Raw genomic sequence first — 144,179 nt, forward strand, 5'->3', positions numbered from 1 at the left:
CAAATTTGTAGTTTCATGGTATCACATGTTGAAATTTTGCATCTCTATGTTTTCACATTTGATCATGTTTTCACATGTAGTTTTATGTTATCACATGTTACTTTTATATGTTGTCACGTTATCACATTAACTTCACATAAGATCACATGTGATCACGTGATCTCCCTAGGCAGGCAGCTGCTGGTTCAAATCCCAGAGACGACTAGGTGAAAATCTGTGGATGTGCCCTTGAGCAAGGCACTTAACCCTAATTGCTCTTGGAAGTTGCTCTGGATAAGAGTGTCTGTTAAATGGAAATGTGAAATTCATGTGGTTTTTCTGTAAGTGCTTACTCTGTTTGGTGTCCCCAAGCTCAGCCCAGACTAGTGACTTATTCCCTAGTGTGTCACACTGTCACTGTAGGCCATCTGCATCAGGATGACATGACACTGAGAAAACTAAACAGAAGCTCACAAATGTCCAAACATGCAGACATACTTATATCAGAAGAAGAAAATCAGTACATCACATAAATCACTGGTTGAGCTCTCTTGCTGAAATATGCACAGAACCAGAACAACATCCAACAGTCAACACTCTTGAGATCAGCCAATAAAAACCCAATGTTCCTGTTAAAAAACCCACTCTTACTGAGAGCTCTGTAAAATGCTGCCACAGTAGAGTGTTTTCATAAGTGTTTTCTCCACTTGAGCACAGACGGAGGAACACTCATAGTACCATCTAAAGAGAATGGCCATCTAAAGAAAATGGCCACTCTCCATTGAGTGCAATTTTCCCTCAAGGACTGCGCAAGCACAACAAGTTCAACAGCACCGGCTGGCTGCTACATCTAACCTGGCTTGACGCTCCTCAGCTTGAGTTTGTTTCAGTCCAGCATAGGTGACTGAGTGTTGCAATGTGTGTATGTGTCTGTATGTGTGTCCATTGAAGAGTAGACACCCGGTGAAATAGAAAAGTTCAGTACAGATTGATCTCACACCACAACTGTGTCCACAGTGACAGCAGGGTAGAGTAGTTTTGGCCCTGAATGGTTCTGTGGCTACATCACAAATGGCACCCATTTCCCTATATAGTGCACTACTTTTGACCAGAGCAATATGGACCCTAGTCAAAAGTAGTGCTCTATAAAGGGAATAGGGTGTCATTTGGGACACAGCCTCTGTTTACCACAGCTTAACACGAAGCACTTTATTCTGCTCACATGTCAAAGTGAAGACAAGCAGCTTGAAAACAGAGCTGAGTCTGACTACATCACCTCACTTGAATGAAATAGGCTGTGCCCCAAATGGCCAGTGGTGTAAAGTACTTAAGTAAAAATACTTTAAAGTACTACTTAAGTAGTTTTTTGGGGGTATCTGTACTTTACTATTTATTTTTTTGACAACTTTTACATTTACTTCACTACATTCCTAAAGAAAATAATGTACTTTTTACTCCATACAATTTCCCTGACACCCAAAAGTATTCATTACATTTTAAATGCTTTGCAGGATAGGAAAATGGTCCAGTTCATGTACTTATCAAGAGAACACGTGGTCATCCCTACTGCCTCTGATCTGGCGGACTCACTAAACACAAATGCATAACTTGTAAATTATGTCTGAGTGTTGGAGTGTGCCCCTGGCTATCCATAAAAATGTTAAACAAGAAAATGGTGCCATCTGCTTTGCTATATATAAGGAATTTGAAATAATTTTTACTTTTACTTTTGATACTTAAATATATTTAGAACCAAATACTTTTAGACTTTTACTCAAGTAGTATTTTACTGGGTGACTAACTTTTACTTCAGTAACTTTCTATTAAGGTATTATTACTTTTACTCAAGCATCACAATTGGATACTTTTTCCATCACTGCAGATGGCACCCTGTTCCCCACATAGTGCACTACTTTTGACAAGGGCCCATAGGGAATAGGGTGCTATTTGGGATGTAACATAGTCATGAAACTTCTTCAATCTTCCATCTCTCTTTCGAAAAAGTGTAATCTAACCCTACTGAGAAGCAAATCATAATTCATCCCTGAGTAACGCGATCATGTTATACAGGAAAGGCTATCTCTCTCCAGAGGTAAAATTATATTTATGGGAAGTCATATCATAGACAGTACCAGGCTATCAATCAACAAAGTCCCCATTCCCTTTCAGACTACTGCACCTGTTGGCCAGGGCGAGGGTTGATGGGGGACTGAGGGGGAGATGGGGGGGATAGAGGTGGCGAGCAAGGGGTTAAACCTGCTGATGAACCTCCCTGATGAAGACATCTGATCCAGTTGTGGTGAACAGATGCATCTTGTTTTCCACCAGGGTTATTTTGGTCACGCTGTCCATTTTGTTCTATACTCTGAAAGCTAAATCCATGCCAAAGAATTCCTATTTACAGAATGAGGGCAATCTGAGAGAGTGAGCTTTATATTTCAGCTGTTTGCTTGGAGGGGTTAACGGAAAGCAGAGTAATTCCATGTGCTGCCTAGCTGTATCTTGACAGCACAGCGTTGTCATGGTGAATTGTCCCTGGGAGCAGTGTGAGTGTATTGTTGGAAGTGTGTGTACAGTTTTATTTCTCTCTCACATCAGAGTGCTTGAAGAAGTCCAACACCCTATTACTGACAAAGTGCACTACTTTGGACCAGGGCCTAGTCCAAAGTAGTGCACTATGTATGTAATAGGGTGCCAGTTGGGATGCTCCCTAAGACTGTTGTAATGAGAAAGCTGACTTGATTAGTTGTTTTATCTGAGTGGTGGTTACAGAGGGACTGAATTATCTTGGCTGTGCTGTTGGGATCCGCTGGTGTGGAATCAATTATGAACATGCCTGCATGGTCTGAGTGCCAAATGGAACCCTATTCCCTGTAGAGTGCATCATTTCTTTTTAATAATGCACTAGGCCCTGGTCCAAAGTAGTGCACTACGTCAGGAATAGAATGCCATTTGGGTAAGAAAGGGGGACAATTCCCTTTGCATGTAATGCTTGGCTTTTTGTTCCCAATAACAATCAAATAATGAGGTTACACTTGGACAAAGAATGCTTGGTCTTTTCTTTCAGTATGTCATTGTTCCTTTCAAACAGGGTGCTAATAGTTTAGGTAATGTCAACCTGCGAGGCATGCACTCAGACACAATCACACTAACATTTATTTCCCCTTTGAGTAGTCCGTTTTAAATGAGAAACCGGATGGCTTTCAGCTCGGTGGTACTGGTGCTTTTATTACAGCATCAAAATGTGATAATGTAAACACGATGCAACAATGCAGTATAAACCATCTTAAACTCCGGCAAACATTGCGCTCTCACTCTTACACACACAGCCACCCAGTTGAAACATCCTTCGCCCTACACAAACCCTGCATGGCATGAGTTACATTATCCAAAACTTCTCGTTCTTAAAATATGTCAATATTTGCTTACACACACGACCACAACATTCACCCAACAGAACACAAAGAGCCACATAATCCACATATAATGACCTGGGCTTTATTGTCTTATATTATCGTAGAGTTCTGTCACTTTTTTATTTTCATTATTCTTTTCAGCCTCCAGGTGGGACAAGAAAACCTCAAGGATAAATCCTGCCATTGGACTGGGCATTCAGATTCTGACGACAGACAAAAAGTACTACTAGGAGTAGCACTGTCTTTGTGCCTTAGTCTTCACAGAAGAGAGCACGTTTTTTTCCCCCAAGGGAAGGCACCCGACACTTGTGGTTTTTGGCCTTGCAGCCGTCTGGAGTTTGAAACGGTGAGATGAGAGGAGAAAAGAAGCCTTTCTCCAGAGCTACCCCCATTAGCATTTTTTCTTTTCTTGTCAGAAATTGGAATGATAATACATACAGCAATTGTAACTGCCATTCACCTCCCTTATCACCTATGCATAAACAAGTAACAAAATAATGAAGTCTTTCAATAAGAAGAAGCTTACAATCATTTTTTTTAACCACAAGAACAGGAGAAAAATACAAAAATAACTAAATTCTGTTTTACAAAAATGTGTGTGGGGTTAAAATAATTAAGGGGGGGGGGGATTGCATGAAAACAAGGGAAAAAATTATACAAAAGCAGCATTAATATTGATTTAAAAAAAAGAAAAAAAAGAAAACTAAACAAAATCGATAGTGCTTTGAATCAGACGCACGAGACAGACGCTTCTAGGAAGAGACTTCATCCCTAGTTTGTTACTTGTATCGGGATAATGTAAATGGAAGATCCCAGGAAGAGCTTTAACGCCGCTAAGTGAAGTGAACCAAAGCTGACAATGTCCTCCACATCTGGCTCCCCTCCCCAAAAAGAGCATCTGTATATCACCATTGAATTCCACATGATCCAAAGAAAAGCGCAGGGACCCAAAGAGGGGAAAACCTGCATTGTGTTTCCAATATACAAAATACCCAGGAGTCCGTAGCTACCTAACATTTACTAGAGCACAGGAACCAATGAAGGTACAGTGCAGAAATAAAAAAAGGAAACTGTAAACACAGCACAATAAATAGATAAAACAGCAGGCTCTGCACCATGCATGTGATGAAACGTCTCTTCTGAAATGTCTCTTTTTGTTTATACAACTCTCACATCTCACAAGTTTATCGCTTTTTTCTTTTTATTCCTTAAGTGCAAAACATCACAAATAAACAAGTTTCTGTATTCAAGTAACATATATACAAGGGGGGTATTACAAATATTTAGTTACTGTACAGATACTAATTTGCCATATTCATAATTTACACAATGTCAATTTTTACTCTTATTAACAGTAACGAATACAAAAACAAAAACATTTAAAAAGCATGAGAGATGAGAATTGCAACCCATGTAATCCCCACAGTTGCCGTGGAAACGTGTCTGTCCGTACTCCGTATGTAGTCCGTTGTGTGTATGTGGAGTCCCGCCGACCACCCGCCTGCCGTCCCTTTTGCATTCCCAATGCTACGATGCACAGCACCTAAAGACTGGATTCAGAGAGTAGCAGCAGACTCTCAGCAGAAGACTGGTTGGCCAGCAGAGGGTTGGGTAGCGTTGGGCCTGGCTGGTCTGTCATGGTCGCTAGCAGCACCACCACCACTCTGCTACGTCACCTCCATGGCCACTGTGTTGTCCGCTATACTGTTCAGAGCCGGCTTGTCTTGACCGTGATTATCCCTGGAAGAATACAAGACAAACACCATGTCAAAAACTGTTTCCACTAGACCCCTATTAACTTAAAATGTTATCAACATAGAGTTAAAGTCAAGGCATGGCTTAACCAATTCATTAAAACAAATAACAGATTCATCACAACCCCTAACCTTATCATTTGTAAATAGCCTAGGTCTGTGTCAGAGAGTATGTTTTTATAACAGCCTTCAGTTAAAGTCAGGGCATGCCTTAAACAGTATGTTATTCAAAGTGAATTTGAATATGTTAAATCATCTTACCTGGATCCTATGTCCATGGTAGAAGCCCCGGTGACCTTGTTGGGCATCTGACAGTTGGTGTTGGCAGTCATCTTTAAGGCAGAGGAGGGCAAGGCTCCCAGAGCCCTGGGTATGTGGCTGTGGCGTGTGGTAGTGCCGCCCAGACTGGGGAGGACAGGGGAGGAGGGTACGCTCATACGGACGTTGTTCCCTATCAGGACCTGAGTGGTGGTGGAGTTTGCAGCGTTGCTACCCAGGTGGAGGGGATTCACGTGGGCGTTAGGTAGGGAGCTGAGGGAGGAGGCGATGACAGGGGATGTAGTGGTGGAGGGCTTGAGGAAAGTGGGGGCTGATGGAGGAGTGGCAGTCTGGTTGGTGTTGGGGTGGTGGGTGGTGCTGGCGAGGTGTAAGCCCTTGTACACTCCTGAGGCAGGGAGACATTAATACATTAGACTACACATGTCATTCATCAGTAAAATGCTGAGAGGGGATGGGTAAAGAAAATACTTTGATTAGACTAGAGCACTTCCTCAACTCTACAGTCCTGTGTCTCTATTCAATTGTATTTATTTGCAAATCTGGTCTGCGTCCTAGAATGGTACTCTATCCATATATAGTGCACTACTTTTAACTAGGGCCCATAGAGCTCAGATCCCATTGGCACCGCTGCTCACCTGAGCCTGGAAAGACCCCGTTGACGCCACTTCCCAGAACCCCCTCCTCCTTGCCCTTGAAGGCCATCAGCTGGTCCGTGGTCACCAGGGCAGAGGCAGCAAACTGGGCGCTGGCCGAGTCTAACGTCTTAGATATTATACACTGGAGGAAGGACAGATAGAGACAGACCGAGTGATGTGATTGTACAACCACTGAGCATATTAAATATGGAAGAGTCAGTGAAACCAGTCATTCCCCTAGATATTTTTTCAGGCAGGATGCAAAGCTCCTTCAAAGCAACACAAAGGCTTTCTGGCTTCGAGGGCTGTCCCCGACGAATAACAAATCTTGGTCAATCGATAGTAGTCTTTTCTTTCGATCAATCGATTGGTCTGAATTTTAGAAACTTGTAAAAAAAAAATTATATATAATGACACCCTATGTGTTCTAATAAAATCAACTACATGCACCGAGCTTGTCTTATGCTTTAAGAACACTGTTTGATTAAATAATTATGACAAATTATTCAAGAGAGCCAGAGATCAAGATGGTCTAACCAGAAGAAGAAGAAAAAAAAATAAACTGTTCTTGACCCTGCTCCAACTCTGCTGTTACGCTCCTGAAGTTGCCAGTGACAGGCTAAACCAGGGGCCGGCAACCTTTTCCATTTGGAGGTTCAATTTCTACCGACCGGCGTGCCATTTCTGATTTTCAGATGCACAATTCCATAGAAAGGTTTCATTTAAGTGATATATTAGTCTGCATCTCAATCATTGTCATGTGGTTAATCAAAATTATATCTAAAAGAAAATGATTCAAATCTAAAAGTAACTTCTATTGCCATTGCCAACAATGTAGTTATCAAAAGGGAGACCGGGAAATATTTTTCTAATACACTGGAGGAACTATTTTCACTTTTTATATTTACGTCATTTAGCAGAAGCTCTTATCCAGAGCGACTTACAGGAGCAATAAGGAGAGACAGGTTTTTCGCCTAGTCGGCCCACGGATTCGAACCAGCAGCCTTTCGGTTACTGACATAGCGCTTTTATCTGTTAGGCTACCGGCCGCCCTGGTCAATCTACTCTTAAAAAACACACTTTGTTTACTTGCATATAGGGCTGGGCGATATGACGATATATATCGTGTGACGATAGACGTTTTTCTATCGTTTCATATTATGCTCTATCGTTTATTTCGTTGTATCGCAAATCACTCTACGGCAATATTTTTCATCAATTGGACATTGCTTTGCGTTTTTCCACACATTTGCAACACAAACTAACATGGAGGAGAGTGAACGCGACACAGAGCACGGAGACCGTACCTAAGAGGGGCCACTTAGGTTGCATGGACGTGGTTTGGGTATGAAAATTCTGACACGGACCAGAAAACCGTCCTCTGCAAAATATGCCGCAGGCCGGTCCCGACAACAGGCTCAAACACCACTAACCTCTTACCACCTACGCAAGAATCATGTGAAACAGTACGGATGAGACTCCAAAAAGTACAGTCGAGTGCTCAAAACAAACCCCCAACTCAGACGTTGCAAGAGGCTTTTTCCCGCGGCACACCATATGGCAAAAAACCACGAAGATGGAAGGAGATAACAGCTGCCGTTAAAACTTACATCTGCAAAGACATGGCCCCAATTTACAAGGTCGAGAAACCGGAGTGTCGTGAGTTGGTGCCAACACCCGACCCAAGGTACCAAACAACAAATAAAAGGTGAGTATAAGTCAAAATGAAATAAGAAATAGTCCTTGACATGGTCATTTTATATAAACTATTTATTCATTGAATTTACAGAAAATGTGTATCGTGATATGTACCATAATCGGGATATGAAAGTTTGCTGCTTCAGTGTCTTTAGATATTTTTGTCAGATGTTACTATATAATACTGAAGTATAATTACAAGCATTTCATAAGTGTCAAAGGCTTTTATTGACAATTACATGAAGTTGATGCAAAGAGTCAATATTTGCAGTGTTGACCCTTTTTCACGACCTTTGCAATCCGCCCTGGCATGCTGTCAATTAACTTCTGGGCCACATCCTGACTGATGGCAGCCCATTCTTGCATAATCAATGCTTGGAGTTGGTCAGAATTTGTGGGTTTGTGTTTGTCCAGCCCCCTCTTGAGGATTGACCACAAGTTCTCAATGGGATTAAGGTCTGGGGGGTTTCCTGGCCATGGACCCAAAATATCAATGTTTTGTTCCCCGAGCCACTTAGTTATCACGTTTGCCTTATGGCAAGGTGCTCCATCATGCTGGAAAAGGCATTGTTTGTCACAAAACTGTTCCTGGATGGTTGGGAGAAGTTGCTCTCGGAGGATGTGTTGGTACCATTCTTAATTCATGGCTGTGTTCTTAGGCAAAATTTTAAGTGAGCCCACTCCCTTGGCTGAGAAGCAACCCCACACATGAATGGTCTCAGGATGCTTTACTGTTGGCATGACAGAGGACTGATGGTAGCGCTCATCTTCTCCGGACAAGCTTTTTCCGGATGCCCCAAACAATCAGAAAGGGGATTCAGAGAAAATAACTTTACCCCAGTCCTCAGCAGTCCAATCCCTGTACATTTTGCAGTATGTCCCTGATGTTTTTCTTGGAGAGAAGTGGCTTCTTTGCTGCCATCCTCCAAAAGTCTTTGCCTCACTGTGCGTGCAGATGCACTCACACCTGCCTGCTGCCATTCCTGAGCAAGCTCTGTACTGGTGGTGCCCCGATCAAGCAGCTGAATCAACTTTAGGAGACGGTCCTGGCGCTTGCTGGACTTTCTTGGGCGCCCTGAAGCCTTCTTCATAACAATTGAACCGCTCTCTTTGAAGTCCTTGATGATCTGATAAATGGTTGATTTAGGTGCAATCTTACTGGCAGCAATATCCTTGCCCGTGAAGCCCTTTTTGTGCAAAGCAATGATGACGGCACGTGTTTCCTTGCAGGTAACCATGTTTGACAGAGGAAGAACAATGATTCCAAGCACCACCCTCCTTTTGAAGCTTCCAGTCGGTTATTCGAACTCAATCTGCATGTCAGAGTGATCTAAAGCCTTGTCCTCGTCAACACTCACACCTGTGTTAACGAGAATCACTGACATGTCAGCTGGTCCTTTTGTGGCAGGGCTGAAATGCAGTGGAAATGTTTTTCTGGGATTCAATTAATTTGCATTGCAAAGCGGGACTTTGCAATTAATTGCAATTCAGCTGATTACACTTCATGACATTCTGGAGTATATGCAAATTGCCATCATACAAACTGATGCAGCAGACTTTGTGAAAATTAATATGTGTGTCATTCTCAACTTTTGGCCACGACTGTATATCGGGATATGAGATTTTGGCCATATTGCCCAACCCTATTTGCATACTTTCTTTGTTAACTTGCAGTTTGAGGTCAAGAAAAACTTACTTTGAGAAGCACCACAGCTCATTAGTGGTGGTGAGTTAGGATAATCAGAAATACTTTCAGATCCCCACATGGGCACATTTATAGGCCTCCATTTGCACAAAGGCCAGGTAGCCTAGGCCTACTTCTATATGCCTAATCAGGTGCGAATTTTTACTCAACATTGACAGGAGTGGTCCAAACAAAAGACAATTAATAAATTGACGAAACTCATAAATGGAATGAAATAAACCAAAACTTGTTTCTCACAAGTATAGCATAGGTTGTGAGCTCTGCAAACAACGTGTCCATGCCGACAATGAGAACGGTAAAGGACCGTAATAATATATTGAATGCATTAACCTGTTAGGGCTAGGGGGCAGCATTTGCACGTCTGGATAAAAAAAATGTACCCGATTTAATCTGGTTACTAATCCTACCCAGTAACTAGAATATGCATATACTTATTATATATGGATAGAAAACACTCTAAAGTTTCTAAAACTGTTTGAATGGTGTCTGTGAGTATAACAGAACTCATTTGGCAGGCAAAACCCTGAGACATTTTCTGACAGGAAGTGGATACCTGATGTGTTGTATTACCTTTAAACCTATCCCATTGAAAAACACAGGGGCTGAGGAATATTTTGGCACTTCCTATTGCTTCCACTAGATGTCACCAGCCTTTACAAAGTGTTTTGAGTCTTCTGGAGGGAGATCTGACCGAACAAGAGCCATGGAACGATGATGTCCCATTAGACACCTGGCGCGCGAGTTCATGTTGGGTACCCTCGTTCCAATACGTTATAAAAGAGTATGCATTCGTCCACCTTGAATATTATTCATGTTCTGGTTAAAAAAGGCCCTAATGATTTATGCTATACAACGTTTGACATGTTTGAACGAACGTAAATATATTTTTTCCCCTCGTTCATGACGAGAAGTCCGGCTGGCTTAGATCATGTGCTAACAAGACGGAGATTTTTGGACATAATGATGAGCTTTTTTGAACAAAACTACATTCGTTATGGACCTGTGATACCTGGAAGTGACATCTGATGAAGAGAATCAAAGGTAATGGATTATTTACATAGTATTTTCGATTTTAGATCTCCCCAACATGACGTCTAGTCTGTATCGCAACGCGTATTTTTCTGGGCGCAGTGCTCAGATTATTGCAAAGTGTGATTTCCCAGTAAGGTTATTTTTAAATCTGGCAAGTCGATTGCGTTCAAGAGATGTAAATCTATAATTCTTTAAATGACAATATAATATTTTACCAATGTTTTCTAATTTTAATTATTTAATTTGTGACGCTGACTTGACTGCCGGTTATTGGAGGGAAACGATTTCCTCAACATCAATGCCATAGTAAAACGCTGTTTTTGGATATAAATATGAACTTGATAGAACTAAAAATGCGTGCATTGTCTAACATAATGTCCTAGGAGTGTCATCTGATGGAGATTGTAAAAGGTTAGTGCATCATTTTAGCTGGTTTTATGGTTTTGGTGACCCTGTCTTTGACTTGACAAAACATTACACACAACTCTTGTAAATGTACTGTCCTAACATACTCTAAATTTATGCTGTCGCCGTAAAACCTTTTTGAAATCGTAAAACGTGGTTAGATTAAGGAGATGTTTATCTTTCAAAGGGCGTAAAATAGTTGTATGTTTGAAAAATTTGAATTTTGACATTTATTTGGATTCAAATTTGCCGCTCTTGAAATGCACCTGCTGTTGATGGAGTGCACCACGGGTGGCACGCTAGCGTCCCACCTAGCCCATAGAGGTTAACAGAAATTACTGTTAGAAATGAACAGTAAATTTAAGATACTACTGGTGATAGAGTATGTAAATGGGGAAATTATAGATTAACAAACAAAGGGCAAACAATTCACAGAATGAAGTTATGAAACAATGAATGTGCACGAAATGGCAGGAGCGCGCATTCTGGAGTGATGTGCCTTGTGCATCTTAGCTACACTCCCCTTCTTGGACCGTGGCATCCCCACAGCTTGCTCAATGGATTAGTCCACGGAGACAGGCCCGAATCAGACAGGCGTCTCATGTACCATGAAAAAAATATATATGCAGTACCAGTCAAAAGTTTGGACACATACTCATTCCAGGGTTTTTCTTAATGTTTTACTCTTTCCTACATTGTAGAATAATACTCAATTGAGATGGTTTGGGATGAGTTGGACCGCAGAGTGAAGGAAAAGCAGCCAACAAGTGCTCAGCATATGTGGGAACTCCTTCAAGACTTTTGGAAAAGCATTCCAGGTGAAGCAGGTTGAGAGAATGCCAAGGGTGCGCAAAGCTGTCATCAAGGCAAAGGGTGTCTATTTGAAGAATCTCAAATATCAAATATATTGTGATTTGTTTAACACTTTTGTGACTACATTATTCTATGTGTTATTTCATAGTTTGTCTTCACTATTATTCTACAATGTAGAAAATAGTAAAAATAAAGAAAAACCCTTGAATGAGTAGGTGTGTCCAAACATTTGACAGGTACTGTACTTGCGACTGCTTGACGAAGAAACGTAACGAAACAAACAAACCAACACAAATACACACAAAGCTGTTTTGGAAAAGATGATTTGGGTATAGTAGAGATGAGTGGCTGGTTTGTGTATAGCAGAGGAGTGCTACTGACCTGTGTGTTGGGTGGTGGTGCTGTGGATGTTGTAGTAGTAGAGGATGGGTCTGTGTTTGCCTGCTGCTGTGCCTGTTGCTGCTGTGCCTGTTGCTGCTGTGCCTGTTGCTGCTGTTGGATCTGCTCAAGCTGCTGTTTCTGCATCAGGGCCAGCTGCTCCTGGTGCTGTTGGTACTGCTCTGCTGTGAACGCTACAGAGGCAGGATAACAATGTTATACACACGAACGGGTTATACACAAACTGGTCACAGGAAAATGAGTCAGGGTTCATACACATTGACTGATGTCATGAAATTCCTTTTCCATGACCAACAATTGGCGGCATCTATGTATGTATAAAAAAAGCAAGCAATGTGGTATTGACACTGGGAGCTCTCAAATCACATGTACCATCTCCTGTCATTAACCCCCCCAAAGTAGAATACATCAAAGTAGAATACCTGTTAGGAAACTGTATAAAATACAATTGTATTTGTTGTCCGTAGCTTATGCCTGCCCATACCATAACCCCACCGCCACCATGGAGCACTCTGTTCACAATGTTGACGTCAGCAAACCGCTCACCCACACGACGCCATACACGTGGTCTGTGGTTGTGAGGCCGGTTGGACGTACTACTAAATCCTCTAAAGTTATGTTGGAGGCGACTTACGGTAGAGAAATTAACATTAAATTCTCTGGCAACAGCTCTGGTGGTCATTCCTGCAGTCAGCACGCCAATTGCACGCTTCCTCAAAACTTGAGACATCTGTAGCATTGTGTTGTGTGACAAAACTGCACATTTTAGTGGTCTTTTGTCCCCAGTACAATGTGCACCTGTGTAATGATCATGCCGTTTAATCAGCTTCTTGAAATGCCACAGCTGTCAGGTGGATGGATTATCTTGGCAAAGAAGAAATTCTCACCAACAGGGATGTAAACACATTTTTTGCACAACATGAGGTAAACTTTTGTAAACTTAGTGCGTATGGAAAATTACTAGCATCTTTTCTTTCAGCTCACGCAACATAGGACTAAGACTTTACATGTTGGGTTTATATTTTTGTTAAGTGTATATTGGTTGGTGCTACCGAATGTCATTTTTGGTGAGTTTGGACATATAAAAGTGAATGGTAGACATGCAAATTAACAGTACTGGCTCTGGAGCAGCATACAGTGGGGGAAAAAAGTATTTGATCCCTTCCTGATTTTGTACATTTGCCCACTGATAAAGAATGGATCAGTCTATAATTTTAATGGTAGGTTTATTTGAACAGTGAGAGACAGAATAACAACAAAAATATCCAGAAAACACGTCAAAAATGTTATAAATTGATTTGCATTTTAAATGAGGGAAATAAGTATTTGCCCCCTCTCAATCAGAAAGATTTCTGGCTCCCAGGTGTCTTTTATACAGGTAACGAGCTGAGATTAGGCGCACACTCTTAACCTGTTATGGATAGGGGGCAGTATTTTCACAGCCGGATAAAAAACGTACCCGATTTAATCTGATTATTACTCCTGCCCAGAAACTAGAATATGCATATAATTATTAGCTTTGGATAGAAAACACTCCAAAGTTTCTAAAACTGTTTGAATGGTGTCTGTGAGTATAACAGAACTCATTTGGCAGGCCAAAACCTGAGAAGATTCTGTACAGGAAGTACCCTGTCTGACCATTTCTTGGCCTTCTTTGCCATCTCTATCCATTACAGAGGATCTCTGCTGTGACGTGACACTTCCTACGGCTCCCATGGGCTCTCAGAAGGCGGCAAAAAGCTGAATCGTGGCTTTGCAGGCTCTGGTTGAAACAAAGTAGCGCGTTTGGGTAGTGGCTGGTTACAGTACTGTGAGACTCAGGCGCGTGCCCGCGTCGACAGAAAGCTTTGTTTTCTTTCCTCTGTTTACCTAAAACGCAGATTCCCGGTCGGAATATTATCTTTTTTACGAGAAAAATGGCATAAAAATTGATTTTAAACAGCGGTTGACATGCTTCGAAGTACGGTAATGGAATATTTAGAAATCTTTTGTCACGAATTGCGCCATGCTCGTTACCCTTATTTACACTTCGGATAGTGTCTAGAACGCACGAACAAAACACCGCTATTTGGATATAACGATGGATTATTTTGGACCAAACCAACATTTGTTATTGAAGTAGCAGTCCTGGGAGTGCATTCTGACGAAGACAACAAAGGTAATCAAACTTTTGTAATAGTAAATCGGAGTTTGGTCAGGGCTAAACTTGGTCGGTGTCTAAATGGCTAGCCGTGATGGCTGGGCTATCTACTGAGAATATTGCAAAATGTGCTTTCGCCGAAAAGCTATTTTAAAAATCGGACATATCGAGTGCATAGAGGAGTTCTGTATCTATAATTCTTAAAATAATTATGTTTTTTGTGAACGTTTATCGTGAGTAATTTAGTAAATTCACCGGGATGTTTGCGGGGGGTATGCTAGTTCTGAACGTCACATGCTAATGTAAAAAAGCTGGTTTTTGATATAAATATGAACTTGATTGAACAAAACATGCATGCATTGTATAACATAATGTCCTAGGGTTGTCATCTGATGAAGATCAAAGGTTAGTGCTGCATTTAGCTGTGGTTTTGTTTTTTGTGACATTATATGCTAGCTTGAAAAATGGGTGTCTGATTATTTCTGGCTGGGTACTCTGCTGACATAATGTAATGTTTTGCTTTCGCTGTAAAGCCTTTTTGAAATCGGACAGTGTAGTTAGATTAACGAGAGTCTTGTCTTTAACCTGTTAGGGCTAGGGGGCAGTATTGACACGGCTGGATAAAAAACATACCCGATTTAATCTGGTTACCACTCCTACCCAGTAACTAGAATATGCATATACTTATTACATATGGATAGAAAACACCCTAAAGTTTCTAAAACTGTTTGAATGGTGTCTGTGAGTATAACATAACTCAAATGGAAGGTCAAAACCTGAGAGATTCCTTTACAGGAAGTGGCCTGTCTGACCATTTCTTGAACTTCTTTTCCATCTCTATCTTTTACTAAGGATCTCTGCTCTAACGTGACACTTCCTACGTCGTCCATAGGCGCTCAGAGCCCGGGAAAAACCTGAATGTCGTCATCCCAGCCCCAGGCTGAAACACATTATCGCCTTTCTCAAGTGGCCGATCAAGGGACTCTGGGCTTAGGCGCGTGACCCGACCGCCCCCGCCTTTGTGATTTTTTCCTCTGTTTGCCGAAAAGGAGATTCCCTGTCGGAATATTATCGCTTTTCTACGAGAAAAATGGCGTAAAAATTGATTTTAAACAGCGGTTGACATGCTTCGAAGTACGGTAATGGAATATTTAGAAATTTTTTGTCACGAATTGCGCCATGCGCGCGACCCTTCTTTACCATTTCGGATAGTGTCTGGAACGCACGAACAAAACGCCGCTATTCGGATGGATTATTTTGGACCAAACCAACATTTGTTATTGAAGTAGCAGTCCTGGGAGTGCATTCTGACGAAGACAACAAAAGGTAATCAAACTTTTATAATAGTAAATATGATTATGGTGAGTGCTAAACTTGCCGGGTGTCTAAATAGCTAGCCCGTGATGCCTGGGCTATGTACTTAGAATATTGCAAAATGTGCTTTCACCAAAAAGCTATTTTAAAATCGGACATATCGAGTGCATAGAGGAGTTCTGTATCTATAATTCGTAAAATAATTGTTATGCTTTTTGTGAACGTTTATCGTGAGTAATTTAGTAAAATGTTAGCGAATTCCCCGGAAGTTTGCGGGGGGTATGCTAGTTCTGAACGTCACATGCTAATGTAAAAAGCTGTTTTTTGATATAAATATGAACTTGATTGAACAAAACATGCATGTATTGTATAACATAATGTCCTAGGGTTGTCATCTGATGAAGATCATCAAAGGTGAGTGCTGCATTTAGCTGTCTTCTGGGTTTTGGTGACATTATATGCTAGCTTGAAAAATGGGTGTCTGATTATTTCTGGCTTGGTACTCTGCTGACATAATCTAATGTTTTGCTTTCGTTGTAAAGCCTTTTTGAAATCGGACAGTGTGGTTAGATTAACGAGAGTCTTGTCTTTAAATAGCTGTAAAATAGTCATATGTTTGAGAAATTGAAGTAATAGGATTTTTAAGGTTTTGAAAATCGCGCCACAGGCTTCAAGTGGCTGTTACGTAGGTGGGACGAATTCGTCCCGCCTAGCCCAGAGAGGTTAATATAATACATAAATACTATCAATTTAGCCTCAAATAAATAATGAAACATGTTCAATTTGGTTTAAATAAAGCAAAAACAAAGTGTTGGAGAAGAAAGTAAAAGTGCAATATGTGCCATGTAAAAAAGCTAACGTTTAAATTCCTTGTTCAGAACATATGAAAGCTGGTGGTTCCTTTTAACATGAGTCTTCAATATTCCCAGGTAAGAAGTTTTAGGTTGTAGTTATTATAGGACTATTTCTCTCTATACCATTTGTATTTCATATACCTTTGACTATTGGATGTTCTTATAGGCACTTTAGTATTGCCAGTGTAACAGTATAGCTTCCGTCCCTCTCCTCGCGCTCCTACATTTTACATTTACATTTTAGTCATTTAGCAGACGCTCTTATCCAGAGCGACTTACAGTAGTGAATTCATACATTTTTTTCTTCTTCTACCTGGGCTCGAACCAGGAACACATCGACAACAGCCACCCTCGAAGCAGCGTTACCCATGTAGAGCAAGGGGAACAACTACTCCAAGTCTCAGAGTGAGTGATGTTTGAAATGCTATTAGCGCGCACCCGCTAACTAGCTAGCCATTTCACATCAGTTACACCAGCCTAATCTTGGGAGTTGATAGGCTTGAAGTCAAACAGCGCAATGCTTGAAGAATTGCGAAGAGCTGCTGGCAAAATGCACGAAGGTGCTGTTTGAATGAATGCTTACGAGCCTGCTGCTGCCTACCATCGCTCAGTCAGACTGCTCTATCAAATCATAGACTTAATAATAATATAATTACACACAGAAATACGAGCCTTTGGTCATTAATATTGTCGAATCCGGAAACTATCCTTTCGAAAACGAAACACGGAAGCGTTCCGTATTTTATCTAACGGGTGGCATCCCCAAGTCTAAATATTCCTGTTACATTGCATAACCTTCAATGTTAAGTCATAATTATGTACAATTCTGGCAAATTAATTACAGCCTTTGTTAGGAATAAATGGACTTCACACAGTCCGCAATGAGCCAGGTGGCCCAAACTGCAGAATGGTCATGCCCCAAACTGCTGACTGCTTGCACGGAACACTAGAGAAGTGACACAAATTCATGTTAACAGGCAATATTAACAAAATATTCAGGTTTAAAAATATATACTTCTGTATTGATTTTAATCTGACTTGCCTAGTTAAATAAAAGTGTAAAATATATATATATATATATATATATATATATATATATATATATATATAAAATAAAATAAAATAAAAAAAGATTGGCAAATCGGTGGCCAAAAATAACGATTGTTATGAAATCGGCCCTAATTAGTCGGCCATTCCGATTAATCGGTCGACCTCTAGTCCATTGAGTGCTAGTATAGAATTCTAGTGATGCTAGAAAGCTGATTTGGACAGGGAGTGCCACATTTGTAATGTTTTGATGAAAGGTTGTTATTGTGGATGCGTTTCAAGTATGATTGTACGCAAACTTTCTGTGCAAAGCTAACTTTCATCAAGGGCTTAGGTGATGTATAATTGGTTTCCTCTCTGTCAGTACTCGTTCTAAGCGTAACGGATGTGACCGTTACGGACGCATAACATGATCAATGACTCACTAGTCAGCAGCAAGGCATAACGCGATCATAATAGAATGGTCATGCCCTTCCTACAGCTTCAGAAGTGTGTTGATGTTAGTAAACAAGCTAGCGGGCAATCTGTGTGTGTGATCTATTTCGGGTGTACTCCCGTTCTCATATGAACTGCAATCATGCGTTCTGCTAACTGGACCATTGCCTGAGATCACATGGCATAATAAAAGGTCTTAAATTCATAAACATAATTAAAGTCTTAAAAATCCATAAGAAACTTTCACTGGTCATGCTGAGTTTGTTTACTTCCTTGAGTAACTACGGGTACCCCCCCCAGTGACAATATTTGTCTGTATCTGTGTAGTCTGCAGCTGTCAAGTCTCAGGTGATTTACGACCTGACAAGAAATGTCTGTGAAAGTGCAAACCCTGTGCCACTGGTAGATTATAATTCAATGAAACACTTGTTTTACCATTTCACATAAAAACGGAGTTCAAAGGAAAGACATAAAACAATGACCTATGTCAAGATATAGTAGAGATAAGGGACGAGTGAGGAATGAGCACAGCTATCTCAAATGAACAAAAGATTGAAATGAGTGTATCAATCCCTGAGTCTAGGGTTAGATGTATACACTGAGTCTACAAAACATTAACTGCTCTTTCCATGACATGCACTGACCAGGTGAAAGCCATGATTCCTTATTGATGTCACTTGCTAAATCCACTTCAAATCAGTGTCGATGAAGGGAAGGAGACAGGTTAAAGAAGGATTTTTAATCCCTGAGACAAATGATGGATTGTCTGCCATTCAGAGGGTGAATGGGCAAGACAAAAAATAAAAGTGCCTTTGAATGGGGTATGCTAGTAGATGTCAGATGCACCGGTTTGTGTCAAGAACTGCAATGTTGCTGGGTTTCACGCTCAACAGTTTCCTGTGTGTATCATGAATGATCCACCACCCAAAGGACATCCAGCCAACTTGACACAACTGAAGGATTGAGTCAGGATGGGCCAGTATTCCTGTGGAATGCTTTTGACACCTTGTAGAGTCCATATGGGGTACTACACTGCAGTTTGTGGGACTGGTAACAGATTAAGACTGACTCAGATGCTGTTCAAGAGAAATTACCACACAGGATTTGTGTACATCTTGCTAGCCAAGGAGGACAAGGCTTGGGTGGCTGCAGGTCAAGTTGTCCAGTCCATGTGTCCTTTTGTGGACAACAGGGGGAGGAGGTAACATTTCATAGAGCCTGATGTGCTGGCAGATTAAAGGGTGTGAGATATATTACGAGTTAATATTTATTTTTTGAGTTTTTGTAATGTTTATTCTGTTACTCAGTAGGTGATTAATAATAAACATTAATATTTTAAATAAAACAGTCATTAACCTCTATGGGCTAGGCGGGACGAATTCGTCCCACCTACGTAACAGCCACTTGCAGCCTGTGGCGCGATTTTCACAACCTTAAAAATCCTATTACTTCAAATTCTCAGCTATTTAAAGACAAGACTCTCGTTAATCTAACCACACTGTCCGATTTCAAAAAGGCTTTACAACGAAAGCAAAACATTAGATTATGTCAGCAGAGTACCAAGCCAGAAATAATCAGACACCCATTTTTCAAGCTAGCATATAATGTCACCAAAACCCAGAAGACAGCTAAATGCAGCACTCACCTTTGATGATCTTCATCAGATGACAACCCTAGGACATTATGTTATACAATACATGCATGTTTTGTTCAATCAAGTTCATATTTATATCAAAAACCAGCTTTTTACATTAGCATGTGACGTTCAGAACTAGCATACCCCCCGCAAACTTCCGGGGAATTCGCTAACATTTTACTAAATTACTCACGATAAACGTTCACAAAAAGCATAACAATTATTTTACGAATTATAGATACAGAACTCCTCTATGCACTCGATATGTCCGATTTTAAAATAGCTTTTTGGTGAAAGCACATTTTGCAATATTCTAAGTACATAGCCCAGGCATCACGGGCTAGCTATTTAGACACCCGGCAAGTTTAGCACTCACCAATATCAGCTTTACTATTATAAAAGTTTGATTACCTTTTGTTGTCTTCGTCAGAATGCACTCCCAGGACTGCTACTTCAATAACAAATGTTGGTTTGGTCCAAAATAATCCATCGTTATATCCGAATAGCGGCGTTTTGTTCGTGCGTCCCAGACACTATCTGAAATGGTAAATCAGGGTCGCGGGCATGGCGCAATTCGTGACAAAAAAAAATCTAAATATTCCATTACCGTACTTCGAAGCATGTCAACCGCTGTTTAAAATCCATTTTTATGCCATTTTTCCTCATAGAAAAGCGATAATATTCCGACCGGGAATGTCCATTTAGCTAAACTGAGGAAAGTAAACAAAGCTTTCGGTCGACGCGGGCACGCGCCTGAGTCTCACAGTACTGTAACCAGCCACTACCCAAACGCGCTACTTTGTTTCAGCCAGAGCCTGCAAAGCCACGATTCAGCTTTTTGCCGCCTTCTGAGACCCTATGGCAGCCGTAGGAAGTGTCACGGGACAGCTAAGATCCTCACTCTTCAATAAACAGAGACAAGAAGAACGACACCTTGTCAGACAGGCCACTTCCTGCCTGAAACCTTGTCAGGTTTTTGCCTGCCAAATGAGTTCTGTTATACTCACAGACACCATTCAAACAGTTTTAGAAACTTTAGGGTGTTTTCTATCCATGTGTAATAAGTATATGCATATTCTAGTTACTGGGTAGGAGTGGTAACCAGATTAAATCGGGTACGTTTTTTATCCAGCCGTGTCAATACTGCCCCCTATCCTAAACAGGTTAACGATCTAAAATGAAATGACTGAAACATTGTACATTTGAAATGGAGTGCAGTGTGATCATTTGCGATCTGTCTTTTGGGACCCTGTCACATCCATAACGCCGAATGTCACATCCATAACAACATTTACCTCTAGTGTTATTATGAATTGTTGAGGTATGTAGCATTCTAATTCGGAATGAAAACAGTTTCTCAAATAAAGAAATGTAAACTAATTTATGGTTGGTTAAGATGGGACCCACAAGTGCACTTTGAGAGCCTATGCAATAATTATTCAAGATACTGGTGATTTCTTGGTTATTTGAGGTACACTGCATTTTCAGATGACAACAAAAATATGATGAAGTTTGGTGAAGAAATCTTTAATATATAAAAACTTATTTTCCACAGTGTCACATCCATAATGGTCAATGTTCCTCTCTGACGTGTGTCTGTGTGTATGTATATATAACCATTTTTATATTTTCATCATTGTTTGTGTAGTCAATCCTTACTTTCAAAGTGGCTATTAATATTTTACCCTAAGACTGAGATTGACTTTTGCTGATGTGTCCATTGTCCCTAAAATGCCTGTCCATTTCCATCACATCCATAACGGAAGTTGTTGCTTTTGCGTTACTGTGGCATTATATAGAATTGTCTACACTTCCTCTTTAGGGTTCTACAAATATACACATTTTAATTTATAGTTGACAAGGAAATTCTGAGAGACATTCTGATTCCCATTTTGTGTGTAAATGTCATATCCATAACACTAAAATTGCCCTAAACCTAAGGTTACAGTGATGCACAAGGCTGTGCTGAACCCCTGTAAAGGTCTATGTTTGAGCTCACAGACAGAGGTTTACCTCAAAGCCCAAGTCAAGACATTCTCAATCCACATCCTACACTTAGCCAGCCGCTGTGGTTTGGGTCAATACATCTTTTCAGATTCCAGGTGTGGTTTGCGAATCATGTAACCTCTTATTGGGCCACTCTCTACACTGGGTCAAACCTTTGACTGAGCCCATAAAAATACCTCCTTCAGAAAGATCGCTTATCAGGAGACGAACTGGGCTTAGCTATGAACTAGCTCCTATGGTTATTCTTTTGATCTAAGCAAAAGAGGTGTGACAGCCAGAACATAGGCTACTCGTATACAATATACACTTAGTGACATCAAAAGTTGACTAAGTGAACATAAACACACACACCAGTGGTCACAGAAGCATGGCAAAATATACCTCCCCAAAATGGTACTGCAGTCCAACGTGTGACCTAGAAAACCGCAAGGGGGTATGAAAGAAACACACCGATATGGCTGTCCCTGACAACAACAAAAAATAAAATTGGTCAACCAAGAGTCATCTAAATTGGTCAACATTTTTAAACATGTATTTTTCAGTATGTTTGAATAAAATAAACTATTTGTAGGCTACTGAGCTTGCCTGATGCGCTAAGCAATGCAATTAAAAATGAAGACACAAATGAATTAAGAGGGAGGCAGAGATCAATATAGCAAAGTCAATAGGCTACGTTGAGGAACTATTGTCATTCTCATTCTCAATGGATGTAAAATCAGACTTGGTTTACTTGCTGTTTGAGGCAAAGAAAAAATTACTTTGAGAAGCTCCACAGTGATGGTGAGTTAAGACAATCAGAAATAGTATCAGATTCCCAAATGGGCACATTTATATACCTACATTTGCTCGCAGGCCAGGTAGCCTAGGCCTATTTCTATGTGTAATCAGGTGAGTGTCCTTACTCAAGATTGACAGGAGCGCTCCAAACCAATGAATTCATAAATTGACATGTAAATGGAATAAAATAAACCAAAACTTCACACCTGTAGGCTAGGTTGTGCACAATGTGTCCACTCCAACAATGACAACAGTAAGACTGCAATAATAATAATAATAATAATAATAAATTGAATGCATTAACAGAAATGTTCATAACCAACCAAGCATAGTAGATGAGTAATTATGGTAAATGTACTACTGGTGATTAGGGTGTGCCATCCCCGCAGCCTCTGCAATGGATTAGTCCACTGAGACAGGCGTCTCGTGTGCCATGCATTTTTATTTATTTATATTTGCCATCGTTCGCCAAAAAAAAATAAAAAATCTGCCGACCAACAACCAAACAATCGTCCAGTCGACTAAATGGGGTCAGCCCTACACACCACGGCTAGCTTTCTGACAAACATAATTCTAAAACGTAAATATTCCTATGAAGTACAGAGCTCACCAGCTTGTAGTCCTAAAATCGTAAATGAGTTAGCATTTTCTGCTTCTGGTTTGTTGGCCATAGCTATGGGAAAATGTATGGGGGTTTTGGGATCAACGCTGCAAATCATTTAGGAAATCTGTTCTTTTCCCACACACACAAAAAAAGACCTGATCCTGTCAATGTATGAAAATTATTTTCAAATAAAATCTATTTTTGGCCTTAGTTGTGGTAAATTTGCAGTTTACAAATTATTATAATTATGCTCCGGTCCCTGACCGCCCACTTCATCAATTAAATTACGCCCTAATCTATGGACTTCACATGACTGGGAATAGAGATATGCATCTGCTGGTCACAGATACCTGTGACCAACAGAGATAGGGGCTTGAATCAGAAAACCAGTCAGTATCTGGTGTGACCACCATTTATTTGCCTCAAGCAGCACGACATAACTCCTTCGTATAGAGTTGATCAGGCTGTTGATTGTGGCCCGTGGAACGTTGTCCCACTGGCTGGAACATGCCGTCGTACACGGCAATCCAGAGCATCCCAAACATGCTTAATAGGTGATCTGTCTGGTGAGTATGCAAGGCCATGGAAGATCTGGGACATATTCAGCTTACAGGAATTGTGTACAGATCCTTAACCTGTTGGGGCAAGGGGGCAGTATTTTCACGGCTGGATAAAAAAACGTACCCGATTTAATCTGGTTACTAATCCTACCCAGTAACTAGAATATGCATATACTTATTATATATGGATAGAAAACACCCTAAAGTTTCTAAAACTGTTTGAATGGTGTCTGTGAGTATAACAGAACTCATTTGGCAGGCAAAACCCTGAGACAGATTCTGACAGGAAGTGGATACCTGATGTGTTGAATTACCTTTAAGCCTATGCCATTGAAACACACAGGGGCTTATTAATGTTTTGGCACTTCCTATTGCTTCCACTAGATGTCACCAGCCTTTACAAAGTGTTTTGAGTCTTCTACTGTGAGATCTGACCGAACAAGAGCCTTGGAACGGTGATGGCCGATTAGACTCTGGAGCGCGAGGTCATGTTGGGTACCCTCGTTCCAATACGTTTTAAAAGAGAATGCATTCGTCCACCTTGAATATTATTCATGTTCTGGTTAAAAAAGGCACTAATGATTTATGCTATACAACGTTTGACATGTTTGAACGAACGTAAATATATTTTCCCCCCTCGTTCATGAAGTGAAGTCCGGCGGGCTTAGATCATGTGCTAACAACACATGTGGCATTGTGTTGTATCAGAAAACTGCACATTTTAGAGTGGCCTTTTATTGTCAACAGCACAAAGTGAACCTGTAAGATGATGATGTTTAATCAGCTTCTTGATATGCCACACCTCAGGTAGATGGATTATTTTATTTCAGCTCATGAGAACATGGTACCAACATTTTATGTTGCGTTTATATTTTCGATCAGTGTAGTTGCTAATATCAGTCAGTTAACAAGACCTTCATGAAGCCTTTAAATGATTGTTCTGACTAAATAAACGCTTATAAATGCACAAAAAGTGATGTTCTGTTGATTTCATAGAACAAAACGTATAACATGCAAACGTCATCGGATGTGGCGTGCGCGAGCGTTGCAAAATAGATTCACACATACATGTTATTCAATCATTTCACCCACACCACTCACGCATGTGAACATGCGCTAAAATAGAACTTTGAACTATTTGAAACGCTCCACAAGTCCCTTCCTTATTGGATATCAGGATGCTTGAAAGACAAACGAGAGAATAATAAAAGAACTAAAAACAAACTAAGGTTAACCTTTTTATCTGGGGATTAATTGTCAGAGAAGAGAAACACGTTTTGTATGACTCTGGGTCAAAATTCTACAAAGATCCATCTAAAACGACAATATGCATATCAGGTAAAATAACCAAGGTTCATCTCCCAGGACAAACTAGATATCAACAGCTAGCTAGCTAAATGTCCATGAATGTGTCCTGTGTTTTGACCTGCCACAAAATCTATATAATTTATTCACAGTTCAGTTTGGCATTTTAACCTGTGTGTCATGATCGCGTCTGGAGGGATAGACAAAATCAACATGAGCCGACGTAGTCAGCATGTAAGATCTCCGAAGCCTGTGTTTAACACAGACCTTACTTTCAGCGTTTATCTAAAAACCGCAGTACTTTCCCCATAGGCTTTGGCCAACGATGCCATGGCGGAGTTAGCCTCCACTATTGCTTACAAAAAGACACCATTAATATTGCTCTCCATATTCCAGTCTTCAAACACCACAGCATGAAGGATAGGACTTTCAAGGCTGAACTCGAACAAGCCAAGACTCTAGCTTGAGATACTGCTCATCATATAGGTAAGCCTGACAGTGTTTAGCATGCAGCAGACTCATCTCTACAGCCATTGGCCCTCTTCTGAATCTAATTATACGACACCATTTCTAATTGACTCCCCGAGCCGGGAGAACAGGAATTAATGTACTCTTATAAGGAAGCAGCGTATGAATGCAGAATGTTCATTTGCTTTACAGCCAGAAAAGGCGTCGCTTTTTGGAGGAGAAAAATACACCATTAAATACCTAATCAGGATCAGATACAGAATAGCTAAACAGTGAGCCTTTAAAAATGCACATTTATCTCTCCTTCGCACCCTCCCTCTCGCAGGCACACGCAGGCACATACACTAAACAATGGTAGCTCACAATTTCATGCATGGAGACATTTTCCAATTACACCCCTCCCCACATACCACACACCACACACACTCAAAGCCTGCTCAATTCTCTCATTCTGATTCACACTAAACCTTTATAGCTCTGCCAGAACAGAAAAACTGTATTTTCAAGAAATAATGCTCCTGTGACTAGGTCAAAACAAACACCTCCTCTCCTCTCCCTGCCAAACACTTATCTATTTATCCGCTTTCTAAAGAGAATACCTGTCCTCAAGAGCATCAACATAGTGCCCTAAAGCAAGGGGGTGGAATACTGCATCCCAAATGGCACCCTATTCCCTTTAGTGCACAACTTTTTTTTTTTAACCAGGGCCCTATGGGCCATGGGTCCATATCCACAAAGCATCTCAGAGTAGGATTGCTGATCTAGGCTCAGATCGCCCCTTTTAACTATTATTTAAAAGTCAAAACTTATCCTAGGGACAGCACTTCTACTTGTAGACGCTTTGTGGACATGGGCTAGGTCAAAACTTAAACAGTGCATTACAAAGGGAATAAGGTGCTATGTGGAACACAGAATAGCAGATATTCCTCCGCCACAGGGCTGGGGTACATTACATTCACATTCAGGACTCTGAGGCACAGCAAACTCTTAAACCAGTACTCAGAAACAGCACATACTATGCCTATATCTGCATTGTATAGTGCCCGTAAAGCAAAGTGGTGACAGAAACAAACACCCTTCAGTACTCTCAAGCAGGACTTGGCAGGTTACCCAATACCTGAATTCTAGCGATAAGCACAAAGCAGGAGGAGCACAACTCACCGGTGACGGGTGTAGCTCCTGGGCCAGTGCGGGGTAGGGCGTTAGCTCCACTCCCCAAGAGCCTACTCTGTCCCGAGGACGTACTCCGGGTAAATCCTCTAAATCCTCTGTAGCGTGAAATGTCACCTCCACCCAGGGGGTGATGGGATAGCGTCCGCGGCCTAAAGTGCCTCCAGCGGCCCGACTTAATGTTCAACAGAATCTCACTGAGGTCCACAGATTGTGACGAAGAGGAGGAAGAAGAGGGGTGGTGGTTGTTGGGAGCATTGGTTCGGTCCGAGGTATTGGTGTCTGAGGTACTGGCAGGCGCTGCGCTGCGGAGAGGAGAGCTTGTGGGAGGAGATGAGGCTTGAAGTGGTTCGGTCTCGGGGTCCGAGTCCAGGCTGTGGAAAACATTGTCCAGATCTGTGTGCGCTCTGTCCAGCAAAACCCTGAAACAGAACCAGAGAGACTCGTTACCATCACAGCAACGATAACACCCAGACTGAGTCCCATATGGCACCCTATTCCCTATATAGTGCACTGCTTTTGACCAGGACCCATAAGGCTCTGGTCAAAAATAGAGCAACCCTGGTCAAAAGTAGTACATTATATAGGGAACGCATGCCGTGGTCAAAAGTATATAAAGAGAACAGGGTTCCATTTGTGATGCATCCACAGACTCCTGTTTACACAACATGAGATAGTAAGTCGTGGATATATTTAGAGCAGAGGTCTTCACAGATCCACCTGTACCCAAATACCCGAGACCAGATCCGGGACCCAGAATTCTAAATGATGTCACAGGTAGGGCTGTGTCGGTCACGAAATTTAGTCAGAGGGTGATTTGACAAGCAAATAACTGTCGGTCCCACGGTAATTGACCAGTAATTAACAAACACATTTAGCATCTCCTGGTTTCCACACATGGTCTGCATCAGTGGTTTGTAGGCTTTTGGAACATCTACATAAAAAAAGTATAATAAATACATTAATATAACCTACACCTTCACAATAAATCCATGATTTATTTTAGACAAGTCTAAAGAAGCATGATATGAAGAAAATGTGGTCTATTTCAGAAGAACATAGAAAACTCAGTCCTTCAGTTAAGTCCTAATGTGGATACGCCAAATGGCTGTGGGCTAGACTAGTTCATTTAGCAAACAAGATTTGCTTAGAATTCTGTGGCAATATTTAATATTATTTTATAGTATGAAGGAAACAATTGAACAAAGCTTAATAAAATATAAATATATCCAAACGATTTGAGCGACTATTCCGTGTTGAGCGGTTAACAAAGAAATAGGTACTCGTATATGCTTAATTTAGTTATTAATGTAACTGTAGTTATTCTACAAACGTTGGGCCATAAGTTTGGATTTTTTATACATTGTAAGGCTACATGATGCTTTTGAAAAAGTCACTTGAAAGGCATGAGCTTTACTTAGGTTTTTGCGCAGGCTGTACACATTTCAGTAGTCTCTCATTCACAATTTGACAAGCACTTGATAATGCCTTGAATTTTAAGGTCGCATCCCGTGTGGCAGCAATGCACCCAAAAAAATAATAATCTATGCCTTTTGCGGCCCAGAGTGCTGCGCAATCCGAAGCGCCTCTCACTCACATGGCTCTCCATCACATGATCGTGTCTTTCTCACAGGCTACAAGAGAAGACAGACACGTCGGGGACGCAACTGCGCTCGTCCTTATCCAATTCTGAGGTGAATATTGAAGATATTGAAGAACTGTCCACATTTACTTTTTGGTCAGCAAACAAAATGAGTAGGCCTAACCAACAGCAAAAGCACTAGCCTTTGTCAATCTACTATCCCCCATAGTACAAAAGTTGACCTACTCTATTCTGTGCAATAAATAAATATTCCAAACATAGTCTGCGACAGTTGTGGGGTGCAATAGATCCCAAATTAATACAACCGCTAGCATCCCCAAAAACGTTCTTACGCAATGTGGCTGACGCAACAGATCAGAACGTTTAGCTTAAAATGTAGAATGTTAAAATCATTAGGCTATTTCTTCACAATGTAAGCGCAGCAATGCGCACATGGCAGTAGGCTATAAGCGCGAATATTCCATTAGCGGGAAAATACCATTATCAAATGTGACCGCAAATGCAATTATGCATGTAATGCTTTTATTATAAAAGGTGCATTTATGGTGAAAATGACCTTCCCCAAACTTTAAACTCAAACGCTGCTTACGTACAGTGCCTTGCAAAAGTATTCATCCCCTTGGCCTTTTTCCTATTTTGTTGCATTACAACCTGTAATTGAAATGGATTTTTATTTGTATTTCATGTCATAGACATACACAAAATAGTCCAGATTGGTGAAGAGAAACAAATTACTTCTTTAAAAAAATTATAAAAAATGAAAAACAGTGCGTGCTCTTTGCTATGAAGCCCCTAAATAAGATTTGGTGCAACCAATTACCTTCAGAAGTCACATAATTTGTTAAATGAAGTCCACCTGTGTGCAATCTAAGTGTCACATGACCTCAGTGTATTTACACCTGTTCTGAAGGGCCCCAGAGCCTGCAACATCACTAAGCAAGGGGCACCACCAAGCAAGCTGCACCATGAAGACCAAGGAGCTCTCCAAACAGGTTAGGGACAAAGTTGTGGAGAAGTACCGATCAGGGTTTGGTTATAAAAAAAAATATCCGAAACTTTGAACATTCCACAGAGCACCATTAAATCTATTATTTAAAAAATGGAAAGAATATGGCACCACAAAAAACCTGCCAAGAGAGGGCGGCCCACCAAAACTCACGGACAAGGCAAGGAGGGCATTAATCAGATAGGCAACTAAGAGACCAAAGATAACCCTGAAGGAGCTGCGAAGCTCCGCAGTGGAGAATCTGTCCATAGGACCACTTTAAGCTGTACACTCCACAGAGCTGGGCTTTACAGAAGAGTGGCCAGAAAAAAGCCATTGCTTAAAGTGTTCGCCAAAATGCAGATGGGACTCCCCAAACATATGGAAGAAGGCACTCTGGTCAGATGGGACTAAAATGGACCTTTTTGGCTATCAAGATAAACGCTATGTCTGGCGCACACCCAACACCTCTCATCACCCCGAGAACACCATCCCCACAGTGAAGCATGGTGGTGGCAGCATCATGCTGTGGGGATGTTTTTCATTGGCAGGGACTGGGAAACTGGTCAGAATTGAAGGAATGATGGATGGCGCTAAATACAGGGAAATTCTTGAGGGAAACCTGCTTCAGTCTTTCAGAGATTTGAGACCGGGACGGAGGTTACCTTCCAGCAGGACAATGATCCTAAGCATACTGCTAAAGCAACACTCGAGTGGTTTAAGAGGGAAACATTTAAATGTATTGGAATGGCCTAGTCAAAGCCCAGACCCAATCCAATTGAGAATCTGTGGTATGACTTAAAGATTGCTGAACATCAGCAGAACCCATCGAACTTCAAGGAGCTAGAGCAGTTTTGGCTTGAAGAATGGGCAACAATCCCAGTGGCTAGATGTGCCAAGCTTATAGAGACATACCCCAAGAGACTTGCAGCTGTAATTGCTGCAAAAGGTGACTCTACAAAGTATTGACGTTGAGGGAGTGAATAGTTAGTTATGACTCTTATTTCTTGCTTGTTTCACAATAAAAAATATTTTGCATCTTCAAAGTGGTAGGCATGTTGTGTAAATCAAATGATACAAACCCCCCAAAAATCCATTTTAATTCCAGGTTGTAAGGCAACCTGGCAAATAGGAAAAATGCCAAGGGGGTGAATACTTTCGCAAGCCAGTTAGGCTCTAATCCCCTTGTAAAGCAAATTAAATGTGCTTAATGATAAGAAGTTATTCGATCATTTTAGTTGTGATACAAACCTTATTAAAACACATAGGCCTAGGCTACATGCGGTGTGCGACTGAATTCAAAAAGTCGCGGGAAAAGGCAGTTTCTGGGTATCATTCACAAGTGATAATATATAATTCACAAGTGATAGGCTAATATTGTCACCCATCAGACTATTCTTGATTTAATCTTGTCTTTACATATACTAAATAATATATGTGTGAATTTTATTTAGAATGGACCATTATCATGCACCTGTCTCGAAACGGGGGCAGTGGGAAAAAAATACATGTCATCTATGCACCTAAAAAACGAATGGAGAACGCTTTCATGCCAGCCAGGTAGGCTATACTCCTGTTGTAAAGATAAACAATGTGCTTACTATTAGGAAAATTGAGAAATAAATATAGTAGAAGTAGGCCTAGCCTATAGAAAGCTGATGGGATCCTCTTTTTAGTAGTGGCCATCACTGTTTTCGCAGGCAATTGCATAGCCTATAGAGATGTTGAACAGCATGAGCTCTCATGAAGTGTTTGATTCCATTGTCATTGACATTTGCATTTATGGCAGAGTGATTAGAGGGACAGAGTGCTGAGCAGGCAGTTAGCAAGTTTGGTAGTCTACTAATGACCATCAGCAGCATCAGAGCTTGGAGAAGCCTAATTACCGTGACTAAACGGTCACGTGGAATTTGACTGCCTTCATGACTCGTAACCGCCGGTGTGGCGGTAATACGGTCACCGCAACAGCCCTAGTAACAGCTCTTGGTCAGATCTGATATGATTGTCACGGGTATGTGTAATTTTAACTGACTTGTCCGGAAAGGCCTGTACAGATCCGAACGCGACTGCTGCAGTAGAGAGAGTTATAAATTGTATAATTTATGCTCCTGATCTTGCTTTTCACGAGTGGCACGTGTAGCTTGTTGGCCAATCATAAGTCATCAAAGCGGCAATACAGGTTGACTGACATTGTTACAAAAAGCATGCGCACGCATCTGTGTGGCCGGACGGTGTGCATTATTATTCGTAATGGTCAAATAGCGAGCAACAATTACAAGAAGCTGGCATGAGGGAATCATTTCAGCTTGTTGTATTTTGTTAATGATACCTTGTTTTGACTGATGCCACATCTATGCTAATATGGCTCAAATTTACTAGCTAGCTAACTAACAACTGTACCAATGTTTTTGAGAGACAAGAAGTGCTAATTGTGCAAATGTATCTACGTTTTCAATGAACTATCTACTGTAGCGCGAGTCGGCTCGCTCACACACTGAGTAAACACACAGCACTGTCCCTGCTAGAGCGGTACCTCTCTCTACCTCGCGCTTTATCAGCTCTGTTTAATAAAGCAGCGTAAAAAAAATATATCATTTTCTGCTGTTTCCCTCAGATCGGACCGGGTCAGGATCCATCCAGGTCTCTACGTACCGGGTCTAGTTATTCTCGGGTCTGTTCGGAATTAATAAAACATTTTTTACGCATATTGGGTCCGGATGGGAAAGCCCCAGGTCCATTTCGGAACAGCCCAACTTTTTAGACCCATGAAGACCTCAAATTCAGAGCCCCGGGCAGGTGGTATAAGCATGATAAAATGTTGCAGCTGTAATTGCATGTCACACTATGAGAGTATTATAGTTCTAGCCTTCCTCAAAGACCTGATAGTTGTTTCCAATCTGTGTGCGCGTGTTGCAGTGAGTGTGTGTCAGAAACTGTCACCACATGCCAACTTAATCTCCTCAATGACATCCAGCACAGAAATAGGATCCCCTGTCAAATGAACAGCTACTACAACAGGCTAGTAGAGCCTCAAGGCGAGATTTGGGATGTGTCCCAAATGGCAACCTATTTCCTATTGACCAGAGCCCAAAAGTAGTGAGCTACATAGGGAATAGGGTGCCATTTGGGACACAGCCCTAGGCAGCAGTAAGGGCGTCTGAACTCACCTGCCCCCTCTGCCCGTGCGTCGCCTTGCCAACCCTACGCAGCGCCTGGGCACCGTCAGGGACGTGAGGCAGTAGCGGAAGCGAGGGTCGCCCAAACCGCCCCCAGAAGGGCTGACCCACGGCCAGTTACCACTCTGGTCCAGACGAGACTGAGGGAGGGAGAGAGGGACAGAGAGAGAGAGAGCGCGAGGGAGATGGCGAGATGGAATGGGGGAGAGAGAGCAATAGAGAGAAGAAAATAGAAAAGGGTGAAGAGAGAGGGGAGGGAGGAGAGAGAGAAGAGAGACAAAAGCGGGAAGGGTCCGTCAGTAAGGCGTTGATGTGGTCAGCAGAGCGTGGAAGAGAAAAAAGCGGTAGCCCTGGCTGGGTGCGTGTGGCTGGCCGAAAGAGCAGCGTATGGGCTATAAATAGAGCAGCGGAGTCACAAGAGCGCAGGCAGCTACTCTACTCACAGCGTAGTACTGACAGCCGGCCTTCCTCCGGAACGCAAAGCAGCCATCTGGGTCATTCTCCTCCTCTGCCTCCGAGGAACCTGAATAGATCTAAACAAACACGGGGGGGGGATGAGTTACGATAAGAGCCAGAGACAATAACAATGGGGCTGGCTACTTAGACAACAGCCATGATTGTAATCACATATCCAACTGCTACTACCGCTGCTACAACCACAACAAATAGACAGATACTAAACATTATCACCATCATTATCTGCACCCCAAATGGCAACCTGTTTCCTATACAGTTGCACTACTTCTGACCAGGGCCCATGAAGCGGTGCAGTAAATAGGAAATAGGGTTCCATTTAGGACGCAAACACCACCACCACCGGCGTTATTCATAAGTTTACCTGTGAGAAGGGTTCGTCGTCAGAGCTGGGGAAGTCATACTGGTTGAGGTCCTTGGGGTTGAACACAGAGGGGCCAGAGTGTTGGGGTGCAGAGAGAGGAGGGATCTTAGGCTTCTTCTCGTACTTCCTCTTTGTTCTGACCACATCTGTCTTCTCCGGCTGGAAGGAGAACCATAAAAGAAACTGTTACACAGCGGTGTATATTATTAAAAGGGATTCAGAGCATGGCCTAGGTTGGTCTAGCGGTCGAAGCCGCTGCCTCCAGATCACATATACCGCTGCAGCATGGGTTTGAATCCGTCCCACTATTTCAACACACTCCATCCTCCATATTTCCTCACTACCTCTGTCCTATTCAATAAATGAACAAACATATATAGCAAGTCCTATGGAGGATAGAGAGGTGCTACAAAAAGGTATTCCGAGCCCTGTCGCATTTCATATGGAGGTGGTGCCATTCAGAAACAGAACAGTGAGTCATTGGTATGCAGATGAGGCGAGGCACGCACCAGATGCTTCTGCCCAGACAGATTGTGCCGCTCCCTGAAGACAGGACCCCCACCAACCCACTGACCACAACACACTCCACTCCTCCCTGCCTTCCCAAAGAGCAGACCCCACCCCTCAACCCCTCCCTGAATGAACACACTCCTCCATACCACTAGTAGAGGTTAGTGAACTGAACTCTCATTCAACCCAAGGCCCCAGAGGGAAGAGGTGGGGGGGGGGGGGTATCATTTAAATCAATGGAAGGAATGAAAGCAAAGTGGGTGTGGACTAGGAGTGTGGAGGGACACAGTTACATCAATAGATGAGGGTGGGGATAAACAATAGGAGAGTCACTCATCGCCCAGCTGGTTGATTGACTGCTCAATAGTCATAATGAGAAGGGTCTGTGTCCCCAATGGCACCCTTAGTTGTGCTAGCTAAATAAGTCACGAGAGCTGTACAATGATTTACTACAGTACCCATAATGCTCTGTGTAACATATCCGGTGTTATCTTAGTAAAGACCTTCCTGAAGCTACCATAATGGTGTCCCATCTCCTTATCAATACAACAGCTAATTACCTCAACTAACCTTAACCCCTGCACATTGACTCGGTACCGGTACCCCCTGTATATAACCTTGTTATTGTTATGCAAATGTATTGTGTTACTTTTAGATTGATTTGATTTTTATTTTACTTTTGTTTATTTAGTAAATATTTTATTAACTCTTGAGCTGCATTGTTGGCTAAGGGCTTGTAAGTAAGCATTTCACTGTAAGGTCTACAACTGTTGTATTCAGCGTATGTGACAAATAAAATGTGATTTGATATATGTTTCTTACTTTCGTTTTGTACTCCTTCATGTCCATGTGGTCTTGGTGGCGGTACTGGTTGCTGTTGGAGAGGGGAATGATGGGTATCGTGTAGACGGGCTTTACCAGAGCCCTCTGGGCCAGGGCCTCTGCCATAACTTCACTGCCGTAGTCAGGCATGCCATTTCTAGGGAGGACACCAGAGGTAGAGGGGGTGAGGGTTATTGGAGTAATACCTTTTTAGGTCAAAATGTTGCACAATTAAACTGCAGGAGCATTCAGCAGTGTGCAAGTAGGCCTAACCATGTGTCTTTCATAAGTACTTTTTGTACTTTGCACAGGCAAGTTACTGGATGTGAGCAGGCTACACCATTTCTAAAATCAGAGAAAATACTCCGAAAAGTAGTGAAGGAAGTTGGCCACCTGGGTCTCTGCTATACAAGGGCAAAACATCTTCCATCATAGAACAATACGCCAATCCAACTGTGTGAGTAAAAATAAAACCATCAGGATGCAGACGCTAGCGCAGGGCAGGCTGATAACAGGCGGAAATTGAAATGTCACTACAAATCAAAAGCACTCAAGGAAAGAAGGAAAATCTAAACTCGCAGTGACATCTACTTTCAGATGGAATCTATCCCATTCTGATATGTCATGTTTGGAAATGCGATTCCCAAATGGCAACCTGCATTGCGCACTACTTTTGATCAGGTCCATAGGGCCCTGGTCAAAAGTAGTGCACTTTGCAGGGAATAGGGTGCTATTTGGGACAGAAAGTGCCCCACAAGGGAACAGCAAGCCCCCCAAAAATAAATTAAGAGATATAAATGCAACTAACCAACAATAAGCCCAGCTTATTCTGTTCTGTTCTGACAAAACTTTTTTTTTTTTTTTATGGCCAGTGTATTGAGTGAAAGTGAATGAGCTCATTGCTTTGACCTTACTGCACAAATAAGGTGAATTCTAATTGATAATGCATGCAAAAAAGAGCACTGAATGATGCCCCCAATTAACATGAGCAGCAAAGCCTGACTCCATAAAACAAATGCATGGCCTTGGTCTACTCTGCTAATACCCATCATACAGGATTCGTCCCAAATGGCACTCCTCCCTACATCAGGGTTCCCCAACTGGCAGCCCGCAGGTGATTTTATTTGGCACCCCAAGTTTGCTGAGCAAAAGACATGACAAAAAAAAACTGCAAATCAGCTCCAAGTGATTTTAATTTTGGAAATTTGTTCTCAAGTATTCCCACACATAAAATAGATATGTGATCGTATACAAATGTAAGCAAGGTTTGAAATGATTAAGTTTTAGTCAAATATTATATCCGTTTGGGATTCTTGCGGTCAATTTTCAGTCCACAAATTATTTGTAATTTTGTTCCTGTCCCCTGACCATCCGCTTACAAAAGAAAATCGACCCGCAGCTGAATTTAGTTGATGATCACTTCCCTATTTTAGTGTACAACTTTTGACCAGGGCCCATAGTGTACTATATAGGGAATAGGGTGCAATTTGGGATGCATCCCCAGCCTGCCCTGACTCCCAAAGGAGGCTCCTTGGGTTAACAAATAGCAGGTTTAAAAATCAACCAGACAGGCTACTACCCAAGTCACAGAACCAAAATGGCAGGTGTGTAATCAGCCTGAAAACTAACAGCTGCAGAAAGTCATTAACCTGCAATCACAGAGAAAGCAACTGTTTTCTTTGATTTGGGGGACCAATAATTTATACCCACAGCAAATAGCATTCTAAAGCCTAGATAGTAACTGAGACAATAAAGTTGTTCAAGGTCCAAAACCCAGCGAGAAACCAGAGATAAAACAAGCTTTGAAGGGCTTTCTCACCTCTTCTCTACGATCTCCAGGGTGAGGTGTAGCAGCTCCCGCTTGCTCTTCTCCCTCCTCTTGATCATCTCCAGGATGGTGACGGCTCGGCTCAGGTCCCTCCGCAGCTTCAGCATCTTCTCATACCCAGCCTCGTCGTTCTTACGGTTCTAAAGATTGATTTACGGAGGCGCATGTAAGTAAACAACATTCTCTCCTTACTATACTTCGTAGGCCAGTTTCCTGGACCCAGATTTCTTGAACTAAAATGTATGCCCAATGCAGGCCCTAGGAAACTAGCTCTAGGTTACAGCTAAATCCAGAATTGTGTCTGGGTGACAGCTGGGTCTTTAAAGACCCTGTTGTGGGAACTGGCCTCCAGCCTCACCTTTCTGGTCTGCATCTTCTCGGTCCTCCTGCGGAAGGCCACGTAGGGGTCTGAGGTGCTGGATCCGTCTCTCTTCTCCTGCTTCACAGTAGGGATGAGCGAGCCACTCTTACAGTTTTTTCGCTTCCTCGTCCAGTAGTCAAACACCTCCTTGATCAACTCGTCATCCTCCTTCAGCAGCAGCTTGGCCTCCTGCAGGCTCACCAGCTGAGGCGGCGGCAACACACATTTAGTCAAACTGTTCTTTCTAGTACTCAATAAACCACCTAGACTAATCATGAACACCTACAGCAAACGAAAGTGCTTCCCAAACTTGTCCTTAAGTACCCCTAGCCATTCCACTTATTTAACCAAATAGGCAGAACGGCTTGGGGTACACAAGAAGAGGTTTGAGAAACACTGGCCTATGTCCTAACACTGGCCTAAGAAATGCCTTGAGCATTGTGGTGTGGTTAAAGTACCTGTGTGCCACTGCCTTTCTCCAGCCGGTCAATCATCTCCTCAAATTGCAGAGAGGTGATCTCCATCTTCTTCTTCAGCTTATTCACAAACGCCTCGTCCTCTGAATCCAGGTCGTAGTCCGGCTGCTCTGTATCCAAACTGAAAGCTGTGATGAAGAACACAAGTTGAAGTAAGAAATAACACCAACAACACTTCGCAGTACTTTTAAAGTGCTTGTCAAATGGCACCCTATTCCCAATATAGTGCACTACCTTTGACCAGAGAGCTAAGGGCCCTGGTCAAAAGTAGTGTACTTTAAAGTGAATAGGTGTTACAGAAAGATGATAAATGGGAATTCTGATAAAAACACGTCTGTTTTTTGCCCACAATCAGCAGCGTAATGCTGCCAACTCCAGAAATACGCTAAGCTTGCAAAAAACCTGCCCTCCCTTTGCATATCTGGTTCTACATGAAAGTCCTTTAAAAAAAAATGGTGCAGACAGGAGTGTTTGTAAACTGGGGCTGAGAGGGGGTCCCCTGGGCTTACTGAGTATCCAGACAGACAGACAGAGTGCCCCACTCTCCCCCCGCCGCAGCCTGCGTGAGTGTGTGTGTGGTGTGTGAGTGAGTGAGTGTGCTCAAATGCTTTCAGACAGCAGGACACGTCTGAGATCACACTGCTGCTATTAGAGACACCCCAGGGGCTGACACAATCACTTAAACATACCTCAGACAGAGCACACACACGCAGCAGCATGAACACACAAACAAACTGCAGTATGTGCACACACACACACACACACACACACACACACAGGAAAACCAGCACACCAGGCACACTCAAGACAAACATCTGCCGACTAACTGCAGACAGAGGCAGACAGACACACAGGAGAAAAACAGACACAGACAGGTTACATGAATAGTAATAGTCCTCACGCTGTATGTGAATGAGCTGCTTTGGCATCTTGAAGTCCCCGGGGTAGAGGGACTCGTAGTAGGCGATGTTGCTCCCTGCTTCGGGGACGGGGATGACCATGTTGTCCCGTTTCTCCCCGTACACCTGCTGTGCAGAGATGGCCCGCTGGAGATGGTGCTCCTGTGGGGCAGGAATATAACAAAGGAGAGGTCATAGATTCAGTCATTATGCCTACATCAACAACAGTGCTTTGGTGAGGTGCAATGACATACACAAGGAAAACATTAAACGAGGTTAGTCTGGAGGCCAGCTACATTAACAACATCGCTTCGGTGAAATGTAAACCACATAACACACTGACTGACACCTTTAAAAACAGGAGTTTGCGCTCTTATGTGAAATGTATCAACCATGAAGCAGTCTTACTGTGTAGCAGGGCTCCAGACTGACCATTTAGTTGCATTTTCCGACCATTTGACTTGGCTGTGCGAGTAAAAACATTTATTGGTCGCATCATTGCAAGTTGCAAATTCTAGCTGGTCACCACACCAAAAATGGTCCTGTTTTTGGGAGGCTAAAAGCATGATTTGATTAAACGGTACATCTTAATTAAAGTGCATTGATTCCTGCTATGAAAGTGCCTGACTTGCCCATTTTACCAAGGCCGGCTGCTGTGGCTGACACTCTTTCCCTCCACCTGTGCCCTCTACTTAGCCTACGACTGGACGGGTTAGGACATTCAATTTGCTGTTAATTGATTAATCTATTACAGGGCTACCTATCAGCAATATTTACAGTTAGCAATCTCTGTGTTTTCAGTTTCTACACCCTAAATTGGTGAATTAGCCCCCAAATTAGCCTATAAGCTTGTGCACAAAAACTTGTAGGCAAAAGGTTACCTATTCAGCAAAAAAAATAGTTACAAATTCTGGAGCCCTATTTTGACAGTAAACTATAGCAACAATAGCCTTATTGTCAACCCAGAATGCATGACCATCACTGATTTATGTTGCACATTAAAATTACTTCATGCATTCCTGCTTTGATGAATTTTTTATTTACTTAATATACCATATCCGTAGTCTATTTTATTTTAAGCACTGCGGCTACTAGGGGTGTGAATGTTTAAACGGGATCATTAACATTAATAAAAATGTTTTGTTATTTTCCCCCACAATTACAAAAGCCTGTATTGCTTGAATTGATTACCCTTTTCAGACATAAATGGAATGTGGCCCCTTGAAAGCGCTTCGGCTACAGCATGTTTGCCTGTTAGGGTAGGCTACACTACGGCTTTAAAAAAAAGCTCACACGAAACCCTCTGGATTTTTACGGGCATTTTACTTGTCTGTAAAGGAATGCAGCAGAAGCAAGACTAACATCCATCACTAGGTGACCAAAACTGTCAATCAAATAACCTTCAGCTGCTGCATGCAGCCTGCCTGCGCGCAGACCACTCTCTACTAAAAAAAAGTCATTTAAAGTTTGTTAAATACCATGACTTACCAAGATATTTAATAGAAAAACATTAGCTACTCTACCATATAAATCAGCATAAAAAATTAGCAGCACATCAACCAACAACGTATACTACTGTCAGGGAAACAATACCGAACATTCTATGCCAGAGCAGAATTGTACTGTCTGAAAAAGGTAGGGATGCTTCTGACACGGCACTTTTTTTCTACATCTGAAAAATGTTAGCAATTGTCGCTATCGACATATTACTGTAGCTGCGTTGTCTCTGTAAAGGGTTGTGGTAGATACAACTCCATTGCATAGGCCCTAGCGGTTACACATATGTAATAGGACACTTATTCTGCATTGTGAATTGACATGGAAGTTTTTTTTTTTTTTTTTTTTTAATTGTGAATTAACGGAACCCGCCCCCCCCAAAAAATGGCTGTTTAAATGTTACGCAAAATTTCAATTAGTCAGGTCCCTAGTGGCTACTAATTTATTATATTGCGTATGCCGTGACAATTTTGGTGCCACCAAATCATGGGCTAGTGCCAATTGAAAAAGTTAAAGGCAGGGGAAAACAGTTAGTCTGGAGCCTGGAGTGTAAACTAACCCTGTGTTACACAATCCGATCCTTAGGCCATTCCACATAGGCTAACAATGTTATAACCCTGGCTCCATCTAGCAGTAGGTCCAGTGTCCCCATCTGAAGTCACATCCACATTGCAGGTTTCTAAAATATGCTTCAAACAGTTCTACATTAATGTGGACGCTACCATGATTACAGATAATCCTGAAAGAATCATTAATAATGATGAGTGAGAAAGTTAGAGGCATTTACATCATATCCCCCAGAAAGGCTAAGCTCCCGTTATTGTAATCGTGAGAGGTTAACATGTCTCGGGGGTATGATATTTGTGCATCTAACTTTCTCACTCATTCAGGACTATCCATAATCATGGTAGCATCCACATTAATGTAGACGTGTTTCGAAACATATTCTATCTACAATAAAAGGGGTTCCAAAATGACAATTTCTATTGTTCACAAAATAATCTGAAACCACCAAAACAAACTGCAAAATGCATCCAACAAGTTTGTAAAGTCACAAGCTTGATATAATCATTGCGTACTAGGAATATGGGACCAAACCCTAAACTTGACTACTTTAATACACATAAGTGAATTTGTCCCAATACTTTTGGTTCCCTAAAATGGAGGGGCCTATGTACAAAAGTGCTGTAATTTCTAAACGGTCACCCGATATGGAAACTACCCACAAATTTAAGATGAATCTGCACTTTCACCTCAGTCATGGTATCATTTCAAATCCAAAGTGCTGGGGTAGAGCCAAAACAACAAATGCGTCACTGTCCCAATACAAGCTCACTATGTGTGGCAATTTAGCAATTAGGATTTGTTATCTGTAATGGTTATGATAGATTAGGCATTGTTACGCACTGTTGGCATAGACTTAGATAAATGCGTACATATTTTTCCAGTGGGGGCCTTGTGCTCTAAAACTAGATTTGTTTTCTCCATTCAAGTACTCTATTTTTATGCCCATCCCTAGAATTCACGAGCAATTATCCAAATAAACCATATCATATCAATAAAAAATAAACTACCATGACAATATGTCCTATTGACTGACTCTAGCCTTTGGCTCCATGAGAGCCAACATACCAACCTGCATCCCACTGCTGGCTTGCCTCTGAAGCTAAGCATTGTTGGTCCTGGTTGGTCCATGGATGAGAGACCAAATGCTGTTGGAAGTGGTGTTGGAGGGCCAGTAGAAGGCACTCTTTCCTCTGGTCTAAAACAAATATCGAAAATGTCCCAGGGCAGTGATTGGGGACATTGCCCCGTGTAGGGAGCAGTCTTTCGGATGGAACGTAAAATGGGTTTCCTGACTCTCTGTGGTCACTAAAGATCCTTTATCGTAAGAGTAGGAGTGTCCTGGCTCAATTCCCAAATCTGACCATGGCCACCTAATAATCCCTAGCTTCCAATTGGCTGATTCATCCCCCCTCTCCCCTGTAACTATACCCCATGTCGTTGCTGTAAATGACAATGTATTCTCAGTTAATTTACCTGGTCAAATCAAAAAGGGATGAAGAGAGCAGATGGGCTATACAAGCAAACTGTGACTGCCTGTGCTCTGGTTAACTATGATAACATTTCACACCGAGTAGGCATGTCCAATTCACAGGGGAAAGCCATCACTGAGAGTTTACATAACGACCATAGGGATTGACATTAGGCGCTCAAGGGCACTTGCCCATTGTTTTTAACTTGCCCAAAGATTATAATCTGGCAACCAGGCGAGATTAATGTCACTCACTAGACCAAATGTGTATATGGTTTAGCACATGGTGTGGCCAATTACCTTAACGGTTTAGACAGAGGAAGCAGAATCAACAATACGTGTCTAACAGTTAGCCTAAACAAATCTCTTCAATACATGAATTGGCAAGGTTCCATCCAACAGGACAGAGAAACATTAACTTCAAGAGGTAACGTAGCACCACCATCAATGCACATAATTTAGGCTAGCCAAGTGACATACCAATGATTCAGCAACAAACAGCCTTCTGCCAAAACCAGTTAATGTTGTTAATATCTTAGAACAAATGATGTACATCGGCGCAAGACGAGAAGCTAGTATCTGAAGTAAGTCTACAAACAGACCGGTCTTGGGCCTTCCTTCTCTCAGTTGAAGCAAATCTTGACGCAACACCCAGCTCACATTTTCTTCAATGCGAGGAAACACAATTTACATCATGTTCTATGATGATAATGGCCAACCCAAGAAATACTTTGAGGTGTATTAACTAGGAAGCAAACGGGCCAGAAACAGGGAGGGACCTTCCTGAATTTGTCCTACAAGAAACAATATGCACTAATGAACACATTGGGCAGGGTGAGATCTTGCATAAGGAACCAATTAGAAACAGGCCAGAGCCAGACTTCCCTTCTCTGGAGAACGTCAGGCTGCGACCGACTCTAGCCTGAACCACAGGGAAAGCATCAAGATAAGACTAAGATCGAAACCTACTATGCCGGCTCCGACGCTCGACGGATGTGCCAAGGCTTGCAAACTATCAGATTACAAAAGGGAAACCTAGCCGAGAGCTGCCCAGCGACAAGAGCCTACCAGACGAGCTAAATGCCTTCTATGCCTGCTTTGAGAAAAGCAACAGCACGCCAATGGTGGAACCAGTTTACCCCTGAAACTAGGACTGCAGAGTCCCTGCCCATCTTCTGAAAACATCCGGAACCCTATATAGGTTCAGCACTTTTGTGAAACAGCAGTTAAAATATATGGCAAATAAAACTGGATGGTCTTGAGCGATAGATGGGCGGGGTTGAGGGTAGCTGAAGGATGGGATTAAAAAAACAAAAGCTAACTATTGTGTCCATGAAATGTATATAGCATGTATAAGCTGGCAGTAGAACCATAAGTTGTGTCTACTAGTTTACTCCAATTAGGGGAGGGGTTGGTAGGGTTAGGGGAAAATAAAGGACAATAAAATATCTACACACACACACAGTATTCAGAACCCTTCCCCTTTTCCACATTGAGCCATTTTAGAATAAGGCTGAAATGTAACAATCTACACAAAATACCCCCATAATGACAAAGCAAAAAACAGGTTTAGAAATTTTTCGCAAATATATATATAAAAAAAAAAAACAACACAAATAGCTTATTTACATGAGAATTCAGACCCTTTGCTTTGATACTCGAAATTGAGCTCCAGTGCACCCCGTGTTTCCATTGATCATCCTTAAGATGTTTCTACAACTTGATTTGGAAAGGCAACACCGGTCTACATAAGGTCCCACAGTTGACAGTGCATGTCAGAACAAAAACCAAGCCATGAGGTCGAAGGAACTGTCCGTAGAGCTCCGAGACAGCATTGTGTTGAGGCACAGATCTGGGGAAGGATACCAAAAACATTTTTGCAGCAATGGAGGTCCCCAAGAACACAGTGCACTCCATTATTCTTAAACAGAATTAGTTTGGAACCACCAAGACTCTTCCTAGAGCTGGCCGCCTGCCAAACTGAGCAATCTGGGGAGGGGGGCACCTTGGTCAGGGAGGTGACTAAGCTAGAGATATTTGTTTTGCATGGGCTGCATCTCAATCCACCACATCCAACTACGTCGGCCTTCTGCATCTGCAGAGGGGGCCGAGCTACAGTGGTGTTTGTCAGACCATGATACACCCCCCCCCCAAAAAATTATGTTTTTTATTTTATTTATTTTTTCGGCCTTCTCATGAAAACATCCGTAGCATCCGAATGATTTATCCTAAAAACTATTATGACCACTATGGAGAGACTCAGGAACGAACACGATGGTGTTCTCCGTTTCGCTCTACGACCCCCACGTGTCACAGGACTCATCTGAAGGTAACCCATACAAACAAATGGAGGTAGTTTAGTGCCAACAAAAATAAGAGGTTAAATGTGTGTCCAGAAAAATATTAATATTTGCTGATCTTTCTTACAGCTTCCAGATATAGGACAGCCACTTCAAAACATTTGGCAGAAAATAATTTTTTTTAATTACTGTTTTTGGGGTCATTTATGAATGTGTTATTCAATGCGTTTCTATGGGCTACAGTAGTAAAGGCCAAATTCAATTATAATTTTTTTTTATACCTAAACGAGTCCTAAAATTCTAAATCAAATTGCTAAATGATGCATGGTATGACCATCTTAAAACAATTCTATATGTTAGCTTAGTACACTGCCCCCCTACCCCACTTAGACTTTGAGGTTAACCTGTCTCCTCCCCTTCATCTACACTGAATCTAGATTAGAGGTCGACTGATTGATTTTTCAACACCGATGACGATTATTGGAGGACCAAAAAAAGCCGCTACCGATTAATCGGCCGATTATTTTATTTATAATAATGACAATTACAGCAATACTGAATGAACACTTATTTATACTTAATATAATCCATCAATAAAATCAATTTAGCCTCAAATAAATATTGAAACATGTTCAATTTGGTTTAAATAATGCAAAAACAAAGTGTTGGAGAAGAAAGTAAAAGTGCAATATGTGCCATGCAAAAAAGCTAACGTTTAAGTTCCTTGTTCAGAACATGAGAACATATGAAAGCTGGTGGTTCCTTTTAACATGAGTCTTCAATATTCCCAGGTAAGACGTTTTAGGTTGTAGTTATTATAGGACTATTTCTCTCTATACCATTTGTATTTCATACACCTTTGACTATTGGATGTTCTTATAGGCACTTTAGTATTGCCAGTGTAACAGTATAGCTTCCGTCCCTCTCCTCGCTCCTACCTGGGCTCGAACCAGGAAAACATCGACAACAGCCACCCTCGAAGCAGCGTTACAACTACTCCAAGTCTCAGAGCGAGTGACGTTTGAAACGCTATTAGCGCGCACCCCGCTAACTAGCTAGCCATTTCACATCGGTTACACCAGCCTAATCTTGGGAGTTGATAGGCTTGAAGTCATAAACCGCGCAATGCTTGAAGCATTGCGAAGAGCTGCTGGCAAAACGCACGAAAGTGCTGTTTGAATGAATGCTTACGAGCCTGTTGGTGCCTACCACCGCTCAATCAAATCATAGACTTAATTATAATATAATAAACACACAGAAATACGAGCGTTAGGTCATTAATATGGTCGAATCCGGAAACTCTCGAAAACAAAACGTTTTTTTTCTTTCAGTGAAATACGGAACCGTTCCGTATTTTATCTAACGGGTGGCATCCCCAAGTCTAAATATTCCTGTTACATTGCACAACCTTCAATGTTATGTCATAATTACGTAAAACTCTGGCAAATTAGTTAGCAACGAGCCAGGCGGCCCAAACGGTTGCATATACCCTGACTCTGCGTGCATATACCCTGACTCTGCGTGCATATACCCTGACTCTGCGTGCATATACCCTGACTCTGCGTGCATATACCCTGACTCTGCGTGCATATACCCTGACTCTGCGTGCATATACCCTGACTCTGCGTGCATATACCCTGACTCTGCGTGCATATACCCTGACTCTGCGTGCATATACCCTGACTCTGCGTGCAATGAGCGCAAGAGAAGTGACACAATTTCACCTGGTTAATATTGCCTGCTAACCTGGATTTATTTTAGCTAAATATGCAGGTTTAAAAATATATACTTCTGTGTATTGATTTTAAGAAAGGTATTGATGTTTATGGTTAGATACAGTCGTGCAACGATTGTGCATTTTTCGCAAATGAGCTTTTGTTAAATCATCCCCCGTTTGGCAAAGTCAGCTGTCTTTTTAAGGAAGAAATAGTCTTCACACAGTTCGCAACAAGCCAGGCGGCCCAAACTGCTGCATATACCCTGACTCTGTTGCAAGAGACATTTTCCCTAGTTAAAAGAAATTCATGTTAGCAGGCAATATTAACTAAATATCCAGGTTTAAAAATATATACTTCTGTATTGATTTTAAGAAAGGTATTGATGTTTATGGTTAGGTACACGTTGGAGCAATGACAGTCCTTTTTCGCGAATGCGCACCGCATCGATTATATGCAACGCAGGACAGGCTAGATAAACTAGTAATATCATCAACTATGTGTAGTTAACTAGTGATTATGATTGATTGATTGATAAGTTTAATGCTAGCAACTTACCTTGGCTTGGCTTCTTACTGCATTCGCGTAACAGGCAGGCTCCTCGTGGAGTGCAATGTAAAGCAGGTGGTTAGAGCGTTGGACGAGTTAACCGTAAGGTTGTAAGATTGAACCCCGAGCTGACAAAGTAAAAATCTGTCGTTCTGCCACTGAACAACCCACCGTTCCTAGGCCGTCATTGAAAATAAGAATGTGTTGTTAACTGACTTGCCTAGTTAAATAAAAAGGTGTAAAAAATAATCAAAAATAACAATAAATTGTTTTTGGGCTAATCGGTGTCCAAAAACACCGATTACCGATTGTTATGAAAACTTGAAATTGGCCCTAATTAAAAATCGGCCATTACGATTAATCGGTCAACCTCTAATCTAGATGCAATAGGATATTCAATTGGATGATTTTCCTGTTTGCCCAATCAAAACTACTGTAGAGTATCATCTGCAGGAAAACAGAACATTTACCTCACACTACACTGTCTCTCGCCCTTCAGAAATGTCAGACCCATCATTCATAGGCAGCAGTGACAGTGACTACACCTTAGCTAGCTAAGCTTTCTACTTATCGATTGATTCCTCGTTAGAGAGAAAAATCACTTGATTTTTGAATTGTCATGTTATGCTGAGAACTGGGTCAGACGATCAGTGGCGACTACTTTGACACTGGAGCCGGAGAGGGTCTTCATCAGCGACTCCGCAGACGAGCTCACCGAAGTAGAGGGAGAGCCCCTTGAGCAGGCAACCAAAAAAGCCCAACCGTTAATGGTGGATCTGTCAATTACTGTGCTTCATTCGGTCGAGGGGGAATATATGTCAGTGATGCTGGGCAAATTTCTTATTTTTGCCTGCAAGTTCAGTTGCAAGTCCAAAAGAACCCCAGAGGAGATGGTCAGGCGACGTGACAAGATTTAATTAACTCGCCAATAATAAGTGCTTGGCATTCAACCATTAGTCAAGTTTAGTGGGCGGTGAGTAATGTGTAAAGTTTGCGTGTTTGTGTCTGTTAGTATGTGTGATGAGGCACAAGAAGACTGACTAGCTAGCTAGCGTATTAAATCCAAGTGTGTGTGAGAGTTAGAGAGCGAAGTCACGGATATGTAGCGCAAGCAACCTAGCTAGGTATGTAGCTAGTAACTTATGGATGGGACCTGTGTGGGTGTGCGAGCAAGAGCGCACACAAAATGGGGAATGTGTAGCCCATTAAACATTTGAAGTAACTAATGGGATGTGTGTGTGTTCGGTGCTTATATTTGTCCTGAAGACAGGTTACATAAATGCATGAAATGGACATGGAGGAAACAGGTACAAAAGTATCTATATCCAGAGTAAAACGAGTCCTATATCGACATAACCTGAAAGGCCGCTCAGCAAGGAAGAAGCCACTGCTCCAAAACCACCATCAAAAAGCCAGACTACGGTTTGCAACTGCACATGCGGACAAAGATCGTACTTTTTGGAGAAATGTCCTCTGGTCTGATGAAACAAAAATAGAACTGTTTGGCCATAATGAACATCATTATGCTTGGAGGAAAAAGGGTTATGCTTGCAAGCCAAAGAACACCATCCCAACCGTGAAGCACGGGGGTGGCAGCATCATGTTGTGGGGGGTGCTTTGCTGCAGGAGGGACTGGTGCACTTCACAAACTAGATGGCATCATGAGAAAGGAAAATTATGTGGATATATTGAAGCAACATCAAGAGATCAGTCAGAAAGTTAACCTGTTGTGGTATAGGGGGCAGTATTTTCACTGCCGGATAAAAAACGTACCCGATTTAATCTGGTTATTACTCCTGCCCAGAAACTAGAATATGCATATAATTGTTTGATTTGGATAGAAAACACCCTAAAGTTTCTAAAACTGTTTGAATGGTGTCTGTGAGTATAACAGAACTCATATGGCAGGCCAAAAACAGAAGATTCCATACAGGAAGTGCCCTGTCTGACAATTTGTTGTCCTTCTGTTGCATCTCTATCGAAAATACAGAATCTGTGCTGTAACGTGACACTTTCTAAGGCTTCCATTGGCTCTCTAAAGCCACCAGAAAGTGGAATGGGGGTGTCTGCTGTCTCTGGGCAAAGTACAGCAGCAGAGTTTGCGAGTGGTCAGCCTGGGGACAGCGAGACTGAGATGCGCGTTCACGAGACTTCTCCATGTTTTTCTTTCTCTCTCTGAATGAATACAACGTTGCCCGGTTGGAATATTATCGCTATTTTAGAAGAAAAGTAGCATAAAAATTGATTTTAAAACAGCGTTTGACATGCTTCTAAGTACGGTAATGGAATATTGACAATTTTTTTTGTCACGAAATGCACTCGCGCGTTACCCTTCGGATAGTGACCTGAACGCACGAACAAAACGGCGGTATTTGGATATAACTATGGATTATTTGGAACAAAAACATGTTGTTGTTGAAGTAGAAGTCCTGGGAGTGCATTCTGACGAAGAACAGCAAAGACTATCCATTCTTTCTAATTGTAATTCTGAGTTTAGGTTGTCCCAAACTTGGATGTCAAATTAGCTAGCTGTAACGGCCGAGCGATGTTCTCAGAATATTGCAAAATGTGCTTTCGCCGAAAAGCTACTTTAAAATCTGACACCGCGATTGCATAAAGGAGTTCTTTATCTATAATTCTTTAAATAATTGTTGTGTATTTTGTCAACGTTTATCATTAGTAATTTAGTAAATTCACCAGATGTTTTCGGTGGGTATGCTAGTTCTGAACATTACATGCAAATGTAAAAAGCTGGTTTTTGATATAAATATGAACAAAACATGCATGTATTGTATAACAATGTCCTAGGAGTGTCATCTGATGAAGATCACCAATGCTTAGTGCTGCATTTAGCTGTGTTTTGGGTATTTGTGATGCATGCTAGTTGCTTGGAAATGGCTGTGGTTTTTTGTGTCTATGTACTCTCCTAACATAACCTAATGTTTTGCTTTCGCTGTAAAGCCTTTTGGAAATCGGACAACGTGGTTCAATTCAGGAGAAGTGTATCTATAAAATGGTGTAAAATAGTCCTGTTTGAGAACTTTGAATTATGACATTTTGTGGTTTTAAATTTGGCGCTCTGATTTTTCACTGGCTGTTGAATAGTCCCCTAGAGAGGTTAAAGCTTGGTTGCAAATGGGTCTTCCAAATGGACAATGATCCCAAGCATACTTCCAAAGTTGTGGCAAAATGGCTTAAGGACAACAAAGTCAAGGTATTGGAGTGGCCATCACAAAGCCCTGACCTCAATTCCATAGACAATTTGTTGGCAGAACTGAAAAAGTGTGTGCGAGCAAGGAGGCCTACAAACAAGACTCAGGAACACCAGCTCTGTCAGGAGGAATGGGCCAAAATTCACCCAACTTATTGTGGGAAGCTTGTGGAAGGCTACCCGAAACATTTGACCCAAGTTAAACAATTGAAAGGCAATACTAACAAATACTAATTGAGTGTATGTAAACTTCTGACCCACTGGGAATGTGATGTAAAAAAACAAATGCTGAAATAAATCATTATCTCTACTATTATTCTGACATTTCACATTCTTAAAATAAAGTGGTGATCCTAACTGACTTAAGACAGGGAATTTTTACTGGGATTAAATGTCAGGAATTGTGAAAAACTCAGTTTAAATGTATTTGGCTAAGGTGTATGTAAACTTGTGACTTCAACTGTACCTACAGTAGAAAAAAGCGAAGGATTGTATTCCCAATGATGCCAACTTCATTACGCCACTACCTAAAATGTAACAAATTACTCATCTGCGCTAATTACACTTACTGGAGTATTGCCAACCTTTGTTTAACCAGGGAAAGAGCTGAGAGTTTACACTTCCTCTTCTAATTATGTGGGGCTCCTGGGCTGCCAATTTGCCTGGGAAAGGATCCCTGGGCAAGAAGAGCTTGAAGACCCCTGTCGTAGCAGTATTAGCTAAGGCAGGTATAACCTGTAGCGTGGATGGTGACAAAGAGAGAAGGACCCTGATAGGAAAGTCCATGATAGCTATGATACAGAAACCTTGCTACAAGAAGCAGCATGCTTGCCTCAGCGCCAGTCTGTTTGTGCCATCATGCCAACTCCTTCTCAATCTTGGTCATGCAAAACAGAGTTGGCATTGACAAGAGTAGAAACCTCTGGAACCAGGCTAGCACTACACGACCCTACTGCCATTAAACTACCTGAGAGACAGCTATGCCACACTCCTAAAACAGAATGTCACGTAGGCTATTTTCACAGCTGATTCATTCCAATGATTTAATGATCCCTTGATGCACAGGAGGTGACTCCAATAAAAGTTGCCTTGACAATCAAAGTGTGGCCTCCAGTAGGTGTTCAGACTTAAGCTGATTACATGGGTCCTGGTCCAAATTAGTGGATTATATAGGGACTAAGGGTGCCATTTGTGACACACAGGATGACTCCAAGCCAGTCTTCTCAGTCAGAGTGGTATAATCAAAGGTAGAGGTAGGCTTACATTCAATTCAATTACAACTTTCCTCATTTAGTTGATTGTTTGGTCGATAGGCTGTTGGTTGACCGAGAATTTTTTAGTGGAGCAGTTGCGAAAAAAATATAATGCCACACATCTTGACTGACACCCGTCTCAGTGGACTAATCCATTGCAGAGGCCGTGGGGATGGCACACCAGTATAATTTTTTTACATTTACATTTTAGTCATTTAGCAGACGCTCTTATCCAGAGCGACTTACAGTAGTGAATGCATACATTTCATACATTTTTCCCGTACTGGTCCCCCGTGGGAATTGAACCCACAACCCTGGCGTTGCAAACACCATGCTCTACCAACAGCCACACAGGACCTATAATTTACGGTTAATTCCCAATCTACAATGCTTGTTTGGTTACTGTAATGTCTGTTAATGCATTCAATATATTATTACAGTCTTTTAAAGTTCATTGTCTAAGTGGACATGTTTGCAGAGCACACAACCTAGGCAACACTTGTGAAAATTTGATTTATTTCATTCCATTTATTGGAGTCACCTCCTGTGCATCAAGGGATCATTAAATCATTGGAATGAATCAGCTGTGAAAATAGGCTACGTGACATTGTTTTATTTCTGTTTTAGGAGTGTGGCATAGCTGTCTCTCAGGTAGTTTAATGGCAGTAGGGTCGTGTAGTGCTAGCCTGGTTCCAGAGGTTTCTACTCTTGTCAATGCCAACTCTGTTTTGCATGACCAAGATTGAGAAGGAGTTGGCATGATGGCACAAGTGGTCAATTTATTAATTATTTTGTTTGGAGTGCTCCGGTCAATGTTGAGTAAGGACACGCACCTGATTATGCATAAAAGTAGGCCTAGGCTACCTGGCAATTTTTTTTTTAACCTTTATTTAACAAGGCAAGTCCATTAACAACAAATTCTTATTTACAATGACAGTCTACCCCGGACGACACTGGGCCAATTGTGCGCTGCCCTATGGGACTCCCAATCACAATTTACATCCATTGAGACTGACAATAGTTCTTCAATATAGGCTATTTGAAAAATCTTTCCAGCTCTCCCCGTTTCGATAACCACTATGCGTGTAAGGGGGGAAATTATTCTCTGATACGGTGGATACGTCTTAACCTGTTTAGGATAGGGGGCAGTATTGACACGGCTGGATAAAAAACATACCCGATTTAATCTGGTTACCACTCCTACCCAGTAACTAGAATATGCATATACTTATTACATATGGATAGAAAACACCCTAAATTTTCTAAAACTGTTTGAATGGTGTCTGTGAGTATAACAGAACTCAAATGGCAGGTCAAAACCTGAGAGATTCCTTTACAGGAAGTGGCCTGTCTGACCATTTCTTGAACTTCTTTTCCATCTCTATCATTTACTAAGGATCTCTGCTCTAACGTGACACTTCCCACGTCGTCCATAGGCGCTCAGAGCCCGGGAAAAAACAGAATGTCGTCATTCCAGCCCCAGGCTGAAACACATTATCGCCTTTCTCAAGTGGCCGATCAAGGGACACTGGGCTTATGCGCGTGACCCCGACCGCCCCCGCCTTTGGGATTTTTTCCTCTGTTTGCCGAAAAGGAGATTCCCTGTCGGAATATTATCGCTTTTCTACGAGAAAAATGTCGTAAAAATTGATTTTAAACAGCGGTTGACATGCTTCGAAGTACGGTAATGGAATACTTAGAATTTTGTCACGAATTGCGCCATGCGCGCGACACTTCTTTACTATTTCGGATAGTGTCTGGAACGCACGAACAAAACGCCGCTATTCGGATATAACGATGGATTATTTTGGACCAAACCAACATTTGTTATTGAAGTAGCAGTCCTGGGTTTGCATTCTGACGAAGGCAACAAAAGGTAATCAAACTTTTATAATAGTAAATATGATTATGGTGAGTGCTAAACTTGCCGGGTGTCTAAATAGCGAGCCCGTGATGCCTGGGCTATGTACTTAGAATATTGCAAAATGTGCTTTCACCAAAAAGCTATTTTAAAATCGGACATATCGAGTGCATAGAGGAGGTCTGTATCTATAATTCTTAAAATAATTATGCTTTTTGTGAACGTTTATCGTGAGTAATTTAGTAAAATGTTAGCGAATTCCCCGGAAGTTTGCGGGGGGGTATGCTAGTTCTGAACGTCACATGCTAATGTAAAAAGCTGGTTTTTGATATAAATATGAACTTGATTGAACAAAACATGCATGTATTGTATAACATAATGTCCTAGGGTTGTCATCTGATGAAGATCATCAAAGGTGAGTGCTGCATTTAGCTGTCTTCTGGGTTTTGGTGACATTATATGCTGGCTTGAAAAATGGGTGTCTGATAATTTCTGGCTTGGTACTCTGCTGACATAATCTAATGTTTTGCTTTCGTTGTAAAGCCTTTTTGAAATCGGACAGTGTGGTTAGATTAACGAGAGTCTTGTCTTTAAATGGCTGTAAAATAGTCATATGTTTGAGAAATTGAAGTAATAGGATTTTTAAGGTTTTGAAAATCGCGCCACAGGCTGGCAGTGGCTGTTACGTAGGTGGGACGAATTCGTCCCGCCTAGCCTAGAGAGGTTAAAATAGGCCTACCTGATTACTTATCCTTGCGCAAATACAGCTGTCTGTATGGAGTTCACTGGCATGGGAAAGTGAGGGTTCATAACATTTTATACAATGTTGCAAGATTGTTAACTTTTGGGGTGGACACAGTTGATACAATGTTTCAAGTTCCTTGCAGACAGGCCATGCATAGCTACACAGTATATGTTCTACCTGCAGGCTGCAATGTTTTTATATGTTGGATTTATGTAGGCTATTTTTACATCGTTGGCAATGGAAGTTCATTTTAGATTTGTATATTTTCATTTAGATTCAATTTTGATTAACCACCTGACAGTGATTGAGACATGAAGACTATTCTAAAATAAATGAAACTGTTCCATGAAAATGTGCATGTGAAAATCAGAACTGGCATGCAGATCGGTTGAAATGGTAAGATAAACTGGCACTGCAAATGGAAAAGGTTGCTGACCCCTGGTGTAGACTATTACTGGCAACTTTGAACAGTGGCAGAATCTGCGAAGGCCAGCAGCAGCGGTGGTTCGGAAACATTTTTTTTTTTAAATTCTGGTTAGGCTCTCTGGCTCCCTCCTGAGTCATTTGTGTTTTAATTATTGAATCACAGTGTGCTTAAAGCATCAGACAAGCTGGCTGTAGCCTACATATTGTTTATTTTATTAAAACATATAGGGTATGTCCCTATGAAGAAATACACATGTACAAATGTTGACCAGACGATTGGTGGAAAGAACAGACGACTCTTGGGTCGACAAATTATTATTTTTTTTAAGTCGGTGACAGCCCTGAATTAATTTCTTACATTCAACTAAAACTGTCCACACAGGCCTGATCAAGGACTCGTTCAGTATTCGAGTAGATCTCTGTACATATTATAGTAGCCTAATAGTAAATTCTAGTAAAGTAGCAGGTGCACTGGCACTGAACTCCAATCATGCAGCTTCAACATTTAAGCAGGGATGTATAAGGCTGTGTGTATTGTGACGTTATTTAGCTAGGTGTAATAATGTGTAGGATCATGAAACACTAGCTCTGTCTCTGACATGTTCCTCTTGACGGATTACAAAACTCAAACTGTGCGAGGCAAGCAGGGGCTGGAAATTGTTCACTACATGGGACATAACAGCCAAACGCTCAAAGGGGATACCTAGTCAGTTGCGCAACAATGCATTCAACCGAAATGTGTCTTTTGCATTTAACCCAGCCCGTCTGAATCAGAGAAGTGCGGGGCTTAACTGCTTTGCGCAAGGGTGGAACTGCAGATTTTTCCACCATGCCGGCTCGGGATTCGAACCAGCGATCGTTTGGTTACTGACCCAGTCCATTCACTAACCAAGTAGCCCAACTGTACAAAGAGAAATCCACCACAAGACAAAGACAATCAATTTGGTACAGGACAGTAAAGGGAGAAGTTATTACGGCCATTATAGATCCAGCCAAACAGTATTTTCGATTTCTTAGTTTCCCTCACTTTCCTCCATTTCAAAATTCCACAAACACTGCATAAAACATTGAGCTGTATAAAATATGCATGCTGTTGATTTTGGTATGGTTTCACAATAGCCCGCCAGCCAGAGAGCTTTGCGTTCAAGATTTAAAACCACCAAACCAGTTCCTGGTCAGGGGAAGCTAGCTACCAATCCATCCAGTCTGCCCCAGTCAATCAGCTCCCAGAGTGTGTCCCAAATAGCACCATATTCTCTACATACTGAACTAATTGAGCACTAACACTGTGTGCCCTGTTCACAAATAGTGCACCATAAAGGGAATAGGGTGCCATTTAGGATACAGATCCAGGGTTTCCCCATCCCGTTCCCACTGGTGTAAATGTGGGTCAGACAGCTAAGCATCCACGCTGCATATCACTTGGGCCTCTGAAGTAAAACAGCCTCTGTCACTCCAGGCAGTTACATAACAGAGAAAGCACAGGACAGAGGGGCTGGTGGGATTCTTCTGATAGTTAAATTAACTGCACCCCCAGTCCCTTCCTGTGTTCACTGAGGCATCTCAGCACAAGAGGCCCCCCTCTGATGCCCTGGTGAGGTCATGAAGAGGCAATAATAACCTACTGTCTCTCAGACAGTAACACAATGCTCAAAATTGGCCACTTGGTTTGTTTTGGATTATAACACAAAACTGGGTCAAAGTTGTTTTGCATCAAACCCCCTGATAGTCTAAAAATGTGCACACAGCATCAGCCTGAACCAGGGGTTGGAACCGGTTCACAAAACAGAACCATTTTATTGAAGGTACAGAAAGAAATGTAACAGGGAACAAAAGGTTATCCACACTGTTCGCGGAACAGAACTGTTATTTTAAAAGCACGGGAAACCGGTTAATAACGTTATTTTACGCTCCAGGCATTTTTTCTAGCCCCCCCCCCCCAAAAGATAAACAAAGCGCCTATGCAAAGCCTTCACTGTCAATCAAACGTATTCCAGTGTCTGCCTGCAAGCTGAAAATCTTTGCCAGTGTGTGTTCAGGCTACTTGCGCCTCCCCCTCCGAAGCATAGGCTACTGTACTTACGTTACAAGCGTGATTCAGAAGATGGAGATTTTTTAATTAGAGAGAAGAATGGATTAACATTTCCAATGCTAGTTAAGGATACTATAGGTATAGTTCACATTTCACGTTAGATTTATTAACTACAAAAAGTTAAGACGTATTTTTAATTCTGGTGCCGGTCTGCACACAGGCTTGTTAGCTAGCGAGCTCAAAGGATATTCAAAGCTCCGTCCTAGGTATGATTCAGTTGACGTAAGTCAGAATGCATGTCATAACAAGATGCACGGCGCTTCAAGCCTCCTCAATCCACTCTTGCTCGCTCGCCACCCGCAAAATTTGTTGCGTCGTGCACCATAGGTGGCACTTGTCTGTCCATCACGGATGGACAGACAACTAGAACTAGCTTGCCTGCTCTAGCAGCACTGATTAGTGAAGTCATTTAATGAGCTAAATGTAAACTGGATTACACAAGTTAAAAAAGGAACGTTAAAACGGTACTTTGTGGGGTTTCGCACCGGTTTAGAAAAGTATTTTGCCGGTCGGAAACGTGGAACGGAACAAAAAAACAACGAAACGCTGGAAGATCATTTTGATTCCAACCCCTGGCCTGAACACTCAGATCTAGCTATATTACATTCAGGAGTCTGGGCTTCACTATACCCATAGATTGCTACTTCATTCCATAGCTACCTATAATAACCAGCAGCACTCCTACTCTGAGGTTTATGAATACTGGCACTGGCTTCTAAAATGCTTGTTTTCTGTCAGCTGTAGTCAGTCTAATTCTTCATTTAAGCTATGGTCAAACTTCCAACAGACCCCATCTCTCCTTATTCCTGTCACTGAGACACATGGCTAAGAAACGCTTATGTGCACGCTTCTGAATTAGAAAAGACAGACATGCTTATTTTTCTGTTCACAATCAAAATGACTGACGAGTAGTGTCTCGTCACACGGATTGAGAGGATCGAGTCGCTAGTAATATGTCTGAATCTTCTCAAGGGGGCAGTAGTAAGCTCGCTACTTGTGCTTCCGCATGCAGCTGACAGCACAAGCCACTTGAGAAGCAATCGAGAAAATGCTGACAGCATGGCTTCTAACGAAAACATACCTCCACGGCCCTTGTACTTACTCAAGAGTTGGATGAACTCATGGATATTGGATATGTGTAATTGTGTGCGTCTCCGTGTGCATCTGAGGTAAAGTAGTGAATGACTACAACTGAAGTGAGGTGCGAGAGTGTGCTGACTGAAGGAAATTATTATTTATTTTTATTTAAAAAAAATGCAGAAATCGCCATTTTCCTGGTTGCTAAAATAGTTCACTTACACTTCAGTTTGTGTGACAAAACAAGAAAGTTTAGTGTAGAGAATCACTGTACCCTTTACCATAACCAAAAACAACATATTCAGCGGTTTGAAGCTGCTTTACAAAAGAAGAAAAAAACAGTAACGGGAAAGAGAGCAGAGCTAATGCTTCTTAGACTTGCTTTCAATGAGAATGAAAGATCTATAACTCATTTCTATCTGAATTTGATCAGAATGCCCTAAAAGTTACATATTGCATCTTTAAGTAAACTATATTAAGCATCGTTTTTTTTTATATGAAATGCGCCACACATTACATATTTACAACCACCCCCCGCCGGAATCCTATGTGTCCAAGGAAGATCTGTTACTATGTCAACCTCTAATTTGCATAATATTCTACCCTCAACTAAATTTAAAGTTCATGACATGAACATATATTCAGCCTGACATTCACGTGAGCCTGATATGATTACAACCCAAAATTAATGTGAAATGCACTCATAAGGTAGCTATGACAGCAATATATTTAGATCTAATGAATAGCAGTTGACCCAATATGGTCATAGATGAGCAAATTAACCGATATGTATCAAATTACATATTAAAACAGTTTAGATGTAAATTGTACAATTATTTTGTATGCGTCGCGTCTCAGATGGGGTTTTGCACAAGGAACATTTAAGATATTCCCTTACAAAAAAAAGTGCAGTAAAACTGCAGAAAATACTGCTTCTGATTTAAAAAAAATTACTGCAGTAATTTTGCTGTGCATCTGCATTACACTGTAGTTATTCTGCAATTACTGCATCCAAAACACCAGTTAGTACACTTTTACTGCAGTTTCAAAACAGCAATCTTTTTTTGTAAGGGTAATATGAAGTTTTACTTTTGGAAAGAAAATGAATACTATAAGACTGTTCAATGTGTAAAAAAAAAAAAAAAAAAAAAGTCTGTGGTTATTCTATGACTTCAGTTATAACCCGGTAGAGTATCGTGATACTAAACCTGATATGGCATCAATTCTGGTATCGTGACAACAATACTACTAGTGACACTCCCACAGAGGCGTGCATGGTCGGTTTTACCGATCTGTCCAAATGTGTTGCCCATTCAAAACATGTCGACTCAATGTCTCCCCCTGGTATTTGTTCATGGTAAGGGCACCACTTCAAAGCCCATCCCCAGCAGTCTTTGGCAAAGTGAAAGTCAACAAAATGGCGGATGCGAAACGAATCACGTGACCCCTTTGTGCTTTCCAATACAATTCCATTTGAAATAAGTGGACACAACACGGCTAACGAACCCAAATTCGAAACAATACACGGTTAGGATTAGATTAACGGAACAATGTAGGTGTAACACGCAGATTTCGTCGCTATCTACCGTGTTCACGGTAAACCGATATGGCCGCCATTTTGTGCATAGTTGCGCAGGCAAGATAGCGACGCCCCCCATATTGTGAAAATGTAGAAAACATATCAAATATGAATCTGCCAGCGATAAAACATACCGATTCTTCCTCTTTCTCCATCCCAGTTGGCATTTGCGGTACTGCCCGATTGATAGAGGCATATTCGTGCAGGTCTGGCAAGTCCTCGCAGCGAAAGACGGGTAGAGGCTTGGTAGCGTCCAGCGCCCGTGCCCGAAACGACAATTTACTCATGTTTTTTATAATGTAAGATTCAGCATTAATCTAACCGATAACCTAAGGTTCACAACAGTACTGCTTTGAGTTCTCATGGATGGATCTGTGATGTTCGCCAGAAGTCAAGCGTTCGATTGGTAGTAGGGTAGGTATATGGAGATGCGAACGGAGCCGGGAAGGCCCGGGTTTTGATCGCTCTCTGTCGGTCTCTTTTTTCCGAGGCTCCGCTCTCCCTGGTTCAATACGCCATGGCCAACATGGCGGACATTACAAACTCTAGCAGCTCCTAGCGGCCCAACCCCCGGTCACACAACAGCCATTCCCACACGGTTTTGCACGCGTGCGCGCTCGCGCAGCTCGGGGGAGGGGGGTACTGGGGGGGGGGAAGGGGGGGGAGTACTCACACGTTCCCTCCGTAAAAACTGCCTGGAATGAATATTCACATACTAAGAGGCAGCTGCAAACCAGTGCGCACTACCGGCGAACTAAATCACTTGCTGTAAATGTGTTTTTTTATTCTACAGCACAGGGCGACAGACTGCCCTGGCGCGATTATTAATAGTTTGCACAAAATGCAGCCCTCCCCAAAAAACTGGAATACAATAACTTCATTTGAATTGTAAAATAAACTAAAGCAACTGACAGTTTGTATAATGTCACGATGCACGAACTCTAGATGGGCTACTTGAATAGTTGTATACAAGTGCAGCAGACTGTTGTGAAAATCTTTTGCTAACTAAATATGAAAAGAAAAATCACTAATCAGTGTACCAAAGATGTAGCCAACTAATTTTATAGGACCTATTTGTTCGTCAATGTCGCCCTCTTGTGGCATAACCTAAGAGTACTGCGCAGTGTCGATTATTTCCTACTTCAACCGATCTTCCCAATAAATGTTTTATTTAACCCTTATTTTACCAGGTAAATTGACTGACAACATCATTTACAGCAACGACATGGGGAACAGTTACAGGGGAGAGGAAGGGGGATGAATGAGCCAATAGTAAACTAGGGATGATTAGGTGACCGTGATGGTATGAGGGCCAGATTGGAAATTTAGCCAGGACACCGAGGTTAACGCCTCTACTCTTACGATAAGTGCCATGGGATCTTTAGTGACTACAGAGAGTCAGGACACCCGTTTAACATCCCATCCGAAAGACGGCCCCCCGGCCATATTTAGAGGTGGTATGACAGCGTGTCAGTGTGACCCAAACACAAAGATTTCCGCACACAATATCTCCTCGTTATTGGAGTTCCATCTGCAACCGACACATACGTTTTTAAGACATTGGTGCCATCTGAATTGAGAACAAAGAAAGTATCGGCAAGTAAAGGTTCATCTAAAATATCCTGATTATTGCTAGCAACATTATGCTCAACCTTAAACACAAGCTTTAGAAACCTATACCGCTAAGGTTAGAGTTAATTTGGTGATCAGAAGATAGTATGTAGGATGTAGGCCCAAACCTCCTAGAGAGCTACTGGACATGCAAGCACATGCTCCAACCTAGCTCTCAAACACTTCTCTCCATAGGGTTTTCAGTGGTTACCTTTGCACACGGCTGGCTCAGTGTGAAGTACAATTTCGACCCCCTCGTTTTAACGTTTGTAAGGTCCCGCAGTCATCCTATTTCCCAAGTAAAAATAGCCTTTGACAAACACCCATAATATTTGTACGCTATTAAAATCCTCAGAATAACACATTGTATCTTGGGTGGGGAGCTTATATTCATGACCTCGCCTTGACTGATAGCTGTTTGAAAACACCCTTGTGGGCATTGCCAGGTAAAAAGGTAAACAATGGGCCACGTCATTCCAAGCCTAAATAGTATGCATCAACCCATTTTCTCTGCAAGATGCTCTGAGTTGATCATAAGACTGTTGGATATCTGACGAACAGCAGCAATACACAATTGCATTTCTATTGTTTTGTAAATAAATTACAGAATATAGTTCACTGATACACTTATTCACAACAATTTGTAAAGCTTAGACGTAAGGGAATGTACAAGAAAACAGCATACAATAAGTGTACGGGACAATTTATTGGTGCCTCTGCATTAGCATTATAAATGACTATATTCAGAATTGTATGTATTGATCAGACATTTGATAATTTACAATAGGCTAGCATATCCAAAATATCGATCAACATGAAAAAAAGTGAGAAATAATGTTGAGACTTTTGACATAAAAATATAATTACAGCCATAAGCCGAGTATAGGCACCCGGCCACCCTTGTGTCCCTACAGTGCGCAGGACCCATTGATTAGTTCAATTTGTAACTCATATCTCCAGTCCGAATGCTTGAAAAATAATATAAAAAGTAACAAAATGATGTGATATCATATCAAGTAAAGTGAATTACTAAGGCTTTAGGAAATGCAACCAACTACAAAGATTGATGGGGAGAGGAGGGGGACCCATGTACCCCACTTCAATCAAGCAGGCGTCAGTCACACAGGCCCCCCCCGCACAGCTTCCCCACATATGGCACTGTATCAAGGGGGACATTATTCCAAGAGATCCAGAAGCCTGTCTGCATAGCCTGTAATGTTTTTGAAAAGGCAAATGTTTGTTAAATATGTAGTGAATTTAAATGTTTTCAAGTGCTGAAATTGAAATATGCAATATTTGTTCAGGCACTTGTGAAACTTTTCAATGTTTGTATTTGGAATTTTTGTGTGCCTGAAATGCTGAATTAATGCAGATTTGATATGAATAAATGACTTACAGTATGTTGGGTCTGTCTTCAGACTTCACACCATATCCTTCTTTGCCTTTGGAAAGCTGTTTTTGTATTACAGCATTCCTCCTGTGATGGTTGCCTGGGAAGCTGTGCAGACAGACAGTATATGTTGAATAAAAAAAAAAAATGTATTTCATTAGTTTGATGATAGTGGAAAGACAAAAGGAGATGAAAAGTGAAATAAACCCCCCCAATGACACAAGCTACATCAACTGCAAGACAACCCACACAAGAATGGTAAATGGTAAAGCACCCTTTACTGGTTCTAACAGCTGACCAATCAGCTTGCTGCCGACGCCTAGCAAACTTTAGGAAAGAAATGGTGTTTGACCAGATAAAATGCTATTTCTCCAAACAAATGAACAATAGACTTTCAGCATGCTTATAGAGAACGGCACTCAACACAAATTACTGATTGGTTGAAAGAAATTGATAAGAACATTGTGGGAGCCGTACTGTTAGATTTCAGTACAGCCTTTGCTATTATTTACCATCACGTGTTGTTGGAAAAAAAAAAAAAAAAAAAACTTGTTATGGCTATTCAACCTCAGTTCTGAATCTATATGTCATTCTTTAATGGAAGCTTCTCTAATGTTCAACATAAAGTGTGGTACCGCAGGGCAGCTCTCTTGGCCCGCTACTCTTTTCTATTTTTATTAATGACCTACCACGGGCATTAAAACAAAGCCTGTGTGTCTATGTATGCGGATGATTCAACCCTATACGCGTCAGCAACCACCGCTAGTGAAAACACTCCAACCCTAAACAGAGTTGCATCAGTTTTAGAATGGAGGAGCTATTTTTATTTCTCAATCTCAACTTGTAAAGCACACCTCCCATTCAGATGCATAGGCTATAGCCTGCCAACTGTTGACTATCAGCGCATCACCCACCACTTTGCAATGTGAGCTTGTGGCAGTATAATTGTTTGAAACCTGAACGTTTTACTTTACTTCAAATAATGAGGTGTCTACCTTGCTTCAAAGTAGCCTTGTGAAAATCCAACCATAGAAACTTGGAGGCAATTATTTTATAAAGACTTCCTCATGCCATTAACCAGCAATTTTCTCCTGTTCTATTGGTTTTTATGTCAACTTTCTTTTGTTGTCCAGAAGCCAAAAGGCACAATCCTAGTCATTTTCTATTAGATTCCCCCTTTAAATTTCTAATGGAGATTTTAATCTCTGTCATATATGGAACTGCTCGCATTAGCTGCACAGTTTAGAACTGTGTTTTCCGTGAATTGCATTTGGGCAAATGTTTGAAAAGTACTTTTAACTGGTTTCATTCAAATATGATCCAATTTTATGAAAAACATGATTTTCAGTGTTCAGGATCTTTAAAAACACAGGGAACTTTATAGTTTACATTTATTTTAACTACGCAAGTCAGTTAAGAACAAATTCTTATTTTACAATGACGGCCTACCCCAGCCAAATCCTCCCCTAACCTGGACGATGCTGGGCCAATTGTGCGCCACCCTATGGGACTCCGATCACGGCCAGTTGTGATAAAGCCCGGGATCGAACCAGGGTCTGTAGTGACGAGTCTAGCACTGAGATGCAGTGCCTTAGTTCATGGCTCCCGAGTGGCGCAGCGGTCTATCTATAACCTGGGCTGTTCTGAAGGCAGTGGTACTGAGGTTGGATGATGATGAAGACCAATAAAGAAGATCAATATAAATAAAGAACATAATATATTTACACATTTTGTTACATTTGTAACGTTACAGCCTTATTCTAAAATTGATTAAATAAATAAAAATCCTCAGCAATCTACACACAATACACCACAGGTTTAGAAATTTTGGCAAATTTATTAGAAATAAAAAACAGAAATACCCTATTTATATAAGTATTCAGACCCTTTGCTATGAGACTTGAAATTGAGCTCAGGTGCACCCTTGTTTCTAAACTTGGTTGTAGTCCACCTGTGGTAAATTCAATTGATTGGACATGATTTTGGAAAGGCATGTACCTGTCTATATAAGGTCCCACAGTTGACAGTGCATGTCAGAGCAAAAACCAAGCCATGAGGTTGAAGCAATTCTCCGAGACAGGATTGGGTCGGGGCACAGATCTGGGAAAGGGTACCAAACAATTTCTGTAGCATTGAAGGTCCCCAAGAACACAGTGGCCTCCATCATTCTTAAAATGAAAAAGTTTGGAATCACCAAGACTCTTTCTACAGTCGTGGCCAAAAGTTTTGAGAATGACACAAATATAAATTTTCACAACGTCTGCTGCCTCAGTTTGTATGACGGCAATTTGCATATACTCCAGAATGTTATGAAGAGTGATCAGATGAATTGAAATTAATTGCAAAGTCCCTCTTGGCCATGCAAATTAACTGAATCCCAGAAAAATAATTCCACTGCATTTCAGCCCTGCCACAAAAGGACCAGCTGACATGTCAGCGATTCTCTCGTTAACACAGGTGTGAGTGTTGACAAGGACAAGGCTGGAGATCACTCTGTCATGCTGATTGAGTTTGAATAACTGACTGGAAGCTTCAAAAGGAGGGTGGTGCTTGGAATCATTGTTCTTCCTCTGTCAACCATGGTTACCTGCAAGGAAACACGTGATGTCATCATTGCTTTGCACAAAAAGGGCTTCACAGGCAAGGATATTGCTGCCAGTAAGATTGCACCTGAATCAGCCATTTATCGGATCAGCCATTTATCAGATCATCAAGAACTTCAAGGAGAGCGGTTCAATTGTTGTGAAGAAGGCTTCAGGGCGCCCAAGAAAGTCCAGCAAGCGCCAGGACCATCTACTAAAGTTGATTCAGCTGCAGGATCGGGGCACCACCAGTACAGAGCTTGCTCAGGAATGGCAGCAGGCAGGTGTGAGTGCATCTGCACGCACAGTGAGGCAAATACTTTTGGAGGATGGCTTGGTGTCAAGAAGGGCAGCAAAGAAGCCACTTCTCTCCAGGACAACCATCAGGGACAGACTGATATTCTGCAACAGGTACAGGGATTGGACTGCTGAGGACTGGGGTAAAGTCATTTTCTCTCTGTGTCATTCTCAAAACTTTTGGCCACGACTGCAGAGCTGGCCGCCTGGCCACATTGAGCAATCGGGGGAGAATGGCCTTGGTCAGGGAGGTGACCAAGAACTGATGGTCACTCTGACAGAGCTCTAGAGCTCCTCTTTGAAGATGGGAGACAACTATCTCTGCAGCCCTCCACCAATCAGTCCTTTTATGGTAGAGAGGTCAGATGATGGAAGCCCCTCTTCAGTAAAAGGCACATGACAGCCCACTTGCAGTTTGCCAAACGGCACCTAAAGACTCTCAGACCATAAAAAACAAGATTCTCTGGTGAGATGAAACCAAGATTGAACTCTTTGGCCTGAATGTCATGTGTCATATCTGGAGGAAACATGGCACCATCACTACAGTGAAGCATGGTGGTGGTAGCATCATGCTGTGGGGATGTTTTTCAGTGGCAGGGACTGCGAGACTAGTCAGGATCGAGGGAAAGATGAACGGAGCAAAGTAAAAAGAGATCCTTGATGAAAACCTGCTCCAGAGCGCTCAGGACCTAGACTGGGTTGAAGGTTCACCTTCCGACAGGACAACGACCCTAAGCACACATCCAAGACAATGCAGGAGTGGCTTCGGGACAAGTCTCTGAATGTCCTTGAGTGGGCCAGCCTAAGCCCAGACTTGAACCCGACCGAACATCTCTGGAGACACCTGAAAATAGCTGTGCAGCAACGCTCCCCATCCAACATAACAGAGCTTCAGAGGATCTGCAGAGAAGAATGGGAGAACCCCCCAAATACAGGTGTGCCAAGCTTGTAGTGTCATACCCAAGAAGACTCGAGGCTGTAATTGCTGCCAAAGGTGCTTCAACAAAGTACCGAGTAAAGGGTCTGAATACCTATGTAAATGTGATATTGAAAAATATATATAAATTAGCTAACATTTCTAAAAACTTGTTTTTGCTTTGTCATAATGGGGTATTATATGTAGATTGAGGGGGAAAAAATATTTAATACATTTTAGAATAAGGATATAACCTAACAAAATGTGGAAAAGGTGAATGGGTTTGTTCCCGGTGGCTCAGTTGGTAGAGCATGGTGTTTGCAACGCCAGCATGGTGTGTGTGTGTGTGCAACGCCAGGGTTGTGGGTTCGATTCCCACGGGGGGAGCAGTACAAAAAAATAAAATAAAAATAAAATGTATGAAATGTATGCATTCACTACTGTAAGTCGCTCTGGATAAGAGTGTCTGCTAAATGACTAAAATGTAAATACTTGTTACTGCCCGAATTCAAAATGGATTACATTTCTTTCCCCCTCACCCAGCGACACACAATAACCCTTAATGACAATATGAAAATCTTTAGACATTTTAGAAAATGTATTTAAAATGAAATACAGAATTCATTTACATAAGTTTCCACAACCCTGAGTCAATACATGTTAGAATCACCTTTGGCAGCGAACAACTGAGTCTCTGGGAAAGTCCAAGAGCTTTGCACACCTGGATTGTACAATATTTGGCCATTATTCTGCAAAAAAATTATTCATCCTCAGTTTTCTATCCCCACTAAACTCTAATTATTTTTTTTTAACCTCTATGGGCTAGGTGGCCACCTACGTAACAGCCACTGGCAGCCTGTGGCGCGATTTTCAAAACCGTAAAAATCCTATTACTTCAATTTCTCAAACATATGACTATTTTACAGCTATTTAAAGACAAGACTCTCGTTAATCTAACCACACTGTCCGATTTCAAAAAGGCTTTACAACGAAAGCAAAACATTAGATTATGTCAGCAGAGTACCAAGCCAGAAATAATCAGACACCCATTTTTCAAGCCAGCATATAATGTCACCAAAACCCAGAAGACAGCTAAATGCAGCACTCACCTTTGATGATCTTCATCAGATGACAACCCTAGGACATTATGTTATACAATACATGCATGTTTTGTTCAATCAAGTTCATATTTATATCAAAAAACAGCTTTTTACATTAGCATGTGACGTTCAGAACTAGCATACCCCCCGCAAACTTCCGGGGAATTCGCTAACATTTTACTAAATTACTCACGATAAACGTTCACAAAAAGCATAACAATTATTTTAAGAATTATAGATACAGACCTCCTCTATGCACTCGATATGTCCGATTTTAAAATAGCTTTTTGGTGAAAGCACATTTTGCAATATTCTAAGTACATAGCCCAGGCATCACAGGGCTCGCTATTTAGACACCCGGCAAGTTTAGCACTCACCATAATCATATTTACTATTATAAAAGTTTGATTACCTTTTGTTGTCTTCGTCAGAATGCACACCCAGGACTGCTACTTCAATAACAAATGTTGGTTTGGTCCAAAATAATCCATCGTTATATCCGAATAGCGGCGTTTTGTTCGTGCGTTCCAGACACTATCCGAAATAGTAAAGAAGTGTCGCGCGCATGGCGCAATTCGTGACAATAAAATTATAAATATTCCATTACTGTACTTCGAAGCATGTCAACCGCTGTTTAAAATCAATTTTTACGCCATTTTTCTCGTAGAAAAGCGATAATATTCCGACAGGGAATCTCCTTTTCGGCAAACAGAGGAAAAAATCCCAAAGGCGGGGGCGGTCGGGTCACGAGCATAAGCCCAGTGTCCCTTGATCGGCCACTTGAGAAAGGCGATAATGTGTTTCAGCCTGGGGCTGGAATGACGACATTCTGTTTTTTCCCGGGCTCTGAGCGCCTATGGACGACGTGGGAAGTGTCACGTTAGAGCAGAGATCCTTAGTAAATGATAGAGATGGAAAAGAAGTTCAAGAAATGGTCAGACAGGCCACTTCCTGTAAAGGAATCTCTCAGGTTTTGACCTGCCATTTGAGTTCTGTTATACTCACAGACACCATTCAAACAGTTTTAGAAAATGTAGGGTGTTTTCTATCCATATGTAATAAGTATATGCATATTCTAGTTACTGGGTAGGAGTGGTAACCAGATTAAATCGGGTATGTTTTTTATCCAGCCGTGTCAATACTGCCCCCTAGCCCTAACAGGTTAATCACCATTGGCCTCATGGTGAAATCCCTGAGCGGTTTCCCTCCTCTCCGGCAACTGAGTTAGGAAGGAAGCCTGTATCTTGTAGTGACTGGGTGTATTGACACACCATCCAAAGTGTAATTAATAACTCCACCATGTTCAAAGGGATGTCAGCTTTTTTTTTGTACCTCTCTACCAATAGGTGCCCTTTGCGAGACCGGATAGCATTGACCCTACAGTTACTAGCTAGATTTCATGTAGCCAAGCCATGTGCATGAGTAGCCACTAGCCAGTCAATGAGAGCAACAGCACATATAGAACAATGACCCAGATTGTTCACTTTGTATAAATCTGACGCATCCTGTTGGCGTTTCCACTCAACACCAAATATGGTGATGAAAGGATGCCCAGTGGGCGGCAATGGAAGAAGATTGGGCAAGATGGATTTTGGCCGACATTCTGCAAATGTTCTCATCCACGAAACATTTGATCTCAATACAGCTTTGTTATGAACCGAATGGACTAAGTTTTGTAGACTTTACCCTTTGCCTAAGTAAATTGCGTTGTTTAAGAGCACAAGGGCGAATCGAGTTACTGCAAATGCGCATTTCAGAGTAGGCGTTCTCGAACGGAAATATGCAAAAACATGCTAGAACGCGCCAATAGGAGGACCTTGCTAGCTCGCTCTTGGCTCTGCCCACCTTGCTTGTTTGCCCACTCCTGTTGTCTACCTTGTTAAAAAAATATTTGGCAACAGCGCCACCAAATAGTCGACGACAACCCGCCCTCAAATGATGGCCAAGAAAATGTAAACTAAACGAATGTTACTTTGCTGTCGATAATAAAACTGCAGACAGAGAAGACCATTTGAGGAAATGAGCTGGCCGCAACCAGATTCCAGACAAGTGGGAATCAAATGTACCAAACGTTTGTTAGTTAGAGACGGACACAAAACTGGTAGCTACAACATTAACTAGCTAAAGTTAGCTAGTGAGATTTACGCTTTGGTCGCTTGACTTGGTTACGAATGGTTGGCTAATTTGTAACTAGCTAAATTAGCGGTCATCAAAAAGTACGTTAGATAGCTGTTGACCTGCAAACAGCACAGTAGCCAGCCAACTTCTAGTAGAGTTCCACCCACTATAAAATCTGCTTTTACGAAATATTTTTCAATGCTTGTCCTCAGCGAATATGGTGTTGGGGTAGCGTTAACGTTAGTTATTGCAATTATCATCAAATAGTTTTCCTCAAGAACGAGAGCGGTTGCTAGCAGGTAGCTAACGTTAATTATTTAACGTTATAACTACAACATTAACGTACATAGAATGAGAAGTTTACGAAGCTGGCTAGATTATGGGGAAGGACATTTGATTATTTTACACCAACAGTTGTATTTAAAACGAGGGTTGTGATTTAAAACAGCATGGGCGTCGATTGTCTTGGCTACGTCTAATTGTATTGGCTAACTACATTCAAAAACGTAAATTATTAAAACGTGTTACTCAATGTAGCTAGAATAGTTACAGGATCTAAGAGACAAAACAAGAACATTTACTTACCAGGGAGGATGATAACTAGTCGACATGACGAATATTCCAGCTAGCAATAGCATACTTAGCTAGCGAACATTATCCATTGCAAACCACGCATACATAGTTCTTGCTGGGTTGGTACAGCTATCTTGCACGCAATCCACAAACACTATGCGGTATTTAGACTGTAGCAACATTTTATGTGTGTTGTTTCAGTAGTTTGCTGTCAACGTCGGGTAACTTACTCGGAAGGGATAACTAGCTAGCTGTAGCGAAAAATCAGTTCACCCAAAAGGTTACTTACAGCTGACCAAGCCATAACTTTGCGTTGGCAAACAGACTGTTTGTGATTGGACAGCGAGTGGCACCAATCACCTGTAGAGAGCTAGGGGACGATGAGCTCACTGGTTAGTTTACTTCGAAGGACCGAGTAAAAAACCAAAAAAATAAACTAGTAGAAAGGGACAGATATCAGAATAATTGTATTTATTTTATTTTTGATTTATGTATTTTATTAAAGTCAATCGTAAAACGGTGAAATTACCAAATTAATTGTAGTACTTTTATATTTTCAACATTGATGGCTCATCTGATGTAAATTCCCTTCAATGGGGCTAGACTATGTACATGGATCATCTGACCCGATAATATGGATTTAGTGTGGAAGAGTATTATTGGAGAGGTAGTGTAGACACATTGATCATATACCAGACATACACAATGACAACATTCCTTCTGAAATAGATTGTTGCAGTGTGATGCAAGGGAAAGCAGGGGGAGGAGATCTGTCCTGCTTTCAGCTGCTTCTGCCTCCCTTTGGATGGGCTAATGCTCATCAGCCACAGATGAGAGTTTTGATGATATTTATTTGACCATTTTAAAACAATACAACTACACATGTGGATATGGCACTATGCCATTAAAATAATCGAGGATGACATTAAGTATCTTCATTGTGGTCCTCATGTAAATACATGAAAACAAAATACATCTCGTCAATAGGGAGGAAACCGTAAAACAAATAAAATAGATTACCAAGTAACGTTCTGGAAACAAATATACTTTATTTAAGCCTGTGCAGTTTTAAAGCATTTTGCCCATAAACCATTTCTTAAGCTTTATCTTAAAACTCCCTAGTGTAGGGATGGATTTTATATGGTTTGGTACACCATTCCATTCCTCTGAACCAGTGTTAAGGAAATAGCTTTTTCCAGCCATGCTCCTATAGCGCAGGAGTCTGATCTTAGCAACACTGGCTCTGGTGTGATGGCTATGAGAGTCTAATGAAATTAAAATAACCAGACAGGTAATTAGGGGCAAGGTCATGTATAACTTTTTAAAAAACATCAACAGTTTGATTTGCACCACCCAGAGATGAACTGGAAGCCAGTTCAGTTCCGTCCTAGGGCTGAGCATGAGCATATTTCTCATTAGTTTGATTAGGGCCATTTAAATTTGTACTTACGTTTTTTTGTTATGCCTCTGAAACATGCGATACAAGCATAGTCATAGTGGCCTGTGTCAGAGATATTGCCAGGGTCCTCATAGTCTCTGTATCCAGGAACTTGGCTACCCTTGCTAGAAACTTTTACCTGGAGTGAACCTTCCCAATGACCTTCAGAGCCATGAGTTCACCTGTCATGTGTTGGTCCAGTTCACATCCAAAGTATGTAGCAGAGCATTTTTCCTTCACCTCTACACCATTACACTTGGCCAAGAAGTTGGAAGAGTTTCTCACTTTGTGTTTAGAACCAAAAGGGATACATTCTGTCTTTCCTAAATGCAGAGACAGTTTGCTGTTGGATAACCACTTACTGACTTTAGTCAGTTTGCTGCATAGGGTCTTTTCAACAATATAATTTTCCTTATGTGAAACCAAGAGGGCAGAATCATCCAGAACAGAGGGCATGAACAGGCAGAGTCCATATCATTTATGTAGAGCAAAGAAAGCAAAGGCTCCAAAATGCTCCCCTGGGCGATACTAGCCCACATCCACCCTTTGGACCCTATCAATTAAGTATGACCACCCATAGTAAGGAGTCGGTGCAAAACCAAATGCTTTCAGTTTGTACAACAAAATATTATGGTTCACAGTATCAAATGCTTTTATTAGGTCAAGCACGACAATACCACAGAAGTTGCCCTTGTCAATTACTTGCTTGATAAAATCTGTCATTTATATTAAACAAGTATCAGTAAAATAGGATTGTCTAAAACTGGACTGAAGGTCATATAAAATGTTATGGTCATCAATGTACTTTATGATCTGTTCATGGAGTGCTCTTTCTAAAACCTTCAACAACAAACTCAAGATTGACACTGGTCTGTAGTTCCCTTGTTCAACTTTGCTTCCTTTCTTGTATATAGGAACATCTCTTGCATGTTTCAACTCTGGTGGTACCTTTCCATGTTGAATGGAAAGATTGATGATGTGTGTTACATAAGGTCCAATATGATCAGCAGCATCACTCAGGATGGGATGTCATTGTTATCCAGTCCTGTGGCTTTCTGTTTGTCTAGATCTTTAAGCATCTTTGTAGCATCTGAAGTTGAAACCTGGGAAACCGCAAACTGTCCTTCGGAGATGCCCTTAGCTGAATAATAGGTTTGTATATGTTGGTTTCCAAAGGTGCCAGAGCATTCCGGGAGTTTGTCAACAAGGTTGCTGGCAATAGTGGAGAAAAAGTCATTAAATGATCACTCACCTGTGCTCTTTCAAAGGTTACAGTAGCATTGATGTTCAGTCCAATGCTGTTTGACTTTGTTTTTGGCTTGTTGCTACTGCCTAGGTCCTTGAAAGTCTTCCAGAGGTCCCTGGGGTCGTTTTTATTGTCCTGGGCCCTCATTTATTAATGTTGCGTATGAACACGTAAACCATGCATGCGGACATTTCTAAGCAAAGTGTGGGATTTATCAATTTGTACTTATACTTGAGAATTTGTGTAAATTTAAGCACACCTCGGACCATGTGTACGCCAGCACCTTGTGGTAGAAAAGTCTAACTGCTAATGAAATACCACCCACCAAATGGAGAAAGGGTTGACATACTGGACCAAATCATAAACTATGACGAAAAAAGATAATACATTAATAGTTTATTCATGTATTTCTTTTATAGACTCTTAAGCTACTAATAGTTTTCTCAGGGTGCTATCGAATTCATAAACATGAAACAATTTAAGCCTAATTGAATAATAAAGTCAATTAAAAAGAGTGGAATGTACGGTTGGAGGCAATTTTGTTAAACCAGTGAAATAATATAAAACGCCTACACTGAGGCATTGTGACTTTTCCAAAATGGCAAATCTTGCATTGCTAGAGGATCTGGCACAAGCTGCATTACGCAGGGAGCGTGTTTTCAATGAGCGTGCAGATTTTTTGCTGAGACCGACACTTGGCTTATTAGTAGATTTCGTTTTCCAAGGCATATTTTATTGTATCTCTGCAACCAACTCTCTCCAGTATTAGAAAGGGAGACGAATCGCACCAATGCCTCACATGGTCTCTCCTATCATTGCTATGCAGACGACACACAATTCATCTTCTCCTTTCCCCCTTCTGATAACCAGGTGGCGAATCGCATCTCTGCATGTCTGGCAGACATATCAGTGTGGATGACGGATCATCACCTCAAGCTGAACCTCGGCAAGACGGAGCTGCTTTTTCTCCCGGGGAAGGACTGCCCGTTCCATGATCTTGCCATCACGGTTGACAACTCCATTGTGTCCTCCTCCCAGAGTGCTAAGAACCTTGGCGTGACCCTGGACAACACCCTGTCGTTCTCCACTAACATCAAGGCGGTGACCCGATCCTGTAGGTTCATGCTCTACAACATTCGCAGAGTATGACCCTGCCTCACACAGGAAGCGGCGCAGGTCCTAATCCAGGCACTTGTCATCTCCCGTCTGGATTACTGCAACTCGCTGTTGGCTGGGCTCCCTGCCTGTGCCATTAAACCCCTACAACTCATCCAGAACGCCGCAGCCCGTCTGGTGTTCAACCTTCCCAAGTTCTCTCACGTCACCCCGCTCCTCCGCTCTCTCCACTGGCTTCCAGTTGAAGCTCGCATCCGCTACAAGACCATGGTGCTTGCCTACGGAGCCGTGAGGGGAACGGCACCTCCGTACTTTCAGGCTCTGATCAGTCCCTACACCCAAACGAGGGCACTGCGCTCATCCACCTCTGGCCTGCTGGCCCCCCTACCTCTGAGGAAGCACAGTTCCCGCTCAGCCCAGTCAAAACTGTTCGCTGCTCTGGCACCCCTATGGTGGAACAAGCTCCCACACGACGCCAGGACAGCGGAGTCAATCACCACCTTCCGGAGACACCTGAAACCCCACCTCTTTAAGGAATACCTAGGATAGGATAAAGTAATCCTTCTAACCCCCCCCCCCCTAAAAGATTTAGATGCACTATTGTAAAGTGGTTGTTCCACTGGATATCATAAGGTGAATGCACCAATTTGTAAGTCGCTCTGGATAAGAGCGTCTGCTAAATGACTTAAATGTAAATGTAAGTCCTCTCCACCCTGGGATTTTTGGCCACTGGAACATTCCAACGGGAGATTGCGGATCAGTCTGGCATTTCACAACCAACCATGAGCCGAATATTGCCTGCAGTCCTTCATGGTATTATTTCACTGACCCCACAATACATACAGTTTCCGTACACTGCTGTGCAACAGGCCAGAGTGAAATGGGATTTCCATACCATAGCTGGATTTCCCAATGTCATTGGAGCAATTGACTGCACCCACATCGCAATAAAAGCACCATCATCGAACGAATTCAACTTCGTCAACAGAAAAGGTTTCCATTCTGTCAATGTGCAGGTCATCTGTGATTCACATTTGGATTTGTTGAATTTAGTGGACAAATGGCCAGGTTGGACACATTAATAATTAATTGTGCAGAGCAGTTCAGTAGGCCTTAACCTCCAGGAAGGAGCTGTTGAGGATGGACGGTTTATTGGTAAGTGACATGTTTTATTTGCAAGGTTTTATTTGCCATGTTAGACCTCTACTGGGAAACAATATCTGAATGTTGTGTTCATAACTGCAGGAGACCGAGGCTACCCATTAAAAACATGGCTGATGACTCCCCTCACAAACCCCTCAAACCAACAAGTGGCCAGGTACAACCAAGCCCATGCATGCACAAGAACAACAGTGGAGCGCACCATAGGCCTGCTGAAAGGGCGTTGGCTGTGCTTGTCTGGGACAGGAGGCACACTGCAATAACAGCCTAGCAAGGTTTGCCTCTGAAATGACATTCCTTCAAATGCCATTACGTGAATGTAATACAATGTGCAATTTCCTTTTTAGGTTTGCTACATTGTCAAGGCTTGCAGTGTGCTCCACAACATTGCAATCAAAAACGGCATTCCACTGAATGATCCACCCAGACCCGATGAGCCCATGCCTGACAGGGAGTGTTTCCCACCACCCATAGCTCTGGCACTGAGGACAATAGTCAATATCGGTTTTAGGTATCTATTCTTCCAAATATTGTGATCAAATCAACAAGGAAAACACATTTACATTGCACCAGAATTTATTGTCTCACATGTTTGACACAATCAACAAGTTCTTTCAATGATTGATTTATCTCTCTCAAGCCGTTGCATACATCCTCAAGAGTATATGTTGTTTCAGGACACCCTCCTGGTAGGCCTGGGGATGAGGGGGTCAGGCAAATCACCCACATCTGTCAAGATTTCATGTCTGAATATGGTTGCGAAAATAAAGCTTGACTTATCATCAGTTGGTGTGTCTGGTATTCCTTCAGGGTCTGGGAGAGGGTCATCAGTATCACCATCACAAATGGTGCCAGACACTGAGGTCTATCCAACAATGCGCTGGTCCATAGCAGACAGTGAAGAGTCACTCTGCCCTCCTCCTGTTGCACTTATTTCCCTTTTGTGGATAATTATAATTTTTTGCATATGTTTTCAAATCAAACCATTTCTTTCTAATTTCGTTAACTGTCCTGCACTCAGATGAGACAGAATTTACCACAGCTGTAGCCTGCTCCCAGGCAATATTTTTTCTCTTATTTGTCAAGCCATTGCTGAGGGCTCCAAAAAGTATGGCTTGTCTTGCTCCCACTTCGGTGATCAAATGTTCAATTTCTGCATCCGAAAAGTGTTTTTTCTTTGATTTCTCTATGTTGGCGGACAGAAATTAGTGACATTTCTTGCAGCTTTAAAGGGAAGGTTTGTGACCCTAAATGGTAATTTAGGGCAGTTCTTTATGTAAATGACACTTCACGTGCACTAGCACAGTGTTTTAGAACGTGTCTGATTTATCAAGGCAAAATACTTACAGGTGTGTGTAAATCAAGCGTACGAGCATTTGATAAATACCAACTTTTTTGTACTTACGAACATTTTATATGTTCTTTGTACGAGTTCATTTAGAAGCTTTTCTACACAACATTGATAAATGAGGGCCCTGGATCTTTGAACTGTATTCCTTAGGTGTTTGTGTTGAGTGAAGGAATCTGGCAATTTTGACCTCTTGAAGTCTTTTAGAGCATTGTTTCTCATGGTGATGGAAGGAAGATTTCCCTACTGATCCTGGGTTCTGTCCTTTGTTTGATCCTCATCACTTAGGGGTGCCAGCTTGTCCACAGTACTGAGAAATATACCTTGGAAGAGTTCCTATGCTCTATCAACACCCTCACTTTCCATAACATTAGACCAGTCTACCTATCCTAGCAGTTTATTAAATTGTTCTTTGACATAGTTTTTGAGGGATCTGGTCCTGAAGGTATTGTGACAATTTAACAGGTTTTTCTCATTTTCCTAGAGCAGTGTATTAAGAAATGGTTGATAATTACACTACTTTGGGATATCTTGTGATTATCTGATACCATATTGAGATCAATGGCAGTCTGACTGGTGTCAGAGATTCTAGTAGGCTAATTTATCAACTGAGTCAAACAGAAAGTTTAGCAAAAGTTAGACAAGCATTATACAGGGGGCAGCTCATGTTCAGTACATCAGTATTTACATAACGCAGTAGAATCACTTCAGAGGTTAGAAAGTCACATATTTTAAGTACACTCATTTTCAAGGATCTCATAAAAGTCACTCTGGTCTGGAGGTCTATACAGAACCCTTAGTCTGGAGGTCTATACAGAGCCCCTAACAAGATTGCTTGGCACTTAAGTAATAATATACCCAGTCAAACTGCTTCCATGTGATCATGGTTTAAATCAGTTCTCATTTTAAAACCAATGTCCTCTCACGTCCCCTCCTCTTTGATTTCTGTCCTTTCGGGTAATTAGGAAGGTTTCTATTTTTGAGTCTTTGATGGAAGGATCTCTGTGTGAAACATAAAACCCCTGCATTACTCTTTCTGGCTAGCAAGCAAATCTCATCTATTTTTGGCAGTAGACTGCATACATTAAGATGTAAACAATGCACATTTCTGGGCGTGAGTGGCATGAAAGAGACTACCTCAGGAAGATCCGTTTGGGGCACTTGGTTGAGTTCACCCTCTGAGTTCTCCCCTTCACCAAAAAATGCAGCTGAAAGTCTTCTGGTTGCAAAAACCCTCCATCCATCAGTTGAAGCAACCATTCCAAAGCAACGTACAGAAAACTGCACACATGGTCCTTGGCTCCAGAAGATGAAATGATCTAGCTAGCCAAAACAACCGGAAGTTTACATACACTTATGTTGGAGTCATTAAAACTTGTTTTTCAACCACTCCACAAATGTCTTGTTAACAAACTATAGTTTTGGCAAGTCGGTTAGGACATCTACTTTGTGCATGACACAAGTAATTTTTCCAACAAAGTTTTACAGACAGATTATTTCACTTATAATTCACTGTATCACAATTCCAGTGGGTCAGAAGTTTACATACACTAAGTTGACTGTGCCTTTAAACAGCTTGGAAAATTCCAGAAAATGATGTCATGGCTTTAGAAGCTTCTGATAGGCTAATTGACATAATTTGAGTCAATTGGAGGTGTACCTGTGGATATCTTTCAAGGCCTACCTTCAAACTCAGTGCCTCTTTGCTTGACATCATGGGAAAATCAAAAGAAATCAGCCAAGACCAAAGTTAAACAATTGTAGACCTCATGTCTTGTTCATCCTTGGGAGCAATTTCCAAACGCCTGACGGTACCACGTTCATCTGTACAAACAGTAGTACGCAAGTATAAACACCATGGGACCACGCAGCCGTCATACCACTCAGGAAGGAGACGCGTTCTGTCTCCTAGAGATGAATGTACTTTGGTGCGAAAAGTGCAAATCAATCCCAGAACAACAGCAAAGGACCTTGTGAAGATGCTGGAGGAAACAGGTACAAAAGTATCTATACCAACAGTAAAACAAGTCCTATATCGACATAACCTGAAAGGCCACCCAGCAAGGAAGAAGCCACTGCTCCAAAACCACCATAAAAAAGCAAGACTATGGTTTGCAACTGCACATGGGGACAAAGATCGTACTTTTTGGAGAAATGTCCTCTGGTCTGATAAAACAAAAATAGAACTGTTTGGCCATAATGACCATCGTTATGTTTGGAGGAGAAAGGGGGAGGCTTGCAAGCCGAAGAACACCATCCCGACCGCGAAGCAAGGGGGTGGCAGCATCATGTTGTGGGGTGCTTTGCTGCAGGAGGGACTGGTGCACTTCACAAACTAGATAGCATCATGAGGAATGAAAATTATGCGGATATATTGAAGCAACTTCTCAAGACATCAGTCAGGAAGTTAAAGCTTGGTCACAAATAGTCTTCCAAATGGACAATGACCCAGGGGCGAAAATCTGATATCAACTTTGGAGGGGACAATTACATTACATTTTCTCAAGAGCAATTCCTGAGGGGGACACCAAAAGTAGTGCTGTAACACATAGCCTACATTGTAATATGGTAAATGTATATTGAGGAACCAAAGAAATAAGGTGTTTGCCGTACTCCTAACTACCGGTACCCAAAACTACACAACTAATCACAACAGCAATACCATTGCCTTTAACAAATCTTAGTTCAGTCACCAGTTTAAGTTGAGAGTGGGGGTATCCATGGCATTTTCCAATTATGTTCCTATTTTACAAGTCCAAAAAATGGAGAACCTTTCATAATGTTGCCAAACAAAGACTCAACAAACTTACCTGAGACTCCCTGTCTCTGCCAGTCTTTCCCTGCATATCTGTCCCCAACTCTGCTGTCTGTGTGCCATCTGTTGCCTGCTCTGCCTAATGACATCATTGTGAAACATTTCCATTAGAATTTCATTTCTATCTTATGAACATTTTATCAACTAGTCTTTGCGATATTAGGCTACTAGGGTTCTTACTTTGCGTTTTGGTGTACTGAAAAATATTCTGATGTCCGTCTTTTATTTTTCTGCCATTTTTCTACCTGGCTGGCTGGCTACACACACACACAGTGTGTAGGTTATTTACAGTAGGAGATGGGCTTCTATCATCTTATATTTTATCATTCTATTTGGGCTTCGATCTAAAAGGTAGCTAGCAAATGTGAAACGGATTAAAATGACAAGAGTTGACAACTGTATGAGTTCACCATTTACACAACATATGCTGCAACCTTTTGTAATTTTAATAGTTTGTTTCATATTGGCTGGCTTCCAACAATAGCTGAATTTGCAAAGCTAGCGAGCACCAATTCCGTTTCAGTGGTGTTTGCTATAATCTTTGCTACCCGGGTTAAATAAAGGTGAAATAAAATAAATAAATAAAAGTTCCCTTGCGACAATTTAGCTTTTGCAACGAGACCATTAAATATATTTAAGACAATGGTAGAAGAGAGTGTAGTTCTGTTCAGTTTGGACTTCAGTTTATCGCTAACCTTATCGCAGGGACTTTGAAGCACTGACTTACATCATCTGCATGCTGATCTTGGAATAAATTGACGATAGCAAAGATTCCATCTTTGACGAGGCCACATAAATGGAATAGGTACTAGCTAGCTTAATAGTTGCACGCTAGCTCTGCATATTCAGCTAGTGTGTGTGCGCGATTGACTGGATTAACCTCACTTCAGTTACGTTCATTGAGTGCCTTTCAGACAGTAGATACGACCCCTCTGTTACCTTGCCAACTAAGGAACTGGCAGTGGATCAAAACATTGTGAGGCAAAGGGTGGGGGGGTCGCAATCTTTTGAAACTTAAAAACGCGCTATTAAGTGTCTATAATCAGCACAATTGCTTTCATTGCGTATTATTAATATTATTTAAATTACATAGTTATGTTTCAGTGATATATTGGGGGGGACAAATCATATTTTTCCAAGGATTGGGGGGGGGGGGGGGGGGTCGTGTCCCCCCCGTTCCCCTCGGGATTTCCGCCCCTGCAATGACCCCAAGCATACTTCCAAAGTTGTGGCAAAATGGCTTAAGGACAACAAAGTCATGGTATTGGAGTGGCCATCACAAAGCCCTGACCTGAATCCTATAGAAAATTTGTGGGCAGAACTGAAAAAGTGTGTGCGAGCAAGGAGGCCTACAAACCTGACTCAGTTACACCAGCTCTGTCAGGAGGATTTGGGCCAAAATTCACCCAACTAATTGTGGGAAGCTTGTGGAAGACTACCCGAAACGTTTGACCCAAGTTCAACAATTTCAAGGCAATGCTACCAAACACTAATTGAGTGTATGTAAACTTCTGACCCACTGGGAATGTAATGAAAGAAATAGAAGCTGAAATAAATCATTCTCTTTACTATTATTCTGACATTTCACATGCTTAAGGTTAGGAAAAGGGTTAGGGTCAGGCTTATAGCTAAAATGCAACCCAAAAAAAATCTACTTTTGATGTTAATTTGACAAAAGCTGGATCCCTTCTAGCCATGGCCCACCTCCTGTTGGCTGTAAAAACTATGCGTCACACAGAGTTGTGTGCTAGCTAGCTTTCTGCATCGTGTCACTGAGGGACTATGGTAAAAGCACATAATGATTCATCTGACAATTTATTACATTCTCAGCAATGTCATCAGCAGCCATCTAGGTTTATACAAATGTTTATGATAAACTGACAGTGTGAAAATTGGGCATCATGTGATCACAAAGAGATAACTAACTGCCCTGTGGTTAACAGTGAGAACAGTCTAGCAGAGATATGATTGGCGGTTCATTCTACAAAAATGGGGGCTTTCCTGTCCTGGCCTTAACCACCAGGAAAAACATTTAAAAGTGTCAGATAATGACACAAAATATGTGTTTTTGTTCAAATTGAAGTGTTTTTTGTTGTTGTATATACTTATTTTCGTTCATTATTTTACCCCTTTTTCTCCCCAATTTCATGACATCCAATTGATAGTTAGAGTCTTGTCCCATCGCTGCAACTCCTGTACAGATTCGGAGAGGCGAAGGTCAAGAGCCATGCGTCCTCCGAAACACAATCCAGCCAAGCCACACAGCTTCTTGACACAATGCCCACTTAACCCAGAAGCCAGCATCACCAACGTGTTGGAGGAAACACCGTACACCTGGTGACAGTGTCAGCGTGCATTGTGCCCGGCCTGCCACAGGAGTTGCTAGTGCGCGAACGGACAAGAACATCCCTGCCGGCCAAACCCTCCCCTAACCCAAACGACGCTGGCCCAATTGTGTGCATGGGTCTCCCAGTCACGGCCGGCTGCGAGAGAGACTGGACTCGAACCAGGATCTCTAGTGGCACAGCTAAGACCATTGCGCCACTCGGGAGGCCCCTCAAATTGAAGTGTTTTATTGTTAATAAAACATATGTAAGACAGTTAAATTGCCAACCATTTTTACAAATATATATTGAAGAACACGGTCAGTAGCATGAAATTGGGTTGTCCCTCGGGTCATGAGTCAAGGTTAAGTGACATATTTTGAGTAAAACAATATATTTTTGTTCACACTTTAAATGTCACTATGCAAAAGAAAGTATTAACTTTGCATAGTGGACAACTTAAAAAACTAAAATATCAACAAAATATGAATTATCTTTTACAGGGAATAGCTGTCCTTCAACTCCATGTCACTAGTGGTACCCTTTTTAAAAACCAGTGCTATCCGTGATCCTTAGGACGCCTCTACCCGAAACCATAACCGTTTTACATTTTAACGGGGTAGTTTAATTTAGTAGAGTACAGTAGAGTATAGTTTAATTCAGTAGAGTAGATTAAAGTACAATACACTTTACTGTTCTCGACTTTGCACTGTAATGTACAAACCTGGCTGAGACCTCATCTAGAGGGCAGTGCAGACCTGTGTAATGTCCTTCGATTCAGTACGTGGCAGAGTTGAAGTGAGTGTTCCTTCCTCTTTATAATTCATATCATCAGAGCAGCACTGTGTGAAGTATCACTGCATGGAAGGAGAAAGAGAGAGAGAGTCCTCTTCATTTCCTCAACTTACTGTCTATAGGCTGTGTTACTGCCAGAAATTCAGTAAGGAGTCTTTGCGTTTTCCAGTCTTTGCCTCCACTGAGAGATTGTTCGCTGCTCAGCACCCTGTATTATTTAACACTTGTACTGCATCTCAAATGGCACCCTATTCCCTATATAGTGCACTACTTTTGACCAGTGCCCATAAGACTCTGGTCGAAAGCAGGGCACTATGTAGGGAATAGGGTGCCATTTGGGATGCCCTGAGCAGTTGGCTACTGTTAGAGCTGGTCTTGGATTAGTGGAAGGGGAGGGCTGTCCTGCAGGAGGGAGGGGTTAATGGTCAGGTCTCTTTTGAGTTTGCATCCCAATATTACACTTTATATATATCACAGAAGATTGAAATATAACAAAACAGTTTGACATAGAAACACAGAACTTTTGTCGTAAAAAAAACTACAAGTCTTTATTATTATGACATTTTGAATAATATTAATAACATTCCAACCATGAGATCAGAGGGCGCTTTTGTTCATTGACTGCAGGAAAGGGCTACAGAAGCTAAAGAATTGCTGATCAATCATTCTCCACAACAAAGGAAAGGATATCAAATTCTAGTCAGCAAACTGTTTTTGTGTTAGTGGTCAGATGCTGCTGTGCTGTTATTTTGCTGCCAGGACTACGCTAAGGAAAATCAAGGTAAATCAATACCTTTCTCATAATAGAGGTATAAATGTAAAAAAATAATAATAATCATAATTGTTTCCCCTTTCACAATTTCATATTACATTAAATACAGAAGGATAGTTCTATTGAGAGTCTAGAGAATGATAAAGCACATTGCAGTGGGTGGCAGTGAAAGGTTGTTGTTCTACTTGTTGTCCTTGCCCTAGGCCAGAGAAGACAGGAGGAGTACTATGGTCAGGGGGTCAAGAGCTGTGGAGAGTGTCTGGAATCTGGACCACACTGTGCCTGGTGTAAAGAGGAGGTACTGTAAGCTCTTGTAACAGAGGGTTCAGTCATCTGGCCTACTTGAATTACATTTGCTACTTAAATTATTGGAGTACATTAGTCTTAGAAAATATTTATTTTTTCATATAATGTCCAAATAGCATGAAACTTTGTTTTACTGTTCTTCCATGATGTGTAGACTTTCATAGAACCAGGTTAGCAGACGTGGGAGCATTGTGACACCTCCAGGGCTCTGCTGGAGAGAGGCTGCCTGGTGGAGCACCTCGAGAACCCCAGAGGTTCCACAGGCCTCCTGGAGAACCACAAGTTCACCTCCAGACCCCAGGACCAGAAACACCAGCCCAGGCTGGACCCCCACCACATTACCCAGCTATAGCCCCAGAGAGTCCTGCTGCACCTGTGCCCTGGTAGGTCATGTGTATATATAAATTGTATATATAAGTCATTGGTCATTATAGTGACATATAAGTAATACTGTGGGTCAGCAAAGGGGACATATAACTACAATGGTTAAATGCCATTATTTTGAACCATTCTGATGAGACCATGAGTTCTCTATGTAAGTATTGGCTACTTGACTGACTGAGTATCCACCTCAACTCTGACAAGCAGATAGATGTGCTAGGTTTTTCTGGGGGTAGTGTGTGAATGTAATAAGTGGCTTCCTCTTGGTACAGGCGAGCCTCAGACCTTTGAGGTGAAGTTGAAGCGTGTGCAGGACTACCCCATAGACCTGTACTACCTGATGGACCTCTCCTTCTCCATGAAGGACGACCTGGCCCACGTCAAGACGCTGGGGACACACCTGATGGAGGAGATGAGGAACACCACCAGCAACGTCAGAATGTGTGAGTGTGTGTGTTTGTCTATTCACTACAGCCAGATTTGTATATTCATTACTGTTAAACCGTATATTTTATTATTTCTCTGAAGGCTTTGGAGCGTTTGTGGACAAGACAGTGATGCCCTATATCAGTACCATTGAGGGGATGCTCCAGAACCTGTGTAAAAGGATGGAGCCCTGGCCTTGATCCCCTCCCTTCACCTACCACAATCTCTTGGGCCTCACAGCTGGTGGTGGTGGTGGGGGGAAACCTTGACTCACCAGAGGGGGGCCTGGATGCCTTGATGCAGGCCGCCATGTGTGAAATAAAGTGAGGTTGGATACACACACAGTAGGGGCTAGAGCTGCTGTGTTGGATTGTTATGTTGTTTTGTCTGGGTTAGTGTGTTTGTGTTACCTTAACTCCTTTTGGGATCATTTTTAGACCAATTGGCTGTGCATATTAATGGGCCTCTCTCTTTTTCCTTCTCTTTCTCTTTCTTTTTCTGTTTCTCTCTTTTCTCTCCCAGGAGGATATTGGCTGGAGGAACGTCACCCGTCTGCTGGTGTTCTCCACTGATGCTGGCTCCCACTTTGCTGGAGACGGGAAACTGAGAGGGATAGTTCTGCCCAACGATGGGAAATGTCACCTGGAAAACAATGTGTACACCAGCGGTAACCTCCAGGTACAGCTATGCTCTATCCAGAACCCATCAATAAACACAATAGGATTTGCAAGTATAACAGAGTTATTTGAGCTAATTCCCAGGCTTACACTCAGTGGGATAACACAGCCTTGTAGAGTGCATGCAGGAAACCCTGGTTTGAATCCAATTGGTCACACTAGCATGTCTGTGACGGAAGACTAAATAGTAGTATCTTCCTTTATATTCTTACAGTAGCTAGTGTGAGAGGATATTAAGGAGTGCCAGTAAATCCATACAGTACAGACTGCAGAAGTAGCAGACAGACAGAAGTCAACGGCAGTGATTTAAAGGTCAATATCATTTGTAAAGAGGATACTGACAGGCACTTCCTGATTTGAAACAGCTGGGGTCATCATGGAATAATCCTGACAGAGCCTTTTTATCTCCTAAACTAAGTCTGTGTGTTTGTGTCTGTGTGTGTGTGTGTGTGTGTGTGTGTGTGTGTGTGTGTGTGTGTGTGTGTGTGTTTTATCGAGCCTTCCTCCACACTGTGCTACTGAGTGTGTTACAGACCATTTCTGTTTGGATAAGTGCCCACCCAGGGTGGGGAATGGACATGTGAAATATGGATCCCCACACTCCTTCTAAATTGGATTTATTTATCCCTTTTCAGAGAAGGAAATTGAATGTTTGTCTGATAGAGTGGGGGTAGAGCTAGAAATAGAGAGAGTGTACTGTCTGTCTTCCTGTTAGAATTATCCCTCTGTGGCTCACCTCGCTGAGAAGCTGAGAGAAAAAAATATATCCAGATCATCTTTGCTGTGACTGAGGACGTCACACACCTGTACAAGGTAGAAACCCATCTTTGTCTCCTCCTCCTCTTCATCCATTCCTCCCTCCCTCCAACCACAACATTACACTAAATATCTTTGACAGCACAATACAGTATATATAGTTTAACAGTAACTCCTCTGTATTTTATCAAGATGGATGTAGTGTTATTTTTATTCTTCTGGCAGATCCTGAAGAGCACCTTCTCAAAAAGTGCTGTCGGAACGCTCTCCAACAACTCCCAAAACATCCTGCGTATAATAGGCATATAACGTAAGTGCAGCAGAATACTCCCTTCCTACACAGGTCATTATTTCTGTGTGTATGAGGCTGCTGACGAACTGATGACACCTCCTCAGCTACAGAGGTTAACTGTCACACACACATGCACACGCACGCACTCATGCACGCACACACACAGACACACACTCCTCCTCAGCTAAAAAGGTTAACTCTGTTATTGACCCAAGGTCCTGACCTCTGAGGTTGTTATGGAGAAGTGTGAGCTGCCTGCAGACTTCCAGATATCATACAGCTCCCACTGTAAGAACAATGATGAAGAGCTGCTGGAGAGAGAGTCCCAGGGAAGGAGGTGCTCCAATATATCCATTGGTGATGAGGTGTGTGTGTGTGTGTGTGTGTGTGTGTGTGTGTGTGTGTGTGTGTGTGTGTGTGTGTGTGTGTGTGTGTGTGTGTGTGTGTGTGTGTGTGTGTGTGTGTGAGAGATACATACAGTTGAAGTTAGCTTTTGTCGGGAAAAAATCTTTGTTAATGTACATCTAAACTGCGGATTTCCCCTTAATAGAGTCTTACGTTATAGAAATGTGCCAAATACATTTATACAGTTTTTCACAATTCCAGACATTTAATCCTAGCAAATATTCCCTGTTTTAGGTCAGTTAGGATCACAATTTGTTTTAAGAATGTGAAATGTCAGAATAATAGTAGAGAGAATGATTCATTTAAACTTTTATTTCTTTCATCACATTCCCAGTGGATCAGAAGTTTATACACTCAATTAGTATTTGGTAGCATTGCCTTGAAATTGTTGAACTTGGGTCAAACGTTTAAGGGTAGCCTTCCACAAGCTTCCCACAATAAGATGGGTGAATTTTGGCCCATTCCTCCTGACAGAGCTGGTGTAACTGAGTCAGGTTTGTAGGCCTCCTTGCTCGCACACACTTTTTCAGTTCTGCCCACAAATTTTCTATAGGATTGAGGTCAGGGCTTTGTGATGGCCACTCCAATACCATGACTTTGTTGTCCTTAAGCCATTTTGCCACAACTTTGGAAGTATGCTTGGGCTCATTGTCCATTTCGAAGACCTATTTGTGACCAAGCTTTAACTTCCTGACTGATGTCTTGAGATGTTGCTTCAATATATCCACCATCCACAGAAAAGTTTCCCCACAACATGATGCTGCCACCCCCGTGCTTCATGGTTGGGATGGTGTTCTTCGGCTTGCAAGCCTCCCCCTTTTTCCTCCAAACATAACGATGGTTGATTGATTTGCACTTTTCGCACCAAAGTACGTTCATCTCTAGGAGACAGAACGCGTCTCCTTCCTGAGCAGTATGACGGCTGCGTGGTCCCATGGTGTTTATACTTGCGTACTATTGTTTGTACAGATGAACGTGATACCTTCAGTCGTTTGGAATTTGCTCCCAAGGATGAACCAGACTTGTGGAGGTCTACCATTTTTTTCTGAGGTCTTGGCTGATTTCTTTTGATTTTCCCATGATGTCAAGCAAAGAGGCACTGAGTTTGAAGGTAGGCCTTGAACCACATCCACAGGTACACCTCCAATTGACTCAAATGATGTCAATTAGCCTATCAGAAGCTTCTAAAGCCATGACATAATTTTCTGGAATTTTCCAAGCTGTTTAAAGGCACAGTCAACTTAGTGTATGTAAACTTCTGACCCACTGGAATTGTGATACAGTGAATTATAAGTGAAATGATCTGTCTGTAAAACTTTGTTGGAAAAATTACTTGTGTCATGCACAAAGTAGATGTCCTAACCGACTTGCCAAAACTATAGTTTGTTAACAAGACATTTGTGGAGTGGTTGAAAAACAAGTTTTAATGACTCCAACATAAGTGTATGTAAACTTCCGACTTCAAATGTATATCAGGGCTATATAAGTATATTCAGGCTATTTTCACATATCCCGTCTAGGTGAAGTTTAATGGAACCATCACTGCCCCTCCATGTCTGTGTGGTACCAGTATGGGACAGTTGCGTGGGGTCATCAAGCCCCAGAAGTATGGTGAGGAGCTGGAGGTTCTGCTGAAGCCCATATGTGACCGTCCATGTCAGAGGGACAGGGTTCCACACAGCCCAGCCTGTAGCCATGGGACAGTTGCGTGGGGTCATCAAGCCCCAGAAGTATGGTGAGGAGCTGGAGGTTCTGCTGAAGCCCATATGTGACCGTCCATGTCAGAGGGACAGGGTTCCACACAGCCCAGCCTGTAGCCATGGTAACAGAGTGTGGAGTGTGCAGGTAAGAATCTGTGTTCCAAATGGCATCATATTCTGTAGATAGTGCTAGTTGCAAATCCTACCCCATTGAATATGAATGACGAGGTCATCATGTCTCTTACAGTTGTAGGTAGGGGCGTGTCGGAACGTTGTGTGAGAAAGTAAAGCCAGACAAAGGGGATCATGGGAGACACCTGTGTTGCGATGACAATGCCTCAGAAGAGTGCAGTGGGTATGGGGAGTATATTTGTGGAAAGTGTTAGTGCCATAAAAGCCACAAAAATCCCACATTCCATGCTTACTATGTGCAGTTCTGTGAGTGCAGTGACTTCCGCTGTGACCAGTACCGGGGCTAACCATGTGGAGGTAGGTGTGTGCTCTCTCTCACATCTGACATACAGTTGTTTTCTACTGCTTTACATAGGCAGGTCAACTGTAACGTTGTCTTTGTAATGGTCAGTGTGTGTATGTGTGCACGTTCGTTCGTCTCTGTGATTCAGGGTGGGGCAGGTGTGTGTGTGGTGTGTGCCAGTGTCTTCTAGGGTTCAGTGGCAGTGCGTGTAAGTGCCCACTCAACACGGACAGATGTTTGTCCCATAGCAGCCTGGCCTGTACAGGAAGGGGCGTCTGGAGCTGTGGTGCCTGTCTCTGCCAGGACGGACATTACCAAGGGCCCTGCCTGTGACCTCTGCCCCACCTGCCCTAGCGCATGCACCGTGCACAGGTACGGAGTGGCAGCCAAGTGAACATTTATAACTGACATTTGTAAAAACAAGTGCATACATTGGGATTTGACTGCAACGAGAGCTCTACACTTACACTTGACTTTTTCCTACTGGCACCGACATTTCTGATAGCTACTTAATTGAGGAAAATGTTACTTACAACAGCTAGGTTTCCAACCAATTGGCGACAGAGTTTCATGTGAATATTATAAAATCTTCCTAAAAAACAATATGGGCATTTCCCCACCAGAGATGTGTTTCCATCAAATTGACTTGTGGAAATAAAAGGCTGTGTGTGTGATGACATAGTGCACATACAAATGTTGTGGTTCAATACCCATGTACTGAATAAAAAGTTCCATCACATTTTCAACTCAACTGATGGTTTTCTCCCAAAAACTGTTGCATCACATAGCGAGTGTGCCCACTCTGGTATTGGCACGCGCACTCCAGCCAACAGCTTGCAGATGCAGCGCGGGTATAGCCTACATGATGAGATCATTATGGACTAAATAGCGAGATTATTTTTATTTGCCAAACTGCAGCCAATCATATCACCAGAATAAGACCATGGACATTTATTGGAAAGGAGCATCAAGCTCAGCACCTTGCATTTTCACCACCTGGTCAAGGGATGACGCTGGAGAGGCAAAGCAGGTACGGGGAGTCAAACATTTAATATGGAACGGACATAGAACGAGACAGGAACAGCGTAACACACAGGTAACATAGACAAATAACAATCAATGCAGCAGCCGGGAACAGAGCTGGGGAACTGACAAATATAGGGGAGGAAATAAACAGGTGATGAATGAGTCCAGGTGAGTCCAATATTGCTGATGCGCGTGACTAGGGAAGGCATGTGTGCGTAATTGATGATGGCAGGAGTGCGTAATGCAGGGCAGCCTGGGGGGGAAGAGCGGGAGCAGGCGTGACACCACCCTGTGAAATTCATCATCATTTATTTCATCTGTAGCCTAATAAACTGCATGCTTTCCACACAACATTTCATCGCGTAAACTCCAAGTTTACTTTGTTATGATGATGATTATATCAATATTTGCGCACAGACATTTCTCGCATAACTAATTTTACCGACACGAAAAGAACCCACCTAGTCTAGCGTTTTTTGTTTTGTCGACATTTAGAAAGTTTACCGACAAATGTTCTGTTTCCATCAGGCCTGTCATGACATTTTTATTCGACATGTGCTTTACTTGCATGAAAAGGTTGGATGGAAACCTAGTTTATGGCTTAGGTATTTGGTTATCTCACCTAGCTATCTTAAGATGAATGCACTAACTGTAAGTCGCTCAGAATAAGAGCGTCTCCTAAATGACAAAAATGTTAAATGTTTACATACAAGTATTCATTAAAGAGAGACACATCAAACATACATATAATCACCTAGCAATACAGAAAGAGAAAACGGAAGTGAAATAGTTCCTCAGTCAGGTCAACCATCGTGCTTTTCAACTTTGCATCATAGGTCGATCCTACTTTCCTCCCTCCACAGGGATTGCATCCTGTGTCTGGCCTTTTACCAGGGTCTGTCAGAGAGGGAGTGTCAGAGGAGATGTGCCCACCTGAACCTTACCCTGGTGGGGAAGCAACCTGGTCAGCTACCCCTTGCCTCTGAACACCACCACCCCTCCAACGGTTTCCACAGATGTAAGGAGAGGGACACAGACGGGTGCTTGGTTCTCTACTTGTATCTGGCCAGACAGAGACAGAGATTTGCCCACATTCACGCAGCCCTAAAGTGAGGTAGTAAAACCTCTATTGTCAAAGATAGTAATCGTTAAAGCCACTCTCTGTCATAATTCCTGCATAATCCCTGCTGTACCAATTGCTTCTTCAAAGTGGCAAAGTGAGGCTGTTGAAATGGGAGGTTGTGTCTTTAATGTTTGATCTTACTTTCTTCCTCCCAGAGTGCCTGTCAGGTGCTGATGTAGTTCTGGTGACTGCAGTGGTGTCTGGCTCCATGGTGGTCCTGGGTTTGGTCTCTGTACTGCTCTGGTAACGACTCACTTCCATCCACGTCCAGAGAGAGTTCGCCCGCTTCCAGAAAGAACTGGGAGGGATGACCTGGCTAATTGCGAGTCCTGCTCGCCCTGCTATGCCCTCTGACATCAGGCCTAGGCTCCATTCCAAATGGCACCCTATTCCCTATATAGTGCACTACTTTTGACCAGGCCCCCTAGCACTATATAGAGAATAGGGTGTCATTTGGGACGTAGGCCTATTCTCAGTGTCTGGCTTGCCCTGATGTGGCTGTAGACACCATGGAGGGTTGGAAGCTACTGTTCAGACGTATCAGGGAAAGTGTTTCACCAGACTCACAAGAATATACAGTACATTAGCTATATTGTCTCTTCACTGTCTGTGAATTAGGATTGGGGATCATCATATGTACCGATAGTGTTCCTCTATTCCATTACAGGGTGAGAACCCAATATACAAGAGTGCCATCACATCTATTGTCAATCCAAAGTATAAATGATGGATGTGCTTAAAGCAACTCAAGAAGTCTACTCACTCTTAGACCCTTGAGCCTGTGATGGGAAAGATAATTCAACACCAAGGGACAATAGAAGAACACACATTAGTGCCTCTCATAATTTCTGCATGAGATGCATTCATTCACCCATGCCACAGGGTGCTCACCTTGTGGACAAATAATACAGATCATTATATATCATCAAAACATGGGGATGAAAAATGTTAATTTGATTAAAAACTTTTGTTACATTAACTTGTTGGAGTAATATACAGTTTATTTCACCTTACGTCAGAATTAGAGAAAGGATGCAGAAACTAAGAAAACAAACATGCAGGTGGCAGGCAGATTAGATTTCATATTTATATTTACAACCATTCACTGGCGTAAAGAGGTGATGTAGGGAGGCCTTTCCACACAAATAGGCTATATGTTACATCTGACTCCATCATTGAACCAGCATCAGTGATATGGACCCATTGTCCTCTATAAGTTTTACTATCACCTCTCCTCTCCAAAGTGGAAACTAGCCAAGTAAGTCAGACAGCAAGACTGAGTCCCTAATGGCACCCTATTCCCTTTATAGTGCACTGCTTTTGACCAGGAACCATAGGGCTCTGGTCAAAAGTAGTGCACAATATAGGGAATAGAGTGCCATTTTGCACGTACCCCAAGTCATCTTCAACTGAGAACATGAATCACCAAGATGAATACAAAACACAAAAAATCATGAATATAATTTGTGATAATGCCAGATGAAATGGAGCAATTATTCTTCCCATCCTATTTGCATTTTAATGCACTTTCAAACTTTGATTTTATTTTTGTTTTCCTCTCTGCATAGCCTTTTCCGAGAACGTTTTGGATTTGAAATAAAGTTTTCAGGTAGTCAATTTAAATATTGATGATGGTTTATTACATTGTTACAGAGCTGGGTGTTTCAAGAGGTAGTGTACCACTGCCTGTCAAGCCCCATCCCGCAGAGTTTCACTCATACTTATTTACTTAACCCTTTTTGTTCCTGAAAGAAAATAGGGCCTGTACTAGAGTTTCACTTAAACGACACCTTAAAAATGATCTGATGTTTTGCCTATTCTTTAAGGCAAAGTCTGATAATCTATGTTGGGGTTGGAGATCGTACTGTCTTAGGAAAAGCCTCAGTCTGTGTGGCGTGTTTGTGAGCAACCAAGTATTGAGGTAGCCTGAGAGGAATCAGAGTGTATAGCTGAGCATGGGTCTCTAACTAAGACAGAGTGGCAGCAACAGAACAGGCTAAAGCCTCAGCCTGACCCACAGACACCACTGGTCAAAGTAGTGCACTAAATAGGGAATAGGGTGCCATTTGGGAGACGCGCCGATGTCTGCAGCAGTAAGACAGCAGACTTAGCCTGAACAGCTGTTGTGCTGCTGATATTAGCCTGACTGTGACTGGGTTTTTGTCAGGGCGACCCTGGCTGGGTGGTGGTGGTGGAGACCGCTGGCTGAACCTGCTCAGGGGGCTTGTTGGGCTGGGAGGTGGGTCTTAGAGACTGGGTCGTAACCTGGTTCCCTGGCTGTCGTCTCTGGTTCTGGGTGGTGGGTCTCTGGGTTTGCTTCTTCTCCAGCAGATCTTTCTCCCACTGATGTGTAAATCGACTGTGGCTGGCCCCAGAGCCTGTGCTGCTGGGGCATCGGGAGGATGACGAGGAGGAGGGTACGGAGGCCTGAGACGCCCGCCGCCGGAGGTTCTGGGAGATGGAGCGATGCAGGTTGGTCATGGACGAGGAGCTTGCTGACATAGTGACCACCCAGGGGTGGCGGAGGGCCTGGATGGCGGTGAGGCGAGATGAAGGGTCCACCCCTAGGAGGCGCTCGATGAAGTCCTTAGCCAGGTTGGAAACAGAGGGCCAGGGCTATGATGGGAAGAGGAGAGGAGAGAGGTAATCATTCACACTATGTATACAGTAATACGACTTACAGTACAGACTTAGACCTATTATAAAGATTAGAAATTAAAGGTCAACTTTCATAATAATTAGCTATCTGTCCTAATGCCCTTATTATTGTAAGTAGGACTTACCTCAACTAATTTACTTTAGACTCCACTGCTCACATAAATTGATGTAGTTCTGTCCTTGAGCTGTTCTTGTCTATTAATGTTCTGTATTATGTCATGTTTCATGTGTGGACCCCAGGAAGAGTAGCTGCTGCTTTCGCAACAGCTAATGGGGATCCTAATAAAATACCAATACCAGATGGTCTATTATACTGCATTTCTAAAATAGCAGAGTCCATTCTCACTATTCCCTAGATACCCTTAATGTGTAACAGCCCCTTGATTCGGTGAATCTAGTATCTATATACTAGATTGGAAGATGACAGGATGTATTCAAAGTCCTGTTCAATCAAAATTGACACCAACTTCCAGGTATACATCCCAAACCGCACCTTATTCCCTTTGTAGTGCACTACATATGGGACACACAGACCAAGATTTGATTAAATAGGCCTCTACGAGTGTGTTCCCTGACCTCTGCTGCCCAACAGTCAGGATGAAATACAAAGCACAGCTAAATGTCACTGGCTAAATGGACCGGTGTCAGGTGCATCGTAGAAAGTGGACCAAAGCGCAGCAGGTATCGTGCTCATCTTCTTTTATTTATATAAGTGAACACTTAAACAAAATAAACCAACGTCAACTAACACAAGAACTAAACGAAAAACAACTACCCACAAACACAAGAGAAAATAAACCCACTTAAATATGGCCTCCAATTAGAAGCAACGACAACCAGCTGCTTCTAATTGGAGGTCGTTCCCAAAACTAACATAGAAATAGAAAAACTAGAAAACCCACATAGAAATAGAAAACATAGAACATACACCAAAAACCCCGAAACACACAAAACAAACACCCCCTGCCATGCCCTGACCAAACTACAATAACAAATAACTCCTTTTACTGGTCAGGACGTGACAACCGGTCTTGGCTGAATTACTTTGAAACCTGAATATGACGGAACTGGATTTAGGTCTATGTGGGAATGGGTCCTAGGATAATTATTTTATTTACACTAGCTTCACAAAACAACCCTGCTTCACATCACATCTATGGGGTCTTTCAGTTCATTGTTAATTCAAATATCAAATTATTCCCCTTTGTAATGAGTAAAATGACACTCATGAATAGACCGTCATCAACATGCAGTGTCTTTTCAATAAAGAATATATAATCCATTGAATAAATCCTAATCCTTTTGGCATTCTGTCATAGAGACAATGATCCTCATAAACAAGTTGTTCTTAACTGTAACCCAAATTGTGCTAAAAAAGCCTGAAGTGCACTGTGACTTAGTGACCTTTGTGTCACCTCTCCACATTCACAGGTGCAGCTGGCAATAATGCAATTGTTTTGGTATTAAAGTATAGCATGCTTAGCATCGGCTTGACAACAGTGACAGGTGAAATCAATATTAATCATACATACAGTACCAGTCAAAAGTTTGGACACACCTACTCATTCAAGGTTGTTTTTTTTTGTACTATTTTCTACATTATAGAATAATAGTGAAGACATCAAAACAATGAAATATCACATATGAAATCATGTAGTAAGCAAAAAAGCGTTCAACAAATCAAAATATATTTGACATTTGAGATTCTTCAAAGTAGCTACCCTTTGCCTTGATGACAGCTTTGCACACTCTTGGCATTCTCTCAACCAGCTTCATGAGGTAGTCACCTGGAATGCATTTCAATTAACAGGTGTGCCTTGTTAAAAGTTAATTTGTGGAATTTCTTTCCTTAATGCATTTGAGCCAATCAGTTGTGTTGTGACAAGGTAGGGGTGGTATACAGAAGACCATATTTGGTAAAAGACCAAGTCCATATTATGGCAAGAACAGCTCAAATAAGCAAAGAGAAATGACAGTCCATCATCAGCATCATTAACGACAGTCCATCATTAAGGCCTATTCCCCCTCAGGAAACTAAAAAGATTTGGCATGGGTCCTGAGATCCTGAAAAGGTTCTACAGCTGCAACATCGAGAGCATCCTGACTGGTTGTATCACTGCCTGGTACGGCAATTGCTCGGCCTCCGACCGCAAGGCACTACAGAGGGTAGTGCGTACGGCCCAGTACATCACTGGGGCTAAGCTGCCTGCTATCCAGGACCTCTACACCAGGCGGTGTCAGAGGAAGGCCCTACAAATTGTCAAAGACCCCAGCCACCCTAGTCATAGACTGTTCTCTCTACTACCGCATGGCAAGCGGTACCGGAGTGCCAAGTCTAGGACAAAAAGGTTTTACCCCCAAGCCATAAGACTCCTGAACAGGTAATCATATGGCTACCCGGACTATTTGCATTGTGTGTCCCCCCCAACCCCCCACAAACCCTCTTTTTACGCTGCTGCTACTCTCTGTTTACCATATATGCATAGTCACTTTAACTATACATTCATGTACATACTACCTCAATTGGGCCGACCAACCAGTGCTCCCGCACATTGGCTAACCGGGCTATCTGCATTGTGTCCCGCCACCCACCAACCCCTCTTTTACGCTACTGCTACTCTTTGTTCATCATATATGCATAGTCACTTTAACCATATCTACATGTACATACTACCTCAATCAGCCAGACTAACCGGTGTCTGTATGTAGCCTCGCTACCTTTATAGCCTCACTACTGTATATAATGTCATAAACCCCAAAATAATTACTAAAAATAATGACTAATTTCCTTTCCACTAAGCTCTCTCTATAAATCATTTTGAGGCTTTGATTATTTGTAGTAGTGTAATCATTTGTTACCTCAGGCTAAGTGCCATTTACTTGTATTATTACTGTCAATGCACAATGCAATGCATGTTAAGCTTTTCTCACTTTACTGCTAAGTAGAGCATGATACCTTTAATCAACATATATCAAACATCTCACTTTAAAATGTTCTTCTGTACAATAAGGGCTACAAAAGCAACCCAAGGAAAACAGTGGATGAATGAATATTTCTCTCTTATTCTTAATTCAACCTCGCAAAAGCAGATAAACCTCTCTCTTCGGGGAAGGTCTTGCTCCTCTCCATTTTAATCCAGAAATGCATTTCTCCTTTTGTGTCTCTCACCCAGTAATGACAATTAATCAACCATGAAATTGACAATTGCAAAACTGTTGCCAGGGAGAGGAATTTAAAGAGAAGCAGGTCTCACTCATAGACACAGTGTACTACACTAGAGAGAGCTGAGAGAGATGAAGAGAGAGGGAGAAGTCAACTGTCTGTCTGTAACTGAGCAGAAAGTACTGCACACAAAGCACCATAAACATGCTCCTCACAGACTCCCTTCATTGTGTTATTTCACACCTGAGAGAAGCAGTATTTGATTGAGCTCCTCAACCACATACCAGTGTTTGTCTGTCCTTCAGAATCATAATGTTCTGGCTGATGATTGCTTACAGTGCCTTCAGAAAGTATTCATACCCCTTGACTTATTACACATTTTGTTGTGTTACAGCCTGAATTTAAAATTGATTACATAGATTTTTCTCGATCACTCATCTACACACAATACCCCATAATGACAAAGTGAAAACATGTTTTTATACATTTTTGCACAATATCTAATTTACATAAGTATTCACACCCCCGAGTCAATAATTTGTAGAAGCATCTTTGGCAGCAATTACAGCTGTGAGTGTTTCTGGTTATGTCTCTAAGAGCTTTCCACACCTGGATAGTGCAACATTTGGCCATTTATTATTTTCAAAATACTTCAAGCTCTGTCATATTGGTTGTTGATAATTGCTAGAAAACCATTTTCAGATAGATTTAAGTCAAAACTGTAACTCGGCCACTCAGGGACATTCACTGTCTTCTTGGTAAGCAACTCCAGGGTAGATTTGGTCTTGTGTTTTAAGTTATTGTCCTGCTGAAATGTGAATTAATTTCGCAGTGTCTGGTGGAAAGCAGACTGAACCAAGATTTTGCCTCCATTCTGTTTATTTTTTATACTGAAAAACTCCCCAGTCCTTAGCGACTACAAGCATACAGTGTCTTGCGTAAGTATTCACCCCCCTTGGCATTTTTCCTATTTTGTTGCCTTACAACCTGGAATTAAAATAGATTTTATTTTACTAGGCAAGTCAGAGGTCTTGAGGATATCCTAGGATAGGGGGCGCCAAAGCGCATTTTGAAAGAAATTCGTTCCCATTTTCAACGGCCTACTAATCAAACTCAGAAGCTAGGACATGCATATACTTATTATATATGGATAGAAAACACCCTAAAGTTTCTAAAACTGTTTGAATGTTGTCTGTGAGTATAACAGAACTCAAATGGCAGTCAAAACCCCGAGACCGATTGAACCAGGAAGTGGAATTCTGAATTGTGGACTCAACTTCACGTCATCGCCTAAAATTCACACCGTGAGATATCGTTTAGTGAGCACTTCCTATTGCTTCCACAAGATGTCGCCAGTCTTTACAAAGTGGTTTGAGCCTTCAACAGTCGAAACTCAGTGAATGAGACGCGTTGGAAATTGGTCACAGCGGGAGGGCCATCACCATTATGACGCCGGCGGCCATGTCTACCCCCACCTTTGGAAACGGTTTGAAACACAATGAAATCATCCCCCTCGAATCTTATTGGCTCTCTTGGTGTTACAGGCCCTGAAGATTTATGTTATACAACGTTTGACATGTTTGAACGAACCTAAATGTGAAAAAAAGTACTATTTCGAAACCACTGTGGCGCGCAAGGCAGATTAGTTGGATATGCCCTTCGGACGCACTAACATCAGCAAGCTAATTGAACATAAACGATGGACTTTTTCGACCGAAAATACATCTGTTGTGGACCTGGGATTCCTGGAAGTGCTTTCTGATGAAGACAACTAAAGGTAATGGATTATTGACAATATTATACAACATTAGATGTGAAATGCGGTTGTTCCAAGATGGCGCCGAGCTGTATTTACTAGGTCAGTTTCTGAGTATCGCATCCCCTTTTATCGCTAAGTGTGATTACCCAGTAAAGTTATTTTTAAATCTAGTATGACAGGTGCCTTCAAGAGATATTCATCTATAAATCTTAGAATGACAATATTACATTTTAAACATGTTTTCGAATAGTAATTCAGTAAAATGTAGCCCTGTTTCCCTGGATGCATTTGACGGGAAAATAGTTAGTCAACGTTACGCACCGATGTAAAATGCTGTTTTCATATATAAATATGAACTTTATTGAACAAAAGAATGCATGCATTGTGTAACATGATGTCCTAGGTGTGTCATCTGATGAAGTTTGTAAAAGGTTAGTGCTGCATTTAGCTGTTTTTTGGTTATTTGTGATGCATGTGGTTGGTCGGAAAATTGCTATGTTGCTGCATTTTACGATGGACTCCTCTAACATAATCTAATGATTTGCTTTTCCTGTTAAACCTTTTTGAAATCGGACGACATGGGTCGATTCAGGAGAGGTGTATCTATAAATTTTTTTGAAAAATTAATACTTTTTTTATGCTAATTGGCGATATGATTTTTCGCTGGATTTTGATCCCGCTGACGGGATGAGACGCTGAAGAGGTTTTTAAGAACAAATTGTTATTTACAATGATGGCCTGCCCCGGCCAAACCCTAACCCGACGACGCTGGGCCAATTGTGCACCGCCCTATGGGACTCCCAATCACGGCTGTCCTTATGAACCGTCCTCCCCCCTGCAGCCCCCACTACAATAATATGAAGGATCTTCATATTTTCCCCAAGTATTCTTCTATATCAATACACTGGAGAAGAGAGAAGAGTTGTGGCAACTCTGTTGTCTGTGGTAGTGCACCAACGACTTGAAATACAAGTATATTTTCTTGTTTTATTTTGTACATTTTTCACATAAAAAAACAGTGGCTTTATTAGGTTTGGTGGAAAGGGACAAGAGCCTGAACCATATATCATTGCTGAGGAGAAAGTCAGATTAGGAGAGAAAGGGAAAGGTATTGGGCAGAGGAAGAAGGAGAATAACACTACGTCCCAAATGGCACCCTATTCCCTGCCTACATAGTTCACTACTTATAGGGCCCTGGTCAGAAGTAGTGCACTATGTAGGGAATAGAGTGCCATTTGGGGATGTAACCTTAGTAGAGAAAACACTACAGGGCCTGGTTTATTGAGCAACATGCTGTTAGAGAGACAGGAAGATGTGAGGCGTCAGTGACTCGCTTCGCTCCGGCTCTGTTAGCGCCAGGATCCATCCTCACCTGACAAACATATAATTACAACAAATAAAGAAAACGCTAGAGGCTTAGATTACAGCTCTAACGTGATTGTGTGGATAATGCACTCTGAATAATGTAAAACTGCACGCAGGCCTCTCAGACAGTCACTGCTAAAGATTTATTAGCTGCTGTTATGGGAAGTGGAACCCAAGCAGGGATTTTCCATAGCAACAAAGACGACCTTATATAACATTAGTACATACAGTATATACCACTATAATAGCACAGCTATTAAGGCCAATGGAAGAATGTAGCCGGGTGTTTTAAATCAACCAAATAACTGTCCTGCATGTATATTGTAATACCAAACATAAATGACCATTCAAAGTCTAAATATCAAATCCAGGTGGTAAACACATTTAAATGTCATGACTCAAGTGGAATATAAAGAGGAGATCGTTTTTCTCTATGGACGGTTGAGTTCATTCACAGTCCCCTCACTAGGTGGCAGACTGGGCTAACTATTAGAATCATGCATAGCTCTTGCTGCTAAATCTACCATGCAGATGCTTAGGTCAATAATTAGTTGTTCAAATGCAGAAAAATCACCAAGCTAAGGCAAGTTCACAATGAACTCATGCTTGCGGTGAACAGGTTGAGCGATAAGGCTCAAATAGCCCAGAGGCAACTTCCTCCCCACCCCACTATCCCCCATCCCTCCTCCTCCAACTCTACAGTTCAGTAGGGTATACAGTACATGAGTTTCTACTACACAGCCTGAGGCCAGGGTTGTGACACCTGTGATGCTGTACTGCAGTGGGGGAATGAGAAGTGGTGTGTGTGTGTGTGTGCATGCGTGGCGTCATGCCCATAGGGGGCACATGCCCCCCCTCAGATTTGTCCCGTTAAAACATTTTTGTTACATTTTTTGTTATTGTTTCTCTGTAATACTACTAGCCACCTAGCAATTTTATAATGTTGGCTTTAGCTAGCCCAGATAGTTTCCCAATCTCCTAACCTCATAACTAGCTACCAAGAAGCCATTGTAGGCTATCAATCAAGCTAGAGTAGCTAGCTTGTCTAACTATGTTAGCTGGCATGCCTGCTGGCAAGGTTGGTAGACTTTAGAAAAGCAAGCAATTACTAAATGTACTGAACAACACTCACATTCCTTTCAATCCTTTGCCCAGATTTAGCAGAGATGCAGAGAAGCATATTTAGTTTGGTTAAAAGGCCACCAGTCAAAAGGATACAGACAGCTCAAGAGGTATGCTTAGATATGCAGAAAAATAAACATATTTTTTTACAGAGAATTAAGCAATATGATTATTGCTCTCGATCAGGTGTGTCGGCCCACCCAATGAGATTGAGCAAAAAATGCTCTATTTGTCAATGTTCCAAACGGGACCCTGTTTGTCTTTTTACCTAAACACAGTACTTGACTTGGGCTGGAGCTGACTGGAACTGAGTACCGGCACCTCCAATTTTCTTCTGCTTGAGTTCCTGCACCTCCTATAGAATATTAGCTCAAAAGTATTCCCGAGTCACTGCAACTAAATATAAAAGGTACCGGCACCCAAAATGAATACCGGCACATACAGTTCGTTAAGAAATGATTCAGACCCCTTGACTTTTTCCACATTTTGTTACGTTACAGCCTTATTCTAAAATTGATTAAATAAAAAAAATTATCATCAGTCTACACACAATACCCCATAACGACAAAGCAAAAACAGGTTTTTAGAATTTTTAGCAAATTTTTAGCAAACACCTTATTTACATAAGTATTCAGACCCTTTGCTATGAGACTCAAAATTTAGCTCAGGTGCATCCTGTTTCCATTGATCATCCTTGAGATGGTTCTACTACTTGATTGGAGTCCACCTGTGGTAAATTCAATTGATTGGACATGATTTGGAAAGGCACACACCTGTCTATATAAGGTCCCACAGTTGACAGTGCATGTCAGAGCAAAAACCAAGCCATGAGGTCAAAGGAATTGTCCGTAGAGCTCCGAGACAGGATTGTGTCGAGGCACATAACTGGGGAAGGGTACCAAAACATTTCTGCAGCATTGAAGGTCCCCAAGAACACAGTGGCCTCCATCATTCTTAAATGGAAGAAGTTTGGATGACACCTGGGCTGTCATTCCTCCACCATTTCCTCCCCCACTCTTTCACTCTCCTCTCTGTCGCTCTCCTTCTCTCTCTTTGTCTTTTTCTCTCGCTCTGTCTCTCTCCCATTCTCTTTCTCGCTCTGTCTCCATTTCTCTCTCTTTCACTGTCTCCCTCTCTATCTTCCTATCTCTCTCCTTCTCTCCATCTCTGGCTGGCTCCTCACAATTTACTGTACTGTAGGGCTCATTAAACGCTTTGAGTGGAGTATGTAAGCCAAAGCTTTATGGCCTAACTGTATGCACCAAATACTCGCCAATGGCCAAATGCTTTTGGGAACTTGGCCAGAAAAAGTTAACGGCAATCCACTGTGGCAAAAAGAACAACGTCGAAGTTGAATTCAATAAGAGAAAAGGAGAGTTTAAAATAAAGAGAAGGGAGGGCCATAAAAGTAATGTTTGGGAATGATTTTGTGAAGTGGTAAAAGAGGATTATAGCAGTGTGATTATTGTGAGGCGCTATACACATTCGAGAGTCACAAGACGGGGACTTCAAATATGGCAAGTCAAGGGAACTGTAGCCTGGGTTAAATTGATAAAAGCCTAACTGAAATCTGGACACTGCGTGTAGGTCTATAACCTCTCACATAACCAATATAATACAAACTCCTGCAGAATTAAGCATATCTTGCAGTAAAATGAGACACCAAATGTACATTTTGACTCGGGAACAGGAGTGGAGAAATATGATTTCTTTCTTTCAGCATCTTGAGAGAATGAATGCGTGGTTAGGGACTGTCTGTAAAGGTGCTATGTCTATCAGATTCATAAAAGCTGATAGTATTTCAACCATATAAAATATTTGTATTTATTTTTTATTTAACCTTTATTTAACTAGGCAAGTTAGTTAAGAACACATTTTTATTTACAATGACGGCCTACCCAGGCCAAACCCTCCCCTAACCCGGACGATGCTGGGCCAATTGTGCACCGCCCTATGGGACTCCTGATCACGGCCGGTTGGGATAGAGCCAGTGATCGAACCCGGGTATGTAGTGACGACTTAGACCGCTGCGCCACTCAGGATCCCAAAATATGCATCCAAGCCTAACTGAAATCTTATCAGAAACATGTTGGGTATTTTCCACTGCTTTCAATTTCCTTAAAACCGGCCAAACTGATATCATTTGAACATTTTGCATGAGAATTCTTTCCCATTTTTTTAAGTTATTGCATTTTCTCCCCGGTCCCTAAATGTCTGTTGAGCGAGAGAAGCAGAGATGAAAGAGAACTTTACTGATGTCAACTATATTGAACAAAAAATATAAATGCAATATGCAACAATTTCAATGATTCTACTTAGTTACAGTTCATATAAGTAAATCAGTCAATTGAAATAAATTCATTAGGCCCATTCATCTATGGATTTCACATGACTGGGAATACAGATATGCATCTGTTGGTCACAGATACCTTAAAAAAAGTTGGGGCGTGGATCAGAAAACCAGTAAGTATCTGGTGTGACCACCATTTGCCTCATGCAGCGCGACACATCTCTTTCGCATAGAGTTGATCAGGCTGTTGATTGTGGCCTGTGGAATATTGTCCCACTTCTCTTCAATGGCTGTACGAAGTTTCTGGATATTGGCAGGAACTGGAAAACACTGTTGTACATGTCGATATAGAGCACACCAAACATGCTCAATTGGTGACATGTCTGGTGAGTATGCAAGCCTTTCAGGAATTGTTTACAGATCCTTGCGACATGGGGCCATTATCATGCTGAAACATGAGGTGATGGCAGCGGATGAATGGCATGACAGTGGGCCTCAAGATTTCATCACGCTATCTCTGTGCCTCCAAATTTCCATAGAAAAAATGAAATTGTGTTTGTTGTCCGTAGCTTATGCCTGCCTGCCCATACCATAACCCCACCACCACCATGGGGGACTCCGCTCGCCCACATGACCCCATACACATGACATGGTCTGCGGTTGTTAGGCAGGTTGTACGTACTGCCAAATTCTCTAAAACGATGTTGGAGGTGGCTTATGGTAGAGAAATTAACACAAAATTATCTGGAAACAACTCTGGCGGACATTCCTGAAGTCCACCTGCCAATTGCACGCTCCTGAAAAAGTGAAACATCTGTGGCATTGTGTTGTGTGACAAAACTGCACATTTTGAAGTGGCCTTTAATTGTGCCCAACACAAGGTGCACCATTGTAACAGCACAGCACATTTTCTATTGGCCTATTTGCGAGGTAGGGTCAGGTGCGGGCCTCAAATTTTCACATTATCACAGATGGGTTATTAGCAATTGCAGGCGTGTGGTTGAACAAACATCAGACCTGCGCATCACTAGTATGCGCGTGTGTGGATTTGTGTGTGTGTGTGTGTGTGTGTGTGTGTGTGTGTGTGTGTGTGTGTGTGTGTTCATGGATGAACAGTTGCTTGCGAAAGTATTCATCCTCCTTGGCATTTTTCCGATTTTGTTGCCTTACATCCTGGAATTAAAATAGATTTTGGGGGGTTTGTATCATTTGATTTACACAACATGCCTACCACTTTGAAGATGTTAAATATTATTTTGGTGAAACAAGCAAGAAATAAGACAAAAAAACTGAAAACTTGAGCGTGCATAACTATTCACCCCCCAAAAGTCAATACTTTGTAGAACCACCTTTTGCTGTCACTATAAGATCGGCACATCTAGTCACTGGGATTTTTGCCCATTCTTCAAGGCCAAACTGCTCCAGCTCCTTCAAGTTGAATGGGTCCGCTGGTGCACAGCAATCTTTAAGTCATACACATATGCTCAATTGGACTGAGGTCTGGGCTTTGACAAGGCCATTCCAACACATTTAGATGTTTCCCCTTAAACCACTCGAGTGTTGCTTTAGCAGTATGCTTAGGGTCATTGTCCTGCTGGAAGGTGAACATCCGTCCGAGTCTCAAAGACTGAAATAGGTTTCCCTCAAGATTTTCCCTGTAGCTCCATCCATCATTCCTTCAATTCTGACCAGTTTCCTAATCTCTGCCGATGAAAAACATCTCCACAGCATGATGCTGCCACCACCATGCTTCACTGTGGGGATGATGTTCTCGGGGTGATGAAAGGTGTTGGGTTTGTGCCAGACATAGCATTTTTCTTGATGGCCAAAAAGCTACACTTTAGTCTCATCTGACCAGAGTACCTTCTTCCATATGTTTGTGGAGTCTCCCACATGCTTTTTGACGAACACCAAACATGTTTGCTTATTTCTTTTTTTAAGCAATGGCTTTTTCTGGACACTCTTCCGTAAAGCCCAGCACTGTGGAGTGTATGGCTTAAAGTGATCCTATGGACAGATACTACAATCTCTGCTGTGAAGCTTTGCAGCTCCTTCAGGGTTATCTTTGGTCTCTTTGTTGCCTCTGATTAATGCCCTCCTTGTCTGGTCCGTGAGTTTTGGTGGGCGGCCCTCTCTTGGCAGGTTTGTTGTGGTGCCATATTCTTTCCATTTTTTAATAATGGATTTAATGGTGCTCCATGGGATGTTCAAAGTTTGTGATATTTTTTTGTAACCCAACCCAGATCTGTACTTCTCCACAACTTTGTCCCTGACCTGTTTGGAGAGCTCCTTGGTCTTCATGGTGCCACTTGCTTGGTGGTGCCCCTTGCTTAGTGGTGTTGCAGACTCTGGTCCACCTGTGTGCAATCTAACTAATTATGTGACTTCTGAAGGTAATTTGTTGCACCAGATCTTATTTAGGGGCTTCATAGCAAAGGGGCTGAATACATATGCACGCACCACGTTTTTGTTTTTATAGTTGAATTTTTTTGGACTTTCCGTATTTTATTTTGTAGAATTTTTTGGACTATTTTGTGTATGTCCATTACATGAAATTCAAATAAAAATCTATTTAAATTACAGGTTGCAATGCAACAAAATAGGAAAAACGCCAAGGGGATGAATACTTTTGCAAGGTACTGTAAGTGTGTGTGGGTGCTATGAGAGACAGACAGTCTGGTTGCACACACCTGTGAACATGTGATGTATAAGGATGGGCTTCTACAGCTGTTGAATGCAACAGATACAATATATAATTTCCCTAATTTCATAAATATGTGAAATAAAATTCATAAGGCTTGGATTATGATATGGAGGGGAAGGTTAATGTTAGGACATATACAAACACACTACCATTATTCACTTCCATACTCAATCCCCAGGTGACAGCAGCAACCGGGTATAGATGCTGAGCCAAGCTTTTATTTGCATACAGGTGCTGCCAATTAAGGTGATTCGTCAGTCAATGTCCCAGCTGGCAGAGCCGTGAGGGCTGCTAGTTTTGCTTGGTGGCAATGAGGCCTTATTTGCTTGGTAGCCATGAGGCCTTTTGTTTGTTTTTGTCTTCAGTTTGGGTGTGCCTTTTTCAATTTGATCAAATTTCTGTTTTTTTTTCACCATCTGAACAAATAATAATCTGCTTGGACTGGCCGACCAAGAGGTCAAGGAACTGTCCTTGAACCTAAAGTAAGGTAGCTGTATCCTGCGTACATACAGGTAACTGCCAAAATAAAGGAAACACCTACATAAAGTGTCTTATTTAACTAGGCAAGTCGGTTAAGAACAAATTCTTATTTATAATGACAGCCTACCCCGGCCAACGCTGGGACAATTGTGCGGCCCCCTATGGGACTCCCAATCATGGCCAGAAGTGATTCAGCCTGGATTTGAACCAGGGACTGTAATGACTCCTCTTGCACTGAGATGCAGTGCCTTAAACTGCTGCACCACTCAGGTCTTAATAGGGTGTTGGGCCACCACGAGCCAGAACAGATTCAATGCACCTTGGCATAGATTCTACAACTTCATAGAACTCTAATTTGGTGTTTTGTTGAAGGTGGTGGAAAACTGTCAGGCCCCGCTGTAGAATCTCCCATAAGTGTTCAACTGGGTTGTGATCTGGTGGCTGAGTCAGCCATGGCATATGGCACCATCGCATGAGCCTGAAGCCACAGACTCTGGCCAAACTCATGTTTCTAAAAATGAATTCAAAGGCACTGTAGATGTAGCTTAATAAGGCATTTTTCGTTTCATTTGTATTTAATTCTAATTAAGTCACAGCCGAAATGTGCAATTTATAGACTAGAATGATTTAATAAAACGAAATGTTGTTTAAATGCTGAGTGGTTAATGTCCCTGCCAGCCTTGACATAATTGAAATAATATAGCCTAAATAATTCATTTTCATCCTTCTTAGGCTACCTGTCTGGCTCCTGACCTATTTAGAGTGTTTATATGTTGTTTAATACGACACATAGCCTATTTAAAATGATGAATGCTTCTTAAAGTTTCCTGTTGTTTATTAAAATACTTTTCATTCAAATCATATGGTTTGGTTTCAATGCTTCAAACCCAAATGGTAGGTCCAGGTAGTCACAAAAATCGATGGCTGTTGGATAAATTGTGATTTTAATGAATGGAGTGAATTTGGAGAGGCAGTTTTTTTCCTTTTGAGCAAGGATCACCGTTTTTTAGCGGAACGGTTGGAAAGGACGTGCGCAAGCACCACTCCATGAGAGATGAGCGGGATTTCCGACTGCTCAACCCCGCTCACATACTCTGTGCCCTGTGGATGGGGGCACTGTCATCCTATGGGGGCATAGCCATGGTAGCCAAAATAATGGCCTGCCCAGCATTGTTATACATGACCCTAAGCATGATGGGATGTTAATTGCTTAATTAACTCAGGAACCACACTTCTGTGGAAGCACCTGCTTTCAAAATTCTTTCTTTCCCTCATTTAATCAAGTGTTTCCTTTACTTTGGCAGTTCCGTGTACATTCAACACCTAGTCGCACATGCTTACTTCTGACATTTATGCACACATCAAATCAGGTTACAGACCATGTAGCTAGGCCTAAGACCCCTAGACATAAATAGTAGGCTAGTTATTAATTTCGTAACCGTCGCAGACAAGGTTATTACACAGCTGAAACGCAAATATATTTTCTCAGTTTTACATAAGAAATATTTCTATAAAGCCATAAATATATGAAATATGTTTTTTGTAAATCCCACCCAGGGTTTCAGCCATATCCATTATTCCTTTGGTGGTCTGTCTGGTCAGTGTAGCAGCAGTAAACATTGGAATAATAGAGCAGACTGAAATGTCAAGCTGCTGCATACAACAGAATGGGGCCATGCTTTAAAGCCCACTGAATAATCCCAGACTGGGGTGTAATCAGCGTGAAAGAACGGACCCAAACCTCCCCACAAACACACCACCACAGAGACTGAGCTTGTGTGTGTGTGTGTGTGTGTGTGTGTGAGAGAGAGAGAGAGTGCTCTAACAGAACTGTTAAAATATCCAGTTCAGTTACAGCACGGAGCAGAAAGGAGCAGAGGGGACATGAACAACAAGGCCCTATTTACCCTCTGAGCGTTTACAAAGAGCTAAATCAAATGGAGACACCACAACAAACATACGTATCCATTCAAGTGTGTTACCATGCTGATCTGCTGAAGGGGATCAATGGAGAAAAACTTCACATGATGGTTCTGAGATGTTCAGTGAGACATTCAGTTCAGTGATTCAGACTATTAGAAATTATCTGGTGAAATAATGCTGAGGATATGATGTGTGTAACTGTGTGTGTGTGTGTGTGTGTTTATGTTTCCTTGTTGAGAGAAATTGTGTGAGAGTGTGTGACAGTGTGTGTGTGTGTCTTCTGCATGAGTGAAAGACAGTGTTTGAAAGTGTGTGAATGCCTGGCAGGCAGTGGATGTAGAAGGACTTCACTGAGATCATTGGCCTGCTGTGCACGGTGGGACTACATAGCCAAACAACCAAAAGGACAGATGGATCATTCAAAGTAAAAAAACATTTGAAGATGGGAATCTAGGATTTGGATATCACGGATGGTCTGTCCTTGCACCGATAACTCAGTCTATGAATTGAGAGTGGTTACATTGCTCCAGCCCCATCCCTCTGCTGTTTACCAAAAAGCAGTGCGGTGAAAGCTTTGTTGTTGTTTGAATCCCAGATTGCCCCTTTAAGAAATGCATGATGGAACTCAACAACAACTCACCTCTCCGTGGAAGCTGTACCTTCCCCTGAGGATGGCTCTGTAGAGTCTGGGCCGGCTGTCGTCCTCGAAGGGCATGGAACCACTGAGTAGGATGTAGGCTATGACCCCCAGGGCCCACATGTCCACCTGGCAGGAGTAGGGCATCCTCAAGACCACCTCTGGGGCCATGTACTCTGGCGTCCCACAAGTGGTCGTCATGGACCAGTCTCTTCTACCGCCACCTCCTCCATCCCCTCTTCCATCTCTTCCACTGCCTTTTCCATCCCTTCTATCACAGCTGCCCTTACCATCCCTATTTGCTACCTTACCACCTGTAACTCCACATAGACTTCCACCCCTTCCACTGCCTCTTCCAACTCCATTATCTCCAACTCCACAGCCCCCATCTCCACTTCCACTGCCCACTCCATCTCCACCTCCATCCTTACCCCCTCCAGGGTCCCTGTTCCCAAAGCTGGCCAGCCCAAAGTCAGTCACCAGCAGGCGTGAGTCGGCTCCAGGGTGGTAGTACAACAGATTCTCAGGTTTCAGGTCCCTGTGTGTGATGCCCAGAGAATGAAGATACCCCACCCCGGCTAATGTCATCTGCAGGGCTCTGGTGGCATCACGCTCGGTGAAGTGGCCCTTAGCGATGACACGGTCGAACAGCTCCCCACCTGTGGCCAGTTCCAGAACCATGTAGACCCTCTGGGGCGACTGGAACACCTCCACCAGCTGCACCACATTGAGGTGGCTGACCCTGCGTAGCACCCCCAGCTCCGAGTCACACACCTCTCGCCCTTCCCTGGCCTCCACCTGCAACAGGTGTTGAATTTCATTTTATAAAATGACACACAATCCTGAATAGTTTGACAACTGACATTACTGCACTTTTAATTTGTTGGTGTAAATGCCCTTACTAATGTTTCACACTTCCTTCTCTTTCTGTTTCTCCCGCCATGAACATTCGCTGTCCCCCTACCTCTTCCCTAGGTCTACTGGAAGAAATAAGTTACAGACCTCCATCATCTTGATGGCGAAGGGTTGGCGGGTGGCTCGGTGCTCGACGCGTACCACCCGGCTGAAGCTCCCCCTACCAATCAGGGCCTTGATATCATACCTGGACAGAGAGGGCAGGAGGGAGGAGAAGAGAAAAGGGTGAGTGGGAAGTAGAATAGTGTTCTTTCTGTTCTACTCTATTCAACTCTAGTGAGGTGAGGTCTTCTATGGGAGATAAATATGAAATATCAAATAATATGGAGTCGTCATCATCACCATCATCATCAACAACATTAGCAAATTAATTAGCCTAAGTACCTACAATGAATTGGCACTGATTTATATTGCTACTACTGATCTTCAAACGTTAACGATTTTTATACAATTACCTTGCTGTGACTCTGGGATCAAACTTCGCCTTGTACTTGGCCACTTTGTTGTGCCTCTGCCCATCCTGGCCCGTCGGCAGTAGAATGCGTGACAGCGCCTGTGTGCCCGTACCTCCACTGCTCTGAACAACACTCCAAAAGTCTTTCTGCGTCCCTTTATAATTCTGTAGCTCATCATCTAACCCTTTTCTTTTGTGACTGTAGCCCACTACCGACTTCACGAAGCTCACGTAACCGTTTTTAACCGAGCTTTCGGGCAGCACCTTGCTGCTTCCGCAGCCCATTACCAAAGCGCAACTAAAGAAGGCATGAAGAGAAAAGTGACAGTTGCTGCTTGCGTAATTGCGTGCGCTAAGAAAAACGTACACAATCTTATCAGACTCAATCAGCAGCAACGTCAACTTTAACCTATACTATAATACAGACAAACGGCTAAATTGGTGAAGAGACGTCTAGAAGAGTGAGTGAGCAGGTGAAGGCAACGCTTAGAATGTGTGAATGGATGGATTCACTGAAAAGGATTTTCTCGCCATTCTGTCACGCAGGTGCATAAGGTGCGGATGCTCTTCCACATCAGTCAGTTGCCAAACATAACACGTCGGTATGAGTTGTTTTGAAGCTTTTGACATTCTTTCACTGAGCTCGTTAAAGTATAATCATCTCCGTTTGTCGGAAGAACTAGGCTATCCGCTAGAACTAGGCTATTTCTGGTAGTATTGCCACCCACCCTGGCCCGTGATGCTGGTTGATGACAGAGTAACCTACCATAGGCCTATTATAGCGTTCATCTTCTATAATTGTCAGTGTGTGGTGTCTGTCTGCAGTAGCGGTTCGTGGGCAATATGACTGGGGAAGCAAAGCCAGAAAAAAATGCCATATTACAACCTATGTGTAATTGAGTTGTTCTCTCTATAACCTGTTAGTTCATATGCCTTGTGACCCTGATATATACCTAAGGCTGAGACAATAAGAAGGCACAGTGGCAGAATAAATTCAACCACACCTTTGTTTCATCACAAAACCGGAGAGCAGCCTCTGTCCCGTGAAGTCCACAAAGCATTTTGCATGTAACAAAGAGTTACATGGCTTACATTATGGTCTAGCAAGTTAATGTTTCTGACATTTTCGGACTGCTAAACAACTATTGATTTAGAACCACAGAGAGTAACTGCAATTTAGTCCAATCAACATAAACTAAATATGATGTGGCTGTCCATGGTTCTGATTTGTGTGTGTGTGTGTGTGTGTGTGTGCGTGCGTGTGTGCGTGCGTGCGTACGTTCATGCAAGTAGTAAAAACATGTTGATTCACCCTAGAAATGCCAATGCCATCCTCCTCTCTTTCATGTTGACAAATTCTATATGACTGTCATACAGTACATGCTTTTATTTTGTTGTCCTAGGCTACCTGGCTAAAATGCTTTCTAGCTAGTCTAGCTTCCTTTCATGGGAAATGTTAGCTAGTTAACCTTTTACATCTAGCTACATATTGAACTTCCATCCTGTCATTCCAGGGGCACAATGTATTTTATGGTTGGATCAGAATCGCCATTATAATCATTGGACAGTAAGGCGAATTAAGTAAAACCACAACTCCAAATCCCTATCCCCATCCCTGGCTAATTTAGGAAAGGGACAATTTTAGCTAGCTAGCTAGCCACCACAGGCCAACAACACAACCAGATACAGCAATTCAAGTTGTTTCTGTCAATTACATATTTCTCTGTGATAGGAGTGAAGCCAAATCCAAACTGACTTCCCTTGACACTTTTTTTGTTGGTGCACCAGCACCATTCACAGTTGCGCTCACTCAGTTTAGCTCAACGCTGATTGGCTAGTATACTATTTTTTATCAAGGGAGTCCAAATGCTCACTGGCTTCCCTTCCATTCAACGCTACGGGCGGCAACAATGTCATACTCTTCATGACCAGACAGCTTCAGATAGATGGGCTACACATACAGAGACAGAGGGTGCTGTTTTGCTCACTCGGATGCTTTCTCCAGTGAGATTCAGTACATTCAGCCTCTTGCGAATTTAAGGAAAATGATGAAAACACAGAGAGATGAAAGATAAATGATTTAATATATATTTTTTCTATTTTCTTGGTACATTTTTGGTACATTCCCTTGGCATCCATGAATACACGCCACTCTCTGTCTGTCTGGCACGTCCTTAGCACATAGACCAGGGATCATCAACTAGATTCAGCTGCGGGATGATTTTTTTCTTGAGCGGATGGTCTGGGGACCGGAACATAATTACCAAAAATTTATAGACTGCAAATAAACTGCAAGGATCCCAAACAGATGACTAAAACAATATCACTTCAAACCTTGCTTACATTTGTATACAATCACATATATCTATTTCTCTATTATGCATGGTAATACATTGGAACAGATTTTCAAAATTAAAATCACTTGGAGCTGATTTTCTGGCCTTTTTGCAGTCTTATGTCAAACAATTGAAATGTTTTTGCTCAGAAAAATTGGGGGTCCAAATAAAATGGCCGCGAGCTGCCAGTTGGGGAACCCTTACATAGACAGATATGACTGCAACGTCATCACCATTTTTGTTTCCAAATTCAGACACCAGGTTGTGATGTTATTCCTTGTGTGAGCTTTCCTTCCTCCAACCTGCTGTTTCAGACCCATTCAGTCAATCTATATTCTGAATTATAATAACAACTGAGTAATAATTGAGTAGTAGTGATTATTGAGTTGCAGTTGATGCATTCCCCCATTCTAGTGTCAAGATTTATGACAGGTTCTTTAACTAGTATAGTATACCAGTTAAACTGCCTTCAGGTGCACAGCTGATGATCAACCCCATTTATGCCATTCTCTTTACTCTCTTTTTCAGATAAAAAGATTCACAACCTGAAGACAGATATGGCAACATCTGCAAATCTGCTACGACTGCTGCTCTACATGGCATTGGAACCTTTGAGGAGGTGACAAAAATAGAGGTTTGTTTCACTGTTTCTTTTGTGTCACACACACACAGACACAGAGTGTAGTCTCAAGCCAACAGAGGATATACATCAGATCAGCAGCGAGGCGGTAAATCGTCCTTCAGAAGGCCTCTTCAGGGAGTCAGCAGTTCAGTCTTATTGAACCACTATCTGATTACTAAAAGGCTGTCCCCTGTTACAGATGAACCACAACGTGTGTGTGGTGTTGTTAATGCAGTTGGCTGTGTGTGTGTGTGTTGGTAATGCTGTTCACTGCCTGCCGCATGCCTGCTTCCTGCCTGCCGCATGCCGTTGAGTCCTTGGAGAGTAAAGTCATTATAGAGTAGATGGGATGGGAAACACACACACATGTACACACACGCGTACCCTCGCACACATTATGGACTGGTGGGATGGGAATCATTAGTGGAGAGGAGTAGTGGTAAGAGCACTTTTGTTCTGCATTCAGTTCAGTAAGTCACTTCATTGCCCTTATTATGGTTGGATGATGTAGAATTGAATAGTAATTTGTTTGTCCATCTTGTAAAGGAAATGTTTTATTTTGCTCAGCTCTCAGTAGCAATCACTCTCAGAATGCACAGTAATAGACACAACACACCTTCTGGAAAGAGCACAGAGATCATTTTGTGACAATAGGAAATAGAATTGTGAATGTATTCAAAATCATGACGTTTGTGATTTTTGCTTTGAAAATGACAGGCGTTCAGTTTGACATTGATTGAAAAGTAAGTAAGCTTGTATAACTACACCCCCAGAAGAGGACGCTACAGTACATTGATTGAAGCTTGAGGCAATGCAAGCTATTGAGATACAGTGCCTTCGGAAAGTATTCAGACCCCTTGACTTTTTCCACATTTTGTTACGTAACAGCCTTATTCTAAAATTCATTAAATACTTTTTTTCCCTCAGCAATCTACACATAATACCCAATAATGACAAAGCGAAAACAGGTTTTTAGAATTCTTTGTACATTTATTAAAAATCAAAACATAAATACCTTATTTACATAAGTATTCAGACTCTTTGCTATGAGACTCGACATTGAGCTCAGGTGCATTCTGTTTCCATTGATCATGCTTGAGATGTTCTACAACTTGATTGGAGTCCACCTGTAGTAAATTCAATTGATTGGACATGATTTGGAAAGGCACACCTGTCTATATAAGGTCCCACAGTTGACAGTGCATGTCAGAGAAAAAACCAAGCCATGAGGTCTTGAACCCAATCAAACATCTCTGGAGAGACCGGAAAATAGCTGTGCAGCAACGCTCCCCATCCAACCTGACAGAGCTTGAGAGGATCTGCAGAGAAGAATGGGAGAAACTCCCCAAATACAGGTGTGCCAAGCTTGTAGCGTCATACCCAAGAAGACTCGAGGCTGTAATCACTGCCAAAGGTGCTTCAACAAAGTACTGAGTAAAGGGTCTGAATACTTATGTAAATGTTATATTTCAGGTTTTTATTTGTAATAAATTAGCAAACATTTAAAAAAAACAGTTTTTGCTTTATAATTATGGGGTATTGTGTGTAGATTGGTGAGGGGAAAAAACGATTTCATAAATTTTAGAATAAGGCTGTTACGTAACAAAATGTGGAAAAAGGTTAAGGGGTCTGAATACTTTCAGAATGCACTGTACATGGCAATATTTTAGTTTAAAATGTTGTTCTCCAAACTGTTGAGGCTGTTGGAGTAGTACCACTTTCAACTGACCGAAATAAATCATACAAACTTCCCAAGTGTGAATTTCATAACAGAAAACAAAAACTATAGAATAAAGTCAAAAGAAGCCCTGGTTTGTGATAAGAAGTTAATGGTATTTCATATCAGTATGTACAGTGTCCACAATGCACTCCCTGCGACTGCAGAACCCGCATTCAGAGCCCGCTGTTGTGCCCTTGTGACACACACACACACACACACACACACACACACACACACACACACACACACACACACACACACACACACACACACACACACTTTTTCAGTATTTTTCTACTCCCTAAACACAGCAGCCTCCTGTTCACATTAGATAAGAGGTATTTTCCGAGAGGGCCACAGTTGGGCAGATAAAATAAAATTGTGTTTATCAATCTCTTAGATTTGTTCTATCATCCGTGGCGAGTCAAGCCCCTCATAACCCCCTTCATCAATAACTAACCATTTGCAGTTTAGTTGTATTATCTCGCTGATTAATTAAACCTGTCCTTGATTAATCACTGGAACACCACTCTGTAATTTTTGTTTTGAAGTTAGCGCCAAGAGAGCAGGGAAGTATACACAGAGCATGTTTGCTTATTATGAGCCGTTCAGAGGAAAGAAGGAAGAGATCAATGTTTTGGATAACACTTATTTTTCACACTAGTGAAACTTGATCAAAAACCTTTAATACAATCCTGGGGAATGGTGTAATGGTGTAATGTTACACTTCCATCGCCATTCCAGAAGCTATGCAGGGAACAATAAAGAAGGTGCTGTGGAGAAACACAATGGATGCGTCCCAAATGACACCCTATTCCCTTCATAGTGCACTACATTTCACCAAAGCCAATAGGGCTCTGGTCAAAAGTATTGCGCTATATAGGGAATATGGTGTCATTTGGGATGAACACAATAGCAGAGAAACAAAACTAATTACATTGACTAGTGAGGCGAGCGCTGGGTTTGTCAGAGGCAGAGAGTGGAGGAGGAGGATGCTGTGTCTGCATCCCAAATGGCACCATATTCCCTATATAGCGCAATACTTTTGACCAGAGCCCTATTGTATATAGTGTACTATGTGTCCTGGTCAAAACTAGTGCACTATAAAGGGAATAGGGTGCCATTTGGGATGCATTTGTGTCTTCTAAAGGCAGGATCCTAAGGGACGGCTGACGGATACTCCAATTTTCTTTAGACTAGTGCCCCCACACGCACACACACACACACACACACGCACGCACCCACGCATCCATACACACACACACACACACACACACACTGCCCGCTGCTACTACTGTCCCAGCCAAAGCGGAGTAGAAAGGACAGCAGATAAATTGGTTGTGATGTCTTGATTGAACAAATCATGAACACTGTGCAAGTTGGCAAAATTGGATTCTGGTGACGGATTCTGTCATTGGTTCGCCATGTTCAGGTTAGGCTATGTCCAGTCCATCTGTCAGTCTATAGACTCGTATAATGAACATGGTTTCTTAATTGCTTTTACATCAGGCTAGAGTTAATAGCAAGTGATGGTGTAAGGTCATTAATTAGATTTGAATAATTACTCAGATTATGAATTTGAAATATATGTGAAGAGATCATTACTCTATTCCTGGTAAAACAATGTTGGATAATGGTTGACTCTGAAAGGCCTCCCAAAATGAATCACCTCTAAAAACATTTTCCCCTCAAAAGATCCATCTGTGTGAGTAATTTGATATTCCCCTTTCTTATTCTGCTGTTAAACTGCTCTGTTTAGAACCTGACCTTTAGTGTGTGGGCTCAGATGGAAATATCAGACTAAATTCTACCATTACAACAGTGCAAAACATGCACAGCTGCTGAAAAACATAGTTGGTCACATTTCCTTGCTATTCTCTCTGCAAATAAGTTATATTCTTATATGTTACCTGCACAATCATAGTGCTCACACTGAAAACACAAGATGTCTAGTTGTTTAAAATAGCCAAGAATTTGTCCACATTTATTCCCATAGCCCAACAACATATACTGTAGAGCCATGCTCCACATAATCTAAACATTATCAAGATTTTGCAAAGTAAATCAAGGAAGGAGGCTGACATTAATCGAGCTCTATCTTCCAATTTAATGTCACAAAATAGTCTGCTGAGAATATTCAATTTGAATACAGTAAGTGATAGAGTGCCTGGTGATTGAACTCCTGCTAATCTAATGTCTGTATCACACATCCATCAAGCCAGCGACAAACTTATTTAAACTGTGTTTTTTTTCTGAAGGATCTGGACATTCCACTTCTTAAAAATACCATGTTTAATTTGAAATTGGGGCCTGTTGAATTACTCATTAAGTTGCTGTGCCCTGAATCATCTCTAAATGACAGATAAAATGATCATGGACGCCATATTTATGGGACAATGTCTGTTTTTTTTTTAAATTGAGCACTTAGCAGAATGGACAGGTTTTATTTAATCACAACAAATGAACAACCTGACAAGATGGCGCCGGAGAACAAGGCTGACATTGTACGTATTCCTAACCAATTGTGTTTTTTTGTTTGTTTCTTTGTGTTTGTAACTTATTTTTTACTTAATTTTTACATTATGTTGCTGCTACCGTCTCTTATGACCGAAAATAACTTCTGGACATCAGAACTGCGATTACTCACCACGGACTGGCAGAATCCTTTTTTCCATTAATGAGTCCGACGTGAATGATATACTGCTTCCCCGGGAACAGGTCCAGATCCCCGTCATTTGCGTGAAGAGAAGGCGGAGAAAAAGGGGCCAGAGGGCGATGTAATGAGGTCTGTGTGTAGCTTGTGTAGAGGAGTCAGGCGCAGGACAGCAGACATGAGTAAATAAACGTAATTTACTCAAAATAGGCAAATACAATACAATAAAGCAAGCCCACAATAACGGACCGTAATAACATACAAACAAACAAACAAACATGGGGGAACAGAGGGTTAAATAATGAACAAGTAATTGGGGAATTGAAACCAGGTGTGTAAGACAAAGACAAAACAAATGGAAAATGAAAAGTAGATCGGCGATGGCTAGAAGGCCGGTGACGCCGACCGCCGAACGCCGCCCGAACAAAGAGAGGGACCGACTTCGGCGGAAGTTGTGACAGGCGGGCTGCCTTCTGAGAATTCATAGGCGATCGAATAAACCCCCACTTCCTTCCATTCTGCTAGCAAACGTGCAATATTTGGAAAATAAAATTGATGACCTACGCGGAAGATTAACCTACCAACGGGACATTCAAAACTGTAATATCTTATCTAAGGCAGTCTCAAGGTTTTGCTCGCCTGACGTAGAGTATCTCATGATAAGCTGTAGACCACACTATTTACCTAGAGTTTTCATCTGTATTTTTCGGAGCTGTCTACATACCATCACAGACTGCTGGCACTAAGACCGCACTGAATGAGCTGTATTCCGCCATAAGCAAACAGGAAAACGCTCACCCAGAGGCGGCACTCCTAGTAGCCGGGGACTTTAATGCAGGGAAACTTAAATCCGTCTTGCCAAATTTCTATCAGCATGTTAAATGTGCAACCAGAGGTAAAATAACTCTGGACCACCTTTACTCCACACACAGAGACGCATACAAAGCTCTCCCTCACCCTCCATTTTGCAAATCTGACCATAATTCTATCCTCCTGATTCCTGCTTACAAACAAAAATTAAATCAGGAAGCACCAGTGACTCGATCAATAAAAAAGTGGTCAGATGAAGCAGATGCTAAGCTACAGGACTGTTTTGCTAGCACAGACTGGAAAATGTTCCGGGATTCCTCCGATGACATTAAGGAGTACATCACATCAGTCATTGGCTTCATTAATAAGTGCATCGATGACGTAGTCCCCACAGTGACCGTACGTATATTCCCCAACCAGAAGCCATGGATTACAGGCAACATCTGCACTGAGCTAAAGGGTAGAGCTGCCACTTTCAAGGTGTGGGACTCTAACCCGGAAGCTTATAAGAAATCCCACTGTGCCCTCCGACGAACCATCAAACAGGCAAAGTGTCAATACAGGACAAAGATCGAATCGTACTACACCGGCTCTGACGCTTGTTGGATGTGGCAGTGCTTGCAAACCACTACAGACTACAAAGGGAAGCTCAGCCGAGAGCTGCCCAATAACATGAGTCTACCAGACGAGCTAAACTACTTCTACGCTCGCTACGAGGCAAATATCACTGAAACATGCATGAGAAAACGAACTGTGCCAGAAGACTGTGTGATCACGCTCTCCGCAGCCGATGTGAGTAAGACCTTTAAACAGGTCAACATTCACAAGGCCGCAGGGCCAGACGGATTAACAGGACGTGTACTGCGAGCATGCGCTGACCAACTGGCAAGTGTCTTCACTGACATTTTCAACCTCTCCCTGTCCGAGTCTGTAATACCAACATGTTTTAAGCAGACCACCATAGTCCCTGTGCCCAAGAACACTAAGGTAACCTGCCTAAATGACTACCGACCCGTAGCACTCACATCTGTAGCCATGAAGTGCTTTGAAAGGCTGGTCATGGCTCACATCAACACCATTATCCTATAAACCCTAGACCTACTCCAATTTGCATACCGCCCTAACAGATCCACAGATGATGCAATCTCTATTGCACTCCACACTGCCCTTTCCCACCTGGACAAAAGGAACACCTATGTGAAATGCTATTCATTGACGACAGCTCAGCGTTCAACACCAAAGTGCCCTCAAAGCTCATCAAAAAGCTAAGGACCCTGTGACTAAACACCTCCCTCTAAAACTGGATCCTGGACTTCCTGACGGGCCGCCCCCAGGTGGTAAGGGTAGGTAACAACATATCCGCCACGCTGATCCTCAACACGGGGGCCCCTCAGTGGTGCGTGCTCAGTCCTGTACTCCCTGTTCACTCATGACTGCACTGCCAGGCATGACTCCAACACCATCATTAAGTTTGCCGATGACACAAAAGTGGTTGGCCTGATGACCGACAACGACGAGACAGCCTATAGGGAGGGGATCAGAGACCTGGCCGTGTGGTGCCAGGACAACAACCTCTCCCTCAACGTGATCAAGACAAAGGAGATGATTGTGGACTACAGGAAAAAGAGGACCGAGCACGCCCTCATTCTCATCGACGGGGCTGCAGTGGAGCAGGTTGGGAGCTTCAAGTTCCTTGGTGTCCACATCACAAACAAACTAAAATGGACCAAGCACACCAAGACATTTGTGAAGAGGGCACAACAAAACCTATTCCCCTTCAGGAGACTGAAAAGATTTGGCATGGGTCCTCAGATCCTCAAAAGGTTCTACAGCTGCACCATCGAGAGCATCCTGACTGGTTGCATCACTGCCTGGTATGGCAACTGCTCGGCCTCCGACCGCAAGGCACTACAGAGGGCGTCATTAAAATCCAGACGGAAAATATTTACACGAGAAGCAACCTAATATCACACAGTCAAACTCTCAGTCATTTAGTAAGTTCACCATTCTGACATTCTCACTGTTAAACATCGCACAGTGTTCAACACAACGGCTCTTCATGTCAATCATTTGATCTGATCAGTCAACGCCAATTATTTTTCTAAAGTAATCTAGTATCAGCTTCCTGCCATCCAGGACCTCTACACCAGGCGGTGTCAGAGGAAGACCCTAAAAATTGACTCTAGCCACCCTAGTCATAGACTGTTCTCTCTGCTACCGCACGGCAAGCGCTAAGTGTAGGTCCAAGAGGCTTCTAAACAGCTTCTACCCCCAAGCCATAAGACTCCTGAACATCTAATCAAATGGCTACCCAGACTATTTGCATTGCCCCCCCTCCCTCTTTTACACCGCTGCTACTCTCTGTTGTTATCATCTCTGCATAGTCACTTTAATAACTCTGCCTACATGTACATATTACCTCAACTAACCGGTGCCCCTGCACATTGACTCTGTACCGGTATCCCCCTGTGTATAGTCTCGCTATTGTTATTTTACTGCTGCTCTTTAATTTCTTGCGACTTGTTTTTTTAATTATTACTTGTTTTTTTAAACTGCATTGTTAGTTAAGGGCTCGTAAGTAAGCATTTCACTGTAAGGTCTACACCTGTTGTATTCGGCACTTGTGACTAATAAAATGTGATTTGATTTTAATTTGATTTGATTTTTACTTTTACTTGTGCCCTTTGAAATATACTGGCATATACAGTACCAGTCAAAAGTTCGGACACACCTACTCATTCAAGGGTTTTTCTTTATTTTTACTATTTTCCACATTGTAGAATAATAGTGAAGACATCAAAACGATGAAATAACACATATGGAATCATATAGTAACCAAAAAAGTGTTAAACAAATCAAAATATATTTTAGATTTTAGATTCTTCAAAGTAACCACCCTTTGCCTTGATGACAGCTTTGCACTCTCTCAACCAGCTTCATCAGGAATGCTTTTGCAACAGTCTTGAAGGAGTTCCCACATGTTGGCTGCTTTTCCTTCACTCTGCGGTCCAACTCATCCAAACCATCTCAATTGGGTTGAGGTTGGGTGATTGTGGAAGCCAGGTCATCTGATGCAGCACTCCATCACTCTCCTTCTTGGTCAAATAGCCCTTACACAGCCTGGATGTGTGTTTTGGTTCATTGTCGTGTTGAGAAATAGTATGATAGTCCCACTAAGCGCAAACCAGATAGGATGGCGTATCACTGCAGACTGTCCCTTGAATTCTAAATAAATCCCTGACAGTGTCACCAGCAAAGCACCCCCACACCATCACACCTCCTCCTCCATCATTCACGGTGGGAACGACATATGCAGAGATCATCCATTCACCTACTCACAAAGACACAGTGGTTGGAACCAAAAATCTCAAATTTGGACTCATCAGACTAAAGGACAGATTTCCACCGGTCTAATGTCCATTGCTCTTGTTTCTTGGCCCAAGCAAGTCTCTTGTTATTATTGGTGTTTCTTTGCGGCAATTCGACAATGAAGGCCTGATTCACGCGGTCTCCTCTGAACAGTTGATGTTGAGATGTGTCTGTTACTTGAACTCTGTGAAGCATGTATTCGGGCTGCAATCCGAGGTGCAGTTAACTCTAATGAAATCCTCTGCAGCAGAGGTAACTATGGGTCTTCCTTCCCTGTGGCAGTCCTCATGAGAGCCAGTTTCACCATAATTATGGATCTGTGTCCGGTCCTGACCAACCAAATTTGGTCTTATTTAGTGGTGAAGCTCATTAAAATAATAGCCAGAGTTTAGAATAATTCCCAAATATGCAAAGGAGGATATTGCATATTTCTACCTTTGTGTACATATTTAGGACACATGCCCATGAAGAGAATGACATTCATATCCATAATTATGTATTTTTCTGTAGTACAGATCAGGGACCCATGGTGAACGTCTATGTTTCAAATTTGGACATCAAAGTACAGCACAGTAGAGCTCAGTGGAGTACAGTAGAGTACAGTACAGTACATTATAGTCAAGTATAGTAAAGTTCAGTACAGTAAAGTAGAGTATAGTTCATTACAGTACATTATAGTGTACTCAACTCTAGCGTACTCTACTGTGCGCTGTACTGAACTCTATTCCACTGTACTTTACTGAACTATACTTTTCTGTACTGTACTCCACTGTGCTCTACTGTATTGTAATGTGCTGTACTGTACTGTGCTGTTCAAATTTGTGAAACATAGACGTCTATGACTGGTTCAGATTTGTTGCGAACCAATCATGGATGTCTATGTTTGGGCCAAGTGAAGGCCAGTCCAGATGTCTGTGGACGTAGAAATCAAGGCTGGTCCGGATCGGACCAAAAAATGATGTCTGTGGGCGTCTGGTGTCGGTCGGTGCTCAGTGGGTGAGGATGGCAATATTTTCTTAAACTTACAGAAATCAGAATAAATTATCCTAAACTAAATATGGGTTGATATTAGTTGGCAGGGGTCTACTTCAACATGATTGTGTTTTGATGTATTTCTAATACCTTTTTAAGACTTTTTTCAGAAGAAATCAAAGCCTTTGCTAATTCCACAATTCCACAATAAAAAAAAGGCTCTTAGCTTTCATTTGACACCCAATTTGATATGTTCCTATGATCTTCACATACTAGTGCTCATGGGTTCTTTTAAATGGAAATGACCATAACAAGATCGTCAGTTTCTCCTGATGCTCAAGGCAATACAATCTTGGAGAGTCATGCTTCCAGGAAGGGATTAGGATCCCGGACACACGCACACACAAACGCGGGACACACGAACACACACACGTGGGATACACACATCAGCACCCTCACACACAAATAATATACTGCTCAAAAAAATAAAGGGAACACTTAAACAACACATCCTAGATCTGAATGAAATAAATAATCTTATTAAATACTTTTTTCTTTACATAGTTGAATGTGCTGACAACAAAATCACACAAAAATAATCAATGGAAATCCAATTGATCAACCCATGGAGGTCTGGATTTGGAGTCACACTCAAAATTAAAGTGGAAAACCACACTACAGGCTGATCCAACTTTGATGTAATGTCCTTAAAACAAGTCAAAATGAGGCTCAGTAGTGTGTGTGGCCTCCACGTGCCTGTATGACCTCCCTACAACGCCTGGGCATGCTCCTGATGAGGTGGCGGATGGTCTCCTGAGGGATCTCCTCCCAGACCTGGACTAAAGCATCCGCCAACTCCTGGACAGTCTGTGGTGCAACGTGGCGTTGGTGGATGGAGCGAGACATGATGTCCCAGATGTGCTCAATTGGATTCAGGTCTGGGGAACGGGCGGGCAAGTCCATAGCATCAATGCCTTCCTCTTGCAGGAACTGCTGACACACTCCAGCCACATGAGGTCTAGCATTGTCTTGCATTAGGAGGAACCCAGGGCCAACTGCACCAGCATATGGTCTCATAAGGGGTCTGAGGATCTCATCTCGGTACCTAATGGCAGTCAGGCTACCTCTGGCGAGCACATGGAGGGCTGTGCGGCCCCCCAAAGAAATGCCACCCCACACCATGACTGACCCACTGCCAAACCGGTCATGCTGGAGGATGTTGCAGGCAGCAGAACATTCTCCACGGTGTCTCCAGACTCTGTCACGTCTGTCACATGTGCTCAGTGTGAACCTGCTTTCATCTGTGAAGAGCACAGGGCACCAGTGGCGAATTTGCCAATCTTGGTGTTCTCTGGCAAATGCCAAACGTCCTGCACGGTGTTGGGCTGTAAGCACAACCCCCACCTGTGGACGTTGGGCCCTCATACCACCCTCATGGAGTCTGTTTCTGACCGTTTGAGCAGACACATGCACATTTGTGGCCTGCTGGAGGTCATTTTGCAGGGCTCTGGCAGTGCTCCTCCTGCTCCTCCTTGCACAAAGGCGGAGGTAGCGGTCCTGCTGCTGGGTTGTTGCCCTCCTACGGCCTCCTCCACGTCTCCTGATGTACTGGCCTGTCTCCTGGTAGCGCCTCCATGCTCTGGACACTACGCTGACAGACACAGCAAACCTTCTTGCCACAGCTCGCATTGATGTGCCATCCTGGATGAGCTGCACTACCTGAGCCACTTGTGTGGGTTGTAGACTCTGTCTCATGCTACCACTAGAGTGAAAGCACCGCCAGCATTCAAAAGTGACCAAAACATCAGCCAGGAAGCATAGGAACTGAGAAGTGTTCTGTGGTCCCCACCTGCAGAACCACTCCTTTATTGGGGGTGTCTTGCTAATTGCCTATAATTTCCACCTGTTGTCTATTCCATTTGCACAACAGCATGTGAAATTTATTGTCAATCAGTGTTGCTTCCTAAGTGGACAGTTTGATTTCACAGAAGTGTGATTGACTTGGAGTTACATTGTGTTGTTTAAGTGTTCCCTTTATTTTTTTGAGCAGTGTATATTACACAAACAAATAGCTACAAACACCGCATAGATGGAAGATATGCAGGTTGCATCATCACATAACATCTCTTCCATAAGAAATATACCTACAGTACGTCTTCCAAGAAATATACTTGTCTACTGCTGCCATTGAGTTTCATTTTAAATTGGAACCCATTCCTATTGACTCAATGGGTGAGGCCCTATGGGCCTTGATCAAAAGTAGTGCATTATATAGGGAATAGGGTACTATTTGGGATGCAGTCATGGTCAAGGATGATCAGTCCAAGGGGAATATGATGATACGATGGCACTGAGACATGACTATGGACACTGCGGTGGTGGATGGCTCTCTCTCTGTCTCTGTTAGTGTAGTGTTCATGGGAGCATTAGAAGACAACACCCTATAGCCTGGAGTTGCTCAGCTTCTCTCTACTATTCATTCTCTCTACTATCTCACTGTGTTATTCATTCTGACTAAGATACCGTTACTGAGTTTTACTGTGCATGTATCCACACTGTCAAGCAGAAAGCCAGCCACACATCTTGTTAGACACTTCCGTTCAATAATTGACTAATTTGTAGATAATTAATTGGCAGTTGTTTAATCATTCCATGACTGAGTTTGTCAAGTTAATGAAGTGGTTATTATAGTATTTTTTCTGACATCACAGCTGACATTGATATTCAGGGTACACGACAGGAGAGTGACATGACAGAGAGATTTAAAAAATGTCTTCCAGACTTGTCTGAGTCTATAGAAACCCACACACACACACACACACACACACACACACACACACACACACACACACACACACACACACACACACACACACACACACACACACACACACACACACACACCCTCCCCTCACCCCCTCCCACATGCACACAATAATATCCCCTTTGCACTGCACCAACATATGCCGAGACCTTTCTAAAGCCACAGCAAAAGTCATTTGATCTGTGGTTCCATGTGTCAAAGTGTGAATGCTAACCTTTCACAATGACAGGACCATAGGGGGAATCATGGCATAGATAGAGGATCATCTCTTGCCGTGGCCTCGGGTTAGAGTCAGAGACAATGGTTGTGTCCCAAATTGCGCCCTATGGCACCCAGAGGCCTATGGTCCCTGGTCAAAAGTAGTGCTCTATATAGGGAATAGGGTGCCATTTGGGGCATGCCCAACAGGGCAAGCCAACTCATCCCTGCAGGCTACAACAGAGAATATTGTGGGAGTTTATCTCTTTAGGTCAACATCAATCTACCCTGTGGGTGTGAATAAATGGATGGATGCTGCAGTGCTGAACTATCAAGGGTTACTACTATCAACAGGGACCATATGAAGACAGTATTGTATTGTATGTGCACAACATGCTTTTGGCCACAAGAAATCCCAGCAAAATGACATTGAAAAGACGTCTGAAAGATTTTAGGTTCTGAATGAAAGGTGAAAAGGCATATTTTGGCCAGAAACAAAGAACTTTCTTCTGAAACTCGTCAGTCTATTCTTGTTCTGAGAAATGAAGGCTATTCCATGCGAGAAATTGTCAAGAAACTGAAGATCTTGTACAGCGCTGTGTACTACTCCCTTCACAGAACAGCACGAACTGGCACTAACCAGAAAAAAAGAGGAGAGGGAGGCCCCGGTGCACAAATGAGCAAGAGGACAAGTACATTAGAGTGTCTAGTTTGAGAAACAGACACCTCACAAGTCCTCAACTGGCAGCTTCATTAAATAGTACCCGCAAAACACCAGTCTCAACGTCAACAGTGAAGAGGCGACTCCGGGAAGCTGGCCTTCTAGGCAGAGTTCCTCTATCCAGTGTCTCTGTTTTTTTGCCCATCTTAATATTTTATTTTTATTGGCCAGTCTGAGATATGGCTTTTTCTTTGAAACTCTGCCTAGAAATCTACAGCTGTTAGGCACTCTTTTCCCTCTTACTTGCTCTGACTTTGCTGATAGCTACTTTATTGAGGACTGTAAGTGGCTCTGGATAATGTTACTTTTTATGCAAATGTTAGATTATTTCATTTGTCAGTATTAGGATTTAGTAGTCTCCCTCCCTTTATTCAGATGAGAATGATGCTACTGACACTCATGTTTAAGTAACATTTTCTCAACAAAAAGAAATTAAAACGCAGACGCCAGTGAGAAATGGTGCAGTGTTCACATTTTGTGCAAGGTTTTTATTGATTTGTGTTAAGCCCTTTCGAGATAGTTCTCTCTTTGTGCATTGTCTCACGCTCCTTATGCCCTCAGCACCGCGAGACATTCTACTCAAAGACTGTGTCTCAAATGGCACCCTATATATAGTGAATAGGGTGCCATATTGGACAAAGTCTTTTTTTTTGGTGATACCTAGCACTATGTAGTGTGTACAATACCTTCTATGGGAATTACAATCTGGTGTGTCTAGTGTCTACAGTTGAGGAGATTATAATGTCAATATAGTTATCTAGATATCGTTATAACATTTTATATGGATACTGTAACTAACACCCACATATTTCCGCATTTAACAGATTTTTTTTTGTGATACCTTGCGCTAATGGTTTGTGCAATACCTGCTATAGGAATTGCAATCCAGTGTGTCTAATGTCTTCAGTTGAAGATTATTTAGTTACCTAGATACCTAGTAACATTGGATATGGATACTGTAGCTAGCTAACACTCACATACAGTTGAAGTCAGAAGATTACATACACTTAGGTTGGAGTACTTTGTGCATGACACAAGTAATTTTTCCAACAATTGTTTACAGACAGATTATTTCACTTATAATTCACTGTATCACAATTCCAGTGGGTCAGAAGTTTACATACGCTAAGTTGACTGTGCCTTTAAACAGCTTGGAAAATTATGTCATGGCTTTAGAAGTTTCTGATAGGCTAACTGACATAAGTTGAGTCAATTGGAGGTGTACCTGTGGATGTATTTCAAGGCCTACCTTCAAACTCAGCGCCTCTTTGCTTGTCATCATGGGAAAATCAAAATAAATCAGCCAAGACCTCAGAATTTTTTTTGTAGACCTTCACAAGTCTGGTTCATCCTTGGGAGCAATTTCCAAACACCCGAAGGTACCACATTCATCTGTACAAACAATAGTAAGCAAGTATAAACACCATGGGACCACACAGCCATCATGCCGCTCAGGAAGGAGATGCGTTCTGTCTCCTAGAGATGAACATACTTTGGTGCGAGAAGTGCAAATCAATCCCAGAACAACAGCAAAGGACCTTGTGAAGATGCTGGAGAAAACAGGTACAAAAGTATCTATATCCACGGTAAAACGAGTCTATATCGACATAACCTGAAAGGCCGCTCAGCAAGGAAGAAGCCACTTCCCCAAAACCTAAGGTGTATGTAAACTTGTGACTTCAACTGTATTCCTCATCCAACTGATGAATTGTACTTTTATTTTCCAATTAAGATACTGTTCCCAATTCTTTCACAACCAGTGGTGTGTATGAAAAACAAGATTAAGAAGAAGGAATGTGATTGACTCACGTAACAGATCATCTTAACCGGACCGTAACATTCATTTAATAAGAAAGGGGAAAAACAGGAATCTTTGATATAAATAGGAGTGTAGAAGATTTGATGCCATGATAAAAGTTTTTGTGATTGATTAAATTTGATGTAGAGCAATTAACAGAAATTAACAATTTGCATTTTAATAACATTATTATCATCAGTTAAATGAATGCATTAGTCTTGATTAGTTTGGTATCAGTATGACAAGTGCGGCTCAATAGAGTGTGATTACACTAATAGAAGTGGAAGAGAAGAGAGCTTCAGCGCTGTGACAGATAGCAGGGAGAGATATGTAGGAGAGAGAGGGGGCAGAGAGGGAGAGGGAGAAGAGAGAGAGGGAAAGAGAGAGAGAATGTGGCTGGGGTCTCTAGTCTACATAGGAGGAGTTAGACAGAGTCAGGCACTGCAGGAACAGACAGAGGTTAACCTACATGGAAATGCCACAATGTCGCATCCTCAATCTCTTTCCTATACACATACAGTACCATTCAAAAGTTTGGACCCACATTTCAAAGGTTTTTCTTTATTTTTACTATTTTCTACATCATAGAATAATAGTGAAGACATCAAAACTATGCAATAACACATATGGAGTCATGTAGTAACCAAAAAAGGGTGAAACCAATAGAAACACATTTTATATTTGAGAATCTTTAAAGTGGCCACCCTTTGCCTTGATGACATCTTTGCACACTCTTTGTATTCTCTCAACCAGCTTCATGAGGTAGTCACCTGGAATGCATTTCAATCAACATGTGTGCCTTGCTAAAACTTAATGCATTTGAAACAATCAGTTGTGTTGTGACCAAGGTAGGGTTGGTATAGTGAAGATAGCCCTATTTGGTAAAAGACCAAATCCATATTATGTCAAGAACAGCTCAAATAAGCAAAGAGAAACAACAGTCCATCACTACTTTAAGGCACGGTCAGTCAATCCAGAAAATGTCAAGAACTTTGAAAGTTTCTTTAAGTACAGTCGCAAAAAAAACATCAAGCGCTATGATGAAACTGGCTCTCATGACGACCACCACAGGAAAGCAAGACCCAGAGTTACCTCTACTGCAGAGGATATATTCATTAGAGTTAACTGCCCCTCAGATTGCAGCCCAAATAAATTCTTCACAGAGTTCAAGTAACAGACACATCTCAACATCAACTGTTCAGAGGAGACTGCGTGAGTCAGGCCTTCATGGTCGAATTGCTGCAAAGAAACCATTACTGAAGGACACCAATAAGAAGAAGGAATTTGCTTGGGCCAAGAAGCACGAGCAATGGACATTAGACCGGTGGAAATCTGTCCTTTGGTCTGATTAGTCCAAATTTGAGATTTTTGGTTCCAACCACTGTGTCTTTGTTGGACACAGAGTAGGTAAACAGATGATCTCTGCATATGTGTTTCCCACCATGACGCATGGAGGAGGAGGTGTGATGTGTGATGGTGCTTTGCTGGTGACACTGTCAGTGATTTATTTAGAATTCAAGGCACACTTAACCAGCATGGCTACCACAGCATTCTGCAGGGATACGCCATCCCATCTGGTTTGCGTTTAGTGGGACTATCATTTGTTTTTCAACAGTACAATCACCCAAAACACACCTCCAGGCTGTGTAAGGACTATTTGACCAAGAGGGAGAGTGATGGAGTGCTGCATCAGATGACCTGGCCTCCGCAATCACCCAACCTCAACCCAATTGAGATGGTTTGGGATGAGTTGGACCGCGGAGTGAAGGAAAAGCAGCCAACAAGTGCTCAGCATATGTGGGAACTCCTTCAAGACTGTTGTGTTGTGACGTGGCTATCATTAATCTGATGACTGTTATTTATTTTATCAACTAACTATGTTTAATTGTTACTCAATTAAATTAATCATGGAACAATTAACTCCTTAGGAATTTGGGGCACCATGGGAAAAGTTGTTTAACGAGTTACTATCTCTTGACTTAAATTCTAACGATATATTGATATCTCTTACATCAATAACAGTCAATTATCAATTATTACCTCATCAGTCTCATTCTGAACGTCGCATAATGTCACGTCCTGACCAGTATAAGGTTAATTGGTATTGTAGTTTGGTCAGGACGTGGCCAGAGGGTATTCGTTTTATGTGGTTCGGGGTGGTGTGTTTTGTTGAAGGGGCATTTGGTTTAAGTATTCCGGGGTTTTTTGGGCACTGTTTGGTTTTCAGGTATTCTATGATTTTGTCTAGTATGTCTGTTTCTATGTTTGGTTAATTGGGGTTGGGACTCTCAGTTGAAGGCAGGTGTTGTCTATCTGCCTTTGATTGAGAGTCCCATATATGAGGGTGTGTTTGTGTTTGTTATTTGTGGGTGATTATTCTGTGTTTAGCCTTGTGCCTTACCAGACTGTTTTTTGTCGATCGTTCGTTCTTTGTTATTTTGGTGTTCATTTTGTATTTATTAAAAAGCAAGATGAGCATACACATACCTGCTGCGTTTTGGTCCTCCATTTCCAACGACAAGCGTGACACATAATCCTTGGATCCACAAGAACCCTAGCCCTTCTGAATATTCAGTTCTACACAAATTGATTTAATAATTTATTTACTAACTAAATAATAACACAGAATACACATACAGACTTACATGAGATAAAAGTCTCTAGTGGACTGACAAGATATGACGGCTTGTTACACATATGGAGAGGGAGGGGTAGATATAGAGAGGGAGAGACAAAGAGAGACAACAATTGGATACATTTGGAAGCTACGCTCATGAAAATATGAATACTTAGCACCCTAACCACTGCTCATTCGGATTAGAAATGCAATATATATATTTACGCGTAGCTGTCCTTGATGACTCATATGGTGAAGTTGCAGATGTATCTAAGGCTCTGGTTGGTCCCCCAGAGGTCACAATGTCCTTTGTAGAGCATCTCTGGTAGTGGTGTGTTTATTAGACAGATATTTCAGATGTACCAACGGTTGTCTGTGGGGATTCTAGGATTATGCGATGTTCAGAATGAGACTGATGATGTAATAATTAATAATTGACTGTTATTGATGTTAGAGATATCTATATATCTTTAGAGTTTAACCCTTGTGTAGTCTTAACATTCTGTATACTCCCCTTGTCCTAAGGGTCATAAATGACCCACCTTCAATAAACCCCTCAAATAAAGCAGCTGAATAGAATTTTAAACCCGAAATCTATTTTGCATGAAGAAACAACCTGTCGTTCATCACAAACTCTGTGAATATCTGGGGTTTCCCTCTTTACAATGCAGAAAGACTGCATTTAATCAGTGGACACCACTCGTTTTTATTACAACACACCTATCATAATTGTTTTTCTTTACTAAAGTAGAGGTTTATTAATATTATTATTGCTAAAGGTACTGCATAGGTGTAAATGTCACGATACCGACGGATGGTGGCGCCCCTCCTCGACCGGGCGGCGCTCGGCGGTCGTCGTCGCCGGCCTACTAGCTGCCATCGATCCTTTGTTTCACTTTCTGTTGGTTAGGTCTAGGTAGGCACGCACCTGTTTTGGTTTAGTTATTAGTCTAGCAAGGTATGTCTGTGTTTGTGCGTGATTATTTTCGTCAAGTTGTACGTCTGGGGAGCAGGTGTTTGTGGGTGCCTGTGGGTTTTGTGGCAGTGTGTTTTGGGCTGCGTCCCTACGCTGTGTTCGGGCTGTTAATGGGTATTTGTTTTACCTTGCCCTGCCCTACCTGTTTTTGGCAAGTGTGGATTATTTATTAAAGACGAGTGTTCACGGACTTGTGTCTCCTGCGCCTGACTTCAACCCTCCTGTTTCCTTGAGCACTCTGACAGTAAACATAAATTTTTTAGCAAGAGATAGCACTTGTATAGCCTAAGAAAGTAGAAGAAATGTGCAGAAAATAGTTTTTAATGCATTTTATTGAAGTGGAACAATAAAAGTCTTGAACTTTTTTGGCAACATAGTGATATAGCACCCACAGCACCCACAGCACCCAGTACCGGTGGGGTGAAACTCGCCCCCCCATGGAGTACGATGGGACGGCCGCTGGGTGTAAGGGCTTCTTACTCCAGTTGGAGTTATACCTGGCGACCGTTCGTCCCTCTCCCTCGGGGGAGGAGAGCGTCAGCGTCCTCGTCTCTTGTCTCACGGGTAGGGCCCTGGAATGGGCAAACGCCGTGTGGGACAGTCCGGACTCAGCCAGGGACAACTACCCAGAGTTCACCCGCCGTTTTCGGGCAGTGTTCGATCATCCCCCGGAGGGGAGAGCGGCGGGTGAGCGGCTATTTCACCTGAGACAGGAGACGAGGAGCGCACAGGACTTTGCTCTCGAGTTCCAGACAATGGCCGCGGGAGCAGGGTGGAATAAGAGGGCCCTTATAGATCACTACCGATGTAGTTTGAGGGAGGACGTCCGCTGGGAATTAGCCTGTCGGGACACGACCATCACCCTGGACCAACTTGTTGACCTGTCCATCCGACTGGACAATCTGCTGGCCGCCCGCGGGCGTCCGACCCGGGCCCTGCTCATTCCACCCTCCAGCCCTCCTGCTCCCACGCCTATGGAGATAGGGGGGGCAGCAGCCAGGAAGACTGGAGGGGGAGTTCGCTCCTGCACCTCATGTGGTCGCAGAGGGCACACTGTGGACCGGTGCTGGAGAAACTCACCCGGGAGTCCAGAAGGCAGGCAGAGCGCTCCTTTGACACCTCAGGTGAGTCAGCACCAGCCTCACCCAGAGCCCCCTGTCCGTCACATGTATGTGTCAGTGTCTTTTCCTTGTTTCTCTCCTCACTCCCGGCTTAAGGCGCTAGTCGATTCAGGCGTGGCGGGGAGTTTTATGGACCGTGGGGTCGCGGCTAAGTTAGGGATTCCCCTGGTCCAGTTGGACCAACCCTTCCCCATGCACGCCCTAGACAGTCGACCACTAGGGTCAGGGCTGGTCAGGGAGGTCACTGTGCCACTGGTCATGGTAATGCGAGGGTGTCATGAGGAGCGGATTAGTCTTTTCCTCATTGATTCCCAAGCGTTTCCAGTGGTTCTAGGGATTCCCTGGCTAGCCACTCACAACCCTAAGATTTTGTGGGGACAGAGGGCTCTTAACCTCTTGACGGTCGCCTAGGATAGGGGGCGCCACAGCGCATTTTGAAAAGAATACGTGCCCATTTTAAACGGCCTACTACTCAAACTCAGAAGCTAGGATATGCATATAATTAATACTTGTGGATAGAAAACACCCTAAAGTTTCTAAAACTGTTTGAATGGTGTCTGTGAGTATAACAGAACTCATATGGCAGTCAAAACCCCGAGACAGATCGAAACAGGAAGTGGAATTCTGAATTGCGAACTCAACTTCATCACGTTGCCTATTAATCACACCGTGAGCTATGGTTCATTGAGCACTTCCTATTGCTTCCACTAGATGTCCCCAGTCTTTACAAAGTGATTTGAGTCTCCTACTGTGAAAACTGACAGAATGACACGCTGTGGAACGTGGTCACACGGAGAGGGCCATCACCATTATGACGCCGGCGCCCCTGGTTACCCTCCCCTTTCGAAACGTTTATAAAGACAATGCAATCGTCCCCCTTGAATCTTATTGGAGCTCTAGTTGAAAAAGGCCCTAAAGATTTATGTTATACAACGTTTGACATGTTTGAACGAACCTAAATAAGAAAAAAATGCATTTTGTTGAAAGAGTAGCCCCGCGCACGTCGGAACTTTTGGTGCAGCTTTCAGAACGCGCTAACAACAACAACAAGCTAATGGAACATAAAGGATGAACTTTTTCAAACGAAAATACATTTGTTGTGGACCTGGGATTCCTGGAAGTGCCTAAGGATGAAGATAATCAAAGGTAAGGGATTATTGACAATAGTATACAAGACTAGATTTGATATGCAATTGTTCCAAGATGGCTAGCCTATTGCTATTGCTAGCCTATTGTTCTGAGTATCGCATCCCCTTTTATCGCAAAGTGTGATTACCCAGTAAAGTTATTTTTTAATCTGGCATTACAGGTGCTTTCAAGAGATATTCATCTATAAATCTTAGAATGACAATATTACATTTTAAAAATGTTTTCGAATAGTAATTTAGGTAAATTGTAGCGCTGTTTCATCGGATGCATTTGAGGGAAAATAGTTAGTCAACGTTACGCACCGATGTAAAATGCTGTTTTTATATATAAATATGAACTTTATCGAACAAAAGAATGCATGTATTGTGTAACATGATGTCCTAGGTGTGTCATCTGATGAAGATTGTCAAAGGTTAGTGCTGCATTTAGCTGTTTTTTGGTTATTTGTGATGCATGTGGTTGGTCGGAAAATGGCTATGTGGCTACTTTTACGATATACTCCTCTAACATAATCTAATGTTTTGCTTTTGCTGTAAAGCCTTTTTGAAATTGGACAACGTGGTTCGATTCAGGAGAGGTGTATCTATAAAACGATATAATTTGAAAAAAAATTTGAAAAAAAAAAAGTATTACATTTTGTTATGCTAATGGCGATAGGATTTTTCGCTGGATGTCCGTCCCGTATTTGTTTTACAGTCCTTCTTTGGGGGGCAGATTTGTCATCTCCTCTTGCCTGCCCCAGCTGCAGCCTCAGGTGGATCAGAACAGGATTCAACACCCTGAACAGCTTTCACAAGCGCTGCAGAGGTTGCTGTGCGGTGGAGGCACTCCCTTCTTTGAATGTGTGGGGTTACAAGTGCCTTTCCTAGCTGCTCCAGGAACACCCTCCTCTTGTTCCGCTGATCAGGCATCCAGGTAGGGTTGATCTTGTTCCATATCACGAAGACATTGTATGAGGACACTTCAATGATGTTATCGAAGATGACCAGGGGCCAACGGGCAGTCATCCTCCTACAGCTGTAAGTTCCAATCACCTTGTCCTGGTTGTCCACGCCTCCTTTGTTGTGGTTGTAGTCCAGGATGATGGCTGGCTTCCTGTCCTCACGATCACTGATCTCAGCCGTTTTGTGCAGTGTGCTCAGGAGGACCACATTATTTTTCCTCTTTGAAAGGTAGGAAACTAGAGTGGTGGTGGGGGTGAAGGCAAACTTTGATGAGAAGGCCTCTCTCCCCCTTGTTGCGAGGAGTGCAGGTGGGATCTCAGGCTTGTTCTTTCTAACTGTGCCAACCATGGTGATCTTCCTCTTCAGGAGCTGCTGGCTGAGTTCATAAGAGGTGAAGAAATTGTGATATGTGACATTGTCCCCCCTCAGTCCATCTGTCACATCAAGTTCAACCCGTGTCCCCTGGTTCTTCTCCGGGCCTCCACTGGTCGGTTTCCCTGTGTAGACTTGCATCTTCCAAGCGTAGCTGGATTGTGCGTCACAGGCCACCCATATCTTGATGCCATACTTTGCTGGCTTGCTGGGCATATACTGCCGGAAAGGACAGCAACCTTTTGACAAAATAGATTACTATCAGTAATTAGTATCAGTGTCACAGAAAACAATCACATAAATAAATAATATTACAGCAATACATAATAAAATGAACAGTGAAAATCACATACATTACAGATATGAAAATAAAAATGTACCAGTTACTCATCCACTGTTACTTCAGGCCCAGGGTTGTAGAGGTAAGGCAGACACTCCCAGACCTCTCTTATGGCCACCAGTTTCTCTCACACATCTTGCAGGTCTTGACTCACGGTTATCAAATCGTGGCATTCTTGAGAACGTGTGAAACACTTTCAGTGGCATCGTGTCACGGAATATCGCCCTTCCACTCTCTGCATCCCAGAGACTACATGTAACCTCGACCTCAGGACCTATACACACACCCGCTAAGATTAGCAGCCCTATGTAGGCATGCAGGTCAATCTCATCCATCATTTTCCAGTTGTCTCCATATTTATGGAAACCCTCCAAATTTGTCATCTACAGGGTGATTTTTTAGATGGCTGGTGTGATGAAGATGTAGAATGTTGAGGCAATGTCCTGGGTATGGGCAACTGCATGTCTTGTGGGCCCTGGGGTCATCCTTATGACATTTTGTGCTGCCATCCTGCCCTGGTTGTCAAATGGTGACAAGGACCATGTTATTTTGCTGTTCTTTGACAGAAATGTCTCTCTTTTAGTTTGGGGGATTTCTTCATCTGAAGATGATGCATCGTGCTCTGGGTTGTATTCTTCCCCATCTTCTTCAGATACCTCCTCCACTTCTAAATCATTGTTCTCTTGTTCCTCCTGGACATCTGAAAAAATCAGATCTACGACCTGTTGGGCACTGAAACGTGCACTCATGGTTTCAAAAAAGATCTACTGTTTGTTTATGCATTTCTGTGATTATTTAGTTAGTAAATAAATTATTTAGCCAATTGGTGTATGGATGATTCATAGTAAAGGCTGGGTTTGTGCAGATAACCAACAATTTACAATGTTTGGAATGAGACTGACGTGAGGTAAATAATAATTCCGATTTAAACCTTTATAGCCTCTGACTGCATTCCCCATTAGTAAACAATGCTATCAAGAAATGTTTATTTTGTCTGAAATTGTGTTTATTTTGTCTGTGAACTTGAGTCGTGTGGGGTCGTGGAGGGGAGATGCTGCACATGCACAAGAACATTTTAGTTTTGTCTGAGTTCAATCAGTAGCACACAATCTCAATTTCGTGTGTGTGTGTGTGTGTGTGTGTGTGTGTGTGTGTGTGTCTGTCTTTGTGGTTTTTGTGGTGTGCAAATGATTTTATAACTGCCGGGTCAAAAATGACCCGAAGACTATCTTTGTGCCCTGCTGGTGTACAGCTTTCATGGAAATATGAGCAAAGGTGATGTTTCACTTTTTCTAATGTTGGCGTCACTCAAGGAAAAGTCATCAAATTTCAAGTTGAAAAAAGAACATTTAGTGGGTTTTCTCTGCCGTTAAACATACTGGCATGTCATTTTTGACACTTAAGACAACACAAGGGTTAAGTCGGGAGATTGTAACTCATAAAAAATATTTTCCTGTGGTGACCCAAATTCATAATGAGTTAATTGTTACATGATTCATTTAATAGAGTAACAATTAAACATAGTTAGTTGATCAAATAAATAACAGTCATCAGATTAATGATAGTCACGTCACGACATATTGATGCCCCCGTGCGAGGAATTTAAGATAGAATGAGGCCTTGATGTTGAATTCAGTCTATATGAATTGTGCAGCAGATTACGTTATACACCATTAGAGCCGTAGCAAGATTTGTTTTGGGTGTGTGCGTGTTTCCATTTGAACAAGATACTAGAGGTTGCCTCCGGTGTTGTTTCTCTGACGGAGTCAGTGTGTAGGGTAAATTACTGAATGCTACGAGCCAGGACATATGGCCCTGCTGATTTAGGTATTCTGAGAAATAGACTCGTTGAGCAAAAACGTAGTACTATTTCTGTCGAGTAGACTCGGTCATTATTCATTTCTTGAGCGAGGACATATGGGCCAGCTGATTATAGAAATTTGAGTAGATATATTAGCTTGACCGAAGTGAATAATTATCTCTCCATCTCTCGCATTTCAGTAGCGTAAGTACATCACGGTGTATTTCTTTGATGCCGTGGTGTCGTGTCTTTGGCATCATTAATAGTGAAGACTGTTGTTTTATCAAATCAATTCTCTGTAATTCTTATTTCATGATTAACTAGGAAGTCGGGGCATATATTATTTACCTCACGTCAGTCACATTCCAAACAACATCGTAAATTGTTGGTTATCTGCACAAACCCAGCCTTTACTATGAATCATCCATACACCAATTGGCTTAATCATTTATTTACTAACTAAATAATTACAGAAATGCATAAACAAACAAACAGTAAATCTTTTTCTAACAAAATGATAGGGAAGATTCCCTAGTGGGCTAAGCCGATATGACGGCTTGGTGGACAAAGGGAAGTGGGTGTGGACTGAGAGAGAGCGGGAGAGACAAAAGGGATCACTACACACATTTTATAATTATAATACTTGAAATGCTAATCCTTTGCACATGAACGCTCACTCATTCGTGATAATTGCAATCAATATATATTTACGCCCATGTGTCATCGTGATCTCTGTTGGAATCGTCAGTCCGTCTGCTGGAGAGTTCATCTGAGTCTCTCTCTCTCTCTTTTTCCCCAAAGATCAAAGTATTTCGTGGTTAGAATGGATACTTCAGAGTACCATTCAGAAATGTTCTCATAGAATAGATGTTTTGGCAGTTGTCGGTCTTCGCATCCCAGGTTTACGTAATTTCTAGCTGCAGACTAGTAATTAGTATCTAAGATTTTCTCTTATTCTGTAGGAATCGATAGTGTCAGAGTTTAACCTCTCTAGGGTAGGTGGCACCAAATCGTCCCACCTACGTAACAGCCAGTGGAATCCTGTGGCGCGTTATTCAAATACCTTAGAAATGCTATTACTTCAATTTCTCAAACATATGACTATTTTACAGCATTTTAAAGACAAGACTCTCGTTAATCTAACCACACTGTCTGATTTCAAAAAGGCTTTACAACGAAAGCAAAACATTAGATTATGTCAGCAGAGTACCCAGCCAGAAATAATCAGACACCCATTTTTCAAGCTAGCATATAATGTCACAAAAACCCAGAAGACAGCTAAATGCAGCACTAACCTTTGATGATCTTCATCAGATGACACACCTAGGACATTATGTTATACAATACATGCATGTTTTGTTCAATCAAGTTCATATTTATATCAAAAACCAGCTTTTACATTAGCATGTGACGTTCAGAACTAGCAAACTTCCGGTGAATTTACTAAATTACTCACGATAAACGTTCACAAAAAGCATAACAATTATTTTAAGAATTATAGATACAGAACTCCTCTATGCACTCGATATGTCCGATTTTAAAATAGCTTTTCGGTGAAAGCACATTTTGCAATATTCTCAGTAGATAGCCCGGCATCACAGGGCTAGCTATTTAGACACCCAGCAAGTTTAGCACTCACCAAAGTCAGATTTACTATAAGAAAAATGTTATTACCTTGGGTGTTCTTCGTCAGAATGCACTCCCAGGACTTCTAATTCAATAACAAATGTTGGTTTGGTTCAAAATAATCCATAGTTATATCCAAATAGCGTCGTTTTGTTCGTGCGTTCAAGACACTATCCGAAAGGGTAAATAAGGGTTACGAGCATGGCGCATTTCGTGACAAAAAAATTCTAAATATTCCATTACCGTACTTCGAGGTATGTCAACCGCTGTTTAAAATCAATTTTTATGCCATTTTTCTCGTAAAAAAGCGATAATATTCCGACCGGGAATCTGCGTTTAGGTAAACAGACGAAAGAAAATTAAGCATGGGGTCGACTCGGGCACGCGCCTAAGTCCATAGTACTCTGATCGGCCACTTGCCAAAAGCGATAATGTGTTTCAGCCAGAGGCTGCCTCGATATCGTTCAGCTTTTTCCCGGGCTCTGAGAGCCTATGGGAGCCGTAGGAAGTGTCACGTTAGAGCAAAGATCCTCAGTCTTCAATAAAAAGAGCCTAGATGAACAACAACTTGTCAGACAGGCCACTTCCCATATAGAATCCTCTCAGGTTTTTGCCTGCCATATGAGTTCTGTTATACTCACAGACACCATTCAAACAGTTTTAGAAACATTAGGGTGTTTTCTATCCAAAGCCTATAATTATATGCATATTCTAGTTACTGGGGAGGAGTAGTAACCAGATTAAATCGGGTACGTTTTTTATCAGGCCGTGTCAATACTGGCCCCTAGCCCTAACAGGTTAACCATTTCCAGCCGTGTAGCCAATGCTCCATGTGGTATGGTTAGGAATTCAATAACTATTCGCAATCACAGCTCACGCTGTGGGTTTGCTTAGTCTTGGTACTCAAATCTGTGCTACCTCAGTTTAAACCAAGGTACGTGTGGTCTGAAGAGGATTTTCTTAGGAGAGGCTCTTATTCGTAACAGTAGAAAAGGCGGTTCTATGATGCCTGATCATGTCTGTTTTCACGGATGCGGGCCAATGACTTAGTTAAACTTTAAAGGGAATACAATTTCTCTCACATTAAAGGTTTAACATCACATTACATCATTTCACAAATAGTTTCATCTTTACTCATTCATTTTATACAAGAATTAGATGCAAACCCCATAATTGAGAAATGTACACATTTAGAGATATAGTTAGATATGTGGCTGTATTGTCTTTCATGAGGTCACAAACATGAAACAAAACGGACCGGGTCGTAGCTGGCTTCTCCACCGACCGTTTACACATTCTCCAAAATATGGATATTGTTCCATTCTCAAATTCGGGAATGTAGTAGAATTTGGCGGGAGTTCCTTTGTTCTACTGTAAAACGCTCTCTCTCCATACTGCATGAATAGGGGGAGAGAGTCTCCGCCAGGAATTTACAACTTGAGATAACAGAACCTGGGTGTAGGAGAGAGTGAGAAGCCTTGATATATACCCAGAAAGGGCCACGTCATGACAGCGGGTTCCGGTAAACATTTATATGTGAGGGCAAAATGTGTTCTTACATTTTGTAACTATACTGTCTGATATCCAGCCAGTCTCAACTGATTGGATATCATTGTCTCATTCAACTTAATAAGGAAGTTGCCAAACAAACCTTTTCAGGTTGAACTTTTCCACATTAACCTAGATACAGCAATGGTTTCAGGTTAATTAAAGTTTAAATTCCCAGATATCCTATACAGGGATGATTAATCATTAATCAATTAAATTTGCTTTTGCAAGCTCATTGAGTCCAACTCCCACATTACTAATCCAGTATTGACGGAAGTCCCGAATTCGCGGGAATCCCGTGTGATTTTCAGCTTTCAGGGCGACATGCTGTGCCTTGGGGGACAGAAGTCCTGCCTCTGCTGGAATCCCTTGTGAGTTCAGCTTTCAGGGATAGTGGTGGTGGTAAAGAATCGGCAATATGTTCAATTTTGTTTTTGTTGAAAAAAAATACATTCCATTGAGGCCCAACGTAGTCTCACTGTCACGTCCTGACCATAGTAAGTTGTTATTTTCTATGGTAGAGTAGGTCAGGGCGTGACTGGGGGTGTTTGTCTATGTTTTGTATTTCTATTTCTATGTTCAGTTTCTAGTTTTGTATTTCTATGTTGGTTTTGTTTGGTATGATCTCCAATTAGAGGCAGCTGGTTGTCGTTGTCTCTAATTGGAGGTCATATTTAAGCTGATGTTTGTCCCACCTGTTTTTGTGGGTGATTATCTTTTGAGTAGTGTTTATTTCTCTCTGCGTCACGGTTTGTTGTTTTTGTTATTCTAGTTATTTGTGTATCGCAATGTTTCACGGAATAAATAAATATGTGTAACTACAACCATGCTGCATTTTGGTCCAATCCTTTTGACAGCCGTGACACTCACATTTGTACCTAGTGGTTACTTTTCTGATATCCAGCCAATCTCAACTGATTGGATATCGTTGTCTCATTCAATTTAATAAGGTTGTTCAATTGCCTAATAAACCTTTTTAGGTTGATGATTTGGATAAGGTCCAAATTGATTTGTTTCAACCAATGAGACATTTTAAACTTTTCCATAGCCTATACAGGTATGATTAATCATTAACATTGATTAATCAATTAAGTTTGCTTTTGCAAATTAATTCATGTCTAATTCCCACATTACTGATCCAGTATTGATGGTTTATTAACGTCTATAAATAGATTTAAATCGTTTTTGCAGCTTTCAACGACTCACCACCCAAACTTTGAAAAATATATATATTTTTAAAATAAATAATGCGCAAGCTATCAGAGGGGGTGGTCCCCATTCCCCCGCAATTAGTGAACCCTCACCCATAAAAGGTTGATCGCTGACCCCAGCAGCGATATAAACCCTAACTATGCCATTCGCAGAAAAAAATACAGAAATTGTGACAAATACTCCACAAAATCAACCATCAGGTGCAGGCCCTGTAAAGGTTATCTCCAGTTTAGCCCTGATGTATCGCCATCAGAGATTGGCATCGGTCCAGTACCGCAGTGGAACCGGGAATCTAATGACAAAATCAGAAAAGGAAAACATTCTGCTAGCCGAGGAACTGCGTTTGAAAACTGAACAATTAATAGTAATGTCATGCTCTGACCATAGAGAGCCTTTCTATTTCTCTATTTGGTCAGGTCAGGGTGTGAGTTGGGTGGGCAATCTAGTTTTCTTATTTCTTTGTTTGGACGGGTATGGTCCCCAATCTATCATTGTCTCTGATTGGGGATCATACTTAGGCAGCCCTTTTCCCACCTGTGATTGTGGGATCTTGTTTTTGTGTAGTTGCCTGCGAGCAGCCCAGAACGTCACGTTCCGTTTCCTTTCTGTATTGTTTTTGGTTTCACTTCGATTAAAGGATGTGGAATTCCATGCACGTTGCGCATTGGCTTATTTACGAGAAGGAGTTTGAAGACAGTGATCGTGACAAGTAATTGCAAAAACTTATGACAATGAACGAGCACAAACTTACAACAAAATCGTCTTCTACAGGAACAACTTGATTTAGCCAATACTAAATACGATGAAGTTCACGCAAAACTAGATAAATCTGACGAGCTATCTACAAACAGGAGTGCGCAACTTGATAACATGCATGCCGTTTTGATGAACGTTACTCAAAGTAATAATGTTCTAGTCCAAATGCTGCAGACCAAAGACGATCAATTAATGAACACACTGACCAAGTTGGATGACAAATCGGCGGAACTTATTGAAGTCACTGACCAAATGAATGATGAAAGAACTCAGGTGATGAAGATGGAAATATTGATTTCTAAGCAAGTGGAGGAAATCTCATCACTGAATCTCTCGCTCCATACTCAAGACCTCTACCTGCCAACCATGACAGATAAGTATGGATAAGTACGGAGCAAGTGCGACACTCACTTGCCTAAAATAAGTATTCTAAGCGCCCAAGTTGACTCTGCTATGCAGCAAAACGACTACGCTATACTTGCCATGGCTTTAGAATTCAGTGGTTCTGCGACTCATAAACACAACAGCTCACTGGCTAACACTGTCAAACAAGCTCGGAATGAACACCCACAAGCTTGCTACCATAGTCTTCGTTCAGCTTACTTTGGCCTACTCACTGAAACAGGAATGGAAGAGCTGTTACCATTCAAACAAATGTTTCTGTCAAACATGTATCCCAACTTCGTTACCTACTTGGGCCCTACAGCCCATGTTGGTTTGCCAATCTCAGAATTCAGGGAGCTTGCGAACACAGCTTTTGAGGCATCAAAAGTTCACAGCGCTGTGTACCCTGACATCTCGGTTTTGAAATTTGACCAGGAGCACTCACTCCAGGTAGAGGGTGCATTATCAGGTATTGGAGCATTGAGAGATGACGCACAACAACGGCTTCAACCACGAAACCACGAGACCAATACCCACCGCGGTCGAAATAACTGTAAAGTACGTCGCCATCGAAACGACTAGCACAACAATCGACCTGATCGCTACGTTCTTGCACACAACCCACACAAAGGATAACAAAGGGTTTTATGACTTAACAGCCGGTCATAAATAGTTTGCAGAAACTCTCCCTCTGGTTCTCTAGTATTAGGAAATAAATATATTTTGCCGCCAAAATGGTTTTCTCCAAGAGAATGAACTTTGGAACAATATTTATATGATAGAAATGTTAAGAATAGTCCAGGGAATCTAAAGAATAATCCTGTCATATTGTTTATTATTTTGTGATGTCATTAATGATGGTATAACGAAATAACAGTAACTTAGGAAGGAAACTTTCTATCTGTCAAGTTTACATCTAAATGTTGAATAAAATAAATGATTGCTTTTGCTGAGATAATTGCTTTTCATATAACATATGCACAGTCAGTAGCCACGCCCAAGTGAGCTCAGAGTTCATGTCAGCATGACAGAACGCCCCCTTTGGCCAGATTGCTTAAAAGGACTCACTAAGAATTAACATATCATACCAGCCAACGTACAGCGCGAGCGGAATGTTACAAATGGTTAAAACTACAAGACCAGACAGCGTGGAACGGTAGCTATACGGCTGAAAATGGTGAGACCCGTACATTGCCGGGTTACTACTGGCATGCAAAGTGGTCGGGAGCTGAACTCTGAATAATCAACCATTGATACCAAAAGATGTGAGACGTTAGTCTACACGTTGAAATGGTGAGAAACTCTGAAGCTCTCAACCTCAACACTAGAAGAAAAGAAAATCACATAGGAGACCAGAAACATTCACAGTCTGCAGCTGTGCATGTAAAAGTGGTCCTAGAACTTTGACTAAAGACACAAAGTGGGAAGGAGAATCCTCACAGACAACTGTTGGTACACCTGAAGTATCTATTCTAACAACCACTCCACTACCAGAGAAGCTCTACAAAGGACATTGTGACCTCTGGTGGACCAACCAGAGCCTTAGATACATCGGCAACTTCACCATAGGAGTCATCGAGTTCAATAGAGATGTAACGATGATCAAGGACAGCTATGCGTAAATATATATATATATATATATATATATATATATATATATTGCATTTCTAATCCGAATGAGCGGTGGTTAAGATGCTAAGTATTAATATTTCCATGAGCGTAGCTTCCAAATCTATCCAAGTGTCATGTTTCGTCTTCTGAGGAGGAAGAAATATCGGACCAATACGCAGCGTGGTAAGTGTCCATACTTATAATTTTATATAAACGTGAACACTGAAACAAAACAAGAAAACGAACGCCAGTCCTGTAAGGTAACCTAACTATACATGGAGACAACCACCCACAAACACAAGAGAAAATAAACCCACTTAAATATGGCCTCCAATTAGAAGCAACGATAACCAGCTGCTTCTAATTGGAGGTCATACCCAAAACTAACATAGAAATAGACAAACTAGAAAACCCACATAGAAATAGAAAACATAGAACATAAACCAAAAACCCCGAAACACACTAAACAAACACACCCCTGCCACGTCCTGACCAAACTACAATAACAAATAACCCCTTTTACTGGTCAGGACGTGACACCAAGTGTTGTCTCTCCCTCTCTTTTCCTACCACTCCCTCTCCATATGTGTAACAAGCCATCTTATCTTGTCAGTCTACTAGGGTATTTTATCTCATGTACAGTTGAAGTCGGAAGTTTACATACACTTAGGTTCTAGTCATTAAAACTCGTTTTTCAACCACTCCACAAATTTCTTGCTAACAAACTATGGTTTTGGCAAGTCGATTAGGACATCTACTTTGTGCATGACACAAGTAATTTTTCCAACAA

General features: G+C 42.0%; 2 protein-coding genes and 1 pseudogene across 4 annotated transcripts; 1 reads left to right on the forward strand and 2 right to left on the reverse strand.

Moving 5' to 3' along the window:
• Nucleotides 1-3,187: 3,187 nt before the first annotated feature.
• LOC106578561 (enhancer of polycomb homolog 1) lies at nucleotides 3,188-69,164 on the reverse strand. 3 transcript variants are annotated; one of them, XM_014157547.3, is made up of 15 exons: nucleotides 68,870-69,164; nucleotides 61,278-61,379; nucleotides 37,933-38,092; nucleotides 37,014-37,159; nucleotides 36,553-36,759; nucleotides 36,186-36,334; nucleotides 34,367-34,523; nucleotides 33,035-33,193; nucleotides 32,640-32,729; nucleotides 32,188-32,336; nucleotides 26,424-26,854; nucleotides 12,098-12,288; nucleotides 6,064-6,205; nucleotides 5,411-5,813; nucleotides 3,188-5,135 (listed from the first exon to the last, which is right to left on the reverse strand). In XM_014157547.3, the coding sequence occupies exons 3-15, from the start codon at nucleotides 38,030-38,032 to the stop codon at nucleotides 5,063-5,065; spliced, it is 2,397 nt and encodes a 798-aa protein (XP_014013022.2). In that variant the 5' UTR covers nucleotides 38,033-38,092; nucleotides 61,278-61,379; nucleotides 68,870-69,164; the 3' UTR covers nucleotides 3,188-5,062. The 3 variants fall into 3 exon arrangements, with proteins under 3 accessions (XP_014013022.2, XP_014013020.2, XP_014013021.2); XM_014157545.3 differs by lacking the exons at nucleotides 61,278-61,379; nucleotides 68,870-69,164 and adding an exon at nucleotides 58,405-58,855; XM_014157546.3 differs by lacking the exons at nucleotides 61,278-61,379; nucleotides 68,870-69,164 and adding an exon at nucleotides 41,064-42,930.
• Nucleotides 69,165-73,927: 4,763 nt separating this feature from the next.
• Nucleotides 73,928-89,686, forward strand: LOC106578568 (integrin beta-1-like; annotated as a pseudogene).
• On the reverse strand, nucleotides 88,957-109,194 carry LOC106578563 (serine/threonine-protein kinase H1). The gene is made up of 4 exons (XM_014157548.3): nucleotides 108,911-109,194; nucleotides 108,543-108,642; nucleotides 107,544-108,338; nucleotides 88,957-92,055 (listed from the first exon to the last, which is right to left on the reverse strand). The coding sequence occupies exons 1-4, from the start codon at nucleotides 109,192-109,194 to the stop codon at nucleotides 91,603-91,605; spliced, it is 1,632 nt and encodes a 543-aa protein (XP_014013023.1). The 3' UTR covers nucleotides 88,957-91,602.
• Between the last annotated feature and the right edge of the window lie 34,985 nt (nucleotides 109,195-144,179).

Source organism: Salmo salar, chromosome 19 (genome assembly GCF_965601325.2).
Source record: "Salmo salar chromosome 19, fSalSal1, whole genome shotgun sequence".
In the NCBI taxonomy this organism is placed as follows: Eukaryota; Metazoa; Chordata; class Actinopteri; order Salmoniformes; family Salmonidae; genus Salmo; species Salmo salar.

Excerpts from the sequence above, each read along its gene's own strand:
- LOC106578561 (XM_014157545.3), bottom strand. The coding sequence starts at position 58,557 with ATGAGTAAATTGTCGTTTCGGGCACGGGCGCTGGACGCTACCAAGCCT. Across the intron at positions 12,289-26,423 it reads AGGAGCTACACCCGTCACCG|CGTTCACAGCAGAGCAGTAC; the intron begins GTGAGTTGTGCT and ends CTGCCTCTGTAG. Across the intron at positions 6,206-12,097 it reads CACCACCACCCAACACACAG|TGTATAATATCTAAGACGTT; the intron begins GTCAGTAGCACT and ends TCCTTCCTCCAG.
- LOC106578563 (XM_014157548.3), bottom strand. The coding sequence starts at position 109,194 with ATGGGCTGCGGAAGCAGCAAGGTGCTGCCCGAAAGCTCGGTTAAAAAC. Across the intron at positions 108,643-108,910 it reads GATCCCAGAGTCACAGCAAG|GTATGATATCAAGGCCCTGA; the intron begins GTAATTGTATAA and ends CTCTCTGTCCAG. Across the intron at positions 108,339-108,542 it reads TCGCCATCAAGATGATGGAG|GTGGAGGCCAGGGAAGGGCG; the intron begins GTCTGTAACTTA and ends CACCTGTTGCAG.